Source organism: Ips typographus, linkage group LG14, assembly GCF_016097725.1.
Source record: "Ips typographus isolate SLU linkage group LG14, UJ_Ityp_2.0, whole genome shotgun sequence".
In the NCBI taxonomy this organism is placed as follows: domain Eukaryota; kingdom Metazoa; phylum Arthropoda; class Insecta; order Coleoptera; family Curculionidae; genus Ips; species Ips typographus.
In genome coordinates this window covers 5,465,687-5,609,865 of record NC_138435.1, presented here as the reverse complement: position 1 = coordinate 5,609,865, position 144,179 = coordinate 5,465,687, and the positions used below count along the sequence as shown (strand labels likewise).

Genomic DNA, 144,179 nt, shown 5'->3' with positions numbered 1-144,179 from the left:
ACTTTCCAATTAAGCAATATAATAAATAAGTATTTTGGAAGCAATTTCTGTTAGTTACATCATAAAATTGTTCGATTAAAGTTTTGCAAGTTGCTAGAAATCGATTTAATTCGCTTGGATTGCCATCAAACTGAGGCACACAATTAATATATTCTGGCTTAAACTGAAGAGCCATTTCAGATAAATCTGTATTAATATTAGTATGTAATTGTAAATTACCTGATGTTTGTAGCTTTTGAAGATTTTCTGCTAACAAATCAGCGTTAAAATTAATTGTTTGATTTTGATTCGAATTTGATTTTGAGTTAGTTAGCACTTTAGTTTCTAAAGTGGAGTCAGAGCTATTTGAAGGTTCTTTCTTATCGATAGATAAATTACTCAATAGATTCGATAAATCGTCATGTGACATCTAGAAAATTGCACTTACATAAGTAGCACTAGTACTAATATCTTCATCCTATGAGCTTCAGGTTTGGGTGACGATGTAGTCCAGTCCAAATTCCGTCTTGCCCGTGAAATTAATCGATGGTTGACTAATTTCCAATTTACTTGGTACAAGGCAACTCTTCAGATGGTTCCTGATCGATAGTCCAGTTTAACCGATCTTCATTCGGAAACAGGATCTTCACTCGAAATGTTCTTAGATTGGCAATAATCCGTACCGGAAATTAATACTCGATGTATCAATTTTTGCCAATCCTACCGACTGCGCCAATTACGAAACCGGTGTTGCAAAATACCTTTTTTAAAAATAATTAACTTAAGCTTTATTAGAAAATATACTAAAATAATAATACGTCTAACTAGTTTTAATGTTAAGCTCTGACTAACTCTAAATCTAACACAAACACTCCCGAAAACAATATTATGTCTATTCAGCGATACCTAAGTATTTGCTTTAAACTTGCATTTTACGTAAAAGGGTGCCTCGTAACTCATGTAAAAATAATCAGGAATCCGGTCGTGAAACTAAAAAGTTTGAACTCCGTAAGTATAAGACGCTCTAGTTTTCATTTTATGGAAAGTAGAACGTATTTGCCTGTTTCAAAAAATACAGAAACATTAACCGTCTCTAACCAACTTCAAATCCTTTTGGAGAAGATTGTTCTATCAAAAATCGGATATAATGTCCTCAATCAAATGCTTTTCCCTCATTGATTTCTGTAAAAATAAAAATATGCCATCAGTATGTAAATGCAAGTAGGTATTAAATGATTAACTTAAATCCTTTCTGGCGTATTAAAAAAACTCTAATTTTTGCATTTCCACAAATTTGCATTGTTTGTCTTGATTTCACTACAAAGCTGAATCAAGGCTAAAGTTTGTCATCATTCGGATTATCAGCCGGACGAAGTAGAAATAAGCGATGTACGCTTTTGTTTTAGTCCAGGAGCTGATGTATTTTTGTAACTCTTTACTTTGTGTGGTATAATTCATAATATACCATGTATCTGTCGTACTATTTTCCAAATAGTATAAAAATCAGAATAGGTAATAAGTAGTATCTTGTTATTGTATTATCTCTATATTTCCAAAAGGCTCTAACTGAGCAACAAACGGATGTGCTACCGCTTGCTCTAGATCATCTCTAGTTTGAGGATTAATGCCCCCCTGCTCGCACTTGCGCCTGGTTATCCGGATTTGGGCACAGTGCCGGATTGCGGACAACCTGACTTGCGTGGGATTCAGGTGGTCCCATAAGTTTGTGGTCCAAACGCACCTCCAGAAGATGCGCCAGCAGAATTCACTTCTGATGTTTCAACCCTTTGTTGTGTTTGGGGTACTACTGGTACCCGAAACTGATGAAACGTAGCATTCGGTATATAAGTATGCATGTATTTGGAATGACTCGGTTGATTCAACAATCACGTAATGAAAATCAATATGCACATAATGTAAACCGTCTTCCTAACTCGGACTATTTAAATTAGTCATTTATTTATGCGCGCAGCGACACATTCATTTCTCATCGCTCGCGAATTAGTTGCGTTCCTCGCAAATATGCATAAACAACTATATGTTCAAGGTAATACGTCTATTACCCCATTATTGTACAGACAAAAATATACTCTCTTTTTAACCATCAGTGGTTTATCTTTATACATAATTATAGGTAGGCGCCCACATCACAATAACAACATTCAATATTCTTATTTTTATTGCATGTAACCATTTTTATCTTATAGGGAAAATTAAACTGATATATGTTCTTGAATTTTAAGAATTTGCGCAATAAAAATTCAGACGCAGATAACAGAATAAAATCCTTGGGCCCTGTAAAAATAAGTACACAGCTCAATATGTGGAGCTTTATTATACATTATAGTTGTTACCTTGTTTCAATATTATGCTTCAATTGCATTTCGTGTTTTATGCATTACTTGGTCTGTACTGAACAATGTCTGGTCCCATTGAGATATTATTCCGAATTGGCTAAACCAGCGAATTCCATGGTTTTAAGCATGGTGCACTCATTAACCTTTGGGAAAAATTTCTCTGATAACCTAATATGACAAGTGTTCAAGTTTCAAAATTTGCTACTAGTATCTTGACATCTTGACCGTGCAATACAGTCTTTACTTGTCAATGTTCAATAAGTATTTAGCGCAGTTTTATTTCGTAAAGTCTTCAATTAATCTATTTACTCATACAATGAAAAATCACGATACAAAACTAAAGTGTACACTTCTTATCTTTTATAATAACAATGGCAATTTTTCTTAATTATTCTCATATGCTAAAAATTTGCATGTCAAAATGAAATTACAATGATATTTATCCATACGCAGTTTTTGTAAACGATCGTACCACGATGACTTAAATAACAAAGTGATTACCATCTGCCTGCGGCATAAAAAAAGAATTATCTAATCAATTGGTTAGGTACGTACCTATATATCGCATTTTTTCATGTGCACAAAAAACAAAATATATCCTACTGTAGGATAATTCATTTAAGCAAATAAAAGTAAATCATTTTTATAACTTAATTATGAGCATTTTGACTTTATCGGGCCTGTAACTTGTAACTCTGAATTATTCAGCAGTTGAATATTTGTTTCAAAAAGTAGTCGTAGTCAGTCTGCTAGAAATTTGTACAACTTATTGTACCTCGTAATGAGACGAATTAAGGTAAACGATTAAAGCAACTAATACGCAAATTTCCAGGATAACGTATAACCGGTTGCTGTCAGGAATAGGAATCTCCGTTGCCTGAAAATGTTGACAAATTTAGCTACTTTATATGGACCTTTTTATATCCGAGTTTAAAGAAGTCTAGTATCAATTTGCTTCAAAGACCCAATTTTCAAAACTTAATAAACGTATGTATAAGGTTTAGCATACACACAATCATTTCGGCCTGCTACTAATTTCGCATTCAACGAGTATCTTTGGTTTGTTCCTTAAGAAAAATGCATGCACCGCCCTAACATCGATAACAGCAAACAGTATTGCTGTGTGGCACTAAAACAAATATTTATCAACATGTACAGACCTTTCTGTATCAGAAACTTCTCAACTGAGAAGGGAAAAATCAGAAACAACTACTTTGAGAGCTAATACTCCTACCAACATTGAATTATACTGTTTTTCCTGTTGAATTCTTGAGTATTTAAATTACTCCTTTATAAAAGATACCAATATTTTTTCATTGGCAATTCAATAATTATTTTATTTAATTATGAATCCTGAGCTGGACATCTTCGTACAGATGCACCAAAAATAGTTCAACTGCATGAAAGTTGAAACTTTAGTACTCATAAAACTCATTACAATGGGTCGGTTAAAGAAACAAACTCTATGTGCCACTTACATAATAAAAGGTATTACGCTCAGCTAGCGTTTTTTACCTTAATTATTTAACATAATAAAATTCAGCTGAAATAAATTAAAAATAAAATCACATTATCATGATGTGTGGGTCTTATCATCTCATTCGAGTAGTATGTGTGTTGAATGTGTTAAATATCACTTCAGAAATACTTTATTACAAATGTATCATTTATCATTCGTATTAAAAAAAAACTTGGGTCACTTTTTAAATCAGTTGTCATTTTTTCCATAGTAAAATCAAATTTAATTATGCTTAGCCAATACAATATTCCCACTTGTTATTCCATGTAGGTAAATTATCATGTGCATTTAAACAAAATAAATATTATAACATTAAAATGTATCAATCAGCAGTTTCTTTATCGACACTTTCGCGGCGATGCGACGAGACGAGTGCAATAAAGCAAGTCTATCACACCGGCACGCGCGTCAAATAGAACTACTTAGTCTGCTTTACTTTATTTTCCACTAATGTCGCGTTTTTTGCAAGCAACCAAATAATAACCTTCGATTTTTTATGTACTGTTTGTTTTGAACGGTGGAAACATATCGAAATCCTCTTTTAATTTCTTCACTGTGCTTTTTTTTAAAAGCGGAGACTTACACATAATAAGTAAAAAATTATTTGTCGACAATTAGAAGTTTCATTTACCGCATCGGCACATTTTTTGTCGTTATCGGGAATGCTTGACTTCGACATCGAAATACCACAATCCGTTGTTTTACAGTGTGGATTTAATTTTTTAACTTCCGATTTAGAAGACATGTAAAAATTAATTTAATAGCATGTTACAGTATGTAAAATTCAATTTTTTCTCCAAACTATTTGATTTTTTAGCTTAACTTTTATACAAACTTCTACTAAATAGAAATGCTAAAAGCACACATTTTGCTTTGAATATTGTAATCCACAAAATTCGTATACTGGGAATGTTATATTTTTTTAATTCGACTTGGTCAGCTGTGTCTCTATTTTGGTGTGAAGTTTTAGAGTTGATTTAAACATCGCAACTTTTCTTCGATAATCAATATTATCGATTTCATTTATGTTACTTCTCTGTAAATTAGGATGTAACATTTTCGATTGAATAGGAAAATCGGACTGAAACTTAGCATTTTTTGATCCGCCTTTTTCTGAAATGCAAAACATTAAATCCTTTGTAATATTTGTATTGAGTGATTCATTAACGTCGAATTTACCTATAACAGAATGCTTTAAAATACCACTGTGGACTATGTGGTCTCCTAAAATACCTGCCCAAACATTAAGTTTTTCTGGATATTGGGTATGGGTTTTCCTAAACCAATGTGGATTCGTGTCTGACCAATACCTACAGTTATGCCTGTTCACTTTTCCATTCAAAAAAAACATACACTCATCACAGAAGCAAATATTGTACAACAAGTTCACGTTGTTTGTCAGATTAGTAGACATAATTTCACAAAATTGTAGTCTTCTATCATAGTCATCTTCGTTTAATTCCTGAACCAATTTTACCTTGTATGGATGAAAATTGTGTTTTTTTTTAAATTCTCCATACACTGCTTGTCGAAACACCCGATGCATGGGAAATTTGATTTAAAGACTGATTATTATCCATTGCAACAAGTCCCAAAACAGCAACTTCAATTGGTTCATTAATAATTTGTCTTTCAGGTTAATGTTTTTTGTTTGTCACTGAACCAGTTTCCATGAATTTTTGCATCAACTTTAAGACATTCTGATGACCAATTAATTTATCTGGATGGATTGCATTGAAAGCGCGCGCGGCAGCTCGTGCACAGTCGTTATGTTTGAATTAAAAACGTACACGAATTAAAACGTACAATTTCTATTCTTTCGGCAGTCGTGTAAACCATATTGACAATGTTCCTTCAAAACGAACTTACAAGTTGACCGACTGATGCAAAAACATGGAATGGAAAACAAGTATTCGGTAGTGTTATCAGCAGTTTGACCAAAATAACAAAAAAATGTTTTTATTTTTTTCTTTGGTCTCAATTCAAAGCAAATGTCCAAATAAAATAGTGCAATTAATTCCTTATGAAATACCCTTTCCAACGATGTGCCACACAGGGTATGGTGACATTTGAAAATTTAGTGGGGGTGGCTATGGCGGCAAAGGGGCTAATGGCAGAAATTCAAATCCTACGTAAAAAGATGTCCCCCTTGCAATCTTTGTTGACGTGTCTTAGCATTTTTTAACAGAGAAATTATTTTGGAAGATATTCAGGGTGGCTACTTTTCATGGAAAAACCCTATATCAGGTGTCCAAGAGCACCCTGGACATAGGAGATTAACATGGGAAAACGGTTTTGATTTTTTTGCGCCTGTACGGTTGATTTGATTGAAAAATCGTATTAATGAAAGTTGTAGTACCTATCACGGACTAATTTTCTGTATTTTTTTCAGATCTCTAACTTGGGCCCTTTCGTCGTAAAATACGAACAAAAATGCGAAAATTTTAACTTTTTACCTGCACTGTATAAGCGGTTGTCAAGCAACCGTACCAGCAACAATGAAATGTTTACCCGTTGCCCGACAACCGCCTATACAGTGCAGGCCAAAAGTTTAAATTTTCTCATTTTTGTTCGTGTTTTACGACGAAAGGGCTCAAGTTAGAGATCTGAAAAAAATACAGAAAACTAGTCCGTGATAGGTACTACAACTTTCATTAATACGATTTTTCAAAAACCGTTTTCCCATGTTAATCTCCTATGTCCAGGGTGCTCTTGGACACCTGATATATAAACGTGCAAAATCACGGATATGCTGATTTTTAGATAAATTCACAGTGATGTACAAGGTGTCCCGATTTATAGTGTTTTCACAGGAAAACCTTATTTCCCGGCTAGATAGTAAAAAACTACTATACATGTCAAGAGTTCAATTTCAAAAAAAAATAATGGCGAAAACCGTATTTCCATACCTTGTCAGTTTGCGACGCTAGAGGGAGTATTTCAAATTTCGCCCATTTTGAAATCCTTCTTTTTTTATTAAGATAATAAAGTTAGGTAAATTTTGAGGTTTTTGTATAACAGAAGATATTAGCAAAAAACCAAGCGCGCCATTGAAATCACATCGAAAAAGCGCTTTAAGAGAATTTGTGTGTTTCACATCGATATTCTAATAAACAAAACAGTGGTGAGGAATTTTCAAAATCGGCAAAATTTAAAAATTTTGAACAAAAATTGCGGCGCCCTCTAGCCTCGCAAACTGACAACATGTAGATATACGGTTTTTGTCATTAATCCTTTCTCCAAAATCGGCCTGTAGGCATGTATACTAGTTCTTCATATCTACCCGGGAAATAAGGTTTTCCTCATTAAGCCCAAGAATAACCAACGGTTTTCGCCATTTGCTTTGTATCAAACTTAAGCTTCAGACACCGACATCAGTTTATGCCTATCTATATTAATAAGAGCACTTCCCATTGGACCACCCTGTACAGACGATTCAATATTTACTTACCTGACTAAAATTTTCATACATTGGATTTAGAAATATTTATTAAAAACTTCATGATTGTGTATATTTTTGTGTTTAAACAAATTATAATATGAGCTGTCGTTAGCTTCAATCATTGTTGTCTATCTAATCTGATTAAGATTGAAAACAATGGTCTACTAAGCCCATCCACCTACGTCAAGGTCACACAGCTCCATGGAAGGGAAACTTTTAGATTAGAAGTAGGTTGATTTTTAACCTACTACTTATCTTTAAATATACTTTTATGAACAATTCGATTTTATCTTAAAAAAAAATATTGCAATTATAGATTGTCAAAAAATTATACTGAACCTTTTAAGTTTCAAATTTGAACAGAGTTTTATAAAACAATATGTTAACATATGCAATCTTTTTTCTTTTAGTAAATATAACCCATTCCAAGCAACAGAGTCGTAAACCACATTTCTCCACTTCCAACCAAATAACGCTAAGACTAGTGTCTAAATGAACAGCTCCAAATAAACAAGCAGCAAATCCTACAGCCAACAAAATACAAATATGCCGAAACAAAATTCTAATAGTGCACCGAAAATTAAAAATTAGAACGAAACACACGAAAAATACATAATATACATATGATTTTGAAACATGAAAAATCTAGAAAGAAACTGTAGCGTATATTGACAATTATTTGAAAGGAAAGGAACCAAATTTAGTAACTATCTAAGTTAACCTTGAAGTCATTACCTGTAGAAAATTTTGTCACCAACTCAAATTCATCACCTTCCCACTGTTCGCCTTTCTCAACTAGCTTTATACAGCTCGTCTGGAAAATCTTGTCTAAAAGACAACTTATTATCAGTTTCCCTTTTAGTGCGTTTTTCCCTTTTGCTCTTTTCTACAAATCCTTTGCGACTGAAATTAAATTCCTGATTTGGTCCTTAGTTCGTAAATGGCCGAAAAAATCAGTTTCCAGACAAGTTCTTAAGCTACTAGGCCGGTCATTGACATAGTAGCGATGGTGTCTGTGATCATTCACGATCCCGAGGAAGGTTAGATTAACGTCGGTAAACACTATAGATTTGCATCCTCCTACTGTACACAACCACACAATTTTGTTTTGGTCTTCCGCCGCGATTAATTTACCAAACCAATTTCTCTTATAGGAAACGCACCGTTTTATTTTTCCGTTTATATTTTTAGGATAGTCTTTGAGAACGGTATCCGCCGATCTTGTAGAGTTGCTTAGACTAGACATCTTTGCTGCTCGACAAAAGAAAAACTGAAGTCCAGCTAAAGAGATTCTACATAAAAGGACAGGTAATAAAATAGGTGGGGGATAACTCAGGTATAGAAGAAATAATGCACAACAACTAATGGTGTCATTCTAAAAAAAAAATACTTTTAACATTTATGGCGGGTCATAAAGATAAAGAGATATTAGAATTTGGCATCCGTTAGAAGCGGTTTTGCGTCGACCAATGTATTAACAGACTTTTTAAAGGAACGAAAACCGAATGCAAATTATTTCGTTAAAGAGCCAGGGTGTTACAAATTCGAGGCATTAGCATTGCTGCTCTCAGATACTATTGTTGATACAGCTTTAGTTAAATGAAGGAAAAGTTGTGCATTTTATTTCTTAATAATTTAGTAAAAAAAACAATTAAAAAATTTTCATTACATCCGCAGATATCCGACAGAAACCGAAAAAGTCTAATTTATATTTTATTTTTTTACCACTTTATTATTGATTATTTTAGAAAACCAATGGCACATTCTGGAGGAACTTTTTTGTGCTATTCAAGAAAATATTTTTAGTTTTCAGACCCGACGTTTCGTTTTTTAGATACCATCATCAACTTCATTTTTTCAAATACCCACCTGAACTTTTTATTTCGTTTTTTAGTAGCTACGGACCTTCCGAAACTAACGATGTGTCACACTAGTCAAAAAAATATACCTAATGTTTTACGTACTTGGTACATTAAGTTTTTTAACTAAATTAAGCAAATGGAAATTGATATGTTGTCACAATGAGTAGATAATTTGGTTTGATATAATTTAATAATTAGGTTTATTGCTGCTTCGAAAAAGAGAGAGAGTTTCTTATGGTACTTTTCATTCGTTCAAAAAAAAATATGTTTTGGGTTAATTATTTATTTTTTTTTACGACGTATAATTTTGAGTGATTACAGCACCTGTTTTGAACGCGGGAAGGACTAGTTCCTGTCTAGTTTCTGCTTGCTAGGGATAACAAATTGGGAAGTAAATACCTGCTGTACTTACCGTTCAGCCGAACGGGAAGTAACATACAGGATTAAAGGGAATTTGTGAGAATATTTTCATTTTATTTAATAATTCGGATGATATTGTTGAAGTCGTACAAAAAATAGTGTATGCATTACGAAGTAATAGCTTTACTGATCTCAGACAAATTAGAGGCTTCGCTCAGCCTACAAACTTTGTCATCGATCAGTAAAGCTTACTTACTGTTCTTGATACTTAATATACTATTTCAGATGTTTGAATTCGAGGATGAGTTTTGATAAAACAGCTTAAACTTTATTTTTGGCATTAAAAAGGAAAAACCTAATTAGTAAATCATATCAAATTAAATTATCTTCTCATTATGACAACATATCAAATTCAATTGCCTAATTTACTTAAAAAACTTAAAGTACCAAGTGCGTAATACACTAGGTATATTTTTTTGATAAGTGTTACAAATAATTAGTTTCGCAAGGTTTGTAGCTACTCAAAAACGAAATAAAAAGTCCAGGTCCGTAATTGAAGAATTGAAGTTGATGATGGTATCTAAAAAACGAAACGTCGGAGCTGAAAACTAAAACTATTTTCTTGAAGAGCACAAAAAAGTGCCTCCAGAAGGTTCCATTGGTTTTCTAAAATAATCAATAATAAAGTGGTAAAAAAATAAAATATAAATTAGACTTTTTCGGTTTTTGTCGGATATATAATTTTAAATAATATAAACAGCTTTAAAATTCGGAAATTTTAAATCTCGCGCCAGTGGTCGTTAAAAAAAATTAATATCCGGCCGTGCTACCAACCTTTCAAAATCATAACAAATCGCCGTCTGTCATTATCTAATCAAAACATTCAAAACTAGTTTATTTAGTAATAATTTTGAGTTAATACCCACATATTGCAAAGAAAATACAAATAAATCGTTGGGATACTTTATCAGTAGCCACAGCCCAAAAATCTGGTAAGTTGCATTTATAACCTCATTCAATGTCTCTACCCAACTTAATTATTTTGTAGCTAAGTTCTTTAAGAAAACGCTGGTTTTGCTTGCAAATATTTAATGAGGACGACCGAATCACCTATCTCAAGCCTCTTCATAACACTTCAAACGATTTAAAGTGATGAAAACAGTGGACAATGAAACCTGCCAGATCCATAGCAAAGATAAGTTGCTTTCCTATACAGGGACCACAAAAGAGGGCAAATACTTCCTTCAAAAGTGATGCGATTTAGTGACCTACGTGATTGCTAGTTTTATTGTATCCTTCTGTTTTGTAGTGTTGTCAACACACCATAGTGTTTAAGTGGTTTTATATTGCATCATGTTAATAAAAAGGCATTTTTTTATAACTGATTATCAATGTTTTTTCCCTAGTTCTACAGGTTAAGGTAAGTACTGATATTTAATTAGCTTTAATAGTTAACTTGAACATCATTCACCTACAAGGATACTTGCAAAATGTCTACCTATCAAAAATAGTATAGTTGCAAGTAATGTGTAACTCGAGTTCACATTTGATTGGTAAAGGTAATTATGTCCTGTGAAATGGTGTATTGAATTAGAAGCAAGTTGTATCTTTTTAGAGACTTTCAATCACTAAATTTCACCTACGTTTGCTAATTTGGAACTCCACTATTATCCAAACAAACATTAGGTTAGTAAGACAAAGTTGTTTTTAGCATAGCTTGTATGGTGAAAAGTTCACCCACTCACACTCAATATGTAGAATAATCACTGTTTATGTGGTAAGGCCAGTTTTCTTTGCTACCTATTGTACCTAAGCTTTTCACTTGAAGAAAATGTATACTGTACCTTGAACTGTGAATAAATAATTAACGCAAACATTCAGTGTACAAAGTTTTATTTGGAACAACTTCATGGACGATAGACCATGAAGTTAAGCACATTGAAGCTAAATCACATCACTTTTGAAGGAAATATTTGGCCCCTTTGTTGTTGTCCCTGTACAGTAGGAAACTTATCTTCAAAGATCTGGCTTCATTGTCCACTGTTTTCATCACTTTAAATCGTTTGGTAGTGTTATGAAGAGGCTTGAGATAGGTGATTCGGTCGTCCTCATTAAATATTTGCGAGCAAAACCAGTGTTTTCTTAAAGAACTTTGCTACAAAGTAAATAAGTTGAGTAGAGACATTGAATGAGGTTATAAATTTATAAATGCAACTCACCAGATTTTTGGGCTGTGGCCTGTGGCTACTCATAAAATATTTTTTCACGATTTATTTTTATTTTCTTTGCATTATGTGGGTAGTAACTCAACATTATTACTAAATAAACTTGTTTTGAATTGTTTTGATTACATAATGACTGACGGAGATTTGTTATAATTTTGAAACGTTGGTAGCACGGCCGGATATAAGTTTTCCTTAACGACCGCTTAGCGCGAGATTTAAAATTTCCGAATTTTAAAGCTGTTTTGCGTCTTAATGGTCGAATCTACAGTATTGAAAAAATTACAAGTTGATAGCCGAACATGTGCTCTACAACTTTTATCTAAAGCGTTTTTCCATTAAATGAACGGTACAGGGGCAACAAAATCAAAACCGTTTTCCCATGTTAATCTCCTATGTCCAGGGTGATCTTGGACACCTGGTATAATTTTATATATATATATACGTATATTTACCAAATTATTAAGCAATAAAATGCGCAACTTTGTCTTTATTTAACTAAAGATCTATCAGCTATAGTTTCTGAGATAGCAATGCTAATGCATCGAATTTGTAACACCCTGTATATGTATATATCTCTTATTTATTTCCTAATAATGAAAAGGGCTATCGACCATTTGGTTTTTCTGACCGTGATATAATACAATTATATTGGTATCAGATATTTGTATAATATGGGTAAAAGAAAATACTTAGTTTCACGTTCTATCTATTATTTACAGTACCTATACAAAAATTAACTTAAAAATTAGTCCTTTTTTTGATAAAATGTTCCACCAGTGTATAAGGGGGAAAGGCGTAGCGAGATAGTGTAGTTGGTCAAGAGTCCTATTATGCATGATTTATCAATTCTTTTACTTTAATATATGTAGGCACCCAAACATTTTTTCTTAATTGTATTACATACAGAAATAGAGGCTGTATGCCATTGTCTAAACTGCTTGAAAAGGTACTTAGTAACAGAATCAGCAAATTTATTGAAACTCACAAGCTTTTCTCTGAATGTCAGTTTGGATTTCGAAATGAATAATCGACGACTATGGCTATCAATAAACTTGTGGAATTAGTTAATACCAGTTTCGACGCTGGGGACTGCTTTGCGATCTAACGAAAGCCTTTGACTACGTATTATCTAATATTCTTGCTTTACAGTTAAAACATTACAAATTCTCTTCAGGGAGCGTCAATTTGATACGTTCTTATTTGACTGACCGGTCACAGCTCGTGAGCTTTGATTAGCAACAATTGATTAGGTTAAAGCGCACTCCGTGTCACATGATCATTCTGTTGCAAAATGGAAATATATTACGTTGACTAGGGTAATTTGACCTAAAGAAGCATTGTTGAGATATTGTGTTGAAGGCACTCGTTGTAAAAACATAATTTCTGAAACAGCACTGTAATCAGAAAACAAGTTGAATTAAAATTGTTAAAAATAGATTATGACACTCATTAGACAAATAAAAGTGACGGTGGAAACCAAAAACCAATACGTCGGATCTAAAAAATATAATTTTGCAATGTTATAGAGGAAGAAGCAACATTTCATTGAACTTCGAATTGCTCAACTATGTCTAAATTTCGGTCTTCTCAAATAACCGAAATAACCATGGCGAGGCCCGAAGAAAGAAAGATGACGCAATAACTTATATAATTTTATTATCCTAACAATTTCAGCTACGTGACTAACAAGAATGAAAAAAACGAAAAAGAATGTCCTGTCATAAAACGAGCTAAATCGTAAACTACACTTTCTTTAAATGAAGGTAACAGCTAAACTCAGGTATCAGTTTTGTTAGCTAGCTTTATGCGTTCAGTTTGCGTGTTGTTTCAAAAGTTTGATAATCGCTTTTTGTTTTAGTTATTGTTTTTGTAGTGTTCAATGTGGTGTTCATTTACGATAAGATACATATATTTAATTTTCTCTGTTTGCATTAATTCTTTACTCTTTAACTGCAGAAATTGTGGTTTTTACTGGCAAGCTTATGCGAAGCTAGTGTATTTGTATCATGTTCTCTCTTATGTCACTGAATCAATAAGCTAAAACAAGAAACAAAAATTCAAAACTTCCTGTATCCATTTCTGAGATATTTACCATGTTATGTAAAATAAAAATAAAATATACACTTGCAGTACCTAACCTAACTAACTACCTAAGCTAACCTAAATTTTAACCCACTACCGAACTATTAGCATTAGTATTAAAAGTAAACAAATAAAAAAATACTATTTCGTACTAATTATATTATAAATAATTTTTAAACATCTTCCATTTAAATTTAATCATAAATAAAATCCATTGGAAAACAACGAAGAATTATACATTTTAAAATTTTGACGCTCTCTAGCTTGGAAACCGTAGCACTAACCAATCAACTTTTATACGTCAATAGAAAGCTTATTTCGTTGGCTATTCATTGACATACAAAAGTTTATACAAAGTGTTGCAAATAACCTAGTTATTGACAATTGTAAGAAAAGATGCACCAAAAAAGACATAAAAAATGAGTCAACTTTGACGCCCTCTAGCGGCCAAACCGTTCAACCTATTAACCCAATAACTGTTGTGCCACATCTGGTGACATCTGTACTCAACTCAATGAGCTAGAATGTTCAAATGGAGGTTCACCCGCAATGAGTTTAAGTTTTTAAGTTTCTAAGTGCAGTCTGCGAGAGAATGGGAAGACTCGCACAACAGTTGATTTCTTTCTGGTTTAAAACCGTTATTAAATTTTAAGATTATTAGTTGTGGAATTTGACTTTTCCACCAGTTTAATTAATACAGTCCACTTGAAAAAGGAAAATGGTCTTTAGAGGCGAATAGCGGATGGTCTTTAGAGGCGAAGAAGACGAAACGCCTTTGGAAGATTACAGTCTTTGAATAGAAGGTCGTCAAGCCTCGGCGATAACCTTGAAGGGTGGAATTTAAAACCTGGAGACCTGGATTTCCAGCAGCGGCTGGTATATTGAAATGTGACGACGATCACCATTGGTTACAGTAAGCAGACCAAAAAGGAAAGTCTACCAGATAGAACAGTAAGTCTTGAATTTGGCTCAATTTGATAACACTTACTTACATTAACTTAAATCGACAAAGCCTTATAAAAATAAATACATTTTAATTATAAAATCAAGACAAAATGACGGACGTTAGAGACCATTTTAATCCTTTGCAATTTAAAATAAAGCTAGTTTTAAACCACCTTTAACTCGTTTCAAAGAATGTGTTGAGTTGTTTGATCCCCTCCAAGTTGATAATAGTGCTTTTATGCAATTAGATAGCCGTTTAGCACGCACTCAACCATTGTGTGATGAGTTTAGGGAGTACCAGGACGAAATAGAATTGTTAATTGACACCGAAAATGATGAATTGGCATTATCAGCTGATAATATTAGTCAAGACAAACAAGAAAGATATCAATAATAATATATAATAAAATATATACAGGGTAATTCAAATTCGACCCTCACCATTGGGATCTCGGAAACTATAAGAGATACGAGAAAGTTTAAATTGGGGCAAAGTTGCGCAATGTAAAGCTCAACCAAATGCAGTTTTAAAAATTTCGATTTTCCGAGTACTTCCGAAGATATTCGAAAAAAAATGAAAATTTGATATTTTGTTTTTATTTATTTCTAACCTTATTTGAAGAGATATCCCAAAACTAAAAGCATCTTTTCATTGCCACTTTTTCCTAGCTATTCGATGATGGATTCAAATTTGCCACACGACGTTTCGTTTTCTGTCAGTCATCATCAACTTTCTTTTGTCTTATGGGCGCCATATTGGATTTTTAGCCCACCAAATAGTACGTATTATTCTGATTTTAGTGATGTATAATAACTTATGATTTGCTTCATAAATAACAAAATAATTCAATAAAAACTATTTTTACTTTAGTTATTGGCTTTGAGTTAATGGGCCGTTTTAAAAAATGTCATTATTTGACAGTACTTGTCAAACACGATAATTCGGACGATCATTAGAGCGTCAATCATAGTTAAAAATGTATCTAGAAAAGAAACCCCCACAGAAAATGTTATTATTATACAAGCATTGCTGAACTATTTAGGTTAATCAGAAAAAGAGATTTGTTAGCATTATCTCTAACTTAAAAGGCTTATTTATGTTTCCAAGAGAAAGATCATCATTTTAGGAACTTCATTTTTTGCCAAATTTCAATTTTTTTTAATGTTAAGTGCAAGTTTATAGTTATTTATACAGTAAGTGACAAACCATTTTTTATTCATTCATATTTATTCGAGTGAATAAACCGGTTTAAGTCACGTGTCTTATACAGTATTTTATTAAATTTCGACTTCTTATATTAAAAAAAAAAAACTAAAATTACAGTTCTATTAAATTTGCACCGCGCCCCGTAGATGTAACATTGATGTTTGTTTGTTTACATCTGTAAATAGGCGAATGTCATTCAGAGTGATTTAATAGTTACTTTGCAGCAAGTGACTTAAACCATTTCTTATTCACGAAAAGAGCAACTAGGTAGCGAGTGGCATAAGCTTCGAGTGAATAAACCGGTTTAAGTCACGTGTACACCTTTGTGACTAAGTATGTTCAGGCCAATTGCGTGTGACAAGTACTACCAAGTAATCTTCATAAAACGTCTCATTAACTCAAAGCTAACTAAGGTAAAATCTCTAAAAGCTCTAATGATCGTCCGAATTATCGTGTTTGACAAGTACTGTCAAATAATGACATTTTATAAAACGGCCCATTAACTCAAAGCCAATAATAACTAAAGTAAAAATAGTTTTTATTGAATTATTTTGTTATTTATGAAGCAAATGATAAGTTATTATACATCACTAAAATCAGAATAAAACGTACTATTTGGTGGGCTAAAAATCCAATATGGCGCCCATAAGAAAAAAGAAAGTTGATGATGGCTGCCAAAAAACGAAACGTCGTGTGGCAAATTTGAATCCATCATCGAATAGCTGAAAAAAAGTGGCAATGAAAAGGTGCTTTTAGTTTTGGAATATCTTTTCAAATAAGATTAGAAATAAATAAAAACAAAAAATCAAATTTTCAGTTTTTTTCGGATATCTTCGGAAGTACTCGGAAAATCGAAATTTTTAAAACTGCATTTGGTTGAGCTTTACATTGCGCAACTTTGCCCCAATTTAAACTTTCTCGTATCTCTTATAGTTTCCGAGATCACAATGGTGAGGGTCGAATTTGAATTACCCTGTATATACAGGGTGTCCCACGACGAAAGACCTCGATTGATATTGTAAAAAGTATAAATAGGAGAGTTTTGAAAATTTGGTAGGATACTGATGTGGGCATGCTCAATCCAACTAAAATATTTTCAAGATGGTTGCACTTCCGCTTATACCGGAAGTCGATCACAACTTTCTTATTTTAAATAGAACACCCTATATATTATTACATATTTGGATTCCTCACAAAATTCTGACCAACTTTTGTATAGAATTCCCTATGCCTATCTCTAGCCGTTTTCGAAATATTTGATGTTTTTCCAAAAAAGTGACAGTTGCAACGCTCAACATATTTTTGTACTATGTTAAAACCGTATTTCATTTTGCAATGGAACTTTGGGTTATTGTAAATAAGGGATCGTTTTATTAAACTGAGGGTGCGTAATGACTCATTTGTATACAGGGTCGTCAAAAAAAAAATCATAAAGTTGCCACTAAAAAAAATGAAAAATCTCAAGTTTTTTAAATAGAAACCCACATTTTTTATGACGGAATCATTTTGAGCATTAAAAATTACTACAAGTTTCAATTTACTTGCCTATACCTAAATCCAACCCATTTCGTTTTATTTGAGAATAAACATTTTTTTATTAGGCTGCATGGTTGGGATTAGCTGGTACTCTAGTTAGCCATGCTTTTGACACACGGTGATATTGGAGAACTGCAAAGCATGTTATGTTGAGCGTTGCAACTGTCACTTTTTTGGAAAAACATCAAATATTTCGAAAACGGCTAGAGATAGGAATAGGGCATTGTACACAAAAGTTGGTTAGAAATTGCAATTTCTACATTTGTATTATTAAGGATTGGTTTTGTTTTAATAGCTTTTATCTTCACAGATCCCGTATTCTTAAAATTTTCAATTATTTGCTTGACAGCTTTTGGTGATGGATTTGGTTTTTCTGGATAACGAGCGGCAAATACCTCACATGTTCTACTCACAACTTTATCACATTCTCCGTAAATAATAAACAGATTTAAGTAATCTTGGTTTGAATAACGTAACCGCGACGGCATATTTGCAGTTGTCAAAACACTCAAAACTAGTGTTATTAACATGCCCTGCAGGTCTCCAATATCACCGTGTGTCAAAAGCATGGCCAACTAGAGTACCAGCTAATTCCAACCATGCAGCCTAATAAAAAAATGTTTATTCTCAAATAAAACAAAATGGGTTGGATTTAGGTATAGGCAAGTAAATTGAAACTTATAGTAATTTTTAATGCTCAAAATGATTCCGTCATAAAAAATGGGGGTTTCCATTTAAAAAACTTGAGATTTTTTATTTTTTTTAGTGGCAAGTTTATGATTTTTTTTTTGACGACCCTGTATACAAATGAGTCGTTACGTACCCTCAGTTTAATAAAACGATCCTTTATTTACAATAACCCAAAGTTTCATAGCAAAATGAAATACGGTTTTAACATAGTACAAAAATATGTTGAGCGTTGCAACTGTCACTTTTTTGGAAAAACATCAAATATTTCGAAAACGGCTAGAGATAGGCATAGGGCATTCTATACAAAAGTTGGTCAGAATTTTGTGAGGAATCCAAATATGTAATAATATATAGGGTGTTCTATTTAAAATAAGAAAGTTGTGATCGACTTCCGGTATAAGCGGAAGTGCAACCATCTTGAAAATATTTTAGTTGGATTGGGCATGCCCACATCAGTATCCTACCAAATTTTCAAAACTCTCCTATTTATACTTCTATTTATACTGTATATATATATATTTAATATATATAATTTGAAGATTTATTTGATGAAATAAGTGCGCGTGCTTTACTGATATTGTCAAATCATCATAAAATAGAGCCAATTGATAACATCTCCCTACCGGAATCACATAGTTCCCAGCGACATGTTACGGGGTTTTCAATAAAATGACCAGACATTAATAATAATTCATAAGTTGGAATTTCGAGACGCATTTTATTCAATAATTGATCAAAACTCATCAATGGATGAATTGCACAAGTTTTATTATTTAAAAGCACATCTTGAAAGTGATGCATTTAAAATGTTAGAGTCGATTAAAACTACAAATAACGATAATTATAGTATTGCCTTAAACATGTTAAAACACATATACGAAAATAATAGACTAATTATTTTTAATTTTGTCAATGGTTTATTTGAAGCGCCTTCAGTAGTCAAAGAATCACACACTGAATTGCTCAGCTTATTTGATTTATTTCATAAAAATGTTTAAGGTTTAAAAGCATTAAATCAACCCACAGATCAGTGGTCAGTGTTACTTGTTTATTTAATGGTTACAAAACTTGACCACCCAACTCGTAAGGATTGGGAATCTAAAAAATTTAATACTGATCTACCCTCTTTTGAGGACTTGCTCAATTTTGTTAAAGAGAATGTGAGTTATTAGAGAATCTTGAAACTGTGAGTACAAAAAGCAATAAAAATCAAAATAAAACTTACAATAATAGAAATTTTAATCAAAACTTCAACAAATCGTACTCATTACTAACAAATAGCGATAACAATTTTTTTTTTACTGTAGATCAAGTCATTCAATATTTAAATGCAATTCATTTTTAAAATTTGATCCTAATAAAAGAAAGCAGGAAGCGGTAAGGCTGAAACTGTATCTAAACTGTTTGAATCCAAAATATGCATTTGAAAATTGTAGAATATGTGCTGCAGCAAGGGAAATAAACGCAGGCCGAGCGGCTCGAGCAGACGAGAGAAGGGCGCACATAAACATTGCGAATAATCACGACCCGGTTGAAGATAGAAACAGTATTCAACGCAACGATGACCTTGGCCGCATTCGTTTTTGCGCTCCATGGAGCGAGCAGAGCGTTTTTGACGTCACAATGACGTAATTTGACAATTGGTCAAATTATGGTTTTCCCAAATTACGTCATCGTTACGCTCTGCTCGCTCCATGGAGCGCGAAAACGAATGCGGCCCTTGTCTCGCCTCAAATTACGTTAATAAGTCGGGCTAATAAATATGCGCTGTTGTCTACTGCTTCTGTTTTCATCCTAAATAAAGGATTACAGACTGTTTACTAGATCAAGGCTCACAATCAAATTTCATTACTGGGAGCTTTTGTAATAAAATTGGTTTTCATAAAAAAGAACTTAATTATTCTGTTTCGGGTGTTGGAAGTAATAACTTTTTGCAAGGTAGATATAAAACTAGGTGTACATTAAAATTACGCATCGGGAGTTTCCAAACAGAAGCAAATTGTTTAGTTTACCGAAAATTACTGAAGCGATGCCGATAAGATAATTTGATTCAAGTTGCATTTCGATACCGGAGCATGTAAATCTAGCCGATCCTGACTTTAACATCAGTAAAGATATTGACATGTATTTTTTATGACATTTTGCTAACCAATCAAATTAAATTGCGAAAATTGGGCAATTTAGCAAATTAGGCTGGCTAATAGGAGGTGACATTAATATTTCCATTTGAAGATCACAGGGGAAAAAGGCGCTTTGTCAAAAAAATCGATTTCGAGAAAAACCAGTTTAAAGGTTTTAATTCCTTACAGTCTTGTTTAAATTTTAACTAGATTTTTGAATATTGGAAAAATAATTCTGCGCCTCGGGCCCACAAAATTTTTTCAAATCTTGCAGATTTTTCCACTTAATGTGACTTATTGGTAAAAGCTCTAAAATTTTTAAATAAATTATGATTATACCATTGTAATATTATCAGTAGAAAACTTACGTACCATTGTATAAATAATCGGGCAGTTCAAATTCTCCGTCTCTGCACTTTTGAGTAGGTTTAAATTTTGGGTCTGTTACAGGGCTGGATTCCCACATCCCATTATATGTAGTCCTGTAGTAAATTAGACGAGGATGCTCTTTAACTATTTTTAGTTCTCGAATCGGTCGAGTTGGAAAGGGACATTTTCTTCTGTACCTCTCTTTAAAAAAGAACGTCCAGTTCTTAAAATTGCTTTGTTCAACTTCAACCACTTCAAAGGGCATTGGTTTAACTCTAGCTGATTTGAATACTTCAATCCAATCTTCCGGTACTTCAGCTCGGCTCTTTTGATTAATCAAACCAAAGTCTTTGTCGCACTCCAAATAGAAATGCCCTCTTATTGGAAAAGTAAGTTTTATCGATTGTAGCCTCTTTTCAACGTGGACTATATAGTGAAGAAGTCGGAACACAGTATAGTTCTTATTTTTCCCCCCGCACGAGTCACAAAATATTTCTAAATGTTGAACTTCTTCGTTGAGATAGTTGAATACAAAGTGATGAAGCAAGGAACTGACCGAATCACTTCCCTTATTTCCAACAGTTTCTGGAAATGTATAAAATATTGCTTGAGAAGTCGAAAGTATATGAATATTTAGCGAATATAGAGATAGCTGTCTTTTGTAATAGACGTCATTGGTCGTTATATTGGGAAGTGGAAGGTTTTTGGAGAAATCCAAGCAAATTGCTTCAGTAGATAAAACTCGTTGACTACTTATTTTGGCTTCTCTCTTCCTCTTGTAAAATTGGTCAGCCTTTAATTTATGCAGCTTAATTTCTATTTTCAAGTTTCTGATATTCCTCTCTACTTGTCTAAACTGTAAAGATTCAGTCATTCCTCTAGTTGTTAAATTGAATCTTTCAGATTCAAGACCCTTCATTTTCGCGATGTTTATGTCGTATTGACTACAAGTGTCCGATCTAGGAAATCCGTATCCTATATTAAATTCTGTAGAGAATATCGTCCTATAAGTTTCATAAGATATTTTAACATCTGGAAACTTTTGTGAAAACATATTATGCATCTTTTTAACGTTTAGTTCTTCAGGAAGATACAGCTTTGATGTTTTGTGTAAACTGTAATGAGTTTTTCTCCCCTTGAAGGATTTGATGTGATTTCTTATTACGTTTTTTGACACCTCCGAGAGCTTATGAGGACGGTTATGGTGTTTGCCCCTATTATCAATGGGTGCTACACCTTTTTCTTTTAATGATCTTTGTAACACTTCTAGTTTTTTCCTACCTATGCCGGGTATTGACAGAAATGCTTTACGACATACTGAAACTTCCTTTAATTCTTCGTTGTCATGAAATCGAATCCTATAATGATAGGAAGCATCGTGAAATTGAGCAAGTTGTTCCGCTTTTCGGGGCCTTCTCTGTTTTATTGACAAAACTGACATTAGGCCGCATAGATAAAGATTTTGTTCATTAACTGATTTCAATTCATTAAACTTTCGAATAATTTCTTTTCGTGCTGTTACAGGAACAGCCTGGAAACATTTATATCGACTACAAAGACAGTCCTCGTCAATCTCATGGCTGCTTAAATTGAATGTTTTCATCACATCAGTTAGTTTCCCGTATTTTTTCCTTTTTTTAGTTTTTCTCTCGATTTATCTATTAGACACGTTACTCTCACTATTTTCCGAACTCGACATACTTACTTAACTAGGCAAGTATACTACTAAACTTATTAACTTTTTGTTGTCTTAAAGATCTCACGTTTTCACCGAATTAAACAACCAACATAACCCCTCAAAAACAACGACTAAAATGCCGAAATTATCCTAGACCTAGAATAAAAAACCAAACATGTCTGTGCAACTCTGACAAAGCGCCTTATTCGCCAGTGTCGCATGGACATGGCGCCTTTTTCCTCTGTACCCAAATATTTGAATGATAAATATCTCCAGACTTAGCGCGTTTATTGCAAGTTCGGTAATAGGGAATGAAAGTTTGCGAAATGCTCTAATAGATGGCACCATTAACTCAATTCCTTCAAAAAGTGACAAAGCGCCTTTTTCGCCTGTGGTCTTCATTTGTAAAAGTGAAGTGCTTATCACGTGACAATGAAGTAAATGAAAATCTTACCAAAGTTTGGGCAATCGAAGAATGTGATGTAAAGAATGTGGTTGATAATTTTATCCCATTTTTAAAATAATTACTACAGAAATTCTCAAGGACGGTTGGTAGTTAGAATTCCTTTTAAACATAATGCTCAACTATGTAATTCAAAAGGTATGGCCTTAAAAAGATATTATTCTTTAGAAAATCGTCTTTAGAAAATCGTCTTTCAAAATGTTCTAAGTTAAGAAATGAGTACAATAGCTTTATGGAGGAGTATGAAAGATTAGGTCATATGACTTTTTTGAGTGCAAATTTAGACGAATTAGGTGATGGTAGCTGTGGTAATGCTTATTCTGTGAGTCACCACGCAGTAATTGGTGAAGATAGTTTAACAACCCGTTTAAGAGTAGTTTTTAACGGATCTGGTATCACTGATAATAATTTGTCATTAAATGACACTCAAGTGGTAGGACCCACCATTCACAAATATGTCTTAAACGCAGACATATAAAAAATGTACAGACAAGTTTTGATTAATAAGTCTGATAGAAAATATCAAAGAATATTTTGGCGTAGCGACCCCACAGATGTTCTTAAGTGTGATCACCTATGGATTGGCATCCTCTCCATTCTTAGCCATTAGGTGTCTCTACCAACTCACATTAGAAGATACCCGCTCTTTAGCAAGCAACGAAATACAAAACTGTATGTGAACTGGATCACATTCAAAAGAGGAATTGTTAAATATTCAAAACGAGGTCAGTGAGATTTTGTCTAATTCAGGATTTGATTTACAAAAGTATCTTTCAAATCGATCAGAATTATTAGAGAATTTTAATGTAAACAGAGATTTAGAGGCCAGTATTTTAGTGCTTGGTGAAGCTGAAAATAACAAGACTTTAGGCATTTAGTGGAAACCTCAAAGTGATAAAATTCAGTACAACATTAGGAAATTTAGTTTATTTGAATCTGTGACAAAACGATTGAGTTTGTCAATAACTAGCCAGATTTTAGATATTTTAGGTCTTTTAGGGCCAATAAGAATTTGAGCTAAAATTATTTTGCAGTTGCTATGGAAAGAAAAACTGTCTTGGGATGAGGAAATGTCAGAATCATTACTAGAAAAATGGATTTTATTTACAATATAAGACATTGTTCATCCTAATAAATTGCAGATTCCACGGCAAGTTTTTTTTATTTCAATTCTCGATTTGTAGAAGTACATGCTTTCGCCGATGCTTCAGAAAGGGCATATGGAACATGCATCTACATTCGGAGCAAAATAGATAATGAAGAGTATTCAGGCAAGTTATTAACTGCTAAAAGTAAAGTAGCACCACTTCGTTCAGTCACTCTGCTGAACTGCTCAGTGTGGTTTTGGCATGCAAATTGACGCAAAAAGTAAAACGATCAGTAAATGTTGATTTTAATAAATGTTTTTTTTTTTGAGTGATTCCATGATCACGTTGTGTTGGATAAAAGATTTACCTGAGAAACGGACAACATTTGTGTCCAATAGAGTGTCTTTTATCTAGGAAAACTGTAACCTCGATGAATGGTTTTATGTTAAATCACAAGACAATCCAGCAGATCATATTTCAAGGGGCTTATCTGCAGAAGAGTTGTCTAAAAGGTATTTTGTGGTTTGAGGAACCTTCTTGGTTGAAATCTGATGTTTCAAAATGGCCTGTAAATTTAAAAGATTCCGGAGACCTTAAAACCATTCCTGAAGAACGAGTACATATGCATTTTGCAGTAAACGTATCTGATCTAGACTTATTTTCAAAATTTTCTAGTTTAACTAAATTAAAAAGAGTGGTAGCTTTATGCAAAAGATTTATTTTCAATTTACAACATCCAAATGAAAAATTAGTAGCTGCAATCACAACAAATAAACTTGATCAGAGCTTATAGACTTTGGTAAAAATTTTCCAACAGCAATCATTTCAAAAAGAATTATCTGACTTAATGAAAAGTAAACGTCTCAAATAATAGTCACATTTTATCCTTAAACCCTTTTCTTGATCAAGAAGGCATACTCCGAGTGGGTGGTAGACTTACTAAGTAAAATTTGCTCTTTTCAAGAAAACATGCTATTATTTTACACAATAAGAATAAATTGACCAAGTTAATAATGTGAAAGTAATGTAGACACGTTTTATTAGCATTTGTGGACTTGTTTATTGTATTAAAAAAGGATGCACTCAGGCACATTTACAAGCAAACCAAAAGTTTTCAACAACCAAGCCGCTAAAACCTAATAATAAAAGTCAACGGTCAAAAACAAAAACGCGGAAAATCAGATGTCATTGTCTTGTCAAACGTCAAACGTAAACGTCAAGTTAGTAACTAGGTACTTAATGTGTAATCTACCAAAAGAGAGGGGAACTCAACACTATCCGTTTGCTCATACTGGTTATGATTACGCTGGATATTTTTTGCTTAAGGATCGTAAGAGCAGGGAACTTAAGCTTGTCAAAGCATATGTGTGTGTTTTCATTTGCTTGGCTATCAATGCGATACATCTATAACTTATTAGTAGTTTGGATAGTGAGGCATTCATTGCTGCGCTTAAGTGATTTATCTCTCGTCGTGGAAAACCCCAGAGCATGTATTCGGATAACGGAACTACATTTTTGGGTGCCAATAATGAATTTAGCACTTTTTGAAAATCAAATTCTCCTAAATTTCAAAATTATTTGGCTAATGAGGTTGTCAGTTGGCATTTTATTCCTCCTCGTGTCCCTAATTTTGGTGGTCTGTGGGAGGCGGGGGTTAAAAGCTTCAAATTTCATTTCAAGCATGTTATTAGAACTATACATTTAGACTATAAAATTTTATGACAATAGTGACACAAATTGAGGCCATTTTAAATTTGAGACTGATCAGTCCGCTATCATCTGATCCCGAAGATATGCAGCCATTAATTCCTGGGAATTTTTTGGTTGGACGACCACTAACGTCGATACCTGAACCTGATTACTGTGGCATAAGGGACAATCGGATGAGCCAGTATATCGGATATGCAAAATTTTAAGATTATTAGTTGTGGGTTTGACTTTTCCACCAGTTAAATTAATAGAGTTCACTTGAAGAAGGAACATACATAAACAAAAACAAAACTACACTACTATGAACCAGGTATTATCATTTTTGATATCCGACGTTTCATTTTCTAGTTACCATCATCAACTTTAATTTTTATTATGGGCGCCATATTAAATTTTGGCATATTGTAATAGAGCCTAGTTTTCTGATTACGATGATGTACCATAAGTTATGGGGTCCAGTTTTGATCATTAAAGTTAGGGTTAGTAGATGTTTGAAAACCTTTCTGAAAATGTCTGGCAAATGCGTTAGCTTTGTCTTGGTCTGTGTATTGTTCGGTGCCATTTTCGATTATTGTCCCTAGCGGATTTGTTTTCTAGTACCGTGATAGTTTTTTTAATTTTCTGCCACTATGTTTTTCTACTCCTTCGGAAAGATTCGGGTTGGTTTTTTATTCGATTATAATGAAATCTTGGGGCTAATGTAGGCACATTGTAAAATTAGGATTGTACAGGGTATCGCAGACAAATGTGGCATGGTAAAGTGGTCTGTTTTTTAAGAGGTACACTCTATATTTTATTTAATTCTTGGATAGAAGTATTGATTATAAAAAAGGGTTGTTAAATGAATGACATAATGTAGCATGCCCCGTTTTCGACAAAATTGCGACTAAAAATAAATGAAATCTACATTTAAAGCCAAAAATTGCCTTCAAAATGTTGAAAATGGCTCAGAAATCTGTAATTGGTCTATCATCTATTAATGTTCCAGATTTCTTGTTGGTAGTATAATTTAAAATGTATCTTAAAAGCCAAAAATTAAGCCTTTTAGTCGAGTTTCATGATTGTTGTTTTTGTTTTTTACATTTCCAGGTAAAAATGGTTTTGAAGCTTTGAAATTGCCTATAAAATGTTGATAATTGGCTCAAAGGCTTCTATGTTTTTGAATAAAAATGTATATATTGTATTATAGCCAACCTTTACAATTACCACATTCAAAAAAAGATACCGGATAGTACAGGTGTGAGTTGTGTGGACTTTTAGCCTCCATAAAATGTTAAGTTATATGTATGTACTGGCAAAAGTTCAACTAGCAAGTTTTATATTGCATACCTAACCCTTTAATTAGGAATACCCAATGTTTATACTTAAGTCATGTAGTGCAAGTAAGTCAAGCAACTATTTTTATACAAAATTGTTAGAAATAAAATGCTCGAGTTCAGTTCTATATTATTAAGCTCACTTTGTAACTCGTCTGAAATAAATCTGGTTTTTAAAAACCATTATATTTGGTTGTAAATATAACTAGCAAAAATAAATGAAATGTTTTATTGCTCTATTTTACCCTGGTATACTTTGCTAAACCGAAATGACACCTGGTTTTAGTATTGAAAGCAGATAAGGTTTCTAGTCTAACCAAAAGCGACTTTTATGACTTTATATCCTAATAAATTGTTAGGCGCCCTTTGAAGACATCCCAGACAATGTTTTGTCTTGCAGAACTTGGATTGCATATACAAGGTGGCCAAATGAAATAATATCGCTTCAGTCAAAAATGTTATGTGATAAACTCAAAATGATGAAATGAAAAGTCAACATGGGCAGCATTTGCGTAAATTGCAGCACTGTTCGTAGTTTATGATTGAATTGTTTAATTGGTTGAAAAAGCTGCTTTTGCTATGCTTTCTCTTGACTTTGATTTTTAAATCCGTAGGTGCGGAGGATACAAAAATAAATTATGTAAAACGTCAGCTAAACTGTGAAGTTTGACTTCTACTACATCTCAACTCCCAAAAACCAAAATTATCTGCTATTCAATCGATGACCGTATATCACAGCATATAAATTTATCTAAGTTGTATTTTTGTCAAAGCGGTTCAGAGCCTTCAATACGCTTTTTAAACTGATGCTAAAAAACCTTCTAAATGCTCTTGAAGTCGTCTAAAAAGATTTCAAAAGCTTCCAAAACAGTTTAGAAGCTCCAAAACAGCATCTAGAAGCTTCCAAATGCTCCTGAAGCAGCATAGCATCAAAATATTTCAAAACCGTCTAAAAATAAAAAATAAAATAATTAAATTAATAAATTAAATTAAAAAATTAAATTAATTAACTATTTAAATTACTAGACACATAGTGTCTGAGTTCACTTCCATATTATTAAGCTCATTTTGTAACTTGGCCGAAATAAAATTGTGTTTTTTAAAAACCATTATTTTGTTTGCCACTTAAGCATTTTTAGGAGCATATAAAAATGTTATTACACGCCAGCCGGCAAAGACATTTTTCGGACAATTTTGCCCCAATTACCTGTCAAAACGCGAATTTACAACCCTGTCTAGTCTAGTCTATTAAGTTTGTACATATCAAAAATACTGTTTTTTTTGCATTTTTACTTTAAGTTAGGTTATTCAGAAGAATGATGGTAGGGTTTTTTTTAATTAATTTCCTTAAGGGTGAAATTTGCTTAAAATGTTTTCCTTTTCTAATGGATTTTTAAGTTCATTCACAAATAATTTTTTATTTTTGTACTAGGTTTGATTGTAATTTAGAAACCCTCTCACCCCCCTTCTGAAAGAAGGTTAGGGAGAGTGTGAGGAGCTCAGTAAATTCCTTGGACATTTTTTTTTATTTATTAATTTCTTTAACGGTGAAATTTGCTTCAAAAGTAAAACCATCTCACCTCTCAATAAAAAACTTTCGAGCGTAAGTCATAAAACTTGATCTAACCAAGGTATCAACGTATGGTATTTCATCATTTAATAACAGACTTAAAATACGGGATGTACGGATAAATATTAAATTATGCGTTTGAAATTAACTATTTGACATTAGCAACGTCTGACGCCGTTTCAGTGAACGCAAAAAATGCCACAGGTTTGTTAATTTAAACAATTTTCTATTTTCAATAATAAAAAAGTTGGCATTGGTGCGCACTTAATTTAGAACACCCTGTATACAGGGTGATTCAGGTTTTAATACACAAATTTTAACCACGTATTCTACGTCCAAAAATAATCCCAGTTTGTTCTATAAACTATATCCCGGAAATGCGTCTTTTAGGAACTACAGGGTGTTGAAGTTTTATAAAAAAAAACTCAAAGTTAATTTTTTTTTCAAAACTCTTATACATATTTTAATAAAACTTTGTGGTTTTCATAAACAAAAAAAGCCGATTATTCGCCAATTAAAAAATTGTTTTATCTTCACAAGTGGCGCGTGTATTAATAAGTCACCTGATAATTTTTAAGAAAAAAAAGTACGGTACTGCTTGTTATAAAAATATCATTGATTTTTCCATTTTCCGTTGAATGTTTAATTTTGAAGGAAAAAGGTTTCTTGGAATTTTTTTTTCCGACCCACCGATTTCGAGTAATCGAAATTCGAACTTATCGAGGCAATAAACTAATTGTCAGCAACAAAGAACTAAACATTTGATAAAAAATTATAATAATTGATCAAAATGGTGTCCTTTGACTTCAATGCATTTTCTGCAACGTTGGACTAAAGAATTAACTGCTCGTAAAATTGGCAACCTTTTTTTTTTTGTTAAAAAACTTCAACACCTTCTCTTTCCCAAAAGTCGCATTTTCTGGATATAGTTTATAGAGCAAACTGGAATTATTTTGGGACGTAGAATACGTGGTTAAAATTTGTGTAATAAAACCTGAATCACCCTGTATATAACTCACGCATTTCCAAAACCACACCTCACCACCTCCACCAACCCCCCACCAAGAGTGGGCCAATGCACAAGTTTCAGTTTCAGTCAGTCAACGGTCGGAGTCGGACGCTACGTTATTTTCGGGTGACTGTATTTTTTTTGTTTTTTCTCTTTGGAAAAATTAATATGGATTGGATTCAGAGTAAATATTTGAACGCTCGGTATAATCCGTACAACAGACCGGTGTACAGTGTGAACTATCCACCACAACCCACACCCTCACCCAGTCCCAAACAGTCCGAGAAGTGTGGTTTGGTGTACAAGAGTACTTCCCTCCTCATCGAGCAGAACAATTTGAGTAACCCCCAGTATTATTATGAAACACCCATGAATGAGGAGGAGGTGAGTCAGAGTGAGATACTGGATTTGGATAGTCAGAAAATGGTCAGTCAAACGTGGGAGAAGGAAAAGGAGGGACATACCGTGCAGGGGATGATTAGTTTGGGGAATAATCAACCAACAGGTTACCAAGGGGAGTTTGTGGTTGATGGTGGTTCTAGCGAGGGTGTTTCAGAGTGTTTTAGTGGTTATGAGGCTCCGGCACCGCCACCACTAGCTCCTGCTCCCACCAATAGTACCAACTGGAAGAGTAACGAAGCACGCAGACCGAAAACCTACAATTGCACCGCGTGCAACAAGTGGTTCACCAGTTCCGGACATTTAAAGAGACACTACAACACCACGTTGCACAAGAAAGCGGTTAAATCTAGTGGGCTGCCTGATCCATCTATCATGCCCATCAGCGCCCATCACCATCCAGCTAGGAATTCCTCGGCTAGTAAGGATAATAGTCAGGAGGATTCGAGGAGCAGCGACAGCGTGGTGGATGTGGTGCCTATCTTGGCGGAGCAGTACCCAAACGAGTTGGCCTCCCACGTTACGCAGGATACGTTTACCCCCAGCAGTACTACGGGTGATTTGGATGTGAGCCAGCCTTTGCCCAGTTTTGCGCAGGTTCTGGCGGAACTACATGGGTATGCGAACGTGGCTGGTATGGGACAGTACTACTGTCCTCTTCAGGAATACTCTCATCCTGTAATAATGGAGAATTACACCACCAATTTGACAACTGAATTTGGAGGACTAACCACCTTAGGAATTAATGAGGTGGAGGTGTTGTTGACCAATTTGGAGGAGGAACAAAAGGAGAATCCTCCCCCTCGTCCTTCGGAGGAGCGGAAAATCAAATGTTACGACTGTGATAAGGTGTTCAATCGTCCCTGTTATCTCACTCAACACAACAACACCTTCCATAGTGGTGATAAACCGTTCAAGTGTTCCCGGTGCGGTAAACGGTTTCCTGATGATGAAACCTACAAACGACATACGAAGAAACACGCGGGCGATAAACCGCACAAGTGCGATATTTGCCCAAAAACGTTTAATTACAAAGCGGATTTGAGAAGGCACTTGTGCTGTCACACGGGCAGGAAACCGTACGCGTGCGAGATATGCGGCAAGGGCTTTATCAGGAAGGATCACATGATCAAGCACGTGGACACGCATACCAGGAAGAGGGAGAAAATGGCCGCCATCCGTAGCTAAAGCGCCCACGCGCACTGTTGTTTCTTGAGCCACTCGATATATATAAATTTTTGGTTCACTCTGTATATTTAATTGTTTTTTTTACCTTTAAAAATTGTTTTTGACAGTTTTTCTGGCCACTAACCTAACCTAATAATTTTTTAACACTCTCGTTTAAAATTATTTTTTTAGGACACTGACATAACCCTATATTTTTAGGAAATTTTTTGCAAAAAATTAATTTTTTGGACACTAAACTAAAATTTTCAGACAATCTTTTAGAGTGTTAAAAAATTATATTTTTTACTGTTTTGGCGTGTTTTAGACAGTTTTGTTGTAAATTCTTTAGGACATATCAATTGTTACTGATTTGTTGGACAGTTTCGAAATTTTTTGCTCTCCGGTCGTTATTACTCAAGCGATTTCAATGAAATTTTCACACAACTTAGGCAACACCCCAAAAAAAATGAAATGGTGAAAAAAATCAGACAAAACCCCCCTCTCTTCACCCCCCTCAAGGGGAAAAAATTTGCTCAAAAAACAATTGCTTCGATTAAAATAACTCAAAACAATCAACAGCAACAGCAAGAGAAATTAATATTATACAGGGTAATTCAAATTCGACCCTCACCATTGGGATCTCGGAAACTATAAGAGATACGAGAAAGTTTAAATTGGGGCAAAGTTGCGCAATGTAAAGCTCAACCAAATGCAGTCTTAAAAATTTCGATTTTCCGAGTACTTCCGAAGATATCCGAAAAAAACTGAAAATTTGATTTTTTGTTTTTATTTATTTCTAATCTTATTTGAAGAGATATTCCACTACTAAAAGCACCTTTTCATTGCCACTTTTTCTCAGCTATTCGATGATGGATTCAAATTTGCCACACGACGTTTCGTTTTTTGGCAGCCATCATCAACTTTCTTTTTTCTTATGGGCGCCATATTGGATTTTTAGCCCACCAAATAGTACGTTTTATTCTGATTTTAGTGATGTATAATAACTTATGATTTGCTTCATAAATAACAAAATAATTCAATAAAAAATATTTTTACTTTAGTTATTGGCTTTGAGTTAATGGGCCGTTTTATAAAATGTCATTATTTGACAGTACTTGTCAAACACGATAATTCGGACGATCATTAGAACTTTTAGAGATTTTACCTTAGTTAGCTTTGAGTTAATGAGACGTTTTATGAAGATTACTTGGTAGTACTTGTCACACGCAATTGGCCTGAACATACTTAGTCACAAAGGTGTACACGTGACTTAAACCGGTTTATTCACTCGAACAGCTTAGGCCACTCGCTACGCTTGTGGACCTAGTTGTTCTTTTCATGAATAAAAATTGTTTTAAGTCACTTGCTGTATACTAATAATTAATACTATTAATTCACTCTGAATGACATTCGCCTATTTACAGATGTAAACAAACAAACATCAATGTTACATCTACGGGGCGCGGTGCAAATTGAATAGAACTGTAATTTTAGTTTTTTTTTTAATATAAAAAGTCGAAATTTAATAAAATACTGTATAAGACACGTGACTTAAACCGGTTTATTCACTCGAATAAATATGAATGAATAAAAAATGGTTTGTCCCTTACTGTATAAATAACTATAAACTTGCACTTAACATTATAAAAAATTGAAAGTTGGCAAAAAATGAAGTTCCTAAAATGATGATCTTTCTCTTGGAAACATAAATAAGCCTTTTAAGTTAGAGATAATGCTAACAAATCTCTTTTTCTGATTAACCTAAATAGTTCAGCAATGCTTGTATAATAATAACATTTTCTGTGGGGGTTTCTTTTCTAGATACATTTTTAACTATGATTGACTTGCTCTAATGATCGTCCGAATTATCGTGTTTGACAAGTACTGTCAAATAATGACATTTTTTAAAACGGCCCATTAACTCAAAGCCAGTAACTAAAGTAAAATTAGTTTTTATTGAATTATTTTGTCATTTATCAAGCAAATCATAAGTTATTATACATCATTAAAATCAGAATAAAACGTACTATTTGGTGGGCTAAAAATCCAATATGGCGCCCATAAGAAAAAAGAAAGTTGATGATGACTGACAGAAAACGAAACGTCGTCTGGCAAATTTGAATCCATCATCGAATAGCTAGGAAAAAGTGGCAATGAAAAGATGCTTTTAGTTTTGGGATATCTCTTCAAATAAGGTTAGAAATAAATAAAAACAAAAAATCAAATTTTCAGTTTTTTTCGGATATCTTCGGAAAATCAAAATTTTTAAAACAGCATTTGGTTGAGCTTTAAATTGCGCAACTTTGCCCCAATTTAAACTTTCTCGTATCTCTTATGGTTTCTGAGATCCCAATGGTGAGGGTCGAATTTGAATTACCCTGTATACCAGGTGTCCAAGAGCACCCTGGACATAGGAGATTAACATGGGAAAACGGTTTTGAATTTTTTGCGCCTGTACGGTTGATTTGATTGAAAAATCGTATTAATGAAGGTTGTAGTACCTATCACGGACTAGTTTTCTGTATTTTTTTCAGATCTCTAACTTGAGCCCTTTCGTCGTAAAACACGAACAAAAATGAGAAAATTTAAACTTTTAGCCTGCACTGTATCGGCGGTTGTCGGGCAACGGGTAAACAGGTCATTGTTGCTGGTACGGTTTTTCAATCAAATCAACCGTAAAGGCGCAAAAAAATCAAAACCGTTTTCCCATGTTAATCTCCTATGTCCAGGGTGCTCTTGTACACCTGGTATGTATTTATTGGGTCAAAATAATACGATTTAGCACAACTTACCTTAGATGAAAAGCTAACGGAAACAGAAATACAGGAGATCAAAGTTATTTTTTTAAAATTCAAGGAGTTTTTCACTAAAATTAGGTATTCCAATGTTTCTGAGGGTGCTAGCTTATAGAGGGCGCCATCTACAATAAATGGTTTGCTTTTAAATGGCTCTAACTTTTTTCTGGTAAAGCGAAGTGACAACTGACATCAGAGTATCTGTTATCCAATATTTTCTGAACAGAAAAGGTATACTTAGTTGGTAGGTCTTAGAGAATCAACCGTTTCCGAGATATTCGGAATTAAATTATTTGGTGCCATACATGATTGCAATTTGTCATCTTCTTGGAAGATGGAATTTAGCTCATTTCTCACTGCAAGTGAGAAATAACTTAAATAAAAATATTCCGAATCGTTGAATTGGTCGGGGATACGAAATATCGTAGAATTACTTTGACCCCCTGTATATCTATTTTCGTTGACGATTGGTCTGAGGTAAGTTGTGCTAAATCAAATTATTTTGATCCCAGAAAGCCGCTATTAAATTATTTACCATTACTTCAGTTTTTTGAAAGTTATTTGAAAAATACTATTTTAAAAAAATTACCTTGACCCCCTGTATTTCTGTTTCCCTTGACTTTTCGTCTGAGGTAAGTTGTGGTAAATCGGATTATTTTGACCCAATAAATACGCCATTAAATTATTTACCATTGTATATATCTCATATTTATTTCCTAATAATGAAAAGGGCTATTGACCATTTGGTTTTTCTGACCGTGATGTAATACAATTATATTGGTATCAGATATTTGTAGAATATGAGTACAAAAAGAAAATACTTAGTTTCACGTTCTACCTATTATTTACAGTACCTATACAAAAATTAACATAAAAATTAGTCCGTTTTTTAGGTAAAATCCAACAGTGTATAAGGTGGAAAGTCGTAGCGATATAATGTAGTTGGTAAAGAGTCCTATTAATGCATGCTTTACCAATTCTTTTACTTTAATGAACGACTTTAATATAGGCACCCAAATATATTTTTTTAATTGTATTAAACAAACAGGAATAGAGGCTATACGCCATTGTCTAAACTGCTTGAAAAAGCACTTAGTAACAGAATCATCAAATTTTTAGAAACTCACAAGCTTTTCACTGAATGTCAGTTTGGATTTGGTAATGAATAATCTACGACTATGGGTATCAATATACTTGTTGAATAAGTTAATACCAGTTTCGACGTTGGGGACTGCTTTGCGATCTAACAAAATCCTTTGACTGCGTCTTATCTAATATTCTTGGTTTACAGTTAACACACAACAGTTCTCTTAAGAGAGAGTCAATTTGATACGTTCTTATTTGACGAGAGCTTATAGAGCGCACTTCGTGTCACATGATCACTCTGTTGCAAAATGGAATAATATCATGTTGACTAGTGTAATTTGACCTAAAGAATCATTTCTGAGATATTGTGTTGAAGGCGCTCGTTGTAAAATAGTGTATTCTATATTAAGAGCGGAAAGTACATATATGCAGCGTGTTGGTGAGTAGATTGTTAGTAGAAAGCGAAAACGCTCTAGAGCAGCAAATAACTACTTTCTGCTGTTAAATGGAAGCGTACATGTGGTACTTTCAAAGTCAGTCGTCGAAAAACATAATTTCTGAACAGCACTGTAATCAGAAAACAAGTTGAATTAACATTGTTAAAAATAGAATATGACGCCCATTAGACTAATAAAAGTGACGATGAAAACCAAAAACCAATACATCGTATCTCAAATATAATTTTGCCATGTTGTAGAGGAAGAAGCAACATTTCATTGAACTTCGAATTGCTCAACTATGTCTAAATTCCGGTCTTCTCAAATAACCGAAATCACCATGGTGAGTCCCGAAAAATGAAAGATGACTCAATACCTTATATAATTTTATTATTCTAACAGTTTCAGCTTCGTGACTAAAAAATATGTTCTTCTATTTGGGTCATAAAACGACCCAAATCGTAAACTATACTTTTTTTAAATAAAGGTAACAGCTAAACTCAGGTATCAGTTTTGTTAGCTAGCTTTCTGCTTTCAGTTTGGGTGTTGTTTCGAAAGTTTGATAATCGCTTTTTGTTTTAGTTACTGTTTTTGTAGTGTTCACTGTGGTGTTCATTTACGATAAAATACATATATTTGATTTTCTCTTTTTGCAATAATTATTTACTCTTTCACTTTATTAACGGCAGAAATCGTGGTTTCCATTGGCAAGCTTGTGCGAAGCTAGTGTATTTGTATCCTGTTCTATCTTATGTCACTCAATCAATATGCTAAAATAAGAAACAAAAATTCAAAACTTCCGGTTATACCTATCTGTATCCATTTCTGAGATTTACCATTTTATGTAAAATAAAAATAAAATATACACTTGCAGTACCTAATCTAACTAATTAACTAAGCTAACCTGAATTTTAACCCGCTACCGAACTATTAGCATTAGTATTAAAAGTAAACAAATAAAAAAATACTATTTCGTACTAATTATATTATAAATAATTTTTAAACTTCTTCCATTTAAATTTAAACATAAATTAAATCCATTGGAAAACAACGAAGAATTATAAATTATATAATTTCACTCTAAAAATTTTGACTCTCTCTAGCTTCGAATCCGTAGCACTAACCAATCAACTTTTATACGTCAATAGAAAGCTTATTTCATTGGCTATTCATTGACTTACAAAAGTTTATACAAAGTGTTGCAAATAACCTAGTTATTGACGATTGTAAGAAAAGATGCACCAAAAAAGACATAAAAAACGAGTCAAATTTGACGCTTCCTAGCGGCCGAACCGTTCAACCTATTAACTATAACCTATAGCTGTTGTACCACATGTAGTGACATCTGTACTCAACTATATAAGCTAGAACGTTCAAATGGCGTCCCAAAATCTAGGAACAGCACCATTGATATCGCATCATTCGGTAAACAGCGATATAATTGGTGAGGTTTTGTTTATCAAAAAAAAATTCCTTCGTTACTAGATTGCTAACTCTTTAAAAAGTCGGCAACATCGCGGAGGTTCGCCCGCGATAAGTTATGTGCAGTCTGCGAGAGAATGGAAAGACTCGCACAACAGTTGATTTCTTTCTGGTTTAAAACCGTAATTAAATTTTAAGATTATTAGTTGTGGATTTGACTTTTCCACCAGTTTAATTAATACAGTCCACTTGGAGAAAGAACATGGTCCTTAAAGCCGAATAGCGATCAGACATAAGACGAAACGTTATTGAAAGATTAGAGACTTTGATTAGAGTGTCGTCAAGCCTCGGCGATAACCTTGAAGGGTGGAATTGAAAACTTGGAGACCTGGATTTCCAGAAGCGGCTGGTAAATTGACATGTGACGACGATCACCGTGGGTTACAGTAAGCAAACCAAAAGGGAAAATCTACCAGAAAGAACAGTAAGTCTTGAATTTGGCTCAATTTGATAACACTTACTTACATTAACTTGACTCGACGAAGGCTTATAAAAATAATTACATTTTAATTATGAAATCAAGACAAAATGAAGGACCTTAGAGACCATTTTAATCGTTTGCAATTCAAAAAAAAAGCTAGTTATTAAACAATCTTTAACTCGTTTTAAAGAGTGTGTTGAGTTGTTTGATCTCCTCCAAGTTGATAATAGTGCTTTTATGCAATTAGATAGTCGTTTAGCACGCACTCAACCATTGTGTGATGAGTTTAGGGGACCACCAGGACGAAATATAATTGTTATTGACACCGATGATGAATTGGCATTATCAGCTGATAATATTAGTCAAGAAAAACCAGGAAGATATCAATTTTAAGATTTATTTTATGAAATAAGTGCGTGCTTTACTGATATTGTCACATCATCATAAAATAGAGTCAATTGATAACATCTCCCGACCGAAATTACATAATTCCCAGCGACGTGTTACGGGGTTTTCAATAAAATTACCAAACATTATAAACAATTCATAAGTTGGAATTTCGAGACGCATTTTATTCAATAATTGATCAAAACTCATCAATGGATGAATTGCACAAGTTTTATTATTTAAAAGCACACCTTGATGGTAGAGTAGATTAAAACTACAAAACATAATTATAGTATTGCCTTAAACATGTTAAAAGACAGATACGAAAATAATAGACTAATTATTTTTAATTTTGTCAATGGTTTATTTAAAGCGCCTTCGGTAGTCAAAGAATCACATACTGAATTGCGTAGCTTATTTGATTTATTTAATAAAAATGTTTAAGGTTTAAAAGCATTAAATCAACCCACAGATCAGTGGTCAGTGTTACTTGTTTATTTAATGGTTACAAAACTTGACCACCCAGCTCGTAAGGATAGGGAATCTAAAAAATGTAATACTGATCTACCCACTTTTGAGGACTTGCTCAATTTTGTTAAAGAGAAATGTGAGTTTTTAGAGAAACGTGAAACTGTGAGTACAAAAAGTAATAAAAATCAAAATGAAACAATAATAGAAATTTTAATTAAAAGTTCAAAAATCGTACTCATTACTAACAAATAGCAATAACAAATTTACTTGTTTTTACTGTAAATCAAGTCATTCAATATTTAAATGCAATTCATTTTTAAAATTTGATCCTAATAAAAGAAAGCACGAAGCGGTAAGACTGAAACTGTATCTAAACTGTTTGAATCCAAAACATTTGAAAATTGCTACAAACAACCATGTAGAATATGTTCGAAACCAATAAATTCATTATTACATGTACACAACAGTTCAGACACGGCCGATACTTTCCATAGTAGGCCTATCGAAACTGTCGAGACCTTGCGCCTTCCAAGAACTGCTGCAGCAAGCGAAATAAACGCAGGCCGAGTGGCTCCAGCAGACGAACGAAGGACCAATTGTCAAATTACGTCATTGTGACGTCAAATACGCTCTGCTCGCTCCATTAAGCTTGAAAACGAATGCGGCCCTTGTCTCGACTCAAACTACGTTAATAAGTCGGGCTAATAAATATGCGCTGTTTCTGTTTCATCCTAAATACAGGATTACAGTTTAAGGCGACTATTTTACTAGATCAAGGCTCAGAATCATATTTCATTACTGGGAGCTTTTGTAAAAAAATTGGTATCCATAACAAAGAAGTTAACTATTCTGTTTCGGGTGTTGGAAGTAACAACTTTTTGCAAGGTAGATATAAAACTAGGTGTACATTAAAATCAGGCATCGGGAGTTTCCAAACAGAAGTAAATTGTTTAGTTTTACCGAAAATTACTGAAGCGATGCCGATAAGATCATTTGATTCAAGTTGCATTTCGATACCGGAGCATGTAATACTAGCCGATTCTGACTTTAACATTAGTAAAGATATTGACATGTTATGTGGTGTAAGTATTTTTTATGACATTTTGCTAACCAATCAAATTATATTGGATAGATATTTGACCCTACAATCTAGCAAATTAGGCTGGCTAATAGGAGGTGACATTAATATTTACCTTTGTAAAAGTGAAGTGCTTATCACGTGACAATGAAGTAAATGTAAATCTAACCAAAGTTTGGGAAATCGAAGAATGTGATGTAAAGAATGTTATTAATTTAACTCAACAATTAATAAATTTATTTACACTCCAAAACACTCTGTACAATAATTAATTCAGCTACCAAAAACACTACTACAATTCCACAATTATTCTACTATTTAAACTTTACCGCGTTCCCAAATCCACCTTTTTCTTTTATATTCGGTAAACAACGTTCTAGAACCACTCTGAAACGCTACGCAATTTGCGTCGAACGTCGAAGATGCTTCTCGGTGTATCGCTATCTAACGGTGGCCTACTTTGACACGCGAGTTAAATTTGAAAACCAAAAATAATGGTTTTTAAAAAACACAAATTTATTTCGGACGAGTTACAAAGTTAGCTTAATAATATGGAACTGAACCCGAGCACTACATTTCTAGTTATTTTATATAAAATTAGTTGCTGACTACACATTACATAGTTGCTGACTATACATTACATAGTTTAAGTATTTCTAATAAAAGGGTTAGGTATGTAACATATAACTCCTCCCGACCTAGAAATGAGACTACGTCGAATTTGGAAACTACACTATAATATCTGAAGCTCCTGGATCATGTGAGGTTTCGGAGGTTGGAGGCATCCTTCTTAGAAGAGGGTAGATCTTTTTGTAACTTAAATAGATGCAAATTAATACTACAATAATATATAATGGAATGGTCTATATATTAAGAACTTGATTTGGTTTGGCGTTTTGTAAAATGTACTTTGTTTTTTCACTTTCACTATTGAAAATATCTTGTATTTGTTGCACTTTGTTAAAATTTAGAGCACTTAACTTTGTTTCACTGAACTTCAGAGGTTTGTACTCGTAATTTCCAATTGTGGTGTTTAACACAGGAAGCTCAATTCTCTTGAAATCGATTTTAGAGTTCTTATAGGTTTTCAAGTAAAAGTTGTTAACAATAACTTCACAATCGTTGCTTACTTCTACAAGGTAAGATCCTTTTGGAGGGACGTTTTCTTTTGTTGATCCACAGAGTTGGTGTGCCACTACTTGATTTGGGATAATAAGCATCCACTTCTGTTGCTCCAATTTTTCCATCTTGATGTATTCTACTTCAACAGGCATCTGTTGGCATCTTGAAGAGTTTTCATTGAATTTCAGCATCTGTACTTCACAAGGGCTCTGGTCATCATTTGGTACGGAGTTGATTTCATGACAGAGGTATTCTTGTTCCTTCACGTTCTCGCAAGAGTTGTCGAAAGTAGCATGTTTTTCTTCATTGAGGATTAGATATTTTGAGGACGGAAAAATGAATGGGAGGAGTTATAGGAGTTTTGACTGGGTGTTGGTACAGGATACAGTCGATAAAGGATGTAATTATCTTTTTCAACAATTGGAACTTCAATTATAAAGACAATTTGATCTTGTTTTGAATAGCTTTTAATTTCTAAAATTCTTTCAAATAAAAGAACATTTTCTTAATCTGAATTAAAAAGTAGTGTCTATCTTCCAAACCTTTTGCATCTACACTTTCAACTTGAAGAAGCCGTGCTTCTAAAGTTAGTTGGTTATGAGTTAAATTTTCGGCTACTTCTTTTATTAAGTTATTAGAGCTTTGCATAATAGTTATCTGTTCTTGTACTATTGTTTTTAGATTGTTTTCATTCTCTAATACTTGATTTATTTGTTTATCATACCTCTCAGCATCTTGTTGGTCAAGGTTACCTGCAAGAGCTTTAACAATTGAGCCTAGTCCATTAATTAGTCCTCGTTTTTGTCTTTTGATCCTTAAGGGATTTATTTGTGAAAGTTGATAATTGATTTTCTTTTCTGGTACAGAAGCTAAATTGTATGAATTAAAAAAATTCAATTTTGTAATTGATGATTTGTTTGGAAATTTGGATGAATGACCATGTATCTATTATATTTTGTGCGTTTCCAAGTTTTTGTGGAAGGATTCCAGGGTTGGAGTTAAGGTTATGGTAAATTACTTCTGTCCTAGTCTGGACGATGATCCTACAACAATAGGAGTTTTTAATTCCTTAACATGTACTATTTCTTCACTATTCTTATTTTTATTTTTTAATCTAACCTTATTATTATCTAGAAGTTCAATTATTTCAAAGGGTCCTGTATATTTCTTATGTTTTTTATTACGTTGGGAATTAGATTTATACAGGGTAATTCAAATTCGACCCTCACCATTGGGATCTCGGAAACTATAGGAGATACGAGAAAGTTTAAATTGGGGCAAAGTTGCACAATGTACAGCTCAACGAAATGCAGTTTTAAAAATTTCGATTTTCCGAGTACTTCCGAAGATATCCGAAAAAAATTGAAAATTTGATTTTTTGTTTTTATTTATTTCTAATCTTATTTGAAGAGATATTCCAAAACTAAAAGCACCTTTTCATTACCACTTTTTCTCAGCTATGCGATGATACATTCAAATTCGCCACACGACGTTTCGTTTTTTGGCAGCCATCATCAACTTCCTTTTTTCTTATGGGCGCCATATTGGATTTTTAGCCCACCAAATAGTACCTTTTATTCTGATTTTAGTGATGTATAATAACTTATGATTTGCTTCATAAATAACAAAATAATGCAATAAAAACTATTTTTACTTTAGTTATTGGCTTTGAGTTAATGGGCCGTTTTAAAAAATGTCATTGTTTGACAGTACTTGTCAAACACGATAATTTTTAGAGACTTTACCTTAGTTAGCTTTGAGTTAATGAGACGTTTTATGAAGATTACTTGGTAGTACTTGTCACACGCAATTGGCCTGAACATACTTAGTCACAAAGGTGTACACGTGACTTAAACCGGTTTATTCACTCGAAGAGCTTAGGCCACTCGCTACGCTTGTGGACCTAGTTGTTCTTTTCGTGAATAAAAAATGGTTTAAGTCACTTGCTGCAAAGTAACTATTAAATCACTCTGAATGACATTCGCCTATTTACAGATGTAAACAAACAAACATCAATGTTACATCTACGGGGCGCGGTGCAAATTTAATAGAACTGTAATTTTAGTTTTTTTTTTAATATAAGAAGTCGAAATTTAATAAAATACTGTATAAGACACGTGACTTAAACCGGTTTATTCACTCGAATAAATATGAATGAATAAAAAATGGTTTGTCACTTCCAAAATAAATAACTATAAACTTGCACTTAACATTATAAAAAATTGAAATTTGGCAAAAAATGAAGTTCCTAAAATGATGATCTTTCTCTTGGAAACATAAATAAGCCTTTTAAGTTAGAGATAATGCTAACAAATCTCTTTTTCTGATTAACCTAAATAGTTCAGCAATGCTTGTATAATAATAACATTTTCTGCGGGGGTTTCTTTTCTAGATACATTTTTAACTATGATTGACGCTCTAATGATCATCCGAATTATCGTGTTTGACAAGTACTGTCAAACAATGACATTTTTTAAAACGGCCCATTAACTCAAAGCCAATAACTAAAGTAAAAATAGTTTTTATTGAATTATTTTGTTATTTATGAAGCAAATCATAAGTTATTATACATCACTAAAATCAGAATAAAACGTACTATTTGGTGGGCTAAAAATCCAATATGGCGCCCATAAGAAAAAAGAAAGTTGATGATGACTGACAGAAAACGAAACGTCGTGTGGCAAATTTGAATCCATCATCGAATAGCTAGGAAAAAGTGGCAATGAAAAGATGCTTTTAGTTTTGGGATATCTCTTCAAATAAGGTTAGAAATAAATAAAAACAAAAAATCAAAATTTCAGTTTTTTTCGGATATCTTCGGAAGTACTCGGAAAATCAAAATTTTTAAAACAGCATTTGGTTGAGCTTTATGTTGCGCAACTTTGCCCCAATTTAAACTTTCTCGTATCTCTTATGGTTTCTGAGATCCCAATGGTGAGGGTCGAATTTGAATTACCCTGTATACAGTTTGACCTGATTTGAAATTATGTTCAGGTCCTAGAGTATTGCGTTTTTCAATAACTCTTTGTTGCTGGCTTTCTAACTTGTCTTTAATTTCATCATAAAGATGTTTAACTTTATTATGATGAGTGTATACATAATCAGTATAAAAACCTGTGTTGATTAGTTCACAAGTGTCTCTTGAGCTTGTGTGTCCAAAGGTTAATTCATATGGAGCAAAATGGGTAGAGGAATGAATAGAACTATTATATGCTATTAAAGCATAACTCATTAAAGTGTTAACGTCCTCATCTTTAAAACGATCACTTAAAATTCTAAGGTGAAATCGTTCCACTGGTGAATTCGATTCGTGATGGAAAGGGGTGGTAAAATGAACGTTAATTTTATGACTTTTAAGAAGTTCTTGTACAGTTGTATTTTTAAATTCCGTGCCATTGTCCATTATAACCTTTTCGGGACTCCATAGAACGAGAAAATGTATTACAGCTTTACATATTTCTATGGCTGTTTTACCTTGAACTGGCAATGCTTGACCTAGTTTCGAAAATGTGTCAATTATAGTAAGAAAATTTTGATTATCAATCTTGAAAATATCAATATGAAGTATTTGGAATGGTTTACTCGTTGTTTCGGTAAGAACTAGAGGAGCATATGGCGGTTTTCTGCCATATTTGTTAGTTTGACAAATAGTACATTCAGAGATGTATTTTGTTACGTCTGTTTTCATGGATGGCCAATAATAATTTAGTTTTAATTTTTCCATGGTTTCATTAATACCACGGTGATTGCATTTACCTTCATGTTGGTGTTTGATTAATAGGAGTCTTTCTTCTTTGTTCCTTACAGAATTTATTAGTTTTGTACATTTAACTAACTTTAGTCCGCTTCTGTAGAAATGGTGCATGTAAACCTTGTTGAAATCTAAATACATACTATCATCATGAAAATATAGGTAAAATGTTTTATTATTTGTTGTATAAGTTTTAAGAAATTCCAATATAAGGTTATAATTTGATTTAGGTATTTTTAAGTGCCAAATTTGAAGTTTTTCGAAACTGTCCCATGTTACGTCAATTTTGTCGTAGGGATTTTTTGATATTATTATTTGGTAAGGTTTATTATTTATGATATCATCGAGAATCGTAATACCATCATTAGTTGAATTGCCATTACTACAAGAATGAGAAGTTTGTAAGGTCTGTTCTTGATTTTGATCTAATGAAGATTTAATTTTTATGTCCTGGAGAATATTAACTCTATTTGGAGTTGATTTAGGTTCTAGTAAATTTTCATCAAATAAAGAGATTGCGTCCTGCATTTCTCTAGTATTTAAATTACTGGGGTTATTGTTTTCGTTAATAAATCGATTTAGAAATTGGTCAATATCAACGTCAATATCGCCAGGATTATTGAAAATACTTTCACTCTCTAGAGTATTTATCTGTATACGGGATAAAGCATCTGCATTTTGATTTTGTTTACCCTTTTTGTATACGATCTCATAGTCGTATTCTTCGAGTTTAAGTCTCCATCTCACTAACTTGCTGTTTGGTTCTTTTAAATTGAAAAGCCAAATTAGAGGTCGATGATCGGTATATATCTGAAATTTTCGTCCAAACAAATAAGGTCGAAAATATTTGCATGCCCAGACTATGGCAAGTAATTCCTTTTCAATAGTGGAGTATTTAGTTTCACTATCGTTTAATGTCCTAGAAGCATATGCCACTGGTTTATCATGAGGTACATTTCCATGTGACAATACGGCTCCGATAGCAAAGTTGCTTGCATCTGTCGTTAAAATAAACTGTTTTTCAAAATCTGGGTACTGCAGTATGAGTGCATTGACGAGAAGTTGTTTGCAATGTTCAAATGAATTAATAAAATCTGAGTTGTGAGTAATTTTCGAATCTTTCTTTAAGCATTGTGTTAGTGGTTTTGTAATCTTAGCAAAGTCTTTAATAAATCGTCGATAGTATCCTAGTAAACCGAGAAACGATTTAATTTCCTTTTGGGTCTTAGGATTAGGAAATTTTTTAATTGCTGATACTTTATCTGGGTTAGGCTTGACACCTTCTGTTGTTACTACATGTCCCAAATATTGGACTTCTTTCTTTAAAAATTCAGACTTGTCCATTTGAATTTTGAAATTAGATTCGCGAAGCCTAGTAAAAAATTGTCTTAGTCTAGTAATATGTTCTTGTAGTGATGTACTGAAAATCACAATATCATCTAAGTATACGAGGCATATTTCGTTCTGTAATCCTCTTAAGATGTTGTCCATTACTCTCTGAAATGTTGATGGTGCATTTTTTAATCCAAAGGGCATTCTTTTGAACTCGTAGTGTCCATTTTCAGTAGAGAAGGCCGTTTTTTGTACATCTTCTGGTTCCATTTCGATTTGATGGAAGCCACTGGCAAGATCAAGTGTAGAGAAGTATAGTATATACGAAGTCAGTTGAAACTACTCAAAAAACAATTCTGGTGGAATAATCGTCGGCGTCTTTGTTAAACATCGGCGGCGTTATAAAAATTTATTAAGGCGCTTTTTGCATGAACTGATCAATAAAACAAGTAAGAAAAAGGTATCATTGTTAATAAACAATGTAACTTAAACCCCCAAGAACTGTATTAAATATGTAAACACACACTGAACAATATTATTTATATTTTAATATGATACGAATGAAAACTCTAAATGCCGGACTGCACTGCCTTTTCAACAAGTACGGAAGCTAATCGAGGGTCTAACAAGCATCTGAAAAAACTAAAAATAGATTCTAAAATGCTGGCCAATAGAAACTGTGGTGCAACAAATCTAACAGCTTTACGGTGGTTATACTCAGAATTATTGGTGACACTCACACATCAAGTCCACGTTGACTCGCTGCAAATTTCTACGGGGGACAATCACATACAAATTTGCTCGTTTTTTCCTATGCTTTATGTGGTGTGTTGATCGAACCCCGTATTTTGACCTGTCCCAACTGACTTCGTATAGACTATAATTACTTCTTCCAAGCTTATCTAATATGTCTGCTGTATTAGGTAGCGGATATTTATCGTCAATTGTCTTTTCATTTAATTTTCTGTAATCCACGACCATTACCATTTACGTTTACCTGATGCATCGAGTTTTTTAGGGACAATCCAGATGGGACTGGACCATGGTGATGTTGAATTTTGAATAATTCCCTGTTTTAACATTTTTGAGATTTGTTCTTTCACTTCTGCTTTATGTATTTCAGGATATCTATAGCTTTTTGTAAAAATTGGATTTTCATTTGTTAAATTAATCTTATGACGAATTTGGTTAGTGAAAGTAAGTGGTATATTTTCGCAGTAGAAAATATCTCTGAATTCTAAACATAAATTTCGGATTTCATCACGTTCTTCTTGGTTACAATGGTTTAGTCTAAGATTTTTTAAGTTGGCTTTTAAGATATTGTCGTAATTTGGTGAAATGTCGTCATCTATTTCCATTTTTTCGCATAAATGTACTTCACAAATATTGATTGGTTCTACTTCAAAATTATTTTCAAAATTTATTTGAACTGGATTTTCTCGAGAATTTATTATAGTAGTAATTGCGTAATTATTAACAATGTTTACTAAGGCTTTAGGCATTTCGATATTTTCGTTAAATTTCTGATAATCAAGAATTCCTATACCGTTATTTATAGTGACGGGTATTTTAACTACTTGTTGTGTTCGTGCAGGAATAGTTACTGAATGGTAATTATATAGATTTTGAGAAGTATTCGTATTTTTTTCGGTTCCGTAAAATATAGGTATTGTTGCATGAGGGGTAGTTAGAATTTTTTGTTTGTTTAATTTCTGCGTCTAATTGTTGTATCATGTCGGCTCCGATTAGACCATCAAATTTATTTGAAAATTTAAATAAGTAAAATTTGTGAAAACCTAATATATTGAAAATTTTGAAAATAGGTATATTAATGGAGATATGTTCTATATGTTTGTTGAGACGAGTTACTCATTTTTTTCTTTGTTTATTGGGTATTCTGTCTCACACAAAAGTGCGAAATTCCATTTTCCCAACAAACCTTTTTTGTGTGAGACAGAAGACCCAATAAACAAAGAAAAGAAAAAGGTATATTAATAATTTCGTTATGACAAGTCATCCCATGAGCAGTTTGAATATTGAAGTCTTCTGAGACAATATTAGGATTGATTAAACTCTTTGAACTACCTGTATCAATTAAGAAATAAGCTTTAATTTCTGGGATGCAAATATAAGGTAAATCGGAATTTATGTTACATAATACTATGTTAGTTCGTTGCCTTGCTGAGCTTGTATAAAATTTTCCTGTAATTCGCTCGGATCGTTTTCAGTGTTAAAGTCGTTTGTTGCGTCTTGATTCTGTGAAAAGGGGTCAGTATAATCTTGACCGGATAATGCACTCTGTTCAAAGTCAGGATTATAGTAATTTTGCAAATAATCATAATTTTCATATTCATCAGAATTATAGGAATAGCCATAACATTGTTCACTTGACGCCGTTTCAGGAATTTGAGTGTTGGGAATCGGATTTCCTAATGAACTGGTTGGACATACATATATCTTGGGCATAAAGTTCTTGAAATGTGTATTTAGGTTTAGGCCTATTAGATGTCATCGTATTTTTGGAAATTGTGTCCCAATCCATGCGAGTGGGTTGATTTGAATTATTAGGTCTTTGATTTTGGAAATGAGTGTTAGGTTGTGGCTGATTGTATGTTTGAGGTCTATTAAAAATAGGAGGCCTAAGAATATTACGTTGTTGGTTATTAGATTGGAAGTTTGGCTGTGAAGGCCTGAATTGAAAATTGTTTTGTTGTGGCGGTCTGAATGAAGAGTTATTGAACGACATTGGTTGGAAAGGCCTGTTAGGGAAAGAGGGTTTTGAAAAATTGTTAAATGGTAATCTTACAGTATTAAATGGATTAAATGGAAGAATTACTTGTTACTGGTTTTTGTTGTTTGAAATTTGAAAGAGTACTTGAAACATTATTTCTTCCTAAACTAAACTGCAGAAAGTTTTCTTCTTCAGATGTATGTGCTCATGCTTCCTCTAAATTTTCAGGGTCTTTCAACCTTACAACTAATTGTAAATGATACGGTAATCCTGCTAGATAAGTCTTTAAAGCAAAATCATCGTAGTGTGCAATTTTAATAATTTTTTCATTTTCATCATGCACTTCTGTGCTTAATTTTGCAAAAAAGAGACTGCGAGCATCTTGTATACGCATACCAAACTGAAGAGGATGTCCGTTCTTTTGTGGTTTTAGTGAAATAAGATCTTGAATTAGACAGTCAATTCCACGTTGATCAGAAAAAGTTAAATTTAAAGCTCTTTTTAAAGCATTCCATGAATTAATTTCGGACCTAGTACCAATTAAATCAGCGGCCCTGCCACGTAATTTACCTAAGATGGTATCAAACAATATAACATTTATTGGATCTGCTGGGTTTTCAGCATTTTGAAAATTACGTAACAAATTTTCGCAAGAACTGATAAATCTTTGCAAAGTCCTAGTATTACCGTCAAAAGGTGGTATGTTGTCTGCTTGATATCTAAGTAAACTAATGTCTCTATTCATTTTGTTAGATTCACTTACTTCTTGAATGTTTGAAAGTGTTTACTTAAAATAGTTAAATATTCAGATTGTTCTTGTTCAATACGAGTGGAAGATAAAACGTTTCTACTTGTTAAACTTAGTTGTGATAATTCAGAAGCAATATCTTCAATGTCAGACATAAACTATAAAGATTAATTAAATTCGAGCTGTATCATAGGGAGAAAAAAAGAAAATGGAAAAAAGGAAGTCACTTACAATAAGATTTCGGCTATGATGAGCTTTATCATTCTCGAATGGATGCTGGATACTTAGTCTTCTATACAGTGCATTTTTTTTAACGCGCAACATAGGATTTTACGTGTTAAATTTTTAAGCCCATGTTAGACCATGTTATTTTGGAACTCCAAGTATAAAACTTGACGGGTGTGTCTTTAGTACCCTGAAGCTTAAGTAAGTCTACCAATTTGGTCTAAAAAGTGATTTAAAACTGGAAAAAAATCATTTTTTTTCGAAAAGATTTTATCCTTTCATACTCCCTGTATGCATTGTTGTTTTTGATACTGGCAGGGCAGGTAGCAGGTAAAGTGACTTATTTTGACTGCATCACGACCCGACATCTTTTGAACGTCAAAAGGGCATTTTATGATTGTTTGGAATATACTGTTTGGCTTCAAACGGAGGTCAATTTGAACAATTCACTTATAAAAATACTTCTTTTGTTCGTAACTTTCTTGATATAAAGTTAATGATCACGTTTTACTTTCTACGCCAAATTTTACCTGCTACCTGCCGTGCCAGTATCAAAAACAACAAAGAACAACAATGCATACAGGGAGTATGAAACGATAAAACCTTTTCGAAAAAAGATGATTTTTTGCAAGTTTTTTTAACACTTTTTAGGCCGAATTGGTAAATTTACTTAAGCTTCAGGGTACGAAATAGCCACCCGTGAAGTTTTATACTTGTAGTTCCAAAATAACATGGTCTAACATGGGCTTAAAAATTTAACACATGAAATCCTATGTTGCGCGTTAAAAAAAACGCACTGTATGTAGTTGCTTACTGCTATCCTAAAGGAACCTTATTGGAGGAATCCCAGGCACTTAACTTCTAATCCTAAAGGAACCTTGTTGGAGGAATCCCAGGTACTTAATCCTACAGTTCCCGGAGTTGAGTCGAAGTTGGACTTTCTCCACTCACTCGTTCACTCTCCAAAACGTGTTTTTAAGGTTTTACGTTCCGATTGACAAACCGTTAAAACCGACCGGATTTCGCGATTTTTGTCGAACTCGTTCAATCAGAATCCTACTGACTGCGCCAGTTAAATTTGAAAACCAAAAATAATGGTTTTTAAAAAACACAAATTTATTTCGGACGAGTTACAAAGTGAACTTGATAATATGGAACTGAACCCGAGCACTACATTTCTAGTTATTTTACATAAAATTAGTTGCTGACTACACATTACATAGTTGCTGATACATTACATAGTTTAAGTATTTCTAATAAAAGGGTTATTTATGTAACATATAACTAGCACTTTCTTTTTCACCTCAATTTTTTGCCCACCACTTTTACCACTCATAACTTCTTGTGTGAAATTTATAGCTTTAACCAACACGTAGATAAACGATTAGATTGCGGAGCGTTTCAGAAGCACGTCGTCCGTTCGACACCGTCGCGCTCTACTCTCTAGGATTACCTGTATATCAAATGGATGTGCAAAGTGCCTTTTTATATGGTGACATCACTGATGACGTTTACATGTCATTTCCTGGTCAGAATGTAAATAAGGCTGCAACTGTGTGCAAATTGAAGAAGTCAATATATGGGCTCAAAGGTTCACCAAAATGTTGGAATTTCAAATTTAACATTTTAATGGTTGAAACTGGGTTCAGAAGATCTGAAAACGATCCTTGTCTTTATAGTAAAATTACAGACCAGTCAAAGATTTTTGTGCTACTTTATGATGACGATCTTCTAGTTTTGGGCACAGATATTAACGAAGTTAATGATTTAAAATTTGTACTAAATAAGAATTTTTCTATGAAAGACCTCGGAATTATTACTGATTATTTGGGTGTAAATGTTGTTCAAAATTTGGAGTTGGGATGTACTAAACTTTCTCAAGGTGATTATTTAAAACGGGTATTGCAAAGGTTTAAGATGCAAGTTTGTAACCCTATTAGTACCCCAATGGATTCAAATTTTGATTCTGACATGTTAAAATGTTCAGACATCGATAAAGACCTAATCAAAAAGTGCAGACAAATAATCGGTACTCTTTTATATGCTGTATCAGCAACTCGACCAGACTTATGCAATTGTGTCTCGATTTTAAGTCGTTTTCAAGATAAACCAAATGTCAATTTGTTTAAGGCGCTTAAGAGGGTTCTCCGTTATGTTAAAGGTACTTTAGATTTAAAATTGTTTTTCAGGAAGGGATGTAATACTGATATCATTTGTGGTTATGTTGATTCGGATTGGGGGGGAGATACCGTAGACCGGAAGTCAACAACAGGTTTTATTTTTAAATTGCTTAATAACACAATTTTGTGGACAAGTAGAAAACAGCAAACGGTCTCGATCTCTTCAACAAAATCCGAATTCATTGCGTTGACACAAGCAGTGGGTGAAGCGTGTTGGCTAAGAAAACTGATTTCAGATTTTCAAATTGTAAACGTTGATAAACCAATACCAATGTATGAAGATAACCATTCTGCAATTAAGATCGCAAATAATCCTGAAAATATCCGTAGAGTTAAACACTTTTCATTTTTCATTTGTTAAGGAAAAATGTGATAAAGGATTTGTAAAGATTATGAAAGTTGGTACAGAGCATCAGTTAGCAGATGGTCTTACAAAGCCTTTACCTCGAGTTAAATTTGACAAGTTTGTAGAGGATGTAGGTATGTCAAAATGACTCTTAAATTCGTTTTGTTTATTTTTAAGTCGTTGAACAATTTCATTGAGAGGGGGTGTTGTAAACAATGAAATCGTTCATCCCTAGTTAGGTTAGGTCTTGTCAGTCAGTTGTCACTGTCAGTCAGTAGTCATAGTGATTCAGTTGTTATAAAAGGCTTGTATATAAACTGTTCTTTACTCTCTGAATTATAATTCTTATTTTTTCTCACATTTATCAGTTAATTAAAGTCTGTTGTAAATTACTCCTGCTTATTTATTTTTGCACAAGCACGACTCGATCCTTCCAACAAAAGTGATTGAGATTTGTGGGAAGTCTATCTATTGTACCTTTCAATAGACAATGAACATATTTTTTTAATCTGTCCTTCATATTGATGAGATCCTGGGTGGATATTTTATTTTCATTTAAGGCTAGATTAAATTCAATACCCAGCTCAATGTTGCTTGTACATGATGAGCTAAATCATTGGTTTATTGTTGACAACATCATTAAAATTAAGAAATACCGGCTTAAAAATGTTTGCAGCCAGAAACATTATTATTGTTTGGACATCTTCAAATGCTTTACCAATTTCCAAATAATCTTTTTGAAATATCAAACTTAATTTATTCATTTTATATAAAATGGGCTTTAAGAAGACCAAATATAAGTAATTTTGAGAATCCTGTAACATGCTATTTAAAGTCCTAGCCGTGTAATATTTTTCTTTGTCTACAACTAATGCAAAGTAGGCTTTTAACTCTGTATACTGCTCTAAAATGATTCTAATGACATTATATCTGCACAGCCATCTAGTTCTCCTTAATTTTAAAAAATTGTGATATACATATCGCTCAAACTTTTGACAATTTGCCAGCAATTTAGCACTTAACACCAGATATCATTGATGCTAGACAAGTATTTAATTACTTACATTTTTCCAACAACAAATTTATTTATGTGCGAATAAAAACAGTTAAAGTTAACTGTTTTTATTCAAACTAAACTATAATTGCAATATATTAACATTTACTGAAAAGTGAAAATCATTGCAGTTTACAGTGTTTTTTTATGTTTAACACAATATAACAATATCATCATTTCAGTAAACTGCATTTCTGAACCTCAAGCTAATATGTCATGAGTATATGTAGCCTTATCTAAAAGCATGTTAAGTAATAGTAGTAATATTTTTGAATAAAGTGTAGTTTGTGGTGAGTTTAAATATGAGTTCTAGAAACCACATATATGAGACATCTACCGATCAAGTACTATGATTGTAAAGAAAACATCTTTGTGCTGCTGCAATGTTCTTTTAAAACAATAAATCCAATACTTATTGAATCTAAATTTTTAGATATTTCGTTTAGTCGAACTTGAACGTGAACCCCTTCCTACAAATACTATACTTTAATGAAGAGAGAGAATCAAATAGTAATACAAAACCACGGACAACGCCTGTAATTCCTTGGGTATTAAGTGCATATTGTGCACCCGAGCATCCACTGTGACGTCACCCGGCGTAACACACACAGAAAAGAAGTTCCGCTGATAGGCCCTCTTGGATCTGATATGGTGTCAAATGCCAACTTGTCACTTTCCTGTTTTGTTTTCCTTTTGTTGTGTCAAAAAAACTAACATGCAGCTAAAATAAATTGTATTTTTATTACAATAGTCTAATAATTGGTGAAGATTATTCACTAAATTCAAGTAAATGTATATTTTTCGATAGACATAATGCACACAACGCCTGCTAGCCCAGGTAAGATTTCAATGGCAATTAGGCAATTTCATACCTAACCTAAATAATCTCTGCTGATGCATCACTTGTATACATTACTAAAAATTTGTCTAGTCTGACAATTTTTTAAGGGTGGTTCAACTAACAAATTGGGCCTATTTCACAGATCTGTATCCTGTATATGCTGAATACTTCACTCATTTTCCATGTGGATGAGAAAATACAACTTTTATGAAGAAATTGACCTAAGCGAAGAACAAATTACCCACTAAGAAGATTACAACATATCAATCAAGTTGAAGAGTGAAATTGTGTGCAATGGGTTCAACTACTTACATTAGAACAGTGAATAAAAAAAGCAAGTTTTAAGGTCAGTATATTGATTTTACTTAAATTAACATTCAAATGAAAACCAATGCATTTTTCATTATTGTTTTATGTTTAATAATTATCATTGTACACTTTAGTAAACGGGCATTGCTCAACATTGAGTTAATATGTATGATATAATGTCTTTGTAAAGTACATACTGCATAAATTTGATGAAATGGAAGGGACTTAAGCCTAGTTTATAAAAAAAATAATTAAATTTTAGTATTAGTAATAACTGAATTCAATTAAAAACCAACATTTTTTATGGCTAATACGAAAATTAAAACTTTTTGCCTTTTTTGCACCTGCAGTATGGTTAACCTGGCATTGACAGATGAATATTTTCACAAAAGTGATAGTTTTTAGGTACATGATTTTATTAACTTTTTCATTTTTGTTTTGGGTTCTTAAAGCTGCAACTTTTTATTTAATATTTACTATTTATGTACTGTCTATATGTCATGTAATAACCTCCATAAACTTATCATTATTTATAATCACCTTCAATTTTTACAGTGAATACTAATACTTAAACTAAATTTTGTTCTATTAAGTGGGCTTTACTTTTTGCAAAACCACTTGGAACCTTATTTTTATAGGAGGTTTTGGATTCTACAAACAATTCTTAACATATTTCATGCAACATACTCCATACTGATATTCAATTGTTTTTAAACACATGTCAAAAACACTTTTCAAAATTATAGGTCCCACAACTTTAACTTAAGAAAATCAAAAAAAATTAAAATCAGCTGTTCAAAATGAACTCTATGGACTGTTACAATAACCAAGAGGGTTTATTATCTTTTTACATTTTTTTTAAATGTCATTTTTGGGGATGTTAATCTGACTTCTTGGAAAATTATTGGTTTTAAATTATCAATATTTACAGGACAATTGTGGTACAAATTGCATGGAACAATACTTAGAATTGTTTGTTTCCAGAATCCAAGTTATACAATAAAAGAAGTGTTGCCATTTAAAAGATCAAAAATGTTTTAAATACCCAGTTTTTGGGCCATGTATAATTCCAATTCATATAACACAAGCAGTGGTTAATAAAATTAAAAACATAGGGGTCCGTGAATTTTTGTGAAAAGGTAGTCTTTTTAATTTTATTGAACTTAGGCAGTATGCATGTTACAAAAGCACTGTATGTAGTGTTATCTAAATGCATGTTTGAAGGAACAGTAATAATCTAATTCATATAAGTGTCAATTCTTCAGATCAAATGATGGCTACGAAATTACTTATATGATACAACATTTGCTTATCTAGTACCATGATTGTAAATCAAACATTCAAGGTGTTACAAATTCTATGCATTAGCATTGCTATCTCAGAAACTATAGTTGATAGAGCTTTAGTTCAAGGGAGGCAAAGTTGCGCATTTTACTGCTAAATAATTTGATAAAAAAAAATTCAAAAAAGTTTCATTACATCCGGAGATATCCGACAAAAACCGGAAAACTCAAATTTCTACTTTATTTTTTTACCTTTTTAATCAATGGCACCTTCTGGAGGCACTTTTTTATGCTCTTCAAGAAAATAGTTTTAGTTTTCAGCTCAGACATTACTTTTTTAGATACCAACATCAACTTCAAATTTTCAAATACAGACCTCAAATTTTTATTTCATTTTTTAGTAGCCACAGACCTTCTGAAACGAATGATGTGTCACACTTGTCAAAAAATATACCTAGTGTACTCGTATTATGCACTTGGTATGTTAAGATTTTTTAAAAAAATAAGCAATTGAATTTGATATGTTGTCATAATGAGTAGATAATTTAGTTTTATATAATTTAATAATAAGGTTTATTGCTTCTTCGAAAAAGAGAGAGTTTCTTATGGTACTTTTCATTTATTTAAAAAAAATATGTTTTTTGTTAGTTATTTACTTTTCAGATACTCACATGTTTGAATTCGAGGTTGATGAAACAGCTTAATCATATCAAACTAAATTATTTACTCATTATGATAACATATGAATTTCAAATGCATATTTGAAAAAAAACAAATACCTAAGTACACTAGGTATAATTTTTTGACAAGTGTGGCACATCATTATTTTTGGGAGGTTAATAGCTACTAAAAAAACGAAATCAAAAGTCCCGGTCGGTATTTTAAAATATTAAGTTAATGATGGTATCTGAAAAACAAAACGTTATAGTTAAATACAAACATTATTTTCTTAAATAACATAAATTAATGCCTCCAGAAGGTGCCTTTGATTTTCCAAAATAATCAATAATAAAGTGGTAGAAAAATAAAATAGAAATTTAATTAATTGTTTTTGTTGGATATCTCCGGATGTAATGAAAATTTTTAAATTTTTTTTTACTGAATTATTTAGCAATAAAATGCGCAACTTTGCCTCCATTTAACTAAAGCTCTATCAACTATACTTTCTGAGATACCAATGCTAATGCATCTAATTTGTAACACCCTGTTTTTGTGCAGCAGCAATGTTTTTTTTAACAATCCAATACTTAATGAAGTTCAATTTTTTGATATTTTGTTTATTTGAGCTTACCATTTTCTATAAATATGGTCTCAGATGGAAAGTAGTGCGTACATTCTATGAAAATAGATTTCTAGTTTCTACTGTTCAATGTAAAAAATAATATAAAAAGTTTTAAGTGCATATTGTGCAGCCTGAGCACTCTACTGCGACGTCACACGGCTTATCACTTTTAGGAAACAAATTCAGTTGATTAAGCCATCTTGCATCTGTTGTTATGTCAACTAAAGTTCGAATTTGTCACTTTGCTTTTGTTTTTATTTTGTTATGTCAAACAGATTCCCATGCTGCTAAAATAGTTGAATGGTTATATTTTTAATTTTAATACAATATTTCGAGAAGAGTTGAAAATTATACACTAAAATCAAGTAAATGTATATTTTTTGAAGGACATAGAGCCTGCTGGTCCAGGTAAGATTACAATGCCAATTTCATACTTAACCTATGTATTTAACCCTGCTGATGCATCATTACTACACATTTTTCTAATCTGGATTTTTTAAAGTATAGTTCAAGTAACAAATTAGGCCTCTCTTACAGAAATGTATCTGGTGTATATGCTGAATACTTCACTACATTTTCATGTGAGAAAACATAACTTTTATGAAGAAATTGACTTAAACAAGGCTCAAATTACCCACCAAGAAGTACTACATTAGAACAGTGCATATAAGAGCAAGTTTTAATGTTAGTTAACTATTTTGACTGAAATTGACTTGAAAAGCATTGCAGTTTTCATTATTGTTTTATGTTAACACAATAATCATCATTATTCACTTTAGGAAATTGCTTTGTTGAATCAATATGTATTATATTTAGTGTTATCTAAAAGCATGTTTAAAGTAATAGTAATAATGAGGTAGTTTACAGTGAGTACAAATGATGAACTCAAGACACCGCTTGTATGAGACATCTTCTATCTTATGAGTACTATGATTATAAAGCAAACACCTTTGTGTAGTTCCAGTGTTTTTAAAACCAAGCAAATCCTTCTGAATTTTTAGATAATTTCATTATTCAAGCTATTTCCTTTCTATAAATAATATCTCTTCTATAATAACATTAAGGTTGATTTGATTGTTTTAATCAGAGTAAACTGTTTGGGTACCTACAAAAAGTATCTTGTAAAACTGTGACAGTCCAAATTTTCTTTGTTAATAATGTAACCCTGTATATTGTTGAATTTTTGAATTTACTGATTGATCGATTGATCAGGAAGACTTGTTACATCTAAGGTGCACCGTTTTGTAATCTTTGTTTTTTTATAAGCTATGTGATAATATCAGTTTTAATTTAAGCTGGACAATTTTTTTTAAAACAAAAATTAGAAATGCACACGAAATTAAGACTATGCAGGGTGGATCATAAATTTGTGGCAGATACAATATGGGTATTTTTAAATAGAACCACATTTTTTAAAACATTTTAAATTCTACACTTAATTCTTAAACTTTCACACTATACAGGGTGTCCCATAACTATATGACAATCTCTCGGGAGCATACAGGGGAGGTCAAAATAATACGATTTGGTCATATAAACATTTTTCCTAAAGTCACTCCTAAGGGAGATATCGAGCCCCAAAGAACTGCCTTCCAGTTAACATTTTTGGCAGTAACTTTTGAACCACTTTGTATATTGTAATAGTTTTTGGGTTTAATATTTTATTGAAAGAGACCTTCTATTTGACATCAAAACGAGGTATCTCGTCTTAGCAGAAAGACATGAACTAACTGGTACCTAAGACACAATTTGCTTAAACTTTGACAGCTGTCATTATTTTTAGCTGCAAACACCATTTATATATACTCTTGACATTTTTATCGAAAAATCGTACTCTTCGTTTATATCGATAAAATGAACGGTTTTCGAGATCAATCGATTTTTCATTGAACTGCTTAAACCACAACGTTATTAATTTCGTTTTTTTGTTTAAAATACACATGGAAAGCGAAATTAATGTAGAACGAAACGAAAAAGTATGAAAGCTGATAGGGACAGGTGGGGTTAGCAGAGGTAAAAAATTAATAAAAAATTAAATAATTAAATGCTTATTAAATTAAAGAGTAATCATAATAATAATAATAATAATAACAGTCTTTATTTCGAATTGTGATTAGGATAGAGTACAATGTACATTATCAACTAATACAAAGGAAATAGCGTCATGGTAAACTATGAACTATGTAGTACAAGATACTTATATACATTTTCTGCGATTTTTCCCTAAATACAGATTTCAGAGAATAAGCAATATTTATTTAACAAAATAATCCTCTATAGTGTAGGGTTCTAATTCAATTAGTAAATTTTTTACTTCTTTTTTGAAACTTTTGTCCGTCAATGTTTTCAGCCTGTCTGGTAGGTTGTTAAATAGGCGAATACACATATATTTTGCATTCTTCTCAGTGAGTGTTAATCTATGTTTTGGACAGTTTACATCTTTAGTATTTAGAGTGTTCTTCCATATCTTTCGTTATTCTACACATAATTTTTGAATACTAATTTCCATAAAAAAACTAGTTTAACGAATATTTTTAATAATATTCTGTTTTAAGCAGTTCAATGGAAAATCGATTTATCTCGAAAACCGTTTATTTTATCGAAATGAAAGAAGAGTACAATTTTTCGATAAAAATGTCAAGAGTATTCATTAATGGCGTTTGCAGCTGAAAATAATGACAGCTGTCAAAGTTTAAGCAAATTGTGTTTTAGGTACCAGTTAGTTTCTGTCTTTCTGCTAAGACGAGATACCTGGTTTGGATGTCAAATAGAAGGTCGCTTTCAATAAAACATTAAACCCAAAAATCGTTACAATATACAAAGTGGTTCAGAAGTTACGGTCAAAAACGTTAATTGGAAAGCAGCTCATTGGGGCTCGATATCTCCCTTAGGAGTGACTTTAGGAAAAATGTTTATATGAACAAATCGTATTATTTTGACCTCCCCTGTATGCTCCCAAGAGATTGTCATATAGTTATGGGACACCCTGTATACAGGGTGTTACAAATTCGATGCATTAGCATTGCTATCTCATAAACTATTGTTGATAGAGCTTTAGTTGAATGGAGACAACGTTGCGCATTTTATTGCTAACTAATTTGGTTAAAAAAAATTGAAAATTTTTTATTACATCCGGAGTAAATTCCAAAATAATCATTACTAAAGTGGTAAAAACATATAGAAATTTGACTTTTTTGGTTTTTCTTGGAAATCTCTGGATGTAATGAAAAGTTTTTGAATTTTTTTGTTATTCAGCTTCGAACTTTTCAAACCTTCTTTATTCAGGTTAAAACACGTTGACGTTTTTTATGTTCTTGTCGTAATATTATTTTCTTTGTTTCAGATATTCTCCCGGTGAAGCGAGATGCATAAAAAGTCGTACAGGGGAACGCTGGAATTCTTATTTATTTTACTAATAAACTAAAGATTGGGGCGCGGGTTGTGTAGTTATTTGCTATTTCGATTTGCTGTTATACCATATGCAGCATTTTCCCATCCACAATATTTGGCCGCGTAAATTTTATTTAATGTCCGACTAAATGGGGATGTATTAAAAGAATTATCATTCCTTTAAATGTCAATCTACGCATGGCGAACTGAGTAACTGTGCAGAAGTTGACATTGGAATTGAACCAGACCAGCAATCAGTCATCAATATCTATCAAACGTACAATTTATTTTCCAACTGATTAACATCCTACAGCAAAATTAACTTTTTGTATCTGCCCAGTTCCGATTTATATCGAAGAATCAACCTTTTATCACGTGTGTTTTCTAAGAACGAGCCAGAATGTTTATTGTTAGAACTTTAAAAAAACCGCGTTTTTTAATGTGTATACATAACTTAGAACGTGTTTGAAACAATCTTTGAGAAATAAATATAAAATCAATCTTTTTCACATGACTTGAGTCATGATCAGATGATATTGGTTGGGACTTTGAAACTCAAATTTTTACGGAGTAAAGTAGTAGTCCATGTTACTCGCAGTGGAGGTGAAATCGTAAAAGTGGTGAAAAAACACGCAACCTTCTTCACAATGTATTTATTAGACCCTCAAAACTGAAGTGAACGTCAAAACGCCTGACATGTTTCGAGCATATAGATGCTCATCTTCAGAAGCTGTAAAAATCTTAATCTACTAAAGAGCTCACCGCATAAGTGGAAAACGTACCTTAAGTTTGGTAAATATTTTATTTTGTACCTTCCTTGCGATTAATCTCTTGATTAAAACTTTTTTTCTTTGCAACTACGCCTTTCTCTAAAATTTCAGTTTAATGTCATATATTTTACGACTGATTTTTTGAAATCTGTGATCGAGATGTTTCTTGTTCATTTTGTTTGTACAACATATCCCTTAGAGGCACGAACAAAAATTGCTCTTTTTTACCCATGTTGCACGTAAAAAATAAAGTCATAATTTTCTTAATTAAACACGTTTATTGGACAAAATGCAACAAAATATAACTTATTTTTCTTTTTTGAACTTAATCTTACACTTAGTAAAATGGTGGGGGGGTGGTACAAATTTAATACCACTATGCCTGAAAGTTATTCTCACTTTTAACGAAAAATGTATATATTTATTTAATTATCTTACCTTCTGATGGTATTGTTGAAAACATGTTCTCGACTTTGACAAGCACAACGGTACTTTGCATACTGAACAGGTCCACTCTGTTCGTATTTGATTCGTCTTAGTGCTACATAATGCACAGCGTCTTCTGGTGCTTATTTCGGGCTGATGGGCAGAACTTTCCAATCTAATTTCCGAAGACACGGTTGGTTTATGCTTTTTAATACACAGTGGAGAACTAACCCTAGTAGTTTTAAGCTCTACTAGTTTCTCGGCAACTAGTCCACTGACTACGGCTCTTCTGAAATCTTTATCGAGATATCTGTTGCCCATTTTGTTTGAAAAGTATATATGAGTTCACTACACAAATGTCAATAAAATGAAAAAATATACGATGCCACAATTTACGACTTCGTCGATCTAATCTTAAGTTGATCCAGTTTATCCACAAACCCCATATTCATGTTATAGTCCAATAAAATACTGGGACAATTTATATCTTCGACTTGCCCATTTCTCGATTTTCGATTCACAGTCGAGAAAATTTGAGGATCGTGATAGATAATAAATGCACGCTTCTTTTGTTTTTCCACTTAAAAATTGACAAACCAGTGTCACTCATTTTCTAGTCCGTGTCTCCCCATTTTAGTTCTTTATCTGCTCTCATTGGAAAAGCAGGTGTTTGAGTGGGCACGTATCTTCTTTCGATGACTGGCTGGTTATAGAAAAATAAGCCTCCACTTCTTTAGCAATAAATTCTGGACCTTGTACCCCGTTTAAGGTAAAACCTTGAATATCAACAGCAAACACTTTCATTTTTTTTTTCGGAGAGAGAGCTCAACTTTTTAGGTCAACAGTCGGAGAACTACTGAAAAATGATCAAAAAAGTGATTCCCAATTTCATACATGTTCTGACCAGGGTCCCTACGTAGTAATTTTTACGCTTATTTTTCATGTAATTAGGTATTTAGCTGCAAAAATATATTCAAATACAACAAATTATGCTTTTGTTAATGTCCTATCAGTCCATATTTGGCGCTGCACTTTTCCCCACTATCAACGCATAATTGTTGTTGATTTCCGCTTATTTTTCATGAATCTGCCCGCAAAAATATATTCAAAAGTAACAAAAATATGTTTTGGTAATGTCCTATCTCCCCTTCCTTTGGTCACAACTGCATATAAAAGCATAAGCGAAAGCGGTAGTAAAAATAAACAGAGTTTTTCTTCCAAGTCAGTTTAAAAGCAGCAGCTAACATACAACAAAAACAATGTCTAAGTCACCTGCCATTAGTGATTGTGCTGAAGCCCTCGACGAGTTGTGCAACATTGTTACACCACCAGAAATCCAGCCAGACGAAGTGATTGAAGAAGAAAACCAAAATAATAACGACAGCGCCTTAGAATACGAAATTGGAGAAGATGTCGTAAGTGAGACGTATAGCTGTTGCACTTATAATCCAAATATTGACGTGACATTAAGAATAAAGGAAGTGAATGATTTCTATGAAGTTCCAGTTGACAAGCGTGTCCAAAATATTACTGGAGTTGTTAATCAACGCGATAAGGATTGGTGGTTATGGAATCGTGCTGTACAACACCATGAATCAATAGGGTTTTGTAATTTCCATTATGTTCTTGAGATAAGATCTATAAATTTAATTATGAATATTTGCCTTGAATGTCATAAAGGTTTTGTTGATGAGTTTAAAAGTTGCTTATCACTACAAGGGAGTGTCTTTTTTGCTAGTGCATGAACATGACTTTTTTCATATGAATTGCGATGTGTGTTGTAAAGCTACAAACGCTTATAATTTAAATTTTTCTTGTTTTTGGGGCAACAATATACATAAACGTTTAGAAATGATAAAATTATGGGGAGCACGAGAAGAATAAATGTGTTTTTTATACTTTTGGTTCCTTATTTTTTCCACAAAAACTCTCCTACAGCAGCAGCAGCAACATTGTTTTTTATTAGTACCCCCCCACGGAAGGGTATAAGGGTACAATCATTCAGTAAAAACCTTTTATCGTCACATGAATTTAACGCTAATGTGTGTCTCTGAAATGTTTGATAAATATAGTGTATAAACATATAAATAGAGTGCGATGTTAATTACATTTCCCATTCGTTCTAGTAACATGGCTCTGTTACATCCAACTTTTTTAATTCTCACTGCAATAATCAACAATGTTCTATACGTGTATCAACCTGAAAAGAATCCTGATGTATACGTGTGTTTCGATAAGATGAATGACAGCTGGCCTGATAGATGGGTGATGATGAGCAAAAATGACTTAATTGTGTCAGCAACGGTGCTGCCTAATGCCACTCACTATCAGCTGAGGCTTTGGTACCCAAATCGAACACGCGGCGATAGCGGCTGGCGAAACCTGACACAACTAGTTGCGACAAGTGATTGTTGTGAAGCGTGTTTGTGGATTGATATATTTTGGTGTACAATTTTATTTACTTTTCGGCAACTAGCGTTTTTAAAAATAAAACTCGAAATTACGAAAAGCAATATGTGTATTACCGCACTGGTTAAGACAGAAATTATGACTAAAATGTAATGCTGCGCTGCATCATTTATATAGATTACAGTAAATGCTGACGGTGCAACGTCTGAAGAACAATATTATAATGATAAAATAATATAAATGGTCATATAATTCCTCCCTCCTTAAGACTGAGAAAATGGGGTTTCATTTTCGGGGGGTTTTAATTGTATGTCCACTTTTACATCCTTTTTAGGTTTTCTACAATAATAGTAAGTTAAAACTATAATTCCTAATATTACCAATATAATTAATAATGTAGTAAATACAGATACACTCATTATTTCAACATCAATGTTCTTTAAAGGGTGTACAATCAATTTTTTCGCTAAATCTATGTCATTGTGAATATTTTCCAAATTGATCTCTTTTAACAATAATGGTTCTGTATTTTTAATCAAATTTTCATCGATATTTATTGATGGCAATTTCAATCTTAGATTAACAGTATTTGGTCTCTGAGAATCGTAATGATTGTCCTTTATTTTTATTGTGCATTCTGCAGGTAATATTAATGAAGCTTGAGATATTTTCTCGATAGTGATTTGATTGGGACATTGAAAGTAGATATTTTCAGATGAGGTTGGAATTATTATCACTGAATTATCTCTTAATTGGGTAATTGATGTTTTTTCGTACTTTACGAACATCATTGGACAATGACTGGTAAGGTTCATGGTCTGTTTCCTTTGAATTGAAAAAATCGTTTAATGACTTTAAAAGATAACGATTCTTTAAGGTCATTAATTGATTATTAACTGGGATTGGATACAATTGATAGAATTCGTATGGATTTCCAGAAATTAAAGGAATTGCAATATAGAAAATAACTAAGTCTTTCTTTATTGTCACGTCTGTATAAGCAACTTCATAATACTTGATTATGTTATCAAAAGGGATACGATTTCTTTGTTCCAATTTTGAAATTATGCTTTGCAGTTCTTGATACTTGAATATACTGTGATGCATTATATTAATTTCTGCAAAACTGATCGCGGTCTGAACGTGTGGATTTTATTTCATTTAGCACGCAAAGATTGTTTTCAATATTATCAAGTAACGTGATAACGTATAATGTTGTACCTGTAGACTGGGTCATACGTGATAATTCGTTAATCTTGATTTGTATATTTTGCTGATTTATTTTTATGTCGCTTAACTTAGAGTCAACGTCTTCAGTCAGCTGCTTAACTATAGTTTGCGTGGCAGTTATGTCTTTATCAATTGTTAATTGATTTTCATGAAGAATGTTAATATATTTGTCATATCGGTCTCCATCATCTGCGTCTAATGTACCATACAGATATTTGTGAGCTTTTCCTAGGAAGTTGAATAAACCTCTTTTACTTCTATTACTAGGAGTAGTATAGTGATTTACAAATGATTTAATTGAATTCACTTGATCAAACAAATCGTTAATTCTAATCTTTAAAAGGTTGTACAAAGGTTTGTTTGAATTGTCTAAGGTTTTTTTTTAAGGTTTTTGTCTAAGGTTAAGCTTCCATACGGCACATACTACCAGCTGCATGGACTAACCTAAAAACATTCGTATTAAAACCATCAGATAACCAGGCATTTTTACCTACCTTCCATAACCTGTCAGAATGCCTAAACAGTAACTGGACCACAAACCTGCCACATTTCAACCTAACCTCGGAAAAAGAAGTAAGGTTAAACATGGACATTGAATGGGAAAAACAGGAACACCTCGCCCACGTGGAAATACACCAGGGCAACCACTCCTTCATGTTCACGTGGAACATAGTCTTGTCAATAGCGGTAATTTACTTACTATTACGAAGACCAACATTACTCGCGTTGGCACAGACAGCCCACACAGAAAACGGGGCCCCCCAAGCACCTGGGGGGGGGCACGCAGGAATACTGGCTGGGCGTGACAACGTGGCTAATCGGAGGGATAATAATCGGCGTCATATTATACGGCCTGCTGAAACACTACCTTACCTCCCGTAAAAAACACAAATCACCCAGTCAGAGCACCGAAACTGAAGGTTTAAGACAGGAAAGCCAGGAAAATTTAGAGATATCAAGCATGGCGGCAGAGGGACGCCATCAGATACCGAGAACCTTCGTGTTGAAAATCGACAAATCATCAGAACTAGGCAAGACATTGACCGAAGGTGTGGCTCATCAACTAGAGCGACAGTTGACAGGAAACGCGCGCACAGTGAACGAGCAATAAGTCAAGTCACACAAACTTAGCATAGGACAAACAAACGACTAGATAGGATATAGATATATTTGGTACCGGTATTAATAATACAAATGTATAACTAGTCGCCGAAGGCGAGGGGTAAATGAGATCAGACATATCTGACCACAAAAAGACCCCTCGCGAAGCAGAACATGGGTGTTGGGGTAGCTGGGGGGCCAGTCACCAAACTGCACCTTGAATATGTACACTTCCGGTACGATTCCCTTAAAAAGAAGGAAAGGAAAAGTGAAATGGCAGTCCCGATCTAACTCCAAGAATAACATACTGGTGGCAAGTCAGAACGGACAAAGTGCAGGAGACGTAGCAGCCGGGCCCTTAACCGCCGTCTGCTGCAGGGGAACCCTTGGTAATGCGAAGCTAAAGGAAAAAGAAAGAGAAGAAGAAACAGAGAAAAATAGAGAAAAGCGGGAAAAGTGAACTTACTTGACTCCATTATTCTGTTCTTACACTTCGACGGCCAGTTGAACAATAAAATAAGTTGTAAGGGTAACATTTTGCATAAGTAGGATGCAAACTAAGTATATTTCATAAAGCTTACATAGTCTAAACAATTAAGTATAAACAATAAAACATAACTTACAAGATACATATTTAAATAGGTTGACCAACCGTCACGCCCTCTCCCGCCAGGATATCACAACCTAGGAACTCACGGAACAAGCGACCATCCCGCGCACTTCGAAGTTGACGAGGAAAGTCAGTAGAGGGCGCCACCACCCGCGAACTGAGTAACGGGTGCTCTGGCGCACAGATAGGCTAGACGAAGCCGCGTAAGGCCGCCCTCCAGGAAGGAACAACAGATTCCAGGAGAACCACAAGGGAGACAACAAGAAGAGCGTAATAAAACATAAGTTACGATTGGTCACACGTTGTAAATAAAGCCATGGGGCATGTAGGTTATTTAGTTAAGTTAGGGTTAAGTGTCCGGCGCGAACACTCTTCAGAGGGGGGAGATGTCACGAATAACATAAGTTGCACTATGTTCCGTTACCTAGTCGGGCCCCGGTCTCCACCAGTGCACTGCCGAATCAGCAAGACCGGCAAATTGGGGTCATGAGATGAGTATTTAATCAGCGTCTCAAGCCATCGAAGATCACTGGTCTCTGGGTCGGTCTATCGAGCATCAGTCCGAACTTTCTAGTGCCCGGAGGGCTCGATACCTTCTTGGAAGTCCAGGCTGAAAAGACTAGAGTTCTTACGCAACCAAGAGGTGACCGTCCGAACTCTTGACCCTATCAGTACCTGAAGTAAGTCCTTTGGGCGTGTCGGTCATAGGGGCTCCCTGCTCGTATCGAGCGGGTTTCGCTTGGCGACACTTCAAGAGGGCTTGCAGTGCCTTAAGTAAATCCTTCGGGCGTGTCGAACATAGGGGTTCCCTGCTCGTATCGAGCGGGTTCCGCTTGGCGGCACATCAGAAGGCCTTACGCACACACACACACACACCCACACCCCTACACACCCCCTCGTAGAGAGTGTTCCATGTGCGTCCCGCCTGCAGCGGTACTGGCGGCCCTCTTAATCTGGGGGTAAGAATTAGTTAAGCGTTATCTTCAGAATAAAAATAAAGAAGACATACTTGAGCTACGATTGTTGTTTCTCTTCCTGCGCTACCCCCAAATCGTGACAATATTATTTAGCACTTTTTTTGTTAAGGAAACGCATTTTTTCTAATTACCAAGATAAACGTTTACAAACTTATATGTTTAAATACACCGTTGAAAAAGTAAAAATCAACAGAATTAAATCAACTAAAAATATATAGGGTATTCCACTTAAAAAAATATAACTTACTGTCATATGTCAGAAACTAAACGTAATAGACAAAAACTGACTACGCCATTGGATTCTACGTCAAAACTTCTACCGGAAACCGTTTTTCCTTTTTTGATAACTAATAGCAAATGAAATACAGAGGAGGTTCCAAAATGACCAATTTTCAAAAATCCCCCGTATCTTCGAAAAACAAAAGAAGTTTGCGCAGCCCACTCTTCGCCAGTCATCTCAGCTCGGAAAAAGAGATCGGAACACGTATGCTACTTTTTTTCTATCTCTTACCGTTTTCTCTGTACCCCGTAAAATCATCGAAAATGCAGCACCCTGTACAGGGTGTCGCAGACAAATGTGGCATGGTAAAGTGGTCTGTTTTTTAAGAGGTACACTCTATATTTTATTTAATTCTTGGATAGAAGTATTGATTATAAAAAAGGGTTGTAAAATGAATGACATAATGTAGAGCTCGAATCAGATGAGAAAAGGCCACCGCATCATCAATGACGCAGTTTTTAAAACTATTTCTTTCTCCTTCTACAGTTGCCGTCGCATTAGATATAATCAGAGGCGTCCTATTAAAATATTCCCGAAAATATATTGTTAAGCGGTCAAAAAGCCACTTGGCAACGTAGTACGGTTTTTACTTGGACACAATTAAAACAGATGCGGCAGCGGCCAGGGACATTTGGACCTTTTTATATGCTTTTACTAGCCGGCACTCTAAACGGTGTTGCCAAGTTTAAAAAAATGTAGTGGCGGACAGGGAGACTTAGGGGGTTAGGTTAGGTTCCGTTTTAGTCTGGTGTTTTGGTTGTATTGTTGATATTCGCAGTTGAAGTTCACATAGTGTTATGAATAAAAAACGTTATTTTGTCAAAATGTCTTTCAAAAAGGTTGGAAAGAAAGGTGTTATCATATACAGCCAAGGCCGTGAAATCGTCAGTAACGTCTTACAATTTATGAAGAAAGAAGCAGAAGGAGTTTCCATTCCTTTGAAAAACTTGTTGTCTTTTATTTTCTTTATTAAAAACGACGAAAATGTTTTATTTTACTGATAAAATAATAGCACGCCACTGACTGGCTGCAACAACTTGGAAAGTAACGAGAGCAGCAATATTTAAAGCGAGACGTACAGAGATCGTGACATCATCGTTTGATGACGCCTGTGGCCTTTTCTTAGCTGATTCGAGCTCTAGCATGCCCCGTTTTCGACAAAATTGCGACTAAAAATAAATGAAAATTTTTACATTCGAAAATGTATAGCAATAGAATAGTTAATATCTTAACTTTTCATGAACTATATAAAAATGTATTGTTATTGTAATTTTGTTTGCGTCAAAAAACTTTTTGGATATATCGAAAAGTAGTAGTCCATATGCACACAGTGGAGTAGTGAGTGTAAGTGAAATCAAAACTCAGAGTCGATCTCCACAAATATTTATTAAAAGGTTGTCAATTGCCTAACATGTTTCGGGTGTATTCAGACACCCATCTTCAGAGGCTGTAAGTTATACAGTGTGTTAATTAACTTATAAAACTAAGGATATGGAAGCCTACCTTAACTAGATCACTAGTCTGCTGACTGTCATTCTAAAAGGGGGGACAGCTGAACCCAAATGTACCAAGGTGGTTTTTTATTCTGCACGGGGGAAAAAACCTTGATCAAAAACCCAGTTCTGGTACAGAGGTGACAGGTTGCTCCGTTTTTTATTCTCGAAGGGGAAAAAAACTTAATCAAAACCCAGTGTTGATGTCAAAAAGTGAAGTTACTAGCTCGGTTTTTTTATTCTTTAAGGGGGAAAAAACTTAATCAAAACCCGAAGTTGAATGATGTAAAAACTGCATGTGTATCTGTAATAAAAAGCATGAGTAGAAATAGGATGTCCTGAAGGGATGTATATGTAATGGGGGGGGGCGGCAGATAAATTAAAGTCAAAAGATAAAATGAAAGGCAAGTCAAAAGGGGCTAAACTGTATATCTTACCTGAAGGAGACCAAATGGACACGAAAGGGACGTCACACAACAAAAAACCGCGGTGGACACTCACAAGTTCAACATTTAACAGATTAAAATGGGGTGACTATCCCTTTGTCACTGTGGAGGTGTGACCGTGCAGGGCAACATGGCTTGGGTGCAGCAGGACATGGAGTGGCCAAAATGGCTTCCAACCCACACCAAGGGCAGGTTGCAGGAAGCGGAAGTCTAGGGGGCAGCAACATATTGCCAAATTCGAAAAAACCAAAAAACCAAAAAAAACCAAATCCCCCAGAGAACTGAAAAGGTCAAAACCCCCAGAGCCGGACATGACAGACAGCTGACAGCAGACAATACATGTGTGATCGGTCCACTCATCAAAACAATACAGTGTAAACAAATAAAGTTAGGTTAAATTAGCACTTAACACTAATTATCCGACGGCCTAATTATAGGTTTTACAAATAAAGCAATGGTTAATCAACAAATGAAATGAAAAAAAACAAAATTAAAATTAGATTAACGTTAAGTAATGAGCAACCTTCAACCTGGGGACACAAAAGCACAGATTAAACACCGTTCTTGAGCATAGGCAACAGCAAACGTAAGTATCAAACAGTGGGAATTGATTAAGGGTAAATGGGGGTTGAAATCTAATGTAGGGGGACGGGAAAAGTGTCTGGGGAACTAGAAATTGAGGGATCTGAAGAAAGGAGTGGAGCTATGTCTAAGCTGGTCATTAAGGCAGACCACCTTATCGTTGGATGAAGCCTTGTGGATTTCAAGGACCTCCAGAAGGTCCAGCAGATTGCCTTTTCCACAGAAATGGAGGGGCTTAAAGCCCTCATCAACGTTGAAAGTATGGTTATTAAGGCGAAGGTGGCGTGAAAATAGTGATTTCATGTAGCTAGTGTTCAAATTTGGGTTGTTAATAAATTTTTCAAACTCTCTCTTGTGTTCATGTATTCGAGTTGCAAATTTTCTACCTGTTTGACCAACGTAGACAGCTTCACAGTTGGCCGTGCAGCAAGAGAGCTGGTAAACACCAGACTTATTAAGGAGCGGAGTTGGATCTTTGGAGTTGACAAGAAAACGGGATGCATAGTGTGATACTTTAAAGCAGATGGAAATGCCATAGGACTTGAACAGGGACTTGAAACCAAGAGAAAAAGGCCCCAAGTAAGGTATTGAGAAGTATCTAGTCTCAGTGTCATGCTCTCCAATGGTGAGCCTTTTGTTGACAAATTTCTTGAAGTGGTTGTAGTAGATTTTGTTAACTAAACTAGGAGGGAAACCATTGTTGGTAGCCACCGTTCTGATCCATGAAAGTTCCCTGTTAAAGCTGGGCTCCAGCAGGGGTATGCTAAACAATCTGTGGAAAAAGCAGTTCAAGGAGGCAGTCTTTTGAGAAAAAGGGTGATTAGAGGAGAAAGGAATGATACTATCTGTGCTAGTGGGTTTGTGGTATATTGAGAACTCAATCCTGTTGTCTACTCTGGAAATCAAAATGTCAAGAAAGGGCAGTGATTGTGAAGACTCTAGTTCCATAGTGAACGTAATAGAATTGTGCAAGGTATTAAGAAAGTCAAAGAATTGGTGGAGCTCAGGCAAAGTGCCATTAAAGATGCAAAAGATGTCATCTACATATCTCTTGTAAAAAAGAATTTTGGAGAATAAAGGGGATTTCTCAAGGGATGATTCAATGTTTGACATAAAGATTTCGGATAAGAGAGGAGAGAGAACAGAGCCCATTGCCAGACCGTCCTTTTGAGCGTAAAATCTGTCTTTAAATTGGAAAAAGTTTTGATCGATGACAAGTAAAACCAGGGCAATTATGTCATTAATGACAGGTGGAGCGAGATTACCGGGATGGGAGAGAATATTTTCTAGAACGGGGATGCATTGTGTGGGGGGTATACTGGGAAACAAACTGGACACGTCAAAAGAGACCATAAGCGCTGTAGATGGAATGTTAATGTCTTTGAGTAGACCGCAAAGTTCTGTAGAATTTTTAATGGCGTATTTACTCTTAAAGTTAGAAGTAAGTAAAATAAAGTTATTCAACCATTCCGCTAGGCGGTGACATGGTGAGCCACAAAAGGAGACCACAGGTCTGATTGGAGTGTTCAGCTTGTGGATTTTAGGTAGTCCATAGAGTTTAGGAACTGAAGGATTGACAGGGAGGAGTCTATATTTGTTGCAGTTCAAAGAAGAGAGGGTGGTTTGTGCTGTGTTGATAACTGATTTAAACTTGGAGAGGAATTTGTCAAGAGGGGATGTAGATAAAACCTGAAAAGAGGGAGTATTCAAGAAATCAAGAACCTTAGTGTCATACTGTTCCCTGTCCATCACCACCACACAGTTACCTTTGTCCGCCCTGGTCACTACCAGGTCATGGTCTTTAATTCTGCGGCGCAGAGACATGAGATTTTTGTTTAGATTTGAAGTAAGAGGAGTTTGTGTTTGTTCAGAGAGTTGCCGGTGGTATTTATTTAGATAAGAGGCACATGAGGAACGCAGAGCGCCCTGTGCTGTTTCAGGAAGACCTCTAGAGATGACATTTTCTATGTTTGCGGCAAGGGTCTGTAAGTCCAGTGCTCTCGGTTGAAAATTGTAGTTAAATTTCAAACCTAAGTTGAGAATCTCAAGATCAGAGTCGGATAGAGCAAAATTGGACAAGTTTAGTGTGCGGCGATGGAAAGGGAAGGTGGAGGGTTGGTGGGGTGGGATTCCGAAAGTACCATGAAAAATGTCATTGTCAAAAATGGGGTTGTCATCGTTGGTAGGTGAGTCAAGTGGAGGATGAGGGAGAGGAGTTGGGGGTGAACATGTAGTAAGGTTGTGGGGGGGGCTATCTATGAGGATCATTGGAGATGGGTGTCTAAGAGCAAAGGGGGGGGGGCAGTTTTGAGTGAGGTGTGAGAGTTTACCAATTAGGACACTGTGCTTTTTGTCGCCCATCTTTTGCATCTTTAATGGCACTTTGCCTGAGCTCCACCAATTCTTTGACTTTCTTAATACCTTGCACAATTCTATTACGTTCACTATGGAACTAGAGTCTTCACAATCACTGCCCTTTCTTGACATTTTGATTTCCAGAGTAGACAACAGGATTGAGTTCTCAATATACCACAAACCCACTAGCACAGATAGTATCATTCCTTTCTCCTCTAATCACCCTTTTTCTCAAAAGACTGCCTCCTTGAACTGCTTTTTCCACAGATTGTTTAGCATACCCCTGCTGGAGCCCAGCTTTAACAGGGAACTTTCATGGATCAGAACGGTGGCTACCAACAATGGTTTCCCTCCTAGTTTAGTTAACAAAATCTACTACAACCACTTCAAGAAATTTGTCAACAAAAGGCTCACAATCGGAGAGCATGACACTGAGACTAGATACTTCTCAATACCTTACTTGGGGCCTTTTTCTCTTGGTTTCAAGTCCCTGTTTAAGTCCTATGGCATTTCCATCTGCTTTAAAGTATCACACTCTGCATCCCGTTTTCTTGTCAACTCCAAAGATCCAACTCCGCTCCTTAATAAGTCTGGTGTTTACCAGCTCTCTTGCTGCACGGCCAACTGTGAAGCTGTCGACGTTGGTCAAACAGGTAGAAAATTTGCAACTCGAATACATGAACACAAGAGAGAGTTTGAAAAATTTATTAACAACCCAAATTTGAACACTAGCTACATGAAATCACTATTTTCACGCCACCTTCGCCTTAATAACCATACTTTCAACGTTGATGAGGGCTTTAAGCCCCTCCATTTCTGTGGAAAAGGCAATCTGCTGGACCTTCTGGAGGTCCTTGAAATCCACAAGGCTTCATCCAACGATAAGGTGGTCTGCCTTAATGACCAGCTTAGACATAGCTCCACTCCTTTCTTCAGATCCCTCAATTTCTAGTTCCCCAGACACTTTTCCCGTCCCCCTACATTAGATTTCAACCCCCATTTACCCTTAATCAATTCCCACTGTTTGATACTTACGTTTGCTGTTGCCTATGCTCAAGAACGGTGTTTAATCTGTGCTTTTGTGTCCCCCAGGTTGAAGGTTGCTCATTACTTAACGTTAATCTAATTTTAATTTTGTTTTTTTTCCTTTCATTTGTTGATTAACCATTGCTTTATTTGTAAAACCTATAATTAGGCCGTCGGATAATTAGTGTTAAGTGCTAATTTAACCTAACTTTATTTGTTTACACTATATTGTTTTGATGAGTGGACCGATCACACATGTATTGTCTGCTGTCAGCTGTCTGTCATGTCCGGCTCTGGGGGTTTTGACCTTTTCAGTTCTCTGGGGGATTTGGTTTTTTTTGGTTTTTTGGTTTTTTCGAATTTGGCAATATGTTGCTGCCCCCTAGACTTCCGCTTCCTGCAACCTGCCCTTGGTGTGGGTTGGAAGCCATTTTGGCCACTCCATGTGTGGGATTGCATGGGGGCAATCGATTGTTTTCTCGTAATTTATAAAATATGAACTTGTGGACTGTATCAACTTTATTGTTTGGCAGATAACAAAAACATTAGTAGTAAGTTACAAAATGGAGCACCACGTTTTGTTTACAAGTTAACTTCGAAAGGCAAAATCGTTCTCACTAATAAAAATAGATCGGTCGCGAGTCGCGGACGGCCAGACGCTTCGTCAGATTTACAATATTGTCAGTGTTGCCACGTAGGGCTCATTTTATTAGATTCTGACCTCAACATGCCGGCCCCCTTGAAAAGGCGAAGATCACTTTTCAAAACATTGCACAACCCGGGCAACGGACACAATTTTACAACAGGTCTTTTCACTTGTCCACTTGCTGTTTTCACCGTAGCTACTCGAGCAGCACCATCTGGACCAGTATGTACTGCAGTGACTCGACCAAGTGACCATTTTAGAGGAGGGATGTTGTCTTCTTTGACAAATACCATCTGTCCTGGATTTAACGATGAACTAGAGGCTTTCCACTTCGTCCGTGACTGCAATTCTGCAAGATAATCCTTGTGCCAACGACGCCAAAATTGTTGCACTAGCTGTTGAATCCTAGCATATATCTTCAATCTATTGGGAGGAGTATCTTCAAGATATCGTTGTGGTAGTGACGTCAGCTTTCGCCCGATCAAAAAGTGTGATGGGGTAAGAGGGTCAAGATCATCAGGATGGTCAGTTAAGGAAGTAAGAGGACGGGAGTTTAGTATAGCCTCTACTTGAACTAATATGGTATACAATTGTTCGTAAGTTAAGTGAGCGCTACCAACCACCCTTCGCAAGTGATATTTGCAAGATTTGACACCCGCTTCCCATAATCCGCCGAAGTGGGGAGCTCTTGGAGGTATAAAGTGCCACTGTATGTTTTGACAATTAAGATATTCTCTAATAGGGGAATCATTTAAAGACGTAAATATATCACGCAGTTCAGACAGCTCATTCGAGGCACCTACAAAATTTGTGCCATTGTCTGAATATATATCAGCAGGTAATCCACGTCTAGATGTAAATCTTTTCAAGCAATTTAAAAAAGCTTCTGATGATAAGTCAGTGGCTAACTCCAAATGTATTGCCTTTGTGGCAAAACAAATAAAAATACACATGTATGCTTTGATAAGAGTACGAGATCGAATTTTGTCTGTTTTGATAAAGTATGGACCAGCAAAATCTAGTCCAATTTTGTAAAATGGAAGAGAGGAACAAACTCTTTCTGACGGCAAATCCGCCATTTTTGGAACATATGAGGAAGAATTTATTTTGAAACAAGTTACACAATTTCTGATAACTGCTCTTACTGAACTAATTCCTCGGACAATCCAAAATTTATCCCTCAGACTAGTCAATACTACTCGAGGTGAAGCATGAAGTAATCGAATGTGTTCGAATTGTATTAATATCTTTGTTAAATGACTAGAATTTGATAATAATAAAGGATGTTTCTGTGAATATTCCAACTTTGAATGTCTTAAGCGACCTCCCACTCTGAGTAAACCATCATCCAAAAATGGGTCTAATGAAAGTATTTTACTCTTTGAATGCAATGGTAAGCCTTTCATTAAACTAGATATATCCTTTGGAAAATCGATACGCTGAGACAAACGAATAAGAACCCTTTCAGCATTATTAAGTTCTAAAGTAGTTAGAATACCATTAGAACGAGAGTTTATATTTTTACAGTTGTTTAAAAACCTAATGCAATAAGCAGTCACTCTTTTTAGACGAGTATAAGAAGAATATTTATTTATTAAATCAAATTCGTATACATTTTCGAAAAATGACAATGATTTGATTTGTTTTAAATCAGGTATGTTTTCGGATTTAATATTTAGTCCTTTAGGCCATTGATTTGGTTCTTTCAGAAGCCAGTCAGGTCCAGACCACCACATTTTATTGTTTTCTAACTCTTTGGGAGATAAACCTCTTGAAATTATGTCTGCGGGATTCTCCACAGATCTGACGTGTTTCCAACTAGAGACATCACTTTTATTTTGAATTAAAGATATTCGGTTGGCTACAAATGTTTTTAAACTAGCTGGTTGAGAAGACAACCAAGATAGAACTATGGAGGAATCTGTCCAATAATAGACGTGCTCTATATTCAAATTTAAACAATTTTTAATTTTATCAACAAGATTCACTAAAAGAACAGCGCCACACAACTCTAGTCTTGGTAGAGTAATTGTTTTTAGGGGAGCTACCCGAGATCTGGAACATAATAGATGTGAACAGTATTCACCGTCAAAATTTTGTGAAACGATATAAACACATGCACCATATGCCATATTTGACGCATCCGAAAAGCAGTGCAACCAAATTTTTTGAGTATTAATACTTAAAACATGTCTTGGAATTTTATTATTGATGTCTAATAACTGTTTATAAAATTTCTTGAAATAAATAAAAATACTTAATGGAACAGTTTCGTCCCAGCCCAATTTTTCTTTCCACAATTCTTGAAGCAACATTTTAGCCCTAACTACTACTGGCCCCATGAGACCTAAAGGGTCAAAAATTTGAGCGACGACAGACAAAATATATCTCTTTGTAATTCGATTTTGAATAGGTTCCTTTAAAGAAATAGAGTAACTTAAAGAGTCAGAGTTGGGTTCCCAAATTAAACCCAAAGTTTTAATTGTTTTATCATCCGATATAAAATACTGACACTGATGCTCTACTTCATCTTCAGACTCTAAAATGTCTTTGTTGTTTGAGGCCCATTTTCTAAGTTTAAACTGTGCAGATGCTAATATTTTAAAGAGATTTCTTTTAATGATCTTGACTTCTTCAACTGTAGAAGCCCCAGTGATCAGGTCATCAACATAAAAATCTTTGAGAATAATGTCACACTCTTTAGGATAAGCAAGTCGATTATCATAAGCTATTTGATGTAAAGATCTAATGGCAAGAAAGGCTGCCGAAGCCGTACCGTAAGTAACGGTATTTAAAACAAACTCCTTTAATTCCTCTTCCTTATTGAATCTCCAAAATATTTTTTGATAATTTCTATGATCATCTGCAATATCAACCATTCGATACATCTTTTCGACATCGGCAATTATAACATAGTTGTGACATCGAAATCGACACACTATGGAAAACAAATCATCCTGTATAGTAGGACCCACCTTTAGAACGTCGTTAAGTGATAATCCTGAATCAGATTTACACGAAGCATTGAAAACTACCCTACATTTGGTGGTTAAACGTGATGTTTTTACTACAGGATGATGTGGCATGTAATATTCTTTAGTTAGATTTGTATCTCTAGGTATTAATGACATATGATTTAAGTCAATGTATTCCTGCATAAAATTATTGTATTCTGTTCTTATTGCAGGGTTTTTATAAAGACGTTTTTCTAAGTTTAAGAATTGCTTTAAGGCAATTTCTCTAGAACTACCCAATTCTGATAAATTATCTCGAAAAGGAAGACAAACTTTAAATTTACCAGAAGATTCGCGAGTTGTTGTGTTTACGTAATAATTTTCACATTCTAGTTCTTCTTTGGTTTTCCTCCATTCGGGTAAACCATCTTCAATAATCCAAAATCTTTCAATCTTCTGATCTAAAGTTAACAAATTTACATTTAAATTACTAGTTTCCTTATTATTTGATAATAAATTAATCGGACCAGAAATTATCCAGCCTAAAACGGTTTTTTGTAGTATAGGCATGTCAGGTCCTAAAGATATTTGACCTACACCTAACAATGACCAAAATATACTAGCCCCTAATAGTAAGTCAACAGGCTTAGCTTTATTAAATTCCTGGTCAGCAAGTTTAATGTTTGGTGGAATTTTTATTAAATTCCAATCAAACGAAATGACAGGAAGGTCATCAGTGATTTTGTCAAGAATTAGAAAATTTAAATCTGTAAAGAAACCACCATTTGTTGAAAATAATCTAGAACTAGTCGAAAACTTGATATGAACTAAGTTTTGACTAATACCACTTACAGGTATATTTACCTTTCTTTTATTCAATCCAAGTTTATTGGCTAAATTGGTTGTGATATAATTGGACTGACTGCCCGAATCTAACAGAGCTCTACAGTGAACGGGGAGTCCTTTGTTATCATATAGGATAACAGTGGCAGTTGACAACAACACATAAATTTTAGAATTTTGATTAAATAAAACATTACTTGCGCCTAATTCTAAATTTTGATTTTCTTCTTGAGGTATAGAAGAATTGTTAATATGGGTCAAAGCACTAGCCTCTTTTTTATTTTGAATTTCAAAATGTAACAAAGTGTTATGACCTTTATTGCATTTTCTGCAATCTTCGCCTCTGCAATCTTTGTTTACATGACCAGCACGTAGACATTTAGAACAGAGATGAAGCTTTCTAATCTCACTTAATCTTGATTCAGGTGTGAGATTCAAAAACTTATGACAAAAGTATATGAGATGAGTTCCCTTACAAAAGTTACAAACCTTTAATCCGGTTTGTTGAGTAACATGAGAAAATTGAGGCTTTGATTTAACCTCATGAGGTGTCCTGCTTTTTTCATAAGTTACATTTGAATCAATAATTTCCAACGTTTGACAACGCTTAGTTAAAAATTTAATCAAGTCATCATAAGTGGGCAAATCGGTAGAATTTGAGAGAGAATTCTCCCAATCTCGTCTTGAATGTGGATCCAATTTTGACGAAACAATAAAAATTATAATTGAATCCCAACTAGATACTGGTTGTTGTAAACTTTCCAACGAACGCATATGTTTTTGTAACTCATCTAATAAGTTACGTAAACCTTCCCTACTTTCCCTTTTTAATTCGGAAATGTTAAAAATTGATTTTATGTGATTGTTAATTATTATTCTATTGTTTTGATAACGTTCACAAATGAGATTCCAAGCAATAATGTAATTTGCGTCACAAATCTGTAAAGACTGAATAGCTTGTAAAGCTTCATCCTTAAGGGCTGATAGTAAGTAATAAAATTTTTGAGTAGGGGTCAAAGTTGAGTTTCTATGAATGAGAGACTGAAATGTATCACGAAATTGGAGCCAACGACTCACATTACCATTAAAACTTGGTAGATTTAAAGGTGGAAGCTTTATATTAGATAAAGGATCCAATGTTGGAACAAAATTAGGTATATTTTGACTTGGTACATGCAATTCAGGATTTTTATTCATAATATTTTTTGCTTTGGCTACCGTGGAGTAGTACATAGCCTCAAACTCTTCTCGTTGAGTTTCATGATCCGAAGACTCTTCAAGGATAATTTCAAGTTGAGATTGACATAAGTCGAACTCATCCAAAGCGAATTCAATCTTTTGAAATCGAGTATTTAACTCTAAAAAACTACTATTCTCATCAAAGCTAGCTAAATAATTACTAAACCTTGTTAAACTGCTTTTTAGACTTTTTCTTTTTTGTTCAAGCCTTGTAACTTCCTCTTGATTAGACGCCATTATAAAGCAAATGCGAAAAATTACAAACTAGGACAAGTCTTAACGCGTCCTAACCAATCAAACACTGTCTGAACTGGTAATATGCGTACGTCAACAAATCGGATAAATATGACCTTGTTTATCACAAAGGCAAACAACAAATTTATTATTCAAGCAATAACCAACAAGTTTCAGTCTCATGCAAGACACGTTATAATACAAAAGCTTCCCAGTCTACAAAAAAACGGGATATCAATTTTGCCAAAACGAATAATAAACGAATGCAAATTTCTTTGTCATTAACCATTAAATTAACAACCAAATATTTTGAAATCTATCAACAAATCATATTAATTCAAGCATCGACTGGAAAACAATGATTTTTTAAGCAAAAAGGAAAGATCGAACTTACTAATCCATAGGCTTCGACGTACGGGTTCTCTGCGGCAAAGGCGGCGAGAAACGGCCATCAACCTTCAAACTAATTTTCTTCCAAACTGCGGAATATCAAATATATTCGGCTCGAATGACCAATGTGGGATTGCATGGGGGCAATCGATTGTTTTCTCGTAATTTATAAAATATGAACTTGTGGACTGTATCAACTTTATTGTTTGGAAGATAATAAAAACATTAGTAGTAAGTTACAAAATGGAGCACCACGTTTTGTTTACAAGTTAACTTCGAAAGGCAAAATCGTTCTCTCTGATAAAAATAGATCGGTCACGAGTCGCGGACGGCCAGACGCTTCGTCAGATTTACAATATTGTCAACGTTGCCACGTAGGGCTCGTTTTATTAGATTCTGACCTCAACAGGTAGGTTTTTAGTTTTTGGTTTGTTTATATTCTTTTTTGAGTCAGTTATTTTTTCCATGTATTTGTTTGTTGTGAAAATATTGATTTTTGTGTCGCAGTTGTAAAAGATTGCTTCGAGCATCTTCCTGAAGAGGTGAATGTTGTATTCTTCTATGTGGTGAACTGCAATCCGTTTTTCAGTCGCAGTTTCTACTCTTAATTTTTTGAGGTTGGTCCAAAGGTCTTCTTTAGTGTTGGCTGATATTTTAACTATTTTTTGGTTGGATGTTGGTATTTCTGCGTTTGATTTAATGCTAATTGAGTGTTCTATTACTTCAAAAGGGCCCTGGCACTCTTTTAGTTCTGGGTATCTTGCTTTGAACTGTTTTTGTATGCTTGTTTCCATGTCAGGGTCTTCCGGATTTATGATGACAACTTTAACAGTGGCTGATTCTGTTTCTAGTGGGTTTCCCGTTGTTATTTCAGTATTCTTGTATAATGTTTGTGTCCAAGTTTTGGTTTCTATTTGTTCAAAGTCTTGAATGTTTTTGCATTCTGGTAATGTTAGCACATTGTGTTCTAGGTTGTGTAGACATTTTTCACAAGAGTTTGTTTCAATTGTTTGTATATCTACGTCGTGGGTGAGCTTTTCCTCGACTTCATATTCGTTATTTCTAATCCAGTTCTTTATGCTATCTCGGTTGAAGTTTTCCGTTACTCTTTTCAGTCTGGTTCCTATTTCTTTTTTAGTATTATTATTTTCTGAGATTACTTTGTCCAAGTCTTTTACGTATTTCACTAGACTGTCTATAGTTTCCTTGATTTCCAACACTACGGAGTTTTGTTTTCTTTTGGCTGCTCTTGTTTCACTTCCTTGTCCGCTTATTGATGTGTCTGCTAGTTTTCTTTTCCTGTCTCTATCTGTATACGTACGTTGATCGTCCTGTGTGAGGTCGAAAACGGCGTTGTTTTTGTTTAGTGCCAGATTGTCTGGTAGTGAGCTTTTGCGCTTATGAGGCGGTATTATTTGTGACGTGTTTGCAGAAAAGTTCATCTTTTTAGTAGTTTGGAATGATGATAAAGGGGATGTTGTTGTGCTCTGTGTTAGCTCCTCAGAGTCAGACGTCAAAGAGCGATTTGCGACAGACGTTTGTTGGCTTTTCCCAGAATCCATACTGTTCTTCTCTGCCCGAATGGATTACCAATTTATGTCCGTGCAGTTTGTCCCTGCCCAGGTTATTGCCGCTAACGCACCGCCAGTAGGTCACCGGGCAACCAGGTACCAGACGCAGCGTCAGCAGGAAAATCAACAAACTTGGTTCGGCAAATGCTGGCTGATCAGAGATTTTTGCACCCCAACAGGGAAGAAGGAAAAGGCCCGAGTTGCCTCGGATCCTTTTTCAGTCTCTCCCGCGGTCTAATTGTCTAATTGTCTATATTATACCTATATTGTTTTTGCTATTTTTCACTAGTTTCCCACTTACACAGCGTATTTTCGCGGAGCACCACTAAAACACGTCCGGTTCGCACGCCGTGCCTGTCGGAACTCCCTGTGATACTATGATTAGTTTTGGATTAATTTAAATCTGAATGTCATATGCGCTGGCTTGCTAGACTAGTGAATTCAAAATTGCCGCCCTCTGACGGGGTGGAAGGAGTTCTCACTACAATCTAAAGATACCTCATTATGAGTCCTATAAACGTACCAAAAGGAATTTTGTCACATTATAATTATTATTAGGAATAGTATTATTGAACGCGCTTATATGTAGATCGTAGATGTGGCAACGCTGCAAAACCTGATATACACCATACAGGGTAGGTAAGAAGCCTGTTTGTTGGTTTTGTTGTTGATTGTGCAGATGTTAAGCGTTAAGTAGATATATGTGGAATTATAGATATAAAAGTAGAATGCTGGAAATAAAGGTATGCAAATATGTTGTTCTAAAATGTCCTGTGGATAGTGAAAGAACGAAGTAACTGCTCACAATGTTTATTTAACACATTTTAAGTGAAGAAAAAAATAAGTCCGGCGCCACTGACCGATCGGATATCTTCGGCTCCGGCTTGCTGCCTTCACACCAGTTGGCAATTTCATACCTAACCTAAATAAACTCTGCTGATGCATCATTTGAATACATTGCTTCAAATTTTTCTAGTCTGACATTTTTAAGGGTGGTTCAACTAACAAATTGGGCCTATTTCACAGATCTGTATCCTGTATATGCTGAATACTTCACTAATTTGCCATGTCGATGAGAAAATACAACTTTTATGAAGAAATTGACCTAAGCCAAGAACAAATTACCCACTAAGAAGACAACAAATTAATCAGGTTGAAGAGTGAAATTGTGTGCAATGGGTTCAACTACTTACATTAGAAAAATGAATAAAAAAGCAAGTTTTAAGGTAAGTAATGAAAACCAATGCAGTTTTCATTATTGTTTTATTTTTAAAAATGAACATTATACACTTTAGTAAACTGCATTGCTCAACTTTGAGTTAATATGTATTATACAGTGTTTTTGTAAAGTAGGTACTGCATAAATTTGATGAAATGGAACTTACTGAAGCCTAGTTTATAAAACAAAATTTAATTTTAGTAATAGTATTGTTACGGTTTGGGCCTACTATGCTCGATACTCCATGAAACCAATGCGCCGCAATATCTGGCCGGGCGCGTATTAAAGTAGGCCACACTTAGGAAGCGGCATACCTGGAAGAATCGAGGCAAATCACGAAGCGTTTCGCGGTCATTCTAGAACGTGGTTTGCGAATATAAAAGAAGCGGCGTTGACGACGGCGTAGTTAGTTAGTAGTGTAGCAGTGGAGTAGTGAATTTGGGAACGCGGTTAAGTTTAAATAGTGGAATAATTGTGGAGTTGTAGTAGTGTTTTTAGTAGCTGTGTTAATTATTGTACGGAGTGTTTTGAAGTGTAAATAAATTTATTAATCGTTGAGTTAAATTGACTTTGTGTGAACCCACGGGAAAATCGTAACAATTGGTGTCAGAAGTGCGATCAGACTTTAGTGCGACGCGAATTGTAACTAAACTTCGGGTTAGAGACTTGTGTTCAGAACCGGACTAGAGATTTTCGGAACAGTGGTGTGTTAAATTTATTTTATGCCAATAACAAGACGTCAAAGTGCAAACATGGAGGCCCAATTTGCAGCTATTATGGCAATGCTTAAACAAGACAAGGAAGAACGACAACAAGAACAAGAAAGGATTCGACAACAAGACAAAGAAGAACGAGAAAGGATTCGACAACAAGACAAGGAAGAACAAGAAAGGATTCGACAACAAGAGAAGGAAGAACAAGAAAGGATTCGACAACAAGAGAAGGAAGAACAAGAAAAGATTCGACAACAAGATATGGAAATGCGTCAAGAAGATAGAGAGCGTAACGTAGAAATATTGAACGCTCTAGCGGGGACCAAAACAGAAATCCAAGAGTATGTAACCCATAGTCTCAAAAAGATGGAGTGTGATGTCCAGGTAAAATTAGACGATGTTCGGGAGGACATTAATAAAATTCAGGTTGATGTTCGGGACATTCATAAAAATCAGAATGATGTTGAGATAAAGCTACGCGACTTAGAGCAGAAAATTGACAGCAGAGGAGTCAGCTCTACAGTGTTCACCGGAAACGGGCTCAACAAGATCAAGCCTCCCACATACGATGGTCAAACTTCATGGGCAACGTACCAACTCCAATTTGAGGCCGCTGCAAATGCAAATGGATGGAGTAACGAGGAAATGGCTGTAGCACTAATAGTGGCATTACGAGGACCTGCATTGAAGCTGTTACAGACTCTGCCTATCGCCCAACGAAGCAACTATGAAGCATTAGTAGCTGCATTAGAACGTCGTTATGGGGATCAACATAAGAAAGGACTGTATCGAACGCAATTAATGGCAAGACAGCAGAAAACTGGTGAAAATCTAGAAGAGTTTGAAACCGAAATTCGTCGCCTTGTGCATCTGGCTTACCCAGCCGTCCCGGATGAAATCCAAGAAGAACTTGTGGCACAGTATTTTGTAGATGGGATTCGAGATCTGGAGGTAAAGAAATGGCTGAAGATGTTCAAAGGGAGCAACAACAGCGAATTACTGATTCGAGCGCTGGAAATTGAAGCTGCGTGCAATGATTTAAAGCCAGAGCCTATTCAAGAGGAAAGAGAACCGCCAGCCAATCATGTTGCTACATCAATAAATAAAATTGAATCAATGTCAGTCCAGACAGTTAGAACGGTCACGTCCGATCACGAGAGTGGAGTGTTATCGATGCGGACGTACGGGACACATTAGAAGGAATTGCAGACAGCGGTCTTGTTCTCCAAACCCACAGTGTCGACGAAATCAGGACATCAGAACAAATCACCGGAACTCCTCTGCTAAAAGAAACATTACATGTTATATTTGTGGACGTAAAGGACATTACCAATGGAATTGCAGACAGCAGTCTCGTTTACCGACCCCGCAGAACTGGCGTAACCAGGAGCAGGAAATGAAGAATCCGGAAAGACATTTACCGCGATATGTAGAGGATCGTCAAGCTTTGGATAGTGACTTAAGGTATCGGAAAGGACAAATTCATAATGGTTGGAGGATTGGTCAAATCGCGAAGGTGACAGATAAAGAGGCTACAAAAAGAATGAAGAGCAGCGTTTCTAAGGAAGACATAATAAAAGGGCAGCGCTCAGACTCTGATTTGAAAGTAATCAGAAGATGGTTGGAGAAGGATTTGAAACCGGATTGGCAACAGATTTCCAGATATGGACCAACAGTAAGGGGTTACTGGTTGCAGTGGAATTCGCTTCGACTGCGAGATGACTTAATTACTCGCAAATGGGAAAGTCCAGACGGAAAACGCTTTGTTTACCAAACAATAGTGCCCAATTCCTGCAAAGAGAATGTGCTGCGAGAACTACATGACAGTCGAGGAGGAAGACACTTTGGAGTAAACCAGACTTTGGCTAGAATAAGGGATCGATTTTACTGGATTAACTTCAGAAAGGACGTTGAGGAATGGTGTAAACGGTGTGACCAGTGTTCGTTACAGAAGGGATCCAGCACAATTCGGGAACTTGAGAGAGAGAAGATGAAACCAAACAACGACCGTATGAAGATGACACTGGACCACAGACCAACTGGTGGCAATTATAAGGAAGGTGATGCTGTGTGGATGTTTCAACCCAGGAGGAGCAAAGGATTAAGTCAAAGATGGCAACGACACTGGGAGGGACCTTACAATGTGGTAAAAAGGTTAAACGACGTCACATACAGAGTCCAACGCAGCCCCAAAGGCAAGATGAAAATTGTCCATCTGGACAGACTCAAGAAATACCAGGGACTAGATGAAGCGGATCGGGACGATCAGCTTTAAGAGGGGGGCAGTGTTACGGTTTGGGCCTACTATGCTCGATACTCCATGAAACCAATGCGCCGCAATATCTGGCCGGGCGCGTATTAAAGTAGGCCACACTTAGGAAGCGGCATACCTGGAAGAATCGAGGCAAATCACGAAGCGTTTCGCGGTCATTCTAGAACGTGGTTTGCGAATATAAAAGAAGCGGCGTTGACGACGGCGTAGTTAGTTAGTAGTGTAGCAGTGGAGTAGTGAATTTGGGAACGCGGTTAAGTTTAAATAGTGGAATAATTGTGGAGTTGTAGTAGTGTTTTTAGTAGCTGTGTTAATTATTGTACGGAGTGTTTTGAAGTGTAAATAAATTTATTAATCGTTGAGTTAAATTGACTTTGTGTGAACCCACGGGAAAATCGTAACAGTATTAATATTAGTACTAAGAATAGCACCAATGCTTATGATGGAAGGAGTTTATAAAAAAAGTAATTTAAATTTAGAATTAGTAATAACTGTTTTCACTTTAAAAACCTAAATTTTTTATGGCTAATGCTAAAATTAAATCTTTTTGCCTTTTTCGGACCTGCAGTATGGTCAACCCGGCAATGGCAGATGAATTATCACAAAAATTTTTGTTCTTACATGATTTTATTAACTTTTTGTTTTGGGTTCCGGCTTAAAGAAAAAGGATTGCAGTTACAAGCTACAACTTTTTATTTAATATTTACTATTTATGTACTGGCACCAGTCTATATGTCATGTAATAACCTCCATAAACTTATCATTTATAACCTTCCATTTTTACAGTGAATATTAATACTTAAACTAAATTTTGTTCTATGAAGTTGGCTTTACTTTTTGCAAAAACACTTGGAAGCTTATTTTTATAGTTTTGGATTCTATAAACAATTCTTAACATATTTCATGCAACATACTCCGTAATGATATTGTCCCGATCTAATTTTTAGTCGTAACGCGGGGACGTGTAGGCTGGAGTCGTAGTCAAGTTAAACTCAAAGATTGGATAACAAAAACAACAACGTTTATTCATAGAGAAACTAATAAAGAAAGATTAAATGAAAACTGAATTTATAAAAAGCATTGTCAGACATAAGTTGGTTCAATTCAAATTATCTTGTACTTACATGATAATTAATTCACAAACCATTTTGGACGAGGGTAAGTGTCAGGGTAGAGTTCCCATAACTTTCGCGACCGAACCGTTTAGTTTCGCGGATAATTTCTAACTAACTTCTTTCCAAATTTCTCGGCTATTTATTGTAAGGTATTGCGATCCCTTAGTCAGTTCAATTTCTTAATTGCTTGTCTAAGCACTTGGATCATTATCCGAACAATTGATGACTTATTGCTGACTGGCGATTGCAACACCTTAGCTAGCTTCCGTTCTAAAAGGTTCAATTGCTTACTCTTCAATTTGAGTGGTCAACGACTTGTTTCGGTCAGTGGCCGATTATTTGCTGACTAAGTAATTAACGTATTGGTAGTAGGTAGTATTAAATTAATTAACGAGAATCTACTTGTGACACATTCCCCCGGCCGATAAAAGGTAGTCCCTAGCTTTTCACAATATTAATTATTTTGACAGAAAGTTCACTAGGCAAATCTTCTAAACAAAATTAATTAAATTAATGATACTTTCAAGTTTTTAATTATGGTGGCAATGTAACAGAAATTTGACACCACAAATCTTAATCTTATAGCAAAGGAAAAAAGAAAAAAAAAAGAGAAAATGATAATATAGAACAAAGTGGTAATATAAAAATATCCTTAATGGATTTTCCCCCTTATTACAACAACACAAACAAAATTTATCGTAGTTACATTTAAACACTAACCAACAAAGTATAACCCCTAGTTTTTCACAGAATTTAAATAAAAAATAAATCATAAAATTTAATATCTATGGGCTCCAGTTCCAATAGGTGGATATTTTGAAATTATTCCTATCATATACGTCAATTAGAAAATATAAAATTTCTGTCACAATTCTGCATTCATAATGAAAAGAAAAAGGAAACATATTATTACAATAAAAAAATAAAAATAAATGGTTTTTGTTGCCTTCTTACTTCTATAATATATATTAAAAAAAACTTAGTGGTTCTATGCGTTAACACTGAGGCGGGAGACTTTTCACTCGCGATTCACTAATATTCCGCGCACTATTGTTTGTTCGGGGATTCTATCTTCTTTTCGCGGCACTTCATTGCACTAAACGCGGATTTTGAAGACTGCACTAAACGAAGATTTCTAAACCAGTTCAGCAGGTCTTTCTCAGCAGATCTTGAAAGGTTTTGTGCAGATCACTGTTGGTCCGTCCACTTTGTGTGTTCGTCCAAATTGTTGTTTTTAGCTGTATCATTCAATCCAATCATAGTTTCATAATGTTGTCAGTGCTAATTAACAATCCTTTTTATCGCAATATTTATCAGTAATATTTTGTCAATTTACCGTTTTTCGAACGTCTCACTTTGTTTGCTCGATCGTGCCTCGGATCGACAATAAAAAATACCTTTAAGGAATGTCACCTTTCCGAAGGTTCTGAGAGGAGCTATCGTGGTCGGTTCGCGTCTTCGATCACACCATTATTCGCTTGGTTTACCGCATATTCGTTATAACGCCGTGAGTGACTGATATTAATCCACATCACCACGTAATCATCAGCATCAGGGAGGCCTCCACGAATTGGACCACATTTAACCAAGGGTAAGGGTTTTCTTAAAGGTCGCGCGATACGATACGTCCACTAATCTCTCTCACGAGCCGAGAAAACAAAGTTAACTAACTAATAAGCCAAAGCACAACACTGACGCTTTCCTCTAATTGCAACTTGAATGCAACATTTGTTACTGGCAATAATGGTACCCCAAGTTGCTTCACCACTCGATTATAAAACTCCTCAGATATAGCCGAAATCTCACTACCTCAGTCGATTAAAATCTGATCCCACTTGAGCATCAAAAAATAAATAAAAGTCAGATGTATATTTATCATTGAAATGCGTAATTAGTAATTAGAGTAACATACCAGGTGTCCAAGAGCACCCTGGACAAAGGAGATTAACATGGGAAAATGATTTTGTGCCTGTACGGTTCATTTAATGGAAAAACGCTGTAGATAAAAGTTGTAGAGCACATTTTCATCAACTTCTAATTTTTTCAATACCGTAGATTTGACCATTAAGACGAAAAACGGATCTAAAATTCGGAAATTTTAAATCTCGCGCCAAGCGGTCGTTAAGGAAAGTTTATATCCGGCCGTGCTACCAACCTTTCAAAATCATAAGAAATCGCTAATCAAAACATTCAAAACAAGTTTATTTAGTAATAATTTTGAGTTACTACCCTCATAATGCAAAGAAAATAAAAAAAATCGTAATAAAAATCAGTAGCCACAGCCCAAAAATCTGGTAAGTTGCGTTTATAACCTCATTCAATGTCTCTACTCAACTTATTTACATTGTAGCAAAATTCTTTAAGAAAACACTGGTTTTGCTTGCAAATATTTAATGAGGATTACCGAATCACCTATCTCAAGCCTCTTCATAACACTACCAAACGATTTAAAGTGATAAAAACAGTGGACTAGGAAGGCCTGCAGATGTTTGAAGATAAGTTGCTTTACTATACAGGAAACACAAAAGAGGGCAAATACTTCCCTCAAAAGTGATGCAATTTAGTGACCTATGTGACTGCTAGTTTTATTGTATCCTTCTGTTTTGTAGTGTTATCAGCACACCATAGTGTTGAAGTGGTTTTACATTGTATGATGTTAATAAAAAGGCATTTTTTATAACTGATTGTCAATGTTTTTTCCCTAGTTCTACAGGGTAAGGTAAGTACTGATATTTAATTAGCTCTATTAACCAACCAAAACTACTCTCCTAGTAGACTCTAAGTCTACTAACCAAAAATAGTTTATTGGCAAGTAATGTGTAACTCGAGTTCACATTTGATTAATAAAGGTATGTCCTGTGAAATGACGTATTGAATTAGAAGCAAGTTGTTTCTCTTTAGAGACTTTCAATCACTACATTTCACCTACCTTTGCTAATTTGGAACTCCACTATTATCCAAACAAACATTAGGTTAGTAAGACAAAGTTGTTTTTACCATAGCTTGTATGGTGGAAAATCTGTGGAACAATCACTGTTTATGTGGTAAGACCAGTTTTCTTTGTACCTAAGCTTTTCACTTCAAGTAAATGTATACTACCTTACCTACCGTATCTTGAACTGTGAATAAATAATAAATACAAATGTTCAGTGTACAAAGTTTTATTTGGAACAATTGAGTGTGTGGAACAAAGAACACAATTATAATGTTAATTCCTAAACCTAGAATAGAACAGCTTATGTAGATAGCTCAATTGAAAAGTTGGTTTTTTGAAAATACCTACCCATATACAAAAACTTTTGTCACCTGACTGATAATTTGACTGTGTAAGTCCATATTCTGTTCCTAGAAGGGGTTTTTCTCAGAGGTTTTATAGCCAGTTTAAGATTTTTCACAGTCACATCAAATTTTGAGATTTAAGTCAGATATCAACACTGAATCATTTTAAGTTTTAGTTGCAACACTGATGAAGACCCTCGCTGATGACAGTCCAGGAAGTTAAGCACATTGAAGCTAAATTACACCACTTTTTAAGGAAGTGTTTGGCCCCTTTGTTGTGGTCCCTGTACAGTAGGAAAGTTATCTTCAAAGATCTGGCTTTATTGTCCACGGTTTTCATCACTTTAAATCGTTTGGTAGTGTTATTAAGATGCTTGAGATAGGTGATTCGGTCATCCTCATTAAATATTTGCAAGCAAAACCAGTGTTTTCTTAAAGAATTTTGCTACAAAGTAAATAAGATGAGTAGAGACATTGAATGAGGTTATAAACGCAACTTACCAGATTTTTGGGCTGTGGCTACTGATAAAGTATTTTTATCACGATTTATTTTTATTTTCTTTGCATTATGTAGGTAGTAACTCAAAATTATTACTCGATAAACTTGTTTTGAATGTTTTGATTACAGAATGACTGACAGCGATTTGTTATGATTTTGAAAGGTTGGTAGCACGGCCGGATATAAACTTTCCTTAATGACCGCTTGGCGCGAGATTTAAAATTTCCGAATTTTAGATCCGTTTTGCGTCTTAATGGTCAAATCTACGGTATTAAAAAAATTACGAGTTGATAGCCGAAAATGTGCTCTACAACTTTTATCTAAAGCGTTTTCCATTAAATGAACCGTACAGGCGCAAAAAAATCAAAACCGTTTTCCCATGTTAATCTCCTGTGTCCAGGGTGCTCTTGGACACCTGGTATAATAACTGTAACTGAATTTATATCTAACTGAATAACACCATCTGTTTAAAATATAAATTTGAGCGTACCATTTTTCCCTAGTTCTGAGCCTATAGCCTGCCAAATTTTATCTTTGTTTCTTATATTCTTATAATCTTCATCTCTTAGATCGTACAAAATAGGATAGTTTTTAACAATCTCTATTAATTTCTCTGTTAAGGCCAGCCATTATTTTGCACAGCGGCAGCGGAAAAACTGTGCGTGCAGCGTTTCAATCGTACAAATGCAGACTGCCGCCTTAATAGCGGAAATCGCCTCTTTTCATCTGAATACGTGCATAAAATGTTTCGCGGTCGGATGCGGAATCGCAGCAGTTGCGGCAGCGAAAATTTCGCGTCGGTTTTGGGGATCCTTAAAGGTCCCTCCCAGGACTTGCGTCCAGACGTCAGACAAAGACAACATGCTAAAAATGTTTGGCGTAGTGCAAAAACACACAGCGCATCCCCCAGGATCAGCTGCGTGCAATAGGGCACGCTGCGGCACCGTATCACAGCAAGTATATCACTACGGACTCAGGCGTCCGACCCGGTATACCGGTAGACCGCTAACACACACAGTCCCCTGGTAGATTTATAGGATCTGCTATTCGGTCCCAAGGCGTATGGATGTACTAACATCGGGCCAGGAGTTTTTCTCCGATCAGGCTGGCCGTGCGCTGATTAAGGAGGTTGGCGCAATCTGCGTCTGGGTAGCGGGACATTATCCATAAATGCGTGTGTTTTATTTGTATAATGCCTTCGTTTTTAACTTGTTGTGGACTGTATAATGTTAGAAACAACGCGGTATTTTACTTAGTAATTTAATGCCAAAAAACAAATATCAAAAATAAAAAAAATTACATTAAGACAAGGCTTTTAACATGCTTGCTTCTGCAATCCTAACCTTAATTCCTCTCTAATAAAAAACTCAAGTTTGCCTGCGAGATAGCTGGTGCCCTCTGCAGGCACCAGCTATCTCGCACTGTTGTCACGTCACCGTCACGCGCACAACGCACAATGTTGCCGTTGCATTACCTTTGCTACACGTGAAATTGGTTTGAGCATGAGACAAAAGGTAACAACGGCAATTAAGGTGAATTGACAGAGAAATTTTAGTTACTTAGGGAAAATTTAAATTTAATAGTCAAACCTTGGTTCAGCGGACTACCTTAGGACGCGCGTGCAAACACTCGACTAACTCAGGGGTTCAAAGCGCCACCAACTTTAAGCAGGTACAAAGTTGGAAACCTTTCTGATGTTCGGACAGTCCCCTGACCCAAAGTATAACAAAATACAACAAACTATGGTTACTTACGTGACAATGCAGCCATGAACAAAGTCAGTTGCCAATTATATGCTGATAATCGGCTTATTTAGGGACCCTGTGAGTTGTACATTAAAACAACAAATTAGGTAAAATACTCCAGCTACATATATTTGACAAATCTGGATTGGTCGATCCCAATACAATTGAAAGATATACAGGTATTAATCAATAAATAATTAAATAGGTAAAGTAAAGTAAGTAAATATTTAAACATCGGATCGATCAAATTAAATAGCAAAAAAGAAACTAGCACTACTAATTTTGATGGCCTCGAAAATTATCCCATTATAGGGGGATATTATGGGTGGTTAGTTAGGTTAGATAAGGAAGCTTGCCTGACAACTTCTTCCGTGAGCTAAGTTGTTCCACTAGGAGTTCAGTCTCGGAATATTACAACCCCTGAAGTATAGAGCTTTGTGGACTGCTCTGTTACAGCCCCGGAAGTATAGAGCTTTGTGGACTCTACTTTCTCTAAAAAAAACCTATAGCTACCTTTTAGATGGTCAAAGGGGCAGTCTTTCTTTCCGCCCCCAATCGGCTACAAATTGCTCAAGCACACAACCTGCACAAGCACATCTCCATAAGATTATAACAATTGACCAAGAAAGGGAAACTTACCCCAGCTGCAAATTGCACCAAGTAAATCCGCCGAAGCGATAATAAACCACCAAACAAAATCCTCACTAAATGAGTTAACTAATGGTGGTTCCGGTTTAACTTACTACTGCAGCTAAGGTCACTGGTCAAAAAAAAACCCAAAATGGCTTCCCTGAGCTTAAATAGCTAGGGACACAACCGGAAGCCAGGTGGGGAATTAACAACGCTAGAATATTCTAGACCACGTTTTCGTTTACAAAATTAGCCACAACAGGAAGCAGTAAAAAAAACAGCTAGACCAAAACACACTGACAGCCCACTGACAGCAGTGAAACGAATTTAACCAGTTAAAAAAAGAAGAGAAGAGAGAAGATTCCTGTAACGCCATCTATGAACTGACTTGAAAATTTAAGATAAAATGGTCTGCCCTTCAAAACAGTAGTAAACAACCTAAATTAATCAACATGAATTAATGAATTACAAAGACCATCAGGTAAGTCCCTAAAGAAGAAATTAAACCGTAACATCATTCAGAAACGTTATTACTGCATTAAAATTGTAAATACGAGGCTTGTCCGTAAAATAAGTTCCACGGTTTCTATGCGCGACCAGACAGCAGAGGCAGGTTATTTGTTTCCCCCACTACAATTCCTCACCAAGCCAGCGTCGCTGCGACGTTTAGTCTAGGCCCAGCAGCCGTCAACGATGGAGCTTCCTCTTGCGTCTCCCGCCAGCTGCGAGTTGCGGTCTGTTATTCGTTTCCTGGCCGCTAAGAAGAAATCGGCGAAGGAAATTCGCGAAGAACTTTGTGAAGTGTATGGAGAAGAGTGTATGAGCTCCGGGATGGTGCGCAGATGGGTCAGGGAATTTAAAAATGGCCGAACAGACGTCCACGACGAAGCCCGTGCAGGGCGGCCATCGGTTTCCGACGAAACAATTGCCAGAGTCGAAGCGGCAATGCTCGAAGATCGACGGATTACAGTTAGGGAGCTGTGCGAACAGATTCCGGAGGCCAGCAAAACCACAATCGACAAGATTTTGACTGAACATTTAGGCTATTCAAAGGTCTGCGCAAGATGGGTACCAAAAATGCTCACTGCAGACCACCAGCGGCAGCGGGTTGAAGCGGCCCAAGAATTTCTCGCTTTTCACGGAACAACCGAAGAGGAATTTCTGGACTCTATTGTTACTGGCGACGAGACCTGGGTACACTACACCACACCGGAAACAAAGGAGCAATCGAAGCAGTGGAAGCACCCTTCTTCGCCAAGAGCAAAGAAGTTCAAACAAATCCTGTCTGCCGGAAAAATCATGGCTAGCGTTTTTTGGGATCGAAAGGGCGTATTGTTGTGCGAGTTTATGCCTCGCGGGACAACAATCAATGCTGAACGGTACTGTGAGACCTTGAAAAATCTTAGACGTGCAATTCAGAACAAGAGAAGAGGAATGCTGACCAAAGGAGTGCGTTTTCACCATGACAACGCCCGACCACACACCGCCTATCGAACCACAGCCCTCATCGAAAAATTTGGATAGAAAATGGTGTCTCACCCACCCTACAGTCCAGACTTAGCACCAAGTGACTTCCATCTCTTCCCCGAGTTGAAGAAAAACTTTGGCGGAACCCAATTCAAGACAGATGAAGAGGTACAAAATGCGGTTGTTAGTTTTCTACGCGGACAGGCGGCAGAGTTCTATGACTCTGGTTTAAAGAAGTGGGTGCCTCGGTGCAGAAGTGCATAGAACGCAACGGCGATTATGTAGAAAAATAAAAGAAGGACTGAACTTTCCAAAAATATACTTTTCTTTAAAATTAAACCAGTTTTTTTATTTGAAAAAAATTCGTGGAACCTATTTTACGGACACGCCTCGTAAAAGGAGATGTTTCAAGCTTATTGGTAAATAGCCACCTTCGTCTGTAGCAAGACTCATATTGCCTTAGAGTGCTTGGAGCTATAGAGTTGATAAGTACGAGTATATTAATGCATTGAATGGAATATTTTTTACAACGTTTGTCAGTGTTTTTCTTGAAGAAACAGCAAAATATCTTCTGAAGAGCTTATATATTTTGGAGATTTGTTTTCGAAAATATGGAGAGACTATTCTAAAGTGTATTTCCCCATTTTAAAGGTAAATATTAACATCTTAATTTCCCACAAAGTTGTAAGTTGGCAATCTCGTTTCATTTTTTTAAACAGTTTTGACGAAATATCTCCTTTAAATGATCTTTTAGGGCAAAACTGTTCTAATTCAATCTTGTAGAGAATATAATTCCCTAAAACTTTCCCTTATTACATTTATTTGATGTTTTCAAATAACCGAGTTATGTACTCGTTTCATTTTTTGAAACAGTTTTGAAGGAATATTTCTCTTTAAAAGGGCCTTTAGGGCAAAAGTATCCTGACGCAATCTTATAAGGATTATAATTCCTTACAACTCTCCCTTAATACACATTTTTCATATTTTTTCAAATAACCGAGTTATGTTTTTGTTTCATTTTTTGAAACAGTTTTGAGGGAATATCTCCCTTAAATGAAATAAAGGAGGTAATATTACGGTGCCAAAGAGATTTCAATTCAAGAGTATATTTTTGATAAAAAATTTAGTACAGTTTGCTATGGATTTAAAGTTGGTGAAATCTCCTCCCGATTCACTTATGTGTTCGCTTAATATATTAGTTTGTCTGTAGTAATAGTAGTAATAAGGTAGTTTGTGGTGAGTTTATACCTATACTAGTTCTACAAACCACTTGTATGAGACAACATCTATCTATCAAGTACTATGATTGTAAATAAAACATCTTTGTGCTGCTGCAATGTTTTTTTTTTAAACAATAAGTAATGAATCTAAATTTTTAGATAGTTTGATTATTCGAACTTACCTATCTCAAAAGGAAAGTAATGTCTCCACTCTGTGAAGATGGACTACTTTAATACTTTAATGTGGGTCTTGTTAACTTTAGGTATCCATGAATTTCGAGTTGTTTCTTTTTTTAACATGTAGATTATGGCTTATATAGTATAAAAAACAAATAAAATTTGCGGAAAATTCACAATTTTTTTCGGAAAACCGGGATAAAATTCCGAAAAATTTACGATGATTTGGTAGAAAAACCAGACTTTACAACACAGTGAAATCAGCTGTTCAGCGATGTGTCGGTACTGTGTTGCCAGATGGTCGACATAACACCCTTAACCTTAAAAACTGCAGTTTTTAAATACTAAAATGATGCTTGGCGACCTATACTAACCTGTCTGTCCGGTTAGTATAGGTTGCAAATATTTATACGAATCGGCCCCTACGGTTAGCACTAGGTTGCCAAGCATTATTTTGGTCTTAATTGCCGCAGCCCTAATAGCACTCAGCGTCACAAAGACGTTTAATTTACGTCCGGTCCCGACTATTGCAACGTCCCTTATTGGAACGCCAAGGTTTTATGGACGTCTTTAAAACGTGCAAATGTCACAGCTTGAGTGATACCCTTGGACGTTTTTTTTGTACGTACTTCAGACGTCCTGCTGGTACGCACATCGGACGTCCTACGTCCGGACGTCGGATGTTTCTATACACAGGGTGTCCCATTTAAAAGGGTACACATGGTGTACATTTGGGATAGTTGGAAACTATTGGGCGTACAGATTGGTTAAATGGAAAAAAAATTGCGTACTAGTCTGTTTAAAAATAATCCGGGTAATAAATGTTTTAAATCGGTACTGATCCGTTAATAAAAAAAAAAATCAATTTTATCAAGGGAACAGTATCAAATTAAAACAACAACAACAAGCAGACTAATATGCAAATTTTCGTCCCTTTAACCAACCTTATTATTGTAGCTCCAACTGTCCCCAAAAATCCCATACATACACCACATATGTAATAAACTCTTTTAAATGGAACACCTTATATACTTGACCTTTTTTTCGAAAGTATGCCTTCACATACATTATTAACTAGATCTAACCGAACTTAATTTATTTATATTTTGAAGTAGAAGTCCATTGTCTCGCAGTGGAGGTGTAAGAATACAGGGTGCGGAATAACACACAGTCTTCTCCACTATAAATTTATTAACCCACCAGTTAATGGGCGCGCTCGACTAGTTTCGGGCATAGACATGCCCATCATCAGGAGCTAAAAGAATTAAAACGCTCTAACAAAGGTGAACTCAAAAATGTGGACAATGGCGAAGGACATACCTTAAAAGCTGCTTAACACATTAGACGCTGCCTTTCTATACAGGGATAGACAGCGAGACCCATTAGTAGCAAAGAGTTAACTTAACATTAATGGAAGGCAACTAAACTGTAAAATGGTTGAAAAAGAATTTGAAATATTGTCACGAATAACATAAATTGCACTATGTTCCGTTACCTAGTCGGGCCCCGGTCTCCCCTAGTGCACTGTCTGAATCAGCAAGACCGGCAAATTGGGGTCACGATGTGGGTATTTAATCAGCGTCTCAAGCCATCGAGGATTACCGAACTCTGGGGTCATCCCCAGAGGGAGGTCACGAGCGACAGTCCGAACTTTCTAGTGCCCGGACGGCTCGTTACACTTGGACGGCTTGGCGACACTTCAGAAGGGCTTACGCACCTACCACTAGACGTACACACCCACACACCCCCTCTTGGTCAGTGTTCACTGCCTAATAAAGAAGACATACTTAAGCTACGATCTTGTTTCTCTTCCTACGCTACCCCCTAAACGTGACATGGTGGAGGTGCCCCGTTCAATCCCCGTCTATTAATCCACACTATTGATAGACACACCCTCGCAAATTGAAGCCAAGTAAGTCACAGGGAAAAGATGAAGGATTAACAGAGAAGAAAGAAGAGAGAGAAAGAAAGAGAGATCAGGAAGACGACTCAACCATGCCCACCCCCACAAGTTCAAACACACCCCAGAAGAATCAAGACGAGTTTTGAAGGACCAGCCTGCAGGTCCGCAGTTGCTTGAACTGAGTAGGGCAATATCAAGAGCGGCCTGTAGGTTGCCCTAAACATTTTAGTGCACAGGAGCACATATTAGTTTGTATTGTATTGGGTAAGATAAAACTAAACTTTTGATAACTAGGTTTCATAAAATAAGTGTATGTATAGGGGCCACCTGATTACCTCGTTGCGTCCATCGACAAATTGACCTGACAATAAAACGTGACAATATAAAATTAAAGTATAAAAGAGTTTCATTACCTTATCATGGAGAAAAAACACTTAACTACACTTAGTAACTATTAAATGCTACATAATAAATTTAAAAAATTATAAAAATAAAACCCGCGGGGCAGGGGACCCCATCCCGTAGGTGCGGGAGCCCCAATCGTACAGGGGAGTGCAGAAACTTTCAAATATTTGTTGCTGAGGGCAGAACAAGGGCAAAATGGACGAAGCAGAGCAATTTATTGAAAAAAGTTAATTTGAATGTGCGCATAGGACAACTGTTAAACTTAAGAGTGGGGAGGAAGGTGGGTGTCAAGAAAGAGGAATTATTGATTAATAAAATAAAAATCAAAAGTTGAGAGTTCCGCAACCCACAAGACAAGGCACGCCGTGACCCGCAAAGCAAGAATCCGCACTCAACAAGCTGACACCTGACAGGTGTAAAAACAGTAGAGTGGCCAGCATAGTGGACAGAATGACGGCTGACAAAAGACAGATGGTGATAACAGTAGGAAGGGGAGAGGGGAGTTTAGTGTGATGTGATGAAGAAGGAAAGTTAAGAATATTAAACGAGTTAAAAGAATGGAAAATGATAATCTAAAAGGTCAAGGACTTGAAAAATGCTGTAGCAACGTGGTTAAGCTGGTCATTGAGGCAGGGGTGCTCTCCATCCTCTATTGCTCTGCCAATCTCCAACACCTCCAGCAGATTCATAAGGTTGCCCTTATCACAAAAATGTAAGGATTTAAAGCCCTCTTCGGTAGTAAAAGTATGGTTGTTGAAGTGAAGGTGGCGGGAAAAATTAGATCTCATGTTGGTGGCGTCCAAAGTAGGTTTTTTATGGAACTTATCAAACTCTCTAAGGTGTTCATGGATTCTAGTGGAGAATTTCCTACCAGTCTGGCCAACGTAACGGGAATTACAGTTTCGGGTACAGCAAGTTAACTGATACACTCCGGATCTGTTAAGAAGAGGGGTGGGGTCTTTAGAGTTGCAAAGGAATCGACCGGAGGTGTGAGACACCTTGAAACAGATGTTGATATTATGTAGGCTAAAGAGATTTTTCAATTGTAGGGAAATGCCACCAAGAAAAGGGATAGAGAAGAATTTTGAGGTTATTTTGTCCTCTTGTATTATTAGATTTTTGTTAATAAATTTTTTAAAATGGTTGAAATAAGTTTTATTGTAGTAAGTAGTACTAAGGAAACCAAAGATGACAAGTCCTCAACTTGAAAAGGATCAATGGTTTCGGAACTGGAGAGTAGCTCTTGGACAAAGGTAATACAATCGGAAGGTGGGATACTAGGAAATAAGTTACAAACGTCGAACGAAACCATAACAGCAGATTGAGGAATAACAATATCCTTGAGTTCTGAGCACAATTCAACATAGTGTAGTATAGTGAAATGTTACCTAACTTCATAATTTCAAAATGAAAATATTGTGATGTTGGCACTACCTCAAACATAGATACATAATATTTATAATAATTACCTGTAATTAATTTAGCAATATTGAGTGATGAAAAATTCTTCTTTTGCTTTTTTCCCAGCCAACTATATTGCACTTGAATTTCATCAGCTACTAATTTTTTTAAAGCTCTTCTGACAAATTCCTCTTCCGATTCTCCCCCAACATGAGACAAAAGTGTCATCTGAAAAATACACAGACAAATAATAAAGCAAACGTCACATTCAAACGTTTCTATCTCAATAAATACAGATACATACATAAAATTGTTTTAATTTCAAAAACTAAAAACACTGCCTTACATTAGAGTATTTAAATTACTGTTGCTCAGACCAACACATATTCCACATGTATATTTATCACAAAGCTTTCAAGTACAATAAAACCGATAAAAAATAACTTACCGAATTTTCCATGTTCTGTACATCTCTTAAGAAGTCTTCGAATCTTTCAAGATCATTTTGATTGGTAATAGGCAAATTGAAGGAAAGCCAGCAGTTACTGATTTCCGAAGCCGATGAGTTGGTGGTATGATTCTCAAGTAATCTTTTTTCTTTTAGATCTCTCAGTTCATTCTTTATATCTAGCAGCGTCATATCAATTATATTAACTTTACGTAAAATTTGCTTCAAGTACTCTGAAATAAGAAATTAATATTTGTCAACCAACAAATAATTTTTAATAAAAAAAGTTAGTATAAAGTAAATGCTCCTCTTACCCCTATCTTTCGCTGAGTCCACCTTGCATGTGTCAGTTTTTCTTTTATTACAATTTTGTGGTGCTACAAAAATTTTAAACGTTTATTTTAACTTTACAACATAACATTACCGTCAACTTACTTGTTTCATATTCTGTTTGCTCATGGTTTTGTGTTTGCATGTCATAGTATGGTTCTGTAAAAATAAAAATGTTAATACTATTAAAACATGTAATGAAAATAATTAATTATCAGAAACAACAGTAGACGAGTTATTAGGTGTTGCGCTTCTGGGCGAGCCAAAAAATTGAGCATTATTGCTACCTAAAGAATTTTTTTATTATGTTTGTAGTTTTAATAAACTGAGCTCTAAACTAATATGTACCTTCAGTTGCAATTGAAAATGATGGGCATTCTTTTACAGAATAACGAGATACAGAATTATTCGGTTTTTTTCTTTTAACAATAACTTCAGATGACTCATCGCTACTGTCACTTCCTGATGTAAATTGTAAAGTCGGCTTTCTCATCCTTTTTCTATCCGATTGGGAGTCCAGGTCTGATGTTTTCTCTGCCGCCATGCATTTCTTTCTTGCCCTATGATAATCATCTGCAAATTATTATCGGGGGTAATTGCACAAGTGCATAAAAATTACCGATAATTTTGCATGAAAACTTGTTATCTCTTAACTGCATGAGTTTATTTTCATATTTTTTTGGCGAAAGAGCCCGACACCGAAGGTGGAGGGCTTTTTTAGAAAAAAATATGAAAATGACCGAATGCAGTTTGCAAAGATAACAAGTTTGAACGCAGAATTATCAGGTCATTTTTAAGGCACGAATGTAATTTTGGGGAATATTTCCCGAATTAAGAAAATGTTTTGGTTTTGCTGCAACTATAGATTGCTCAATGGAGCTCAATGAGCAAGTTCCAAACCGTTCATTAATTTTCGTTGACATCGCGTTTGACATTGTTTGGTTATAAAAAGTCAAAAAACTGCGCAAAGACAACAATTAGTGTACTAGCAATAGGCCCTACAACAATGCAGTCGTTATAGATACGTACAGTGCAATTATAGAAATGCAATTATCACTTTAGAATGCAATTATCGCTGTCATTCTGGTGAAAATGCACTGCTCATATGGGACATTTAACACATGAGGGAAATATTCGGGGGTAATTGCACGAGTGCATAAAAATTACCGATAATTTTGCATGAAAACTTGTTATCTCATAACTGCATGAGTTTATTTTCCCCCTTAGGTGTCGGGCTCTTTCGCCAAAAAAATATGAAAATGACTGAATGCAGTTTGCAAAGATAACAAGTTTGAACGCAGAATTATCAGGTCATTTTTAAGGCACGAATGTAATTTTGGGGAATATTTCCCGAATAAAGAAAACGTTTTGGTTTTGCTGCAACTATAGATTGCTCAATGGAGCTCAATGAGCAAGTTCCAAACCGTTCATTAATTTTTGTTGACATCGCGTTTGACATTGTTTGGTTATAAAAAGTCAAAAAACTGCGCAAGGACAACAATTAGTGTACTAGCAATAGGCTCTACAACAATGCAGTCATTATAGATACGTACAGTGCAATTATCGAAATGCAATTATCACTTTAGAATGCAATTATCGCTGTCATTCTGGTGAAAATGCACTGCTCATATGGGACATTTAACACATGAGGGAAATATTCGGTAGTAATTGCACGAGTGCATAAAAATTACCGATAATTTTGCATGAAAACTTGTTATCTCATAACTGCATGAGTTTATTTTCCACCTTAGGTGTCGGGCTCTTTCGCCAAAAAAATATGAAAATGACTGAATGCAGTTTGCAAAGATAACAAGTTTGAACGCAGAATTATCAGGTCATTTTTAAGGCACGAATGTAATTTTGGGGAATATTTCCCGAATAAAGAAAACGTTTTGGTTTTGCTGCAACTATAGATTGCTCAATGGAGCTCAATGAGCAAGTTCCAAACCGTTCATTAATTTTTGTTGACATCGCGTTTGACATTGTTTGGTTATAAAAAGTCAAAAAACTGCGCAAGGACAACAATTAGTGTACTAGCAATAGGCTCTACAACAATGCAGTCATTATAGATACGTACAGTGCAATTATCGAAATGCAATTATCACTTTAGAATGCAATTATCGCTGTCATTCTGGTGAAAATGCACTGCTCATATGGGACATTTAACACATGAGGGAAATATTCGGTAGTAATTGCACGAGTGCATAAAAATTACCGATAATTTTGCATGAAAACTTGTTATCTCATAACTGCATGAGTTTATTTTCATATTTTTTTGGCGAAAGAGCCCTCCACCTTCGGTGTCGTGCTCTTTCGCCAAAAAAATAAGAAAATGATCGAATGCGGTTTGCAAAGATAACAAGTTTGAATGCAGAATTATCAGGGAATTTTTAAGCACGAATGTAATTTTGGGGAATATTTCCCGAATAAAGATAATCATTAAAAACCGAAGAAACCCAACATATATTAAATAAATTAAAGTAACAATTTAAACATTACAAAATCCTTAATTAAAATTTTCAATTGTTATTAAAAACACAGTCAATATAAATATGTCTTTTTTGATTGTCTCTAATACCTGATGATTGCAAATTATTTATTTTATTTGGCATGGAAATGGAAGGTTCCAATAACTGCATATCCACAGTTTCATTTGAAATGGAAAGTTCCGGTGATACTTTAGGTGCCGGCTCCTCACTGGTGGTGCTATCCCTCATTTTCCTTATTATTTTGGCATGATGTTCTGCATCCATTTGAAGGTAGGGAGTAATAGATTTTGCATTGGAATGCCCGGTAATTTTAATTAGCTGTTGCTCTTCTATGCCTTCTTTAGCCAACTTGGACACAGCAGTAGCTCTTAACGAATGATTCGTAATTCTTTTCTTGTCCGTTTTTAATCCCAACCTTTTTGCTTGGCTTGACGTCCAGGTAGTTATAATGTTTCTTCCTGCAGGAACATCTTTGTACCATTTCGAAAATTTCCAAGATGGGTTTACTGTTAAGAACAATCGATCACTTTTTATTCCGTTCCGCTTCTTCATAAACTTTTGGTATAGCCGAACTGGACAGATATCCGGATTTTGTGTGTTTTTAATTATCCATTTGGAAAAAGCACATGGTTTATCACCCCCTTGAGTTGTCTTACTAAAAAGGGGGTTGTATTCAATTCGGCCAGTTATCACACCTTCATTAGAAAGCTTTTCTTTAAGAAAAGTTACTAAACAACTTGCGCCTTCTCCTCCTCTCCAAGCTAATTCAAAAGATAACACAAAAAACACCTTTTTCTGGAGACCATCGGGATCATCTTCACTGCATGTGATTATCATTTTCTTGAATTCTTCATAACTTAAAAAAACCGCGCTTCTCTTCCTTTTTTCGAGGTCTTGTTGTAATTGCTTTCGTTTTGCGCCTTTTGCGTTACGCGAGTTAAGTAATCTTCCACGCGATAAGTCTTTTAAAAAAACTTTATTACAGAAAAGATTACAACAATAGATGACTCACAATATGACTGCTTTAAACGAAGATCAATTGCAAAGTGATTTACAGACTGACTACGGGCCCTAGCTTGAATATAGAAAGCGTGATTTTTATATAAACAATAAAATAAGATTCTGCAAAGTCTAATCTAATAGTCCGCATTATCGGAATTATAGGCTACATAACTCCTCCCTCCGTAAGTTCGGAAAACAAGGGTTCCTTGTTTTTTCGATAATCTAAGGGCAGATCAATGTCTTTAGATGAAGGGGTTCGTCTAGACTTTCTTCTTTGGCGAAGAGTCCTCCACAGGTAGATAAGGGCTGCCAAGAGCAGTATGCCTAAAATGAGTGCAAAAAGAGTCCAATATGTGGGTGAAAACTGAGTTGGTTCATTCAAGAAATGAAATTTAACTGAGTCCAGGATCTTCCGGGCTTTATTGAGTTCTTCAATGTTTACCTCGTCGAGTTGGAGTTTAGGGATGGCAGTACTTTGTTCGGTGTACGAAAAGTCAGGCAGGTTCACTATGAATCGAAGATCTGAACTGGTTTCTTTTTCATATACACGGTGTCCAATTTTAATCGCACATTCGGGAATAGTGATTATACTGGGTTTTCGTAAACTGTACAATCCTTTTTTACAAGTACTTTTGATGATAGTTTCATTACTTCAAACCGATTGCAATAACTTCTGCATATGTTTAACTAATGCCCCAATTTCCATATCAACTAAGTTGCTCTAAAAACTGGAACATATTGAACGCTCTAACCATTTCAAATCCGTGCGGAGAAATATTTTATTTATCCAAAAAAAACTAAATTGACGATAACGTTGGATTGCTTCTCCTCTAGATTATCTGTAAACAAAAATAAGAAAGTAAGTTATCAAAATGTAAACACAAAACCAAATTTACGGTTGTCTAAAGACCATAAGGTTTGAAATGCACTCTATTTAAGTAGTGTAAACAACCTATACTCGGTTTATTTTGTCTTGGTAGCGGTTTTGAGGTAGGTCAGGGTAACGCTTGTGTCGTCATACCCATCCTACCTTTAATTAAACAAGAACAATGGTCAAATATCATTTGTTTTCTTTGTGCCACAATAGTCATTATTATATAGATAAAATCTAAATATACAATATATAGATATGTATAACATAGATATAATACATTGAACAGTAACTGTTTCACTTGTCTGGTTCGGTTTGGGTCTCTCCGGGTTTCTCCTGATCAGTGTTCAACTGGTTTTCATTTCTTTCTTCACGTATAGGCACTTGATATGGTACCGTACCACGTACACGTGTATGATTAAAGCGGCCTACACACCTTGATGTAAGCTGCGATGCAGGCATCGACTCTTATGTTTCATGACACTTGCATCAGTTGCATAAACGCCTACAAACATGGAAACCTATTGGGATGCCTGAATCGACTCCATGTTCTAGCAACACCAAAACAGTAGGGTTAAATTATTTTCTAGGTATCTAGTGCTTGAAAATACAATGAAGCACGTTTTACCAACACCAGTTTTATTGGCAGTAGTTGGCACACTCTTTGTACTCCATAAAAGAAAACAGAAGTCTAGAAATAAATGGTCCAAAAGATGGTTTATAGAAAGAAAACGTTATTCAAATGTAAATTTATTGGAAGAGTTAAAAGAACATGAGCCAGAAGACTATAGAAACTACCTCCGTATGAATGAAGAATGTTTTGAATATTTATTAAACAAAATTCGCTATCGAATTGAAAAAGTTAATACAATAATGAGGGAGTCCGTTACTGCGGAAGAAAGACTGACTGCAACGCTGAGATATTTAGGTAATAGTTCTAAGATTTAAAATTTTCTACTGCAATTTCTCCTCAACTATTAAGCAAAATTATTCCTGAAACGTGTACTGCTATATACGAGGAATTATCGAAAGAGGGATACTTAAAGGTAAATAAACACTATAAATTATAACTATTTTTTATTATAAACTTGTAAACATAAACAACTAAAAACTACTGAGGCTTATTAAAGTTCAAGTACTCGGTAAGACCTGGAAACTGTTGTGGTTCAGTTTCAGTTGTATTATGAAGTTGAAATACTGAATTTGAAGAATTGGTGAAATATTGACGACTATTATTGGTTTGATATTGTGATATATTAAACCCCTGACTTGGTTTAATAGAGACCATCTCATCCTCATTGAGCTTATTTAATTTGCCGTAATAAATAACATCACTCATTAATTTTTCAGCAAAAATAAGTTGATCAGGGGAAAGAGACCTTAGATCAAATGCAATTTTTTTACCCATAGCATCAAATTTATCATCAACATGTGTGCTAAGATTATGATTGTTAACTGAATTGTAATTTAGCAACGTTTTAGTTGCAACATTCAGAAACTCCTTTCTTGTGAAATCTTCTTTCTTTTACGAGTCGTAGTTCAGCTCATATGTGAAGTAGTTGAAGTTGGAGAGTAGTTGATGTTTTCTTCAATGTCCTGAAATAAATTATAAGTTATTGTTTTTGTTTTAGTTTCCAAAGAGCGAAAAGGAATGGAAATCAATAGCAAACGATTTTAAAGAAAAATGGAACTTTGATACATGTTGTGGTGCGATAGACGGTAAACACATTAATATTTAATGATTATTTGTTAGGGACAAATAAGTTCTACCAGTTCTTGGCCAACGTTTCGATATATTAAACATATATCTTCATCAGGGCTAAAAGGTATAAAATGTTATATAAGATGGTGAAACATGTACGGACCAAACGCTTACCTCGAACTGTCTTAAAATATGCACATAATTCATATGAGATGTTACAACCGTGTACGTGCACCAATACATAAACATGTAATAAAAAGGTTAAAACAACACATAACAAACTAATTACAAACACAATTGGGGAATTGTCAAGAAACGTGCGGTCGGGCCCACAGCTAGACTGCAACAGAACGCATAGAATGATGGCCCACTGACCATTGACCCACAAAAAGTTGTTTTTTTGTGTCCGTTAAATATAAACATTTAGCATATTCAGGTGTATGAATGAGTGTAAGCGACAATTATTAATGTTTATTTCCACAAAGAGTTAGATCGGTCTGTTCATAAAAATGTCAATTAAGTTCGAATAAATGACGTTTAAATTTTGGGTATCAGTTCTAAAATTTACGGCTTTGTCCCTCCACTTGTTTATCCACAGCATTTCGGAAGTCACCCGTTTTTTGTAATTCACTGCACTATCCATTATCCTCGGCTGCGAAAAATCAAATGTGTGGCCGTTGTTTTGGTAATGACACGCAAGAGCCGTTGTACCTTCTCCTCCATTGTGTGTCAACCTAGTACAATCATATTGATGTTGTTTTAGTCTTAGGTTTAATTTATTTTTTGTTTGCCCAATGTAGTTATTGTTACAATCTTTACAAGGAATTAGGTAAACTACGCCAGATCTCTCCAACAGCGGAATTTTATCCTTTAGCTTTGAGAACAGATCCCCTACTGTTTTTTTTGGGATATGTGACTAATCTTATCTGGTCATTATTCAAGATTCTCGTTAGTTGGTTGCTTAAACCTAAGATTAAAGGTATTTTATAATAATGTAGATCAGGTTCTGAATTTGGTGTTGTCTGATGTTGATTGTTACGTTGGGCACGAGAGTCCGATTGACTTGAGATTTTGTTAACTACGATGGAGGGAAATTCATTAAGATTAGCAATATGTCTGATTTTATCAAAGTTAGTCTTCCAGAACTTCTCGTGGCTCAACTTTGTGACTCTATTCTTCAAGGACTTCAATATGGCAATTTACTGTGATGGGGGTTGCGTAGACTAGAAATTAATAATGAATATAACCACTTGTTCAAGTATTCAATCACTAACTCATTTGCACTGGTAGAGGAAATAAAACAAATCAACGCTGTCCCCGATGGATACGTTCTCATATCATTAGATGTGAAGTCACTGTTCACCAATATCTTAAAGGAATTGGCTTTAAATACATTACAAAAACATTGGCACTTAATAGTACCTCACACTAACATCCCCACTTCCTCGCTAATATGTGTATGCATGAGCTGTTGTCCCACACATTGCCCAAGTTACCTTTTGTGGTTCCTTCCGCTGTTGGAGAGATCTGGCGTAGTTTACCTAATTCCTTGTAAAGATTGTAACAATAACTACATTGGGCAAACAAAAAATAAATTAAACCTAAGACTAAAACAACATCAATATGATTGTACTAGGTTGACACACAATGGAGGAGAAGGTACAACGGCTCTTGCGTGTCATTACCAAAACAACGGCCACACATTTGATTTTTCGCAGCCGAGGATACTGGATAGTGCAGTGAATTACAAAAAACGGGTGACTTCCGAAATGCTGTGGATAAACAAGTGGAGGGACAAAGCTGTAAATTTTAGAACTGATACCCAAAATTTAAACGTCATTTATTCGAACTTAATTGACATTTTTATGAACAGACCGATCTAACTCTTTGTGGAAATAAACATTAATAATTCTCGCTTACACTCATTCATACACCTGAATATGCTAAATGTTTATATTTAACGGACACAAAAAAACAACTTTTGTGGGTCAATGGTCAGTGGGCCATCATTCTATGCGTTCTGTTGCAGTCTAGCTGTGGGCCCGACCGCACGTTTCTTGACAATTCCCCAATTGTGTTTGTAATTAGTTTGTTATGTGTTGTTTTAACCTTTTTATTACATGTTTATGTATTGGTGCACGTACACGGTTGTAACATCTCATATGAATTATGTGCATATTTTAAGACAGTTCGAGGTAAGCGTTTGGTCCGTACATGTTTTCACCATCTTATATAACATTTTATACCTTTTAGCCCTGATGAAGATATATGTTTAATATATCGAAACGTTGGCCAAGAACTGGTAGAACTTATTTGTCCCTAACTCCGCCAAATAATCATTAAATATTCACATATTTGGGACGCCACTACTACGATCTATAAACACATTAATATAAAGAAGCCTCATAATAGTGAGGCCTGCCTATACAGTGCAGGCCAAAAGTTTAAATTTTCTCCTTTTTGTTCGTGTTTTACGACGAAAGGACTCAGGTTAGAGTTCCGAAAAAAATACAGAAAACTAGTCCGTGATAGGTACTACAACTTTTATTATTACGATTTTTCAATCAAATCAACCGTACTGGCGCAAAAAAAATCAAAAATGTTTTCCCATGTTGATCTCCTATGTCCAGGGTGCTCTTGGACACTTGGTATATCAGTTTTAATTAGGCTGGGCAATTTTTTTAAAACAAAAATTAGAAATGTTTTTTTTTTTTGTTTTGACTATGCAGGGTGGAGCATAAATTTGTGGCAGATAAAATATGGGTATTTTAAATAGAATCACATTTTTTAATACATTTTAAATTCTACACTTAATTCTTAAACTTTTACTTTATATACAGGGTGTTACAAATTCGATGCATTAGCATTGCTATTTCAGAAACTATTGTGGTAAGAGCTTTAGTTCAATGGAGAAGTTGCGCATTTTATATGTGCATATATATTTTATAGCTAAATAATTTGGTAAAAAAAAATTCAAAACATTTTATTACATTCGGAGTAAATTCCAAAATAATCATTAATAAAGTGGTAAAAAACAAATAGAAATTTGACTTTTTCGGTTTTTGTCGGGAATCTCCGGATGTTATAAAAAGTTAATTTAAAATTTTTCTTTTATCAAGTGGGTTTTCTAAGAACGAGCCAGAATGTTTATTATTTGAACTTCAAAAAAACCGCGTCTTTTAATGTGTATACAAACTGAGAACGCGCTTGAAACACTTTTTTACACTTAAAAGTTTACACATTGTTTTATTTTGTACCTTCCTTGCGATTAATCTCTTTGAGTAAAACTTCTTTTCTTTGCTACTACGCCTTTTTATAAAATTTCAGTTTGAAGTTTATTAGATGTCAAATATTGTATGACGGATTTTTTAAAATCTGTGATCGAGATGGTTTCTTGTTCATTTTGTTTGTACAACATATATGTATGCGTTCGCCATAGATGTGATCAAAAGTAACTCGAAGGCGACTATCTTATCAGATAGATCGACAGATTCGTTAGCCGTGATATAATCCCAAACAGCTTCAGGTTTTAGTTTTACCCCTATTGTGCCCCTCACCTCGATCATTTTGTCAGTATGTTTACTTGACAGCATAAAAACATTTATGTTGTCTTTCCAATTTATAAAAATTAGACCCTCCCTACTCTGCTGCGCAAATATTTGACCTTTTTGAAGTTTCTTTAATACAACTGCTTTTGGCAAACCACATCGTTTTTTCCGTACCGTACCTACTAAGTGAGTATCTGAATCGATTAATCGCATAGCTAAATGTATGTTGGTGTACAGGGTGCTATTAATTAGGTAAGCTATTTATGATAACAAACAAAAAACAGACTTTTTGTAACGAACAAATATTGCAAGAGGAGCTAAGCGAGGTGCTGCATTGGTTTTATTTGCTATTCAAACTATTCAATAAATGTGTGAAGGAGTGGAAAGCATACTCGATCATCACATTTTGATTTTTGACAAGGCAAAATTATTACTTTAGTTTTCACTTCATTCAGTGGCCAACTTTCCAAAGACCCTGATAAATGATTGACACTAAAAATATCTAATAAGGAAGAACTGAAAGGGTATTCATAATAATCCTTATATGAAGTAAATCTTTTTCCTATTAGGTAACAAGAAAAATTAAGTTCTAGAAGCTTCTGCAACGTTCTGGAAGGTTTGGGAACATTGCCAAAGGCTATATAACATTCTAACAACTTCTAGAAGCTTCTGCAAAGTTCTGGAAGGTTTGGGAACTTTGCCAAAGGCTTTATAACATTCTGACAAGTTCTAGAAGCTTCTGCAAAGTTCTGGAAGGTTTGGGAACGTTGCCAAAGGCTTTATAACATTCTGACAAGTTCTAGAAGCTTGCTATTATCATGCCACTTCAAGGCCAGCAATTTTGATTCAACTTTGAAGGAAAAACTGCCCCTTTTTTCTTTCTTCAAAAGCTTACTCTCAGTTAGAGGACATCGTCTAAGTCGATTTTCCCGAATTGTTCCTGTTCCACCGTTGTTATGCTGTGACAAAATATCTAGTAGCTCAAAACTAGTAAAAAAATTATCAAAGTAAAAGTTGAATGGTGCTAAGTGCTTAGGTAGCCTTGACTCTAACTCTAAAACTACAGCGGCACCTAGTCCATATTGATCTTGATACTTTAGCTGCGCCGTCTTTGCTCCTTGATATGGTTCGAATCAAATCAAATACCCATTTCTGGATGCTGCTGACCACAACTTGTATCCAAACCTAATGGGTTTACCGTGTATATGTTGTTTTGTGCCGTGTCTACCATAGTAGGGCACCATAGTCTCATCAACAGCTATGTGACTTGACGACGCGTTTTCATAGTTGGAAACAAAATTGTTGGAAAGAGTGGTAAGATATTTTCTTACTTTGCAAAACTTATCATTTTCTGGTAGGTTTGTGTTATCACTCAAATGCAAATATTGATGAATTTCGAGAAACCTGTTTCTACGTATAGCATAGGCTACCGCCTCGTTATGGGTATCGGACTTTATTTCCCAGTACATGCGAATATTTTGTGGAGTCAAATCTCCTGTTAGAAGTAATACAGCTATGTATACTCTTACTTCCTTCTCAGTCAGGTTGCGTGAATGGTTTCTCTGCAATGCGTACAAATTTGACATTTCAACTATAATGTTTACTACTTCTTCCGAAAATAAAAGCTCAAACCAATCTACAGCTGTAAAATTAGGATCTCCTCTTTTACAAATTAGTTCTTCCGTATCTCCTCGACCAGCTATAGACGTAAAGTCGTCGAGATTGTTGGACCAACGGAGGTCGGATTTTGTTGATTTCTTTACTTTTTTATTAGAGATCTGAATAGATTGGTTAGGTTTGTCCTCAACGTCAACGTTGCATTTACCTGTAAACTTTACTTCTACGTACGAACGTAAAATTCTGCCAGGCAAATGGTTGATATCAGCTTCATCGTCTTCGCCGCTTTCCTCATCGGTAATTTCTCCATCGTCAGGTGGAAAAAGGATAACAAACAGTATCTACCTCAGCCTCATCATCAGCTTCAAGAATTTCCTCTAACTCATGTAATTTCAGCCTGAGAATAAAAATGTTTATTTTTTATATTATACCCGTAGTGCCTAATGTCACCTCAAGGTGACAGATAATATTCAAGTCATAAAAAAACTGGCCATCAAAAACATTTATGTAAACTAAATGAAACTATAAAAAGCAGTATTCATTACACTTCCATAATACGCAGTATTGAATTTTACTACTTACGGTCTAGTGTTTTCCCTGCACTCGTAATTTTCTGCCATGATTGATAACACACTTACAGGAGAAAATTTAAAATGGTTGCCTGCGCAATATGTTTTTAGGTTATGTTGCTGAAACGTTACATTGGTGGTTCCATCTAACGGTAGAAGCCGCAAGTTAAGCTAAATCGACTATGGTTGATAAATTAGGAGTCTAAAAATTAAACACCTGCAGGTGACACCGAGCGCTGTCGAGTTAACTTGAGACATCTCAATATCTCGAAAAATAAGCACTTTTCGAAAAAATGTTTAGTATCAAAGTTGTATTATTCCGCGGGGGAAATACATTGATGACAAAATTTGTATTCCTCTGCCCCTCCATGTGGGGGGAAGGGGGGTAACTTTCATTTTTTAAATGACACCCCCAATTTTTTATTGCAGATTCAGATTCTGCAGATTCAAAAAACACGTGGAATTTGTTTAAAACATTTTTTACAAAAAAAAGCTTTTTTATTTATTTATTTATTTTTTTTTCTTTTTTTTTTTGTTATTTATTACACCTATGTATCCCTAGCAACGACGGTTTTTTAAGCAGATTTTACCAAACATTCCGGTAAGCCATGAGCGAAAAAAAAACAAATTTAATTAAAAATGTAAATTAAATTTTGTCGTTTATAGCGCCATCTATCGTTAATACAAAAAAATGTTTTAAACAAATTCCACGTGTTTTTAGCCGCAGAATCTGAATCTGCAATAAAAAATTGGGGGTGCCATTTAAAAAATCAAAGTTACCCCCCTTCCCCCCCACATGGAGGGGCAGAGGAACACAAATTTTGTCATCAATGTATTTCCCCCGCGGAATAATACAACTTTGATACTAAACATTTTTTCGAAAAATGCTTATTTTTCGAGATATTGAGATGTCTCAAGTTAAATGTTACACCCGGTATAACAGATCTTAAAGTTTAAAAATAAGTCTTTTATGAAAATCCAAACCAACCAAATAAAAGTTACTTTCAGGTAAATAACATTAAGTTAAACGTAAAGTAAAAAGTTTTGATTCATCAAAATCCTTGTCGAGAGCGTTCAACAAAATGGTTCTGCCTTACGAATACGACTTAGTGCCGTAGCAGTAAAGGTATAAAAAATATTATTAAACCACTAATTTTAAATTATATTTATGGTATAATAAAACATATTCCTGTTAAAACAGATCTTTTAGTATTTCACATTATTTGCATATAAAATGCAGGGAAAAAAATATGTATTTAAAAATACATCTAAAATAAATTAATGAACAGATTCTAAATAAAAACAAATCCTAACTTTTACTAACTACAAATATACAGGGTGTCCCGTGACTCGACAGGCAAAGGTATACCAAGACAAAGGGTTCTAAAGAGTTATTCTGATGAACAAAATTATAGCAACCATAGGTCAATTCGTTTTTGTATCAGTGATATTCAAGAAAATATGAAAAGCCTAATAATGAATAGTAAAAGTTGTTTCTTGCATATCTAATTTTTCCAAAGCAAAAAAGAATTTACCTATATGTATAGTGGCTCTGACCTTTTGTCATCAGAATGACTCATAGAACACCTAGACATGGCAAAGGTATTGTCGGGTCGAGTCACGGGACACCCTGTATACTTAACTTATATTTAGTGATATACTAAATATATCTATGAGTATAATAATAAAAAATAACTACGCCTAACCTAATGATAAATCTTGTTCACCTGAAAGTTTAACATATATTTTATTAATGTATTGCATTAAATAATCCATTTAAAACACATGTCACAAGTAGATTTTCGTTAATTACTTATTCAGCAAATAATCGGCCACTGACCGAAACAAGTCGTGTCGACCACTTGAGTTGCAAAATAAGCAATCGAACCTTTTTAGAACGGAAGCTAGCTAAGGTGTGGTGCAATCGCCAGTCAGCAATAATCATCAATTGTTCGGACAATGATCCAAGTGCTTAGACAAGCAACTAAGAAATTGAACTGACTAAGGGATCGCAATACCTTACAATAAATAGCCGAGAAATTTGGAAGGAAGGGTAGTCAGAAATTATCCGCGAAAACTAAAACGGTTCGGTCGCGAAAGTTAAGGGAACCTCTACCCTGACACTCACCCTCGGTCCAAAATGGGTTTGTGAACTAATTATCATGTAAGTACAAGATAATTTGAATTGAACCAACTTATGTCTGACAATGCTTTTATTATATTTTATTATCTTCTTATAATTCAGTATTCGTTAAATCGTTTCCTCTATGAATAAACGTTGTTGTTTTTGTTATCCAATCTTTGAGTTTAACTTGACTACGACCCCAGCCTACACGTCCCCGCGTTACCGGCTAAAATTAGAACGTGACAATATCAATTTGAGAAATCAATTTCAGTTTCTTATTTATGACTGCTCTGAACGCGATTGAAATTAATTTAAGGACCTTTTCAATCTTTGGTTTCCCATGTCGGAACCAATCCATCATATACGTTTCAATCTCTTTATCCGTGGCTGACTTGAATACGTGCTGTACGGCTTCTGTGAAGTAGATACATAATAAATGTAAACATAATACATTTATACAAAAAAAAATTGCCGTTTATATCCGAACAAATTCGAGTCTTTTACTCTGAAATTATTTGTTTGGCCTGTCCAAGAACACTGATCGCCAATTCATTTGGTAAAAAGTGTCGCTAATCCTCTTCTAGTGAATCGGCTGCGTTTTTTCCCGATACGTGCAGGAACTTATGCATCTGAAATTTTTACAAGTGATGAACATGACGGCCACAAACTTTCATTGTAAATTCGATGTTACCTACCATTTGCTTTTTATTCTCTTTCCGTTTTTATTATCTCATTTTCCTGCTTCTAAAAGAGAGTTATTGAAGATACAGGTAGTTTTAATTGGCAGCGACAACTCCATTGTGTTATTTTCATGAAACCTGCTTATTCAAAGTTCTAATGCGTTTAAACGCATTTATACGAATTTTAATGTGTTCTCAATGCTCATTAATTTGTCCATAATTTGAGTGTTGGAAACTTCTACATCTATGACTTCTATATTTTGTTAACTTGTGAAGTTCCTAAAAAAACATTGAGGTTAATAATAACCATTATTATAAAGCCGGTTGGGTTTGACTTTACAATACAGTGTGAAATAAATTACTATATAGACAGTTTTATAGCTAAGCTGTTAATAATTAGAAAAATGTCTTATTTCTATTGAGTTGGTCATGCATTTTCTTATCTGAAATGTTAATTATAATAGATTTAGTCTTACTCCATACATAAGATGTATAAAACTAGAATTTCAATAAACAAAGCTTACAAAAGTTACATAGTACCTACAGTGGAATCAGTCACTTGTATTATGTTGCTTGACGAACAAGTTTCTCCACATGGCTGTCTTCGGCAATATTATAATAAACAAAAAAAAAAAAAAAAAATATACTGAAATTATACTGAGATATACTGGATCTCGGAATATACTGGATCTCCCACATGACAACCGCCACTCTCTTCTCCGCAAATTATAAATGCCGGCTTTGAGGTGGTGAACGCCCGACCCAGATTTAAACGGACCAGCTCATAAATATCATTGAGCTGTTTGAGCCGGTTGCTGTGCTCCTCAATATCGAGCGCTGGGGTTCCCTAACGGCTCGGCGCCGTCGGGTTCCGGTCCGACAGAACGGTATAAAGCTTTTGGTGGCTCTAACTCCCGACCAAAGTTCAAATAAGCCGGCGTGTATCCGGTAGAGTCATGTTGCGACGTGTTAACGGGAAACAGCAAAATGGGGGGAGCAGTACGTCCCACTTACGGTGATCCCCTTCGCAAAACTGTGCGATCATGGTTTTGAGAGTCTTATTAGCTCGCTCGACGGGGTTGGCTTGGGGCGTATACGGTGGAGTTAGCCGTTAACAATTCCCAACTCCGCAAGCAAGTGTTTGAACGGTTGCCCGGTAAACTGCGTGCCATTATCCGACAAAACGGTTCGTGGGCACCCAAAAGCTAGTTATGACTTCGTCGTACAAAGCTTGGCTTACAGCTCGAGCCGTTGCTTTTCTAATTGCTCGACATTGTACCCACTTAGTAATCGGTCTTGAAACACACCCGTTTTGCCGAACGGGGTAACGGGCCAACTAAATCGGTACAGACGGTTTCCCAGGGGCGGGTTATTTCGTGACGGTTGCATGTACCCCGGAGGTGCTTGTTGCGATACTTTATAACGCTGACAAGAAGGACAATTCGGACGTAACTTGCAATATCTCGCATCATTCCCGGCCAATATACCGCTGGGCTATACGGACGGTAGTTTTTGCAATCCAAAAATGACCGCGGCCGGTTCATCATGGTTTTGCCGAAGAATGGCCGCCTAGCGGTTTTAGGGACGCAAAGTTTCCACGAACTGGCAGACTCTGCAGACGTGACTTCGTTTAAAATCCCAAAAATGGCGGTAGAGACGATTTTCTTTAACACAGTAGTCAGGGAAATTTTTGGGATTCACTTCGCCCGCCGCCATCTTAGCGCTATACCAGGAGCACGGTTCAAAATTTTCGATCAGCGCTATGGATTCGGGCGGATCGCCAACCGAGTTGACGCACGGGGTCCCCGAGATAGAGCGTCAGCTACTTTATTCAGTTATCCCCTTTCGGTACTTGATTTCGAAATCAAACTGTTGGAGATAAATACTCCAACGGGCCAATCGGCCAGATGGGCTTTTAAGCGAGTGCAACCACCGTAAGGACTGGTGATCCGTCACCACGGTAAAACGGTAGCCTTCCAGGTACGGTCTCATTTTTTCGACTCCCCACATTATTGCCAAGCATTCTTTCTCGGTCACCGAAAACTTTCGTTCAGTAGCTGTCAACGTTCTGCTAGCATAAGCGATAATGTGAATCGCCATTGGAATCAAGCTGTATTAATGCAGCACCTAGCCATGATCCGACGCGTCTGTTTGTAGTACAAACGGCCGGGAAAAATCTGGACAAGCCAAAATGGGGGCTTCGGTTAAGCACTCTTTCAGCTGCTCAAATGCATGCTGCTCGTCCGCTGACCACGACCACTTCACTCCCTTCTTTAAAAGTCGGTATAGAGGAGAAAGCAATTTTGGAAAAGTCCTTGACAAAACGGCGGGTACCAGGATGCAACACCGAGAAAACGGCGAACGCCTCTCACGTTGGTTGGAGCCGGCAGTTCCTGAATAGCCGACACTTTTTTCTGGATCGGTACGGATACCACTGGACGTAACCAGGTGGCCCAGGTAACGGAGGGATTTCCGACCAAATTGACATTTATCCGATTCAGGCGCAAGTTAGCAGCTCGGAGACGACGGAAAACCTCGGACAGATTGTCGAGATGTTGTTCAAGGTTTCCCCCAAGAACAATAATGTCGTCCAGGATACGCAAAACAGTACGGATCCATATCGGGGGGGCCGATGACTCTATCCATTAGTCGTTGAAACGTAGCGGGAGCAGAGTGTAAACCAAATGGCATGACTTTGAATTGAAACAAGCCCATTGCCCGGCACCGTGAATGCGGTAATTGGTTTGCTAGCTTCATCAAGAGCTACTTGCCAGTAACCCTGTTTCAAGTCAATACTGGATATATAACGGGCACGGCGGAGTTTGTCCAAGATTGCATTAATAAATGGTAACGGGTATGCATCTTTTCGGGTAACGTCATTGACTTTTTGAAGTCAATACAGAAACGGTGTTACCATCCTTTTTACGGACAATTACTACAGGGGAACTCCACGGACTGGTTGACGGCTCAATAATACCGTCTCGCAACATCTGCTTTACCTCGGTATTAATAATCTCCGGCATACGAGGATTGCGAGGGTGATAGCGTTGCTTAATTGGCTCGATTTGCTCCAAATGAATGGTATGTGTGGTTAGTGGAGTTACGCCTCTAATTCGGTCAAACTTTGGAAGTTCGGCGTTTAAAAACTGTCGCAGTCTGGCGTTTTCGGTTTCGGTTAACGTTAAAGGCTCAGGCGGTTCAATAGTGTTGACTGGACTAATCTTTTGCGGTATACGGACTGGTCTAGGGCTTACTATTTGTACAGCGCTGGTCTGCAAATTTACTTGGAAAGGATGTTTCCTAGTAAGTCCATACCAAGTACGATAATACGGTTAACCCTGGTAAATAGTGCAACACCTCCGTTACAGTCGGGTAACCCTCAAAAGTCAGTTTGACCCTGAAAGCCTCGGTAATATCCACCTTACTGCCATTTGCAACTTTAGCGTTCTCAACAGTTGGACGGAGAGGTGGGCAGCCGTGCTTAAAACACAACTGTCGTACCACGGCCCCTACGATGAACGGGCGGCACCAGTGTCTACTAATGCCATAAATTCTGTGTCAAACATTTTGACAGAAATGTGGGGTCGATTGTCAGGGGTCAGGAAAAGCATTCAGGGCGGTGACTGCTGGTATAATCAGCACAGATGGCACTGGGACGGTCGTACGGTAACGTTTGGTGTTGCGGTCGAAGAACGTAGTCTTTTGTGCCAGAATCGTTACCAACGTCTCGGTCGGTACAGGGTAACTGGTAATAACGTTAGGTACTTTAGTAACTGGTGTAACGTCACGCTTATGTCTACTAACGGTCGTACGGTAATGTTCACTTTGTCGGCGGTATACTTGGGTACGGTATAACAGGTGACAGGAACAGGTGGTACGGTATGACAGGTGACAGGAACAGGTGGTACGGGATGACAGGTGACAGGAACAGGTGGTACGGTATGACCGGTGCCAGGAACAGGCAGTACGGTAAAGTTAACTGGAGTAACGGTCGGTACGGGTTTAACGGCGGAACGGTATTTACAAGGGACGGCTGACAGGCGGTAACGGTCAAAACAGGGTGGGTCGAGGCGGTTACGTCGGGCGTTTGTGCTTCCTCGCATTATCACAACGCCCTTTTAGTTTTCCCGGCCGTGCACAATCACAATGCCGAGACTGTACACCTGGTTTCCCACATCTGGAGCAGAACAGACGGGACGGGACGCGTACATTCTGTACGGAAATGCCCGGTCTCTCCACATCGCCAATACACTCCTCCAGGACTTGCCCACGGGAGCACCCTGACGGTTTTCAGTACGGGGTGGGTGTTGGAGGTGACGTGTTTTGCGTTGTATTGAGGAGCTGGTTGTTGCGAGTCTGTCGACTCCCCTCATTTGGTCGTGGGCGGCCCGGTACGGTAACACCGCGTCTCGGTACTTGTCGTGACTTTATGGTCGGTTCCTGATGACTATTCACTCTAGTAAACTCAGGTTGAGGGCGGTAACTACATGCCTCTGTCTGCCTTACCTCCTCTAAGAGGCGTTCGGGTCTCACGGGCTTTCTGTGACAGAGTTAGCACATCGTAAAAGTCGGTCGGCCGCACCATCTGCCTTAATTGTGGTGTCATATTGCGGTACAAACCAACGTAACTCCTGTTCGGGGTGTAATACTCCCATGCCGGCGGATCATAGTTTGTAAGTCAGTAAAGTAAAGACTAACGGATTCCCCTTGTCTTTGCAATCGGCGGCTTATCTGTGCCTCCAGATCATCATAGTAACCCAAAGAGGTAATAAAAAGTGCGGAAATCAGCCTCGAATTGCTGCCACGTCGCCCAACGGTGCCGGTTGTTTCGGAACCACAGCAGCGCAGTACCACGCAACACCATAGGTGGCTTTGTTAACGCCTCATTGGCCGTGGTCATGGGGCGGCACCCAGGGATAAGTTACCGGGTAAAGTCACGATAAAGGGGGAGCTCGGGAACCGTGAATCGGTCGTGTGGGGTGAGCGGAAGTGAACGTTACGGCGGTATGGCAACTGGGGATTGGGCGTGTAGTACCCCACGTCGATGGTGTTGTAAAAATGGGGGGCGGTCGTCGTAATAGACTCGGTAACTTTAACTACTACGGTAGTCGGGGGTAACGTTACTGTGGTAGCGGTCGGTTCGGTATTTACTGCAGGAAAAGTAAATGGTGCAGTTCTGACTATCGGGGTTGATTCCCCACCCATTAAGTAGGCAATTAAGCGCTTCCTTAATACCTCTGTGGTGCCACTGGTGTCTAATCCAATCTTGGATAGTTCAACTATCAACGCGTCTTTCCTGAGCTGGCAACGTACGCAATTTTGGAGTCCATCGGTTCGGTGCCGCCGGAGAAGGGCGGCTGCCCTGTGGCGGCGGTGACGGTTAACGGTAAACTATCTTTTTGATCGGTATCCATGACAACCCAGGCTACACGGTATATTTAAACTCGGGTAAAAAAAGAAACAAAGCCGGACTGGTTAAAGACAAATTTTTTTTAGTGAATTACAAAGCGGGGATCAAGCTCGGTTAGTACAGTTATCTTAAGCTATTAACCACAACAAAGTTACACGTTTATATTAAAAAGGGAGAAAAAAAAAACAAAACGGTTAATTGAAACACTGTCAGCTCAAAACTCAAAACGTAGTCCCTGCTCGGGCGCCAAATTTGTGACGCTCTTTTGTTGGGGGCAAATGAAATACCCCTTTTGACACTAGTCTGATTTTAATTGCCTCGGGCCACCTGGTTTCAAATAACCGCGGAGCGTAAACCAGGAAAACGCTCCGTCTACCGGGTAACTTTTAAGACAGTCGAGAAGGTAAGCGGGCGCTAAGGTTTTGCAAGGCTGACATGCCCAATGAAAGACAAAAATAAATTTACAAACTCACCGGGTCGTGTTTCCAAATAAACTAAACAGAAATTAACACACTGAAACACTTAACCAAAATTATGACTACGGACCTACGGTGGTTAACGAACAGAACCAATCGGTGAAACAAAAGTCGGAACCCTAACGGTATCTTAAGTCTTAAACAGAAACAAAAGCAAGTGTAAAAAGGAGAGAGAGCGTGTAACTTTGTTTTAAGTGATCAATTTCCACCTAAAGCGTGTAAGTCGGGACGCGGGTGACAAAGCATTAAACGTACCAATAGAAGCGGTCAAATAAAAAGTGTACGCGTTAACGGTGTCCACGGCAGCTGTCCTGGCGGTCAGAACAGGAGAATTCGGGTGCTAGCTACGGTATACTAATTACTGGGGAAATCCGTCGGGTCAATACGAGTCCAACGACGGCTAATTACGGTGTACTAATTACTGGGAAAAATCCGTCGGGTCAATACGAGTCCAAACGACGGCTAACTACGATGTACTAAGACAGGGAAAATCCGTCGGGTCATACGAGTCCAAACGACGGCTAACTACGGTGTACTAATTACTGGGAAAATCCATCGGGTCATACGAGTCCAAACGACGGCTAACTACGGTGTACTAATTACTGGGAAAATCCGTCGAGTCAATACGAGTCTAAACGCGGCTAACTACGGTGTACTAATTACTGGGAAAATCCGTCGGGTCAATACGCGTCCAACGACGGCTAACTACGGTATACTAAATACAGAGAAAATCCGTCGGGTCAATACGAGTCCAAACGACGGCTAACTACGGTGCACTAATTACTGGGAAAATCCTTCGGGTCAATACGACTCCAAACGACGGCTAAAATACGGTATACTAAATACAGGGAAAATCCGTCGGGTCAATACGAGTCCAACGACGGCTAACTACGGTGTACTAATTACTGGGAAAATCCTCGGGTCAATACGAAGTCCAAACACGGCTAACTACGGTGTAACTAATTACTGGGAAAATCCATCGGGTCAATACAGTCCAAACGACGGCTAACTACGGTGTACTAATTACTGGGAAAATCCGGCCGAGTCAATACGAGTCCAAACGACGCTAACTACGGTGTACTAATTACTGGGGAAAATCCGTCGGGTCAATACGCGTCCAAACGACGGCTACTACGGTATACTAAAATACAGAGAAAATCCGTCGGGTCAATACGAGTCCCAAAACGACGGCTAACTACGTGGCACTAATTTACTGGGAAATCGTTCGGGTCAATACGACTCCAAACGACGGCTAAATACGGTATACTAAATACAGGGAAAATCCGTCGGGTCAATACGAGTCCAAACGACGGCAGAATAACTACGGTGTACTAATTACTGGGAAAATCCGTCGGGTCATACGAGTCCAAACGACGGCTAACTACGGTGCACTAATTACTGGGAAAATCCGTCGGTCAATACGAGTCCAAACGACGGCTAAATCGGTATACTAAATACAGGGAAAATCCGTCGGGGTCAATACGAGTCCAAACGACCGGCTAACTACGGTGTACTAATTACTGGGGAAATCCGTCGGGTCAATACGAGTCCAAACGACGGCTACTACGGTGTACTAATTACTGGGAAAAATCCGTCGGGTCAATACGAGTCCAACGACGGCTAACTACGGTGTACTAATTACTGGAAAATCCGTCGGGTCAATACGAGTCCAAAACGACGGCTACACTACGGTTACTAATTACTGGGAAAATCCGTCGGGTCATACAGTCCAAACGACGGCTACTACGGTGCACTAATTACTGGGAAAATCCGTCGGGTCAATACGAGTCCAACGAAGGCTAAATACGGTATACTAAATACAGGGGAAAAATCCGTCGGTCAATACGAGTCCAAACGACGGCTACTACGGTGTACTAATACAGGGAAAATCAAAAGGACGGACAGGTTATTGCGTATAGGCCCAGAACAGATGCCGTACCGTACACGTGGTTGGATGGTACTTACTGCTAGTCGGGTCTCGGTCGGAGCAGGTTGACTGGTTCGGACGCTGACCGCAGGTGGAAGAGGCCGTTTGCCACGTGCAGGCCAGTTTTATTTCCTGCAATCTACCCACTCACCTACGTACCATGTATGGGGGACCGGAACCGCGCGCACTGCCACACACTGGGTGCCGTCAGGACGCCTTTGCAGGTTAACGGCGGTACTATAGCCGCTGAACATTCGGCCGCGTAAAACTTATTAACCACGCACCTCATCAATTAGCGGTTTTTCCGCGGTTTTCCGCTATGACCCTAACGAAAAGTAACCGACGTCCCGACCTAAACTGACAAGAACGAAGAAAATCCGACTGTTGGAACTTAAGTAATTAAAATGAATGAGTCCGGTTGATCGATTTAATTAAGAAAACGGTAAAACTTAGTAAATTCGTTACAACGGTCACGCCCGATCACTAGAGTGGAGTGTTATCGATGTGGACGCAAAGGACACTATAGAAGGAATTGCAGACAGCGGTCTTGTTCTCCAAACCCACAGTGTCGACGAAATCAGGACATTAGAACAAATCAACCGGAACTCCTCTGTTAAAGAAACATTACGTGTTATGTTGTGGACGTAAAGGAGATTACCAATGGAATTGCAGACAGCAGTCTCGGTTACCGACCCCGCAGAATTGGCGTAACCAGGAGCAGGAAATGAAGAATCCGAAAAGACATTTACCGCGATATGTAGAGGATCGTCAAGCTTTTGATAGTGACTTAAGGTACCGGAAAGGACAAATTCATAAGGGTTGGAGGATTGGTCAAATCGCGATGGTGACAGATAAAGAGGCTACAAAAAGAATGAAGAGCAGCGTTTCTAAGGAGGACATAATAAAAGGACAGCGCTCAGACTCTGAGTTGAAAGTAATCAGAAGATGGTTGGAGAAGGATTTGAAACCGGATTGGCAACAGATTTCCAGATATGGACCACAGTAAGGGGTTACTGGTTGCAGTGGAATTCGCTTCGACTGCGAGATGACTTAATTACTCGCAAAATGGGAAAGTCCAGAAAACGTTTTGTTTACCAAACGATAGCCCAATTCCTGTAAAGAGAATGTGCTGCGAGAACTACATGACAGTCGCGGAGGAGGAACTTTGGAGTAAACCAGACTTTGGCTAGAATAGAGATCGATTTTACTGGATTACTTCAGAAAGGACGTTGAGGAATGGTTGTAAACGGTGTGACCAGTGTTCGTTACAGAAGGGATCCATCACAATTCGGGAACTTGAGAGAGAGAAGATGAAACCCAAACAACGACGAGTATGAAAGATGACACTGGACCACAGACCAACTGGTGGCAGTTATAAGGAAGGTGATGCTGTGTGGATGTTTCAACCCAGAGAGCAAAGGATTAAGTCAAGATGGCAACGACACTGGGAGGGATCTTACATGTGGTAAAAGGTTAAACGACGTCGACATACAGAGTCCAACGCAGCCCAAAGGCAAGATGAAAATTGTCCATCTGGACAACTCAAGAAATACCAGGGATTAGATGAAGCGGATCGGGACGATCAGCTTTAAGAGGGGGGCAGTGTTACGGTTTGGGCCTACTTGCTCCGATACTCGATGAAACCGATGCGGCCGCAATATCTGGCCGGGCGCGTGTTAAAGTAGGCCACACTTAGGAAGCGACACCTGGAAGCATCTGGATATTCGAAGCAAATCGCGAAGCGTTTGCGGTCATTCTAGAACGTGGTTTGTGAATATAAAATAAGCGGCGTCGACGAGAGAGAGAGTAGTGTAGTAGTTGAATTTGGGAACGCGGTAAAGTTTAAATAGCGGAGTAAGTGTGGAATTGTATTAGTGTTTTTAGTAGCTGTGTTAATTATTGTACGGAGTGTTTTGAAGTGTAAAGTAAAGTTATTAATTGTTGAGTTAAATTGACTTTGTGTGAACCCACGGAAAATCGTAACAATATTATCTTGATCATAAAAGGATTAAGAGATAATAGTTTACTGTTATTAGAAACGCTATTTGATTTTTTAAGGTTATGAAAATCAGTTGCAAATGCATTTTCTTGAACAAGACCAATAAGAGTTTAAGCGCGACGTTCAACTCATCTACACTTAATGGACCAATACTTCTGGATATTATAGAAAGTTTAGAATTTCTTAGAAACGCTGACAATAAGCAACAACACGTTGAAGCTTTGTGAAGAAGAAAATCGGTTGAATAGCTATCATCTTTGTCGTGAACAGCAATCGGAAAAGATAAAGGTTTGACTGTTCGTTTTTTCAGGCATATCAAAAGTAGAATGATCGGAATTGAAAAACTCGTTGATTGACTTATTAAGCCAAGTGGGCCCATACCACCAAAGAGGTTCACTAACTAGTGAACCAGAATTTAATCCTCGGTGAAGTAAAATCTGCGGGATTTTACGGGGGTATTACATAAAACCAATCGTCTGGAGTAGTATAACTTTGAATTTGTGATACGCGATTAGCGATAAATATTTCCACTGATGTGGAGATGACTTTATCCAAGATAAGGTTATGTTAGAATCGCACCAAGAAAACTGTTTATCTATATTGAGATTCAAAGCCCTTTTTACTTTGTCAGATAGCTGAGGCTAATAATAAAGCAGCACATAACTCTAAACGCGCTATTGTGACAGGTTTTAGAGGTGCAACTCTTGTTTTTGCACACAAAAGTTGTATTGAAATTGACCCAGAGAGCTAACTGATCTGATATATAAACAAGCTCCATAAGCTACTTCACTGGCATCTGAAAAGCCATGCAGCTCAATACTAACAGGACTCTGAATCAAAACAGGTCTAGGAATAACAATATGATTAATATTATCTAGTTGTGAAATTTAACCAAGCAGTGTGAACATCAAGGGGAACAGATTCGTCCCAACGTATCTTAGCTTGCCAAAGGCGTTGAACTAATAATTTGAACAATTATAACAACAGGAGCTAAAAGCCCGAGGGGATCATAAATCTTTGCTATTACTGATAAATTGTTCGTTTGACCAAAGATTACCAAAATGGGCTTGATAGAATATTTAAAATGTTTAGCTTAGGATCCCATAGAAGACCTAACGTTTGCTCTGACAAGCTTCCCCTAATTCAATAAAGTTATCTGTATTTTCGATGTTAGAGCTGGAAAGCACCTCCAAAATTGTTACAAGCAAACTTGCGCAACTCAAACACCTGCGGTTTGCATAATTTCTGAAATACGCGATTTAATATTGTCACGTTTAATTTATGAGCCCTTCTGGGTTCATCAATTAAACTGACTCACGACGTTAAACGTCGCGCCGGAATCTCAGTTTCAAGGATGGAATCAAACACTGAGTTTTCTATTAAACACTTAAATCTATTATATAATATACATAAATGGGTCTGTACAATACGGTCATAAGCACACTAAAAATTAACAATTCAACAGTTGTACTTACATAAGTTCATACGCTAAGGACTTAGCATTTTCTGGCGGCTGGCTTAGTCACTTTCGTGGTTGGAACAATTCGGAGAATGGACTACTTAACTTGATCTTCTTCGACGAGGAAGTCGACATCTCGACTTCTTGGTTCAGCTGGTCGCTGGTCGCACTACTGTCGATTGATTCACACTCATCCTATACTGCTGAAATCGGCGTATTTTATACCCGATTGATCGGCTGACGTAGTTTGTTATTGTTCGTCGCCTGTTTTTCATATTTCTGTAAAGCAGGTGGTGGTGACTCATCACCGATATGATTGCACTCGGTGCATCATGGTGTGACCTTGCCTCGTGCGCTTAATATTTCGCATCCTCGAATATTCTATGTTTTTTAAGTCATAAGTCCATCTTTTGAATTAATGGATTTTCCATTCGTGACAATAGACTTAGCTTCCCTCCACAGAATTCCGCCAGTACACAAATTATCAATATAAAAATCTCTGGCTATGATTGCACTTATCTCAGGATCTGTCAGTGCATATCGAATGGATAATTGCTTAAGACAGCGTGTAGACAAAAATGCAGCTGGCGCTGTGCCATAAGTCACAGTGTCTAATTGATATGTATAAATTCTGATGTGGGATCATGCCTCCAAAGAATAAGTTGGAATTTTCTTTGCTGATCATGCGACCCAACTGCCTGTACATTTTTGCTAAATCACCTGTCAACATTATGCTATGTTTACGTGCTCTTAAAACAATTGAAAAAAAGATCTTCTTGTATAGTTGGACCATACATGAAGAATGTCATTAGGGAATGCCCCACTAGAAGTTTTACATGCTGTTTGCACCACTACTCCTTAAATTCCAAACTTAGTAAGTGACACTTATAGTTAAGGTTCACCTTAGTTCAAAGTTGATTTGCACAGGTGCTCCTTACTAGATTCTTAGCATAAGTTATAGTTTTATTTGGCCAACGTCGCTTGAAATGTCATATATTTGGTGTTTCTTCTTTTAATGCTGTCAAAACACGTCTGTTTCAAACTTCACTTTAATACTTTATAGTCCTGTGTTTGGTTTTTGTATGTTTAGTTTATTATTTCATTAGATTGTTATATTTGGTGCTAAAAGCACCTAGAAAAACCATATGTCGGAAACAAATTCTGGTGCAAGAGAAGATCTTCGAAAAAGAGCGCCCAACTTTCGATTCAGGAGAAATCCCTGCTACTGAATATTGTTAGTAACTATAAAATATAGTAGAAAACAAAGAAACAAATAGTACAACATGGAGAGACAAGATGTTGGCATGGACAAAAATTGCATCTAATTTTAATTCACAAACTTGAGATCACATAAGAACTAAAGGGACAATTGAAGAAAGTTTATGATAATCTTAAACAAGTAACCAGAAAAAAAGTCGCTGAAGAAAATCAAAAACTAAATAAAACTGGAGGAGGTTCTTTACAAACCCAAAAATAATCCATTAAGTGGAGCTGACTCTTGGACTCATAAACACAAAAACTGTGTTTGGAATTTTATTTGAATTTGGTGGAGATTCTCAAAATGATGCCAGTGCTAACCAGACATCGGCTGGGGCAGAATTATGCCGAGACCAAACCACTCTTAGCGAGTTGAATGATGAGCACCATTCATATAGTGTTAAAGAAAACATACCTCAATTGAATCCAAATGAAATAATTGTAAATGACAATGAAAATTTAGCAAGTGATATTTTGCTGGTGAGTACCTATTTTCAATTCAGTTCATATTGCTTATGTATATGCATGTTATATCATGGTCACCCACCAGAGACGGACACTGACCCATAAGATTGCCAAGTCAGCTAAACGGAAATCGTGTTCCAATTACAAAACCATAGCTATAGTAAAATTGTGCAATCAAGCTGTGTCAGCATAGGCTAATATTATAAATTAGAGGTGTAGTGTAAAAATCGCGTCTATTAATATTAAACTTTTGCATAAGTAGTTAATAGTACCATTATTTTATTATTCCAATATAATTAAGTGATTTCTTGAAATAAATAATTTTTTTTAAAAAGTGCTTCATAAGAAGAAGAACCCAACAAATTGGCGCAGTCGCAGTAGGATTCGTAAACGTTGCTAGAACACGAGTATTCTAACTAGTAACGGCGGATTCCAATCCCTTAACGAAGAAAAGAACCTCAGACTCAGAAGTCAGAAGCAATCCGATCATCACTCGTGAAAACTACGTCCGGAAAGTCCAGTAGCAGCAGCGAGAACACGACGGAATGTTAATTTTTATGTAAGTAAAGAATCATCTCGATTTACTTTACAATTTTACATTTTTGTGTGAAACTGTTCGATTTTCCAAATATCGCATTTCCTTACACCAAACTATTAATACCCTATCCTATCTTTGGTTTAAGCTATAAGAAAGTAAACTTAAACTAAAAACAATTTTAATACTAGTTATAAAAAAAATTATCTTAACATATCAAAATGCCAGATACAACAGCAACAGTTGTAGAAGTAGAACCTTACAAACTATCAGAAATTTTTTCAATTATTCCTGAATTTGATGGTGATCAAATCTGTCTAGGAATTTTATTGATGCTTGTGATTGTGCTCTTAATATGGCTACACACAAACCAGAAGTTTTTCTTTTAATTCACATAAAAATAAAATGAGAGGTAGAGCCGCTCATTAATAAGTTCTAGAAATCCAGGAACTTATGCAGAACTTAAACATTTACTAAACTTACATTTTGAAGACTCAAGAGATCTCTCATCGCTAATTCAAGATTTACAAAGATTACAAACAATTGCAAACGAATCACCCCTTACATTTTATAATCGACTTCAAGTATTAAATTCAAAATTACTTGCTAGATATTCAAAAATCAGGCTTATCGAGAACACAAAAAGATGCTCAAACTAGTTTAATAGAAAATATGCATTGAACGCTTTATTAACCGGTTTAGATTTTCGCTTAGGACAATTAATTCGTGCTAGTATCCACAAACTTTATTAGAATCTCAAAGTAGAATTCGAAGAAGAACTTCAATTGTCTTATTTTGAACAACAAAAATCAAGTAGATTAACTCAAAATCCTAAACCACAAACCAAACCAATTCGATTCCCAGATGTAACAATTGTGGCCGATGCTGGTCATATTTCAAGTCAATGTAGACAAACTCAAATCAAAGACCTCCACAATTTAACCATTAATTTTCAAAGACCAGTTTTTTGATCAAAGAACAAACTCTTCTCCCTATGCAGCGCGACCTATTATTATAATAATCAGAATAATAACGCCACACTCAAATCGAACCAACTAATTTTACCCCTAATGAGTAATGTTTCAACCTAATCAAATTCGTATCCAACGTCCTTTTAATTCTATGGAGCACAAAGAACTGTTACATGTCAATATGAAGATTTTCCTAATCAATCAGTTAATAACAAATTGAAACTGAAACGTTTCATCAACTCCCAAATAATGAATTGTATCAAATAAATGAAAATCTTGTTGACACATCATATTCCCATGAACTGAAGCAGTCAGATTTTCAGATTGCTACGGCATAGCAACCATCCCCCAGAAAATTCTACAATCTCAAACCCAGTTTCACAAATCCAATCTCAACTTCAAACATTGAATTTCGACGCACATGAACCCGAACATGAACTTCCCGGAACAACAGGTTTCTTTAAGTCCACCTACTAACAGTGAACTCAAAAATCTTTATTATATTTACGACGCTTCGCAAACATTTAAATACTTATTGATACCGGAGCAGGAATCTCAATATTTAAAGTCAAAGCACAGTAAAAAATTATTCTCGTAGAAATCCCAGCAACATATAACAGTTCAAGGAATAACAGATCAAAAAATTTTAATTACTGAATCTGTTTGTATACCTTTTGTAGCTGGAAGTGATCATAAAGTTATATCTACGATTTGGATTTGATTTTTGATGTATAATAGGTATTTAGTTTTCTAGATCACTATAATTGTATTGTCGATTTAAAATCAAAACCACTTATTACAATTTTAAAACTATTCCCTTACATAAAGTAACTAATGATTCAAGTAACAATTCAATTTCAAACTCTCCTTATCAAAGTCAAGAGAACAATTTTTGCAATAAAAAATGTAATAATAAAATTTCTATCGAAGGCCGAATCGAAAAAATATGCAAATTAAAATGCAATCTAGCTAATACAAGTGCAATTCTCTATGCCCAAGAAAAAGATAAGGTCCGATTACCTAACGCCTTAGTTAAAGTCAATGAACAAGGTGAATTTCTTACATCTGTTATAAATGCTAACGTAATTAATAAAACTGTCGAGTTTTCAGACATAATTATAGAACCATTTGTCCCGGAATGTAAGAACAACGAACTTGCTTATTCTTTGAATCCCGATAATTATACTGACCAACCACAAGACAGACACGCGCTAATAAAAAGCAACTTAGAACAGATCATCTTAATGACGAAGAAAAATGTGCAATTACTGAACTTTGTCTTGAATTTTCCGATATATTCTATTTAGATGGCGACATCTTATCTTTCACTAGTGAGATAAAACACTCAATCGAAACTAATGGTGCCAGACCTGTATTTTCAAAATCTTATAGATACCCGCAAATTCATAAAGAGGAAGTAAAATCTCAAATTAATAAAATGCTTGATCAAGGTATTATTCGTCATTCTACATCTCCATGGTCTTCCCCTGTATGGGTTGTCCCAAAGAAGCTAGACGCTTCTGGAAAACAAAAGTGGCGAGTTGTAATAGACTACCGCAAACTTAACGAACTGACAGTTGACGACAAATACCCATGCCAAATATTTCTGATTTACTAGACCAATTAGGTAAGTGTGAATATTTCACAACACTCGACCTTGCCTCTGGTTTTCACCAGATTGAAGTAGATCCTAAAGACATTTCAAAAACAGCTTTTTCAGTTGAAAATGGTCTTTACGAATTTGTTCGTATGCCATTCGGACTCAAGAATGCACCGTCCACTTTCCAACGCGTCATGGACAACATTCTTTTAGGCATTCAAAATGAACGATGTCTAGTTTACATGGATGACCTTATTGTCTATTCACCAACTATTCACGAACACATTACCAGATTAACGGAAGTCTGTTAACGTCTACGTAACGCAAACTTAAAAATTCAACCAGACAAATGTGAATTTTTTAAGGAAAGAAGTAGCTTATCTTGGACACCTTCTTACTCAACATGGTGTAAAACCCAATCCAGGACAAAATTAAATGCATTGAAAAATTCCCAGTCCCTACTTCACCTAAAGAAATAAAATCATTCTTAGGTCTTTCCGGTTACTACCGACGATTCATCCCTAATTTCGCAAAGATTTCTAAACCATTAACTAAATTACTTCAAAAAGATGTTACTTTCCATTTTGATGAAGAATGTGTAAACTCTTTTAACACATTGAGAAAAGCTTTAACTTCAAATCCCATTTTGATTATCCCAATTTTGACCGAAACATTTTTTGCTTACAACAGACGCAAGCTCCTTTGCGATAGGTTGCCGTTTTATCCCAAGGTCTGTTGGAAAAGATTTACCAATTGCTTACGCCTCAAGAACTCTATGTAGTGCTGAAACAAAATATTCCACAATTGAAAGAGAACTCCTCGCAATTGTAATGGGCAGTAAAACATTTTCGTCCATATCTTTTGGTCGTAAATTCATTCTCATTACCGATCATCGTCCTTTAACATGGCTCTTTTCCATTAAAGACCCCGGAAGTCGCCTTAGCACGTTGGCGTCTAAAGTTAGAGGAATATGATTATAAAATCGACTACAAACCCGGAAGAATCAATAACAACGCTGATGCATTATCAAGAATAAGAGTTACTCATTTTCAAGAATGTGTGAAATTTCACTCAAAAGTTCGAAATTTTGCTTTAAACGAAGAAGCTGGACCATCTATTAATAATGAAGATCCACCTTTTGAAGACAACAGTTTTATGAATGTCGAAGAAGAATAACGAACGAATACATACATTTACGCATTTATATAAAACCACATCTATGAATGACTACTCAAAAATAGAATATCTAATTTACAACTTTTAGATAAATCTCACAAAAACATCGTTACATTCTTTTGGCCGAAATAAACTCGAAGAACTGCATGAGAAATCATTGACGATATACTAGAAAAGATTTCGATTTTCAATCTAAAACGATTATATTGTTTCTAGTAAAAGTGTTCAAAGATCGTAAATATTTCATAATACCACTACCTTACGATAATGACTCCGTAGTTCCAATTTCTCTTTTTAACTTTATATAAAGATCGTGAAAATTTGAACCTAATAAAACATATTGTATAGAAAATAATTTACAGTTACCTATAACTGAAATTCTATGTTTTATTTTGGCCGACAAAGATGTTCATTGAAAATATGCCAAAATATTGTCAGAACCCCAGACGATGACCAAATTCCAATCATTTTGGAGCAAATACCATAGTGGAAAAAAACAACTTACATCGAGGTATAAATGAAACTATTAAGCGAATTAAAGAAAAATATAATTGGCCAGGTTTAACCAAGGATGTCGAAAAGTTAATTAAAAGTTGCCGAAAATTTGTCAAAAAGTGAAAATTTGTAGGAAAAATTCTTAGTACACCTTTAGTCGTCACAGAGACACCAAAACACCTTTTGAACGAATTAACATCGATCTGTTTGAATATCCCTACTCGCAATTACGCACCTGACCATTCGTGATGAAATTAACAAAATTCACTCAAGCTTATCCTCTATCTGATAAGAAAGCTTCAAATGTTGCGAATACTTTATTAGTATTTTTCCAACACTATGGAACTCCTTTAAGAATACATTGTGATCGTGGCAGAGAATTTGATAACGTCCTCTTAAGAGACCTTTGCCGTCTTTTTGAAATAAAATTAACTTTTTCAAGCGTTAGTCATCCTCAATCTAACGGTTCGTTAGAAAGATCTCATGCTACATTAAATGAAATGATAATATCCACAAAACAGAAACATCCCGATGAACATGCTTTTAATATTCTTCCATATGCTGTAATTTCTTATAACACACAAAAAATAAAACTCATGGTTTCAGTCCTTACGAATTATTATTCGGACATACGTCTATTAGACCTCCCTGAAACACTTACAATCAAAAAGAACTAATCTCAAAATACATTCGAGATCTAAATAATCGTATGGAACACTATTACAAAATAGCAAGATCAAGATCAATCGCGCAAAAAGAAAAAGCTAAGGTGAGATTCGATAATTTAATAACCAGAAATGTCCCTGATATAAAGTAGGGTGATAAAGTGTATGTAAAAGAATCTCAAATTAAGACAAGTCCCATAATAAATTTAATGGTCCGTTCGAAATTATTGAAGTTTATGAAACATCAGCTAAAGTTAGAAATTTAGATACTAATTCACTTTCAAAAATAAACTTTGACAGAATGAAACCATTCTATGATTAGTTTTTCTTTCCAGATTCCTCGGAATTACATCGCAAGTCATCGCTCAATTCAACATATCACCAATTAATAATACGATAGGAATATTTACCATGAAGCAGGTACAGTCAAAATATCAAATGACAAATGGACGCTTCTTGTATACAAAGACCTTCAAGAGATTCGAATACTATACGTGACAATAATAAGATACTCGATAAATTAATAACATTGTTTGACGATCCTTCACCTCGTATGACCATCATTTAAAGTTGAAATTCAACATCATGTTAGTCTTATCAGACAAACTGCAACCATCAGTAGAACACAAAATATAAAGAAATTCTAGCTGATACAAACAATTACGCTTTTCGTAGTAAACGAGGTTTAGTCAATGGCATAGGTAGTATTTTTAAATCTATTACCGGAAACTTGGATTACGCTGATGGCGAATATTTTAATGAATGCATTAATAAAGTTCACGCGACGAACGTGAAATAGAACAATTACTTAAGAACCAAATATCGGTTACAAGTTCCGTTCTAAGAAACTTTAATTCTACTATTCAGCAATTTCAGATAGACGAGACAAATTTCAACGAAAACATTGTAACAATTCAGAATGCCACTAAACAGAATTTCCGATGATGTAGCTTTTTATGAGGCCACAAGTAAAAGTATTGAATTTTTGCCAATCATTAATGGAAAGCTATGTATTTTTGGAAAACTATCTTGATGATATTTTAAATGCCATCACTTTTGCTCGTTTAAGAATCTTGCACAGCTCAATAATCACTCCTATCGATTTAATCACTTCTCTCCAGCGAAATTTCAAGAACTTTAACTAGAAATAATTTTCCCTTACCAACTTATACTTCAAGTGTTGCTAAGTATCTTGATATAATTGAGTTAGAAGCCTATCAATCCGAAAATCAAGTTGTATTCGTTCTTCTTATACCCTTAGTAGAACCTGAAACCTATACACTTTATAAACATTTCCCATCCCAATTTTGGATAATCGTACAGGTTTCTTTCACATTCTTCCAACAACGCAAAGATATATCGCGAGAGATGATGATTCTTTATTGTACGTATCACTTCAAAATTTAGAAAGCTGTAAAAACCTTCAGACAAGACTGAAAATTTGCTCAAACATACTCCAGTATCCAATTGACAGCGATGCTATATGTGAAGCACAACTGTTACGGCAACAGAAATTCTTCCAAGGACATGCCAAACATCAATCTAGCCGCTACAGACTACAACGTTCAAGAAATTGACTACAACTTATGGTTAGTAACAATCTCCGAACCACTACCTGTCACTGTAAGATGCGGAAACCGAAATCCAGAGTCGCAGATACTGAAGACGAATTCAATCATCAAACTCCAACCTAATTGCAATGCCTTCATTGGAAGTACCAGAATCCATTCGAAATATCTCGTTCAAACTTCAAAAACATTACATATCAAAGCCATCCTGTTAAGATCCCCTACGAATGCTGTAACCATTTACCAGAACGATACAATGTCCCTGATTTGAAGCCTTTAAAATTAAGCCAAATCAATTACGACGATTTAAGCGTGGCTCAACACAGATTAAACCAATACTCGGAAGAATTGGACAAATCATTCAAGAACCTTTTGTCACTAAACATTATCATTGGTTTACCACCGCTTCAATTGTAATTATTGTATTAATTCTTGTTGTACTCATCTTATGCAAATGCAGGAAAAAGAAGTACCCTAAAACTTTGCCTAACCGGAAACAGTGGACCACCGCCATCTCCAAGATCTGAACGCAGCGAGTTTAAACAAACCCAATGGAAGAAGCTATTACCAAGAAGAAGGACTAGTATCCACCCAGAACCATCTTTTGATGAATCCTTGGAACTTCAAGCTAACCCATAAAAGTTGTTGCATGGCTACAACTTTTTCCTAAAAAGGGGAGCTGTTATATCATGGTCACCCACCAGAGACGGACACTGACCCATAAGATTGCCAAGTCAGCTAAACGGAAATCGTGTTTCCAATTACAAAACCATAGCTATAGTAAATTGTGCAATCAAGCTGTGTCAGCATAGGCTAATATTATAAATTAGAGGTGTAGTGTAAAATCGCGTCTATTAATATAAACTTTTGCATAAGTAGTTAATAGTACCATTATTTTATTATTCCAATATAATTAAGTGATTTCTTGAAATAAATAATTTTTTTTAAAAAGTGCTTCATAAGAAGAAGAACCCAACATGCATATATGTACAGGGTGGAAATTTCTGGATTGGACATTGGTAATTGAATCAGAGAGAAACATTGATCAAGCACGCTGCTAACAAAGACAGGCTTGTCAGAAATTATCACTGTAAATAGTGAGCTTGACCAATGTTCCTTTCTTCTTATTGTTCAAGCACTTACTTACATGTTTATATGTATACATGCATATGTACAAGCGCAATACATTGCTATTATTGAGGTTATTTATAATATAGTTATATAACCTGTTTTTAGGAACCTACCACTTCAAAAGCATTTGTCAGTCATGTAAGTGAAGCAAAAACTCCATGCCTGAAAAGTACATTGACTAAAAGACGAAGGCCAACAGGCAACCATCAGAATACATAGAAACAAATAAGGTGAAACGACAATGCTTAGAAGCTGTACTTAATATTGTCACGAATAACATAAAGTGCACTATGTTCCGTTACCTAGTCGGGCCCCGGTCTCCCCTAGTGCACTGTCTGAATCAGCAAGACCGGCAAATTGGGGTCACGATGTGGGTATTTAATCAGCGTCTCAAGCCATCGAAGATTACTGGTCTCTGGGTCGGTCTATCGAGCATCAGTCCGAACTTTCTAGTGCCCGGACGGCTCGATACCTTCTTGGAAATCCAGGCTGAAAAGACGAGAGTTCTTACGCAACCCTGAGGTGACCGTCCGAACTCTTGAACCTATCAGTACCTGAAGTAGTCCCTTTGGGCGTGTCGGTCAAAGGGGTTCCCAGCTCGTATCGAGAGGGTTTCGCTTGGCGACACTTCAAGAGGGCTTGCAGGGCCTTAAGTAAATCCTTTGGGCGTGCCGGCATAGGGGTACCCAGCTCGTATCGAGAGGGTACCGCTTGGCGGCACTTCAGAAGGCCTTACGGCCCATTCCCCCACACCCACGCATCTACACACCCCCTCTCAGAGAGTGTTCCATGCTCGTCCCGCCAGCGGCTGTGCTAGCGGCCCTCCTAGTCTGGGGGTAAGATCTATTCATTGTAATCCAAGTAATAAATAAAGACCACATACTTGAGCTACGATTGTTGTTTCTCTTCCTACGCTACCCCCAAAACGTGACATGGTGGAGGCGCCTTGTTGAATCCCGGGGCTACTGATCTCCATATCTGTGGCCAAACCAAGCCGTACGCCCTAACAGGAATGAGAAAAGCGTACAACTTGAGATCAGCAAATCCTAGCAGCCCCTTTCAACCAAGGCACAGGAGCTCAAGCGTAGGAGACCCTTGGATGCAAGAAACAGATTACCTAACCCTTACGCTTGTAAATACAAGAAGGGAAGACACTGAGCAGCCACAAGAACCAGAAAACGATCTGGAAAATACGGTGATAGAGACAGGAACACAAATACACCCCTGAAAAAGGAGATAAAGCATTAGAAGGCAAAGAAGAGATCAAGGAAATGGCGGACATTACCATTTCAACTGTAGAGGCAGGAGAAAAAACACCCGCATTACCTCAATTTATCAGCCCGCCGACATTTAACCCGGGTAGCGATTCAGCTCCCCAATTTATCGGCACGTATGAACGGACAGCGGTGGCCAATAGTTGGGACGATGCCCTAAAAATCCTATACTTCCACTCGTACCTGCAGGGGGCTGCAAACATTTGGTATAGAGAGTATAAGGCAGCATACCCCGAAAGCAATTGGCTACACATCTGTCAGGCATTTAGAACAGAATTTAGCGACGGTAATCACAGTCGCCATCTACTGGCAAAGGTGAAGCAAAGGAAACAAAGGGACCTAGAACAGACAAAAAAATTTTTCTACGATTTACGGGTACTATACGAGGAATACAGGGAAAACCTGGACCTCGATGAATTCTTAGATATCTTTCAGAATGGGTTAAGGGACATACCAAGAGCCAAATACTACTGGCTGACAAATTTTCTCAATAACCCACCAAGAAATTTGGACGAGGTCAAAAAACTTTGCGCCACTATTGACAACGCTCCTGAAGAGTGCACCGCGCCACTTACCTTCAGACCACAGCGTCAAACAGAAGAGGAGGCGTATGTGCCAATAGCGCAAAGACAACCTCCATTTGAACATACCCGTTCGTACAGAACTCCGCCGCCGCCTAGGAAAGACTATGGGCAATTAGGGCAAAGATAGCCACCCTTTTACAATTCCCGCCAGGATAGAACCCCTCCACCACCCAGGAAAGGCTATGGCACGAACCAGGCCAGTAATCCTGGAAGACAGTACCCAATCTACCAGAACGTACGATAATAGGCCTAGATGCTACAACTTGCGGCAGAATAGGCCACTTCGCTGCTGTTTGCAGAAGTAGACAGCAACACCCAAACTCCAGGGGGTGGCAAAACTAAGCCCCGTCACCCTCTCCACTCGGGGCCCGACGTGCTACAAAATACTGTATATTAATGCTGTTGTAAACGACTGTTACGTACCGGCGATCATCGACACAGGCGCAGAGCTAAATGTGATAAGCCATCTCCTAGTCAACAAAAAACATAGAGTTAGAGATCCACCCACGTTGCTTGTGACAGCAGGCGGCCAGAAAGTAAGAAGTCTAGGCGAAACGATGGCATCACTGGAGCTCAGAGGGAACTACTTGAAAAAAGTTAGAAATTAGAGCAACAATATTAGAGAATACACCACAACCCCTCATTTTAGGTGTGGAATTCTTAAGAGAAATGCAGGCAGCAATTTGCTTAGTATCTAATACACTCACCTTAAATCAAGACTTGGTGCTAACGCTCGAAGGAAAGCGAAATCCTGCACCCAAAAAAACAGGCATAACACGAAGCTGGACAGAGGTGGTCCAGGAAATGCCGGGGTCCATCTTCAGTCTCCCAAGCAGCACTGCATGGGCCTTTGCAGTCTCTTCAACTCCCAGTAAAGACAGAGGAGTGGGAAAAGCCATCAGGGACCATTTGGCAGATTACAACACGGAAAACTACCCATAGGGAGCATGGTCAGTTTGTTTAAGAAAAACAGGCATACCCTACAGATGACAGTAAAAGAAGAGGGTAGCGAATATATCCCTTCGGATACGCTCCAACATTGCTGTAGAAAGTTGAAAGAGTGGGCAATACAAAATAAAATAAGTAAGGTGGCTATACCTAGACTGACATCCGCAAACAGCGAGTCAGATTGGGAGAAGCTGAAAAGCTTTCTATATGAGGCATTCAAGGAAACAAGTGTGGCAGTGCTGGTTTCAAAGAATAAAGTACCCCGACCAAGAAAGGTCAGGACACAAGTAACCAGCTCCTGGAACACCCTGCCGAACTATATAGAAAACGATGACCACTTGATAATTAAGTTAAAAGCAAAAGGAAGATTACACCCTGAAGCCAGGAGAGGAAAAACCGATCGAAATTGCACCAGAAATACCCATGTCTACAGATATGAGGGTAGTACAAAACGAGGGATGGCTAGTACGCAACAACCTACTATGCAACATAAAAATAGGCGAAAACTCTATATCCGTGACCCTCAAGAACATAGGGCCAACTAGAAGGGTTATTTACAAAGACACAACGGTGGCACGGCTAGAGGAGCCCAGTGGTTTTGAGCACCACAGCACTCTTTACAACACAGAGAATAGACGAAGAAGTAGTGACATTAGAAGACCACAAACTGGACCACATTACGGATAAGCAGTTCAAAAAAGAACTAGAGAATCTACTGGTTGAATATGGGGACGTGTTTTGCAAGTCACCAAAATATATGGGCAAAACACAACTAATAGAGCACAAAATAGAAGTAACAGAAGATAAACCAGTGAAATGCCGCCCTTATAGAGTCTCACAATCCGAGCGAGAAATCATTGACACACAAATAAAAGAAATGCTCAATTGCGGAGTAATAAGACCATGCCACTCGCCGTGGGCAAGCCCCGTTGTACTGGTGAAAAAGAAAGATGGTACCACGAGGTTCTGCGTGGATTACAAAAGAACTATAAACCCGGTCACCAAAAAGTCGTGTTACCCGATACCACAAATCGATGACATTCTCACATACATGGGAAATGCCAAGTATTTTACAACTTTGGACATGTTCTCGGGTTACTGGCAGATTCCTATAGAAGAGTCGTCCAAACAATACACGGCTTTCACGGCACAGGGACATGGATCATACGAATTCAACGTGTTAAGCTTTGGTCTATGCAATGCACCAGCAACCTTCCAACAACTTGCAGATAAGATATTTAGGGACTTAAAGTGGAAGGACATACTAATATATCTAGATAATATTATTATTTATTCAGAAAACTTAGAGGAACACTTAGCAAAATTACAAAAAGTGTTCCAGAAAATGAGAGAAGCCAATCTGACCTTAAAACCGAGTAAATGCGAATATTTGCAGGAAAAGATAAGGATTTTGGGCTACACAGTAAGCAAAGAAGGAATAAGCCCAGAGGATGAAAAACTTGCAGGTGATTAAGCAATTCCCCACACCAAAGAAACAAAGGACCTACAAAGCTTTTTGGGATTATGCAATTTTTATAGGAAATTTATAAAGGACTACGCGGTAGTCCTTAGTAGGCACGGCCCTTACATGAGGCCACAAAAAGAACAAATTCTGCTGGGGTGAAGATCAGGTGAAAGCATTTGAGCTGCTGAAAGAAAACTTACGTCATCCCCAGTATTAAAACATTATAATCCTAATGTGGGATGTACAATGCACACGGACGCCTGTATAGACGGGATAGGGGCAATTCTGCTCCAAGAAGGCAGTGACGGTCAAGACCACCCAATAGCCTATATAAGCCGGGCCTTGTCAAAAGCTGAGAAGAACTATTCGATCAGCGAGCTGGAGCTATTAGCAGCAGTCTGGGGGATGACCTACCTAAGGCATCTAATCTATGGACACCCTGTAAAAATCGTAACAGATCATCACGCATTATGTTGGATTCACAATGTGAAAGATCACTCAAGAAGATTAGCACGTTGGGCACTCAAGTTGGCAGAATTTGACTACACGGTAGTCTACAAAAGGGCAGTAAGCACCAAGATGCGGACTGTCTATCACGGAACCCGGTGGCAGGGTGGAGCGAAGCCGAATTAGATGAATTAGATGATATACCCACTTTTACGATATCAACGTTAGACATAGGAGAATTGCAGAATAAAGATAAGGACATACTAGAATTAAAATGGGGTGTAAGGGGTAGGCAGAACAATGTAAAAGCCTAACCAACTGACAACCTCACCTGCACGTGGTGCACCCTGCTAGACAACTAACGAGGCCCTGTCGACCGAGTGATTACCGGTATAAGTAATCCCCTCTTGTCAGCCAACAGCTTCGGGTGGATGAGCCGACAAGAGTAAGGGCACCCTATTGTCCTGGGGTTGAGAAATCGGCCCCAAAGGCGGATGAATTACAATCAAGTAATCAACGACATAAGGATGAGGAAGAATTTTGGACAAACCACCTCATTAAAGATCCAGAATGGATAAGTCCTAGTAAAAATCATCATGGCAAGGCTCACAACAAAACAAGTCCGGAATAGTTCCTCGATCGGATCTCCGGGAGGAAATGTTTTGAGCAGTGTAATGAAAGTGAACAGGGAGATAAGGATTGGTACTTGGAATGTTTAAAACGATGGCACAGGCTGGAAATATCAACAACGCAACAAAAGAAATGAGAATAATGAAAGTAAACATCATGGGAATTAGCGAGAAGAGGTGGCCGGGAGTGGGTTCGGTGGATGTGGACGAACACAGAGTGTACTATGCAGGAACACAGGATGGTAAGTTTCTGAATGGGGTGGGCATTGTTGTCACCAAGGAGATAGCGCAGAGTGTCATGAACTTTGTCCCATTCTCAGAAAGAGTCCTTCTAATACAGATTAACGCCCGACCAGTAAATCTAATCATCATCCAGATTTATGCCCCCACTGCAGATAAAGATGAAGGGGAAATTGAAGAATTATACAGGAATGTCGCCCAAATACTCGAGAGGCTACCCAAAAAAGAAGTTAACATCATCATGGGGGACTTTAACGCAAAGTTGGGAGCTGGAGAAAAAACCGAGCTCATCGGGTCTTTCGGTTTGGGAGAGAGGAATGAGAGAGGAGATATGCTCGAAAAATTTACAGACGAACACGGCCTTGTAGTCCTCAACACACAGTTCAAACAACCACCGAGGCGTTTATACACATGGAGATCGCCCCTTGATAAACCTGGGAGAATAGTCAGGAATCAAATAGACTACGTACTAGTCAACAAGCGGTACAGAAACAGCTGCTTAAGTATGAGAACCTTCCCGGGAGCAGATATGCGAACCGACCACGTGCCAGTTATCGGAAGATTCAAAGTGGTTATGAAGAAGATAAAGAAAGCTGCTCCATTAAAAGTTAACCTAAGACAGCTGAAAAACGGGAAGATCAAAGAATGTGTAGAGAAAGAGCTGAATGCAGCAATGGCAGAAACAACAGAAGATAGCTCAGTAGAAGAACACTTGAATCACCTGAAAAGTAAAGTGGAACACATTAAGAACACTATTCTAAGGGAAAACGGACAAAGAGTAAGGAAGAAAACCTGGATGACAGATTACATATTGAACCTAATGGAAGAGAGAAGATTGAACAAGAATAACACCATAGAATACAAAAGGATAAACAACATCATAAGGAACGAAATACGAATGGCTAAAGAAAAGGAACAGAAAGAGAACTGTGAGGAGATAGAAGCACTGCAGTTGAAATATGACTACTTTAACGTCCACCGGAAGGTGAAAGAAGTCACTGGACAAAGAAGGAATACAAACTTAGGGAAACTAGTTGACGCTAATGGAAACATCATTGTAGACATAGAAGAGAAGAAGAAGATGTGGACTAATTACGTAGAGCACCTCTTTGAGGATAATAGAGAGAGCCCCCCAGATCCCCGGAGTAACGCACAGAGTGGGCCAGAAATAATGGAATCAGAAGTGAGGGCAGCTATAGAGCAGAGCAAGGAGGGAAAAGCAGCAGGACCTGACAACATCCAGACAGAGTTCCTGAAACTTCTAGACGAAAATGGATTAAAGAAGATCACCAAACTTTTCAACAACATCTACAAATCAGGTAAAATACCACAAGAATGGCTAGTCTCAGAGTTCATTGCACTGCCAAAGAAACAAGGCGCAAAACGATGTGAAGAATATCGAACGATAAGTCTGATGAGCCACCTGCTGAAAACCTTTCTCAAAGTCATCCATAAAAGAATATACAATCGATGCGAGAACCTAATCTCTCGAAACCAGTTCGGGTTCGTCAATGCGATGGGAACCAGAGAAGCACTCTTTGCTGTCCAAGTCCTTGTCCAGAGATGCAGAGACGTTAACCTTGACGTTTACTGTTGTTTAATTGACTACGCCAAAGCATTTGACCGGGTTCAACATGGCAAAATGATGGAAATATTAAAGAAGACAGGGATCGATACCAATGACCTGAATATCATAAGTAGCTTGTACTGGGGCCAGTCGGCAACAATAAGAGTCGACGGAGAAACAACTGAGGCCGTCAAAATAATGCGAGGAGTGAGGCAGGGCTGTGTACTCTCACCCCTGCTATTCAACATCTACTCCGAGCAGATTTTTAAAGAGGCGCTCGACGACGAAGAAGAGGAGGGCATCTCAATAAATGGGAAGAAATTGAGTAATATAAGATACGCGGACGACACCATCGTGTTCGCAGATAGCCCACAAGCACTACAACAACTTATCAACAAAATAGCAAGAGTTAGTAAGGAATATGGTTTGGACATAAACATACAAAAGACCAAATTATGGTCATTAGCAAGAACAAGATTGACAACATCCAGTTATCCATCAACAACCAACCAATAGAGAGAGTACCACACATCACGTACCTGGGAACACGTATAAACGAGAACTGGGACGCAACTCAAGAAATCAAATCACGAATCGCCAAAGCCACAGCCGCCTTCAACAAAATGAGCAAACTCTTCAGAAGCCATGATCTTACACTGGAAACAAAAATGAGACTTCTCAGATGTTACATCTTTTCTATCCTCTTATACGGGACGGAATCTTGGACACTCAATGAAAGCACATCCAAGAAAATAGAAGCCTTCGAAATGCTGCGAAATGAATCATGGACCGAACATATCACTAATGAAGAGGTACTAAGAAGGATGAATAAACAAAAAGAAATTATTAACACCATCAAGATCCGAAAACTGCAATATCTGGGCCACATCATGAGAAACGACTCCAGGTACTCCTTACTCCAGACAATCATCCAGGGAAAAATCAATGGAAGAAGAGGTCCAGGAAGGAGAAGAATATCTTGGCTGCATAACCTCAGGAAGTGGACCGGAAAAACATCAACCGAACTCTTCCGCATTGC

The 144,179-nt window shown here is 36.1% G+C and overlaps 3 protein-coding genes and 4 long non-coding RNA genes across 8 annotated transcripts; 3 read left to right on the top strand and 4 right to left on the bottom strand.

The window, feature by feature from the left end:
- Positions 1-20,665: 20,665 nt before the first annotated feature.
- On the bottom strand, positions 20,666-21,756 carry LOC145737874 (uncharacterized). Its single transcript, XM_081992715.1, has one exon. It carries the CDS (start codon positions 21,754-21,756, stop codon positions 20,689-20,691), a length of 1,068 nt encoding a protein of 355 aa, XP_081848841.1. The 3' UTR covers positions 20,666-20,688.
- A 31,679-nt stretch (positions 21,757-53,435) lies between these two features.
- Positions 53,436-60,353, top strand: LOC145737747 (uncharacterized). The gene is made up of 3 exons (XR_014180461.1): positions 53,436-53,577; positions 53,723-53,926; positions 59,798-60,353. It is a non-coding gene; the product is annotated as an uncharacterized LOC145737747 (long non-coding RNA).
- Positions 60,354-60,805: 452 nt separating this feature from the next.
- On the bottom strand, positions 60,806-61,193 carry LOC145737748 (uncharacterized). Its single transcript, XR_014180462.1, has 2 exons — positions 61,053-61,193; positions 60,806-60,996 (listed from the first exon to the last, which is right to left on the bottom strand). It is a non-coding gene; the product is annotated as an uncharacterized LOC145737748 (long non-coding RNA).
- A 5,584-nt stretch (positions 61,194-66,777) lies between these two features.
- On the bottom strand, positions 66,778-139,085 carry LOC145737507 (uncharacterized). 2 transcript variants are annotated; one of them, XR_014180404.1, is made up of 7 exons: positions 138,548-139,085; positions 138,268-138,427; positions 137,836-138,220; positions 137,313-137,599; positions 136,870-137,169; positions 67,066-67,343; positions 66,778-67,000 (listed from the first exon to the last, which is right to left on the bottom strand). It is a non-coding gene; the product is annotated as an uncharacterized LOC145737507 (long non-coding RNA). The 2 variants fall into 2 exon arrangements; XR_014180405.1 differs by having other exon boundaries at positions 138,552-139,085.
- Positions 96,858-99,212, top strand: LOC145737762 (uncharacterized). Its single transcript, XR_014180469.1, has 2 exons — positions 96,858-99,057; positions 99,120-99,212. It is a non-coding gene; the product is annotated as an uncharacterized LOC145737762 (long non-coding RNA).
- On the bottom strand, positions 99,221-101,151 carry LOC145737761 (uncharacterized). The gene is made up of 6 exons (XM_081992579.1): positions 100,598-101,151; positions 100,466-100,536; positions 100,355-100,409; positions 100,234-100,296; positions 99,920-100,152; positions 99,221-99,699 (listed from the first exon to the last, which is right to left on the bottom strand). The coding sequence occupies exons 1-6, from the start codon at positions 100,791-100,793 to the stop codon at positions 99,244-99,246; spliced, it is 1,074 nt and encodes a 357-aa protein (XP_081848705.1). The 5' UTR covers positions 100,794-101,151; the 3' UTR covers positions 99,221-99,243.
- A 2,342-nt stretch (positions 139,086-141,427) lies between the features above and the next one.
- Positions 141,428-143,656, top strand: LOC145737486 (uncharacterized). The gene has a single exon (XM_081992190.1). It carries the CDS (start codon positions 141,428-141,430, stop codon positions 143,654-143,656), a length of 2,229 nt encoding a protein of 742 aa, XP_081848316.1.
- The last annotated feature ends 523 nt before the right edge of the window (positions 143,657-144,179 follow it).

What these genes read in the sequence shown, in the direction of transcription:
- LOC145737874 (XM_081992715.1), bottom strand. Translation starts at nt 21,756, where the DNA reads ATGCATAATATGTTTTCACAAAAGTTTCCAGATGTTAAAATATCTTAT.
- LOC145737761 (XM_081992579.1), bottom strand. Translation starts at nt 100,793, where the DNA reads ATGGCGGCAGAGAAAACATCAGACCTGGACTCCCAATCGGATAGAAAA. An exon ending in GCAAACAGAATATGAAACAA is followed by an intron (nt 100,297 to 100,354) that starts GTAAGTTGACGG and finishes AAATTTTTGTAG; the next exon opens with CACCACAAAATTGTAATAAA. An exon ending in TACAGAACATGGAAAATTCG is followed by an intron (nt 99,700 to 99,919) that starts GTAAGTTATTTT and finishes TGTATTTTTCAG; the next exon opens with ATGACACTTTTGTCTCATGT.
- LOC145737486 (XM_081992190.1), top strand. Translation starts at nt 141,428, where the DNA reads ATGGCACAGGCTGGAAATATCAACAACGCAACAAAAGAAATGAGAATA.